The 134,609-nt window shown below is 43.5% G+C and overlaps 3 protein-coding genes across 18 annotated transcripts; 1 reads left to right on the forward strand and 2 right to left on the reverse strand.

Annotated features, from left to right (window-relative positions):
* Nucleotides 1–21,345: 21,345 nt before the first annotated feature.
* Nucleotides 21,346–27,901, forward strand: hps6 (HPS6 biogenesis of lysosomal organelles complex 2 subunit 3). The gene has a single exon (XM_020494919.2). The coding sequence runs from the start codon at nucleotides 21,681–21,683 to the stop codon at nucleotides 24,534–24,536; it is 2,856 nt and encodes a 951-aa protein (XP_020350508.1). The 5' UTR covers nucleotides 21,346–21,680; the 3' UTR covers nucleotides 24,537–27,901.
* A 1,475-nt stretch (nucleotides 27,902–29,376) lies between these two features.
* On the reverse strand, nucleotides 29,377–70,262 carry LOC109899570 (prominin-1-A-like). Of its 3 annotated transcripts, none has more exons than XM_031835894.1 (25): nucleotides 70,043–70,262; nucleotides 69,754–69,822; nucleotides 61,447–61,773; nucleotides 55,787–55,851; nucleotides 51,822–52,027; nucleotides 48,854–48,974; nucleotides 44,337–44,400; nucleotides 42,249–42,338; nucleotides 41,922–42,118; nucleotides 41,061–41,135; nucleotides 40,710–40,773; nucleotides 40,342–40,498; nucleotides 40,099–40,251; nucleotides 39,869–39,992; nucleotides 36,304–36,392; nucleotides 34,282–34,366; nucleotides 33,899–34,042; nucleotides 33,657–33,725; nucleotides 33,408–33,500; nucleotides 33,150–33,203; nucleotides 32,940–33,020; nucleotides 32,512–32,580; nucleotides 32,208–32,297; nucleotides 31,997–32,109; nucleotides 29,377–29,848 (listed from the first exon to the last, which is right to left on the reverse strand). In XM_031835894.1, the coding sequence occupies exons 3-25, from the start codon at nucleotides 61,688–61,690 to the stop codon at nucleotides 29,797–29,799; spliced, it is 2,499 nt and encodes an 832-aa protein (XP_031691754.1). In that variant the 5' UTR covers nucleotides 61,691–61,773; nucleotides 69,754–69,822; nucleotides 70,043–70,262; the 3' UTR covers nucleotides 29,377–29,796. The 3 variants fall into 3 exon arrangements, with proteins under 3 accessions (XP_031691754.1, XP_020350507.1, XP_031691755.1); XM_020494918.2 differs by having other exon boundaries at nucleotides 69,750–69,822; XM_031835895.1 differs by lacking the exon at nucleotides 69,754–69,822.
* A 3,292-nt stretch (nucleotides 70,263–73,554) lies between these two features.
* On the reverse strand, nucleotides 73,555–104,136 carry ldb1a (LIM domain binding 1a). Of its 14 annotated transcripts, none has more exons than XM_031835898.1 (12): nucleotides 103,931–104,119; nucleotides 98,792–98,874; nucleotides 84,406–84,511; nucleotides 84,249–84,293; nucleotides 84,046–84,121; nucleotides 83,825–83,927; nucleotides 79,932–80,104; nucleotides 79,556–79,678; nucleotides 79,294–79,371; nucleotides 79,016–79,139; nucleotides 78,735–78,871; nucleotides 73,555–77,589 (listed from the first exon to the last, which is right to left on the reverse strand). In XM_031835898.1, exons 2-12 carry the CDS (start codon nucleotides 98,817–98,819, stop codon nucleotides 77,350–77,352), a joined length of 1,233 nt encoding a protein of 410 aa, XP_031691758.1. In that variant the 5' UTR covers nucleotides 98,820–98,874; nucleotides 103,931–104,119; the 3' UTR covers nucleotides 73,555–77,349. The 14 variants fall into 14 exon arrangements, with proteins under 14 accessions (XP_031691758.1, XP_020350503.1, XP_031691756.1 ...); XM_020494914.2 differs by having other exon boundaries at nucleotides 79,294–79,377; XM_031835896.1 differs by having other exon boundaries at nucleotides 78,729–78,871; nucleotides 79,294–79,377; nucleotides 103,931–104,114.
* Nucleotides 104,137–134,609: the final 30,473 nt, after the last annotated feature.

Consider the following 134,609-nt stretch of genomic DNA (forward strand, 5'->3'; position numbering starts at 1 on the left):
TTCCCAGCAGTTGTCCAACAATCTTTTCTGACCTCATCCACAAATGTTCTGCCACCCATCCTCCATCCATTAAGGTGGGCCCAGCCATGGCCATTAACTGCTTTAGGGTGATGATTTTGCCCTTCACCAGAATCTTGGAGAAATGTGGAACAGCTCTAGTTGTACAATCCAATCTTGCCCCATAATACACCAGAGGTTCCTCCAGCATCCAATGCACTGACTCCACTGGAGTGCATCTGGACACTTTCATTATGCTCCAAACACTAAGAAGGCCTCTGTAAAAAGGATGTACTCCCTAAGATGTACAATACCTTGTCCCCCCCCCCTCCTCCTCTTTTGACAAATACAAAACACTTTGTGGAACCCAATGATATTTATCCCAAAATAAATCTATAATAATCCCCTGTATCAAGGCCAGAAGGTTGCTCTAAACATGACAACCAATGCCACAGTGCAGAGGTAACCACATTGTTAACAATAATAGTATGCCCCCTGTATGACATATGAGATAACAACCAACGCCATCTCCTCATCCTCCCTTCCACCATTTCAAGCACCTCAGTACAATTTTTTTCCATTGTCCCCTTATCCCCTAGGTACACTCCAAGATACTTAAAACCTCCCTTACACCATTCTAGCCACCCTGACAAAGCCATGATCCCTCCAGACCATTTTCCAATCTGTAAAGCACAACCTTTTTCCCAATTTACCTTTGCAGAGCATATTCTCCTAAACCGATCAACCATGAGACTCAAACTATCGACCTCTGTTTGATTTTTCACAAAAAATAACTATATAATCATCATATATATCATATATCATCATCATATATCGAGGGGGAGACGAATAGGAGGAATATCCTCTGAAAGGTGCCCCCCTTCAATGTGACTTCTAATGCTATTTAGTAGTGGCTCTATAGCGATGGCATATAACATTCCTGACAAAGAAGACCCCTGCCTAATACCTCTACACATTTTAAAAGGAGCACCGTTAACTTTCTGTACACTTTCAATGTCACCATATATCACACTGAGCATGAAAATAAAACCAGAGCTGAAACAAAACACCTCAAAAGTGTGCCATAAGTATTGATGTTCAAAATGCTTAGTGGCTCCCGAGTGTCTCCCGGGTGGCACGGTGGTCTAAGGCACTACATCTCACTGCAAGATGCATCACTATAGTACCTGGTTTGAATCCAGGCTGTATCACATCCGGCTGTGATTGGGGGTCCCATAGCGTGGCACACAATTGTCCCAGAGTTGTCTAGGTTTGGCTGGAGTAGGCCATCATTGTAAATAAGAATTTGCTCTTAATGTTTGTTCGGAGTAGGTGGTCATTGTAAATAAGAATTGGTTCATAACTGGCTTGCCAAGTTAAATTAAATTAAATCAAATGTATTTTCCTGATCAATTGAAATTAGACCAGCATCCAACCCAATTTGAAAATTACTCTCTCCAGAAATAAGTCTCTCACTGTTGCCGCCTGCTACCGACCCCCCTCAGCTCCCAGCTGTGCCCTGGACACCATTTGTGAATTGATCGCCCCCCATCTAGCTTCAGAGTTTGTTCTGTTAGGTGACCTAAACTGGGATATGCTTAACACCCCGGCAGTCCTACAATCTAAGCTAGATGCCCTCAATCTCACACAAATCATCAAGGAACCCACCAGGTACAACCCTAAATCTGTAAACAAGGGCACCCTCATAGACGTCATCCTGACCAACTGGCCCTCCAAATACACCTCCGCTGTCTTCAACCAGGATCTCAGCGATCTGCCTGTATCCGCTACGGAGCCGCAGTCAAACGACCACCCCTCATCACTGTCAAACGCTCCCTAAAACACTTCTGTGAGCAGGCCTTTCTAATCGACCTGGCCCGGGTATCCTGGAAGGACATTGACCTCATCCCGTCAGTTGAGGATGCCTGGTCATTCTTTAAAAGTAACTTCCTCACCATTTTAGATAAGCATGCTCCATTCAAAAAATGCAGAACTAAGAACAGATATAGCCCTTGGTTCACTCCAGACCTGACTGCCCTCGACCAGCACAAAAACATCCTGTGGCGGACTGCAATAGTATCGAATAGTCACCGCGATATGCAACTGTTCAGGGAAGTCAGGAACCAATACACGCAGTCAGTCAGGAAAGCTAAGGCCAGCTTCTTCAGGCAGAAATTTGCATCCTGTAGCTCCAACTCCAAAAAGTTCTGGGACACTGTGAAGTCCATGGAGAACAAGAGCACCTCCTCCCAGTTGCCCACTGCACTGAGGCTAGGTAACACGGTCACCACCGATAAATCCATGATTATCGAAAACTTCAACAAGCATTTCTCAACGGCTGGCCATGCCTTCCGCCTGGCTACTCCAACATCGGCCAACAGCTCCGCCCCCCCCCGCAGCTACTCGCCCAAGCCTCTCCAGGTTCTCCTTTACCCAAATCCAGATAGCAGATGTTCTGAAAGAGCTGCAAAACCTGGACCCGTACAAATCAGCTGGGCTTGACAATCTGGACCCTCTATTTCTGAAACTATCCGCCGCCATTGTCGCAACCCCTATTACCAGCCTGTTCAACCTCTCTTTCATATCGTCTGGGATCCCCAAAGATTGGAAAGCTGCCGCAGTCATCCCCCTCTTCAAAGGGGGAGACACCCTGGACCCAAACTGTTACAGACCTATATCCATCCTGCCCTGCCTATCTAAGGTCTTCGAAAGCCAAGTCAACAAACAGGTCACTGACCATCTCGAATCCCACCGTACCTTCTCCGCTGTGCAATCTGGTTTCCGAGCCGGTCACAGGTGCACCTCAGCCACGCTCAAGGTATCATAACCGCCATCGATAAAAGACAGTACTGTGCAGCCGTCTTCATCGACCTTGCCAAGGCTTTCGACTCTGTCAATCACCATATTCTTATCGGCAGACTCAGTAGCCTCGGTTTTTCTGATGACTGCCTTGCCTGGTTCACCAACTACTTTGCAGACAGAGTTCAGTGTGTCAAATCGGAGGGCATGCTGTCCGGTCCTCTGGCAGTCTCTATGGGGGTGCCACAGGGTTCAATTCTCGGGCCGACTCTTTTCTCTGTATATATCAATGATGTTGCTCTTGCTGCGGGCGATTCCCTGATCCACCTCTACGCAGACGACACCATTCTGTATACTTCTCGCCCTTCCTTGGACACTGTGCTATCTAACATCCAAATGAGCTTCAATGCCATACAACACTCCTTCCGTGGACTCCAACTGCTCTTAAACGCTAGTAAAACCAAATGCATGCTTTTCAACCGTTCGCTGCCTGCACCCGCACGCCTGACTAGCATCACCACCCTGGATGGTTCCGACCTTGAATATGAGGACATCTATAAGTACCTAGGTGTCTGGCTAGACTGTAAACTCTCCTTCCAGACTCATATCAAACATCTCCAATTGGCTTTTTATTCCGCAACAAAGACTCCACTCACGCCGCCAAACTTACCCTAGTAAAACTGACTATCCTACCGATCCTCGACTTCGGCGACGTCATCTACAAAATTGCTTCCAACACTCTACTCAGCAAACTGGATGCAGTTTATCACAGTGCCATCCGTTTTGTCACTAAAGCACCTTATACCACCCACCACTGCGACCTGTATGCTCTAGTCGGCTGGCCCTCGCTAGATATTCGTCGCCAGCCCCACTGGCTCCAGGTCATCTACAAGTCCATGCTAGGTAAAGCTCCGCCTTATCTCAGTTCACTGGTCACGATGGCAACACCCACCCGTAGCACGCGCTCCAGCAGGTGTATCTCACTGATCATCCCTAAAGCCAACACCTCATTTCATTTGGCCGCCTTACATTCCAGTTCTCTGCTGCCTGTGACTGGAACAAATTGCAAAAATCGCTGAAGTTGGAGACTTTCATCTCCCTCACCAACTTCAAACATCTGCTATCTGAGCAGCTAACCGATGCAGATGTACATAGTCTATCGGTAAATAGCCCACCCATTTTTACCTACCTCATCCCCATACTGTTTTTATTTATTTACTTTTCTGCTCTTTTGCACACCAATATCTCTACCTGTACATGACCATCTGATCATTTATCACTCCAGTGTTAATCTGCAAAATTGTAATTATTCGCCTACCTCCTCATGCCTTTTGCACACAATGTATATAGACTCCCTTTTTTTCTACTGTGTTATTGACTTGTTAGTTGTTTACTCCATGTGTAACTCTGTGTTGTCTGTTCACACTGCTATGCTTTATCTTGGCCAGGTCGCAGTTGCAAATGAGAACTTGTTCTCAACTAGCCTACCTGGTTAAATAAAGGTGAAATAAAAAAATATAAAAAAATAGCCCTAGAGAAGTCCCAAAAAATCCAGAATCAGGGAAATGTTATCCCCTATCAGCCTGGCGGGAACACAGTAGGACTGGTCCGTATGTATGATTTGCCCCATCACCTCCCTCAGCCTGTTGGACAAGGCCTTGGACATGGTCTTATAATCAGTGCACAATAAAGCCCCCGGCCTCCAGTTCTTCACTTCCCTAGGGTCACCCTTTTATGGCAGTAGGGTGAGGACAGCAGCTTATCGGTAGTAACCCTCCGGTCAAACTATCGTTAACTACTACTACCCAATCCTCTCCCAACATGGCCCAAAAATACTTTAAAAAGGAAACGGGAAGCCCATCAATGTATGGTGCCTTTCCATTTTCCATGCAGTGTATAGCTCCTGCAAAGACAATGGTTGCTGTAGCTCAACCTGAGTTTCTGCAGCCACCTGTGGGAGCCCATCAAGGAATGCTGTGTCACTGTTTTATCCTCTTTGTACTCACACTTGTAGAGCTCAGCATATAACTCTACTGACCTCTTTCTAATTTCACTAGGCTAGTGATCTCTTGTCCGACAGCTGATTTGAGGCAATGAATAATTCTTCTTTGTCCATTCTTTTTCTCTAAACCAAAGAAAAATTTGGATGAGGCATCCATTTCAGAGATTCCCTGAAAATGTATTCTCACCAATGCCCCCTGTGCTCTGATACCCAGCAGGTCTGCCAATGCAGATTTTGTTTCTCTTGGGGGCCTGAGTATGGCCTCGATCACCTGTGGTCTCAGCCAACGCCAGGAGTTACACTATTTCAGACTCTAGGGCGTTCATTGATCTGGTGATATCTCTGGTGACATTCATCGTGTACTGATTACAGAATTGTTGAATCTGGATTTTCCCTGTATCCCACCACTGATACAAAACTGGCCTTTTGAGACCTTCACCTCTCCCTCCCCCCAAAAAAACATTTCCTGAAGTGAGCATCACTCAATAAAGTTATATTAAAATGCAAGTATGTGCTTTTGGGTTTTACAACGTAAATGAACACCACCTCTGTTATTAAACACTGATCAGAAAATCCCACTGGGGTTATAACACTTGATTTACAGACCTGAGATTGATGCTCAAAACAATAAAACCTATCTAACCTGGCCAGAGAGATGGTGTTCTATCTCAAATGGGCCCATGTGTACTGTCACGTGCCTCCATGTTGGCTCCACCAAATATCACACAGTTCATGTTACAATAAGGCATTGAGGCTATATGAGGTTCTTTGTGGTTTCTATCTAAATCACTGACTGTGCAGTTAAAATCCCGAGCAAGAAATAAATCATCCTCAGCATTACATTTATCAGTGGAATTTGATAATGTCTCTAAAAAGCATACCCTCTCAACTGCCACCACTGGGGCATTTACATTTATTTACAGTATGATTGAGATTTAAAGGCAATGTTCCCGCTTTAGCAGAGACTGCATTCATGGTAAATGCTAAGTATGTCGGTTCAATCGGAAATTACCTTTACATTTCTAGAGTGGAATCTGTAACGCTTCAACATTTCTAAATAAACACTATATAAACCAAAGTATGTGGACACCCCTTTAAATTAGTGGATTTGGCTATTTCAGTCACACCCATTGCTGACAGGTGTATAAAACTGAGCATGCAGTCATGCAATCTCCATAGACAAACATTGGCAGTAGAATGGCCTTACTAAAGAGCTCAGTGACTTTCAACATGGCACCCTCATAAAATGCCATCTATCCAATAAGTCAGTTCATCAAATTTCTGCCCTGCTAGAGCATCCCCGGTTAACTGTAAGTGCTGTTATTGTGAAGTGGAAAAGTCTTGGAGCAACAACAGCTCAGCCATGAAGTTGTAGGCAACACAAGCTCACAGAATGGGACCACCGTGTGCTGAAGTGCGTAAAAATATTCTGTCCTCGGTTGCAACACTCACCACCAAGTTACAAACTTCCTTTGGAAGCAACATCAGCACAAGAACTGTTAGTCGGGAGCTTTGTGAAATGGGTTTCCATGGCCAAACAGCCGCACACAAGGCTAAGATAACCATGCACAATGTTGAACGTAGGCTGGAGTGGTGTAAAGCTTAACGACATTGGACTCTGGAGCAGTGGAAATGTGTTCTTTGTAGTGATGAAACACACTTCACCATCTGGCAGTCCGATGGAGAAATCTGGGTTTGGCGGATGCCAGGACAACGCTACCTGCCTGAATACATAGTGCCAACTGTAAAGTTTGGCGGAGGAGGGATAATGGTCTGGGGCTGGTTTTCATGGTTCGGGCTAGGCCCTTTAGTTCCAGTGAAGGGAAATCTTAACGCTATAGCATACAATTACATTCTAGACGATTCTATGCTTGCAACTTTGTGGCAACAGTTTGGGGAAGGCCCTTTTCTGTTTCAGCATGACAATACCCCTGTGTACAAAGCCAGGTTCATACAGAAATGGTTTATTGATATCGAGGGGGAAGAACTTGACTCCCTGCACAGAGCCCTGACCTCAACTCCATCGAACACCTTTGGGATGAATTGGAAGCCAGACCTAATTGTCCAACGGCAGTGCCCGACCTCACTAATGCTCTTGTGGCTGAATTGAAACAAGTCCCTGCAGCATTGTTCCAACGTCTAGTGGAAAGCCTTCCCAGAATAGTAGAGGTTGTTATAGCAGCAAAGGGGGGACCAACTGCATATTAATGATTTTGGAATGAGATGTTCAACAAGCAGTTGTCCACATACTTCTGGTCATGTAGTGTAGAAAGAAGAAATTGGTCATAGTTCTTAATAATACTTTTATAATAATACTTTTTTCCTACCTGAGAACTTTAGCCTCGTATAGACCTATCACCTTTCTTATCTCATTAAAGAGAAGTAAAACATCCCCATTGCCTGCCATTCCTTCCCTTGCCAATATGGATCACTATTGCAAAGAGGAGACAGGGGAGGAAGGATATTACTCAATACTGCCACCTCCTAGATATTAAATCTACCAACTCACAAACCTCCCAATACTCCTGGGGATTCTCTACAGTAACCTCCTCTTCCGTCAACTTTCCTTTTGTCTTCACTGATTTGAAATCCCAGTAGATGTGAAAGCAATAGGGTCACCTTTCCAGCTCTCTTACATCAGTGTAGAATCAGATGAAGGGAGGGAAATGAGGACTACTGAGATAAAGTTATCTTAAAGGTATCAGTAGTACTACTGAGCATCAATAATTTCTTCCATCATTCCCTCATATATTAACCACAGAGAAAAATCCATACTCTTATCAGGCCTTTATCTCTCTATGAAAATATCCCGAGCTGGGACTAGAATAGCACTGTATCGACCTGCCCTGTCCTGAAGACGTCTGTTAGGGCTATTGATAACTGCATTGTGTGCATGAATACAGAGTCAAAAACTAGAGTAAACAGACATGTTCGATCTGTAGATCGGGAAGCCTCAATCAAACTTTAAGTTATCGCTTTAAGAGCCATCACAATGGTTACAGATCATGGAGGTGATAGGAGAGTTGGACAATGTCAACTGTTGACCATAGATATACAAAGTTTACGGAAGCCCTTTTCCGTATGTCACTCTGTGGCAATCATATAGGCATTTCACAAGAGTCTGGTGATAAGATAAAGAATGGTGGTGAAATCTACTATAGCTGGCCCTAAGATGTACTGTGTTTTTCTGAATACTACCAGCCTCTGTCAGGCTATGAGCAAATCATTAAAAAGCATTATCTCAGCTAACATTACATTTGTGTATTGTTGCTCTGGATTTTAACCTGGGTTTCAGGGACAAAGTCAAAAATCATCTCGACCTCTACCACCTCTTTCACTCTCTCTGTCTCTCTAGATTCTTTCTCCCTCCCCCTCTCTCTCCCCCCTCTTTCTTACTGCCTATTGTTGTGGTGCTGTGGGTTATTACATTGATCTTAAACTTAGGGAATAGTTCACAATAGCCTATGCCCAGTGGTGACCCGTCATTCAGACCCGTCATTTTGTTTGCCAGTTTTTCATGTTATTTTGACATTAATACGTGTCATATATCAGTTTGCATATTGAGTAAGGCAGCTCCAAAATGTAGGGGTTTCAGCCTAGCTCAGTGCTTTCTGTGGTGGAGGGGCAGCCAGCGGAAAATAAAGAGCGTAGGGGTTGGTAATCTTCTCTAGTTGCGCTGTGATTGGCTTACTGTTCGGTCACTCATGCACTCTAAAAATTAAGGGTTCAATCAATCAATCATTCAAATGTATTTATAAAGCCCTTTTAACATCGGCCGATGTCACAAAGTGAAACTCAGCCTAAAACCCCAAACAGCAAGCAATGCAGATGTAGAAGCACGCTGGCTAGGAAAAACTCCCAAGAAATGCAGGAACCTAGGAAGAAACCTAGAGAGGAACCAGGCTCTGAGGGGTGGCCAGTCCTCTTCTGGCTGTGCCAGATTGAGACTTTAACAGTACATGGCCAAGATGTTCAAATGTTCATAGATGACCTGCAGGGTCAAATAATAATAATAATCACAGTGGTTGTGGAGGGTACAACAGGTCAGCACCTCAGGAGTAAATGGCTTTTCATAGCCGAACATTCAGGGTTAGAAACAGCAGGTGCGGTAGAGAGAGCGAGTAGAAAACAGCAGGTCGAAAACAGCAAGGTAGCACGTCTGGTGAACAGGTCAGGGTTCCATAACCGCAGGCAGAACAGACAAAACTGGAGCAGCAGCATGACCAAGTGGACTGGGGACAGCAAGGAGTCATCAGGCCAGGTAGACCTGAGGCAAGGACCCAGGGCTCAGGTTCTCCTGGAGGAGAGGGGGAGAGAGAGAGAATTAGAGGGAGCATACTTAAATTCACACAGGACACCAGATAAGACAGGAGAAATACTCCAGATATAACCCTAGCCCCCCGACACATAAACTATTGCAGCATAAATACTGGAGGCTGGAGGCTGAGACAGGAGGGGTCGGGAGACACTGGGTCGGGAGACGATACCCCCGGAAAGGGCCAACCAGGCCGGATATAACCTCACCCACTTTGCCAAAGCACAGCCCCCACACCACTAGAGGGATATCTTCAAACCATCAACCTACTACCCTGCGACAAGGCTGAGTATAGCCCATCAAGATCTCCCCCACGGCACAAACCCGAGGGGGCGCCAACCCAGACAAGAAGATCACGTCAGTGACTCAACCCACTCAAGTGACGCACCCCTCCAACAGACGGCATCCTGAGAGAATCAGGATCCTGTTGGAGAGAGGGGAACCGGTCAGGCAGAGACAGCAAGGGCGGTTCGTCACTCCAGTGCCTTTCCATTCACTTTCACACTCCTCTGCCAGACTACACTCAATCATAGGACCTGCTGAAGAGATAAGTCTTCAATAACGACTTAAAGGGCGAGACCGAGTCTACATCTCTCACATGGATAGGCAAACCAATCCATAAAAATGGAGCTCTATAGGAAAAAGCCCTGCCTCCAGCTGTTTGCTTAGAAATTCTAGGAACAATAAGGAGGCCTGCGTCTTGTTACCGTAGCGTATGTGTAGGTATGTACGGCAGGACCAAATCAAAGAGATAGGTAGGAGCAAGCCCATGTAATGCTTTGTAGGTTAGCAGTAAAACCTTGAAATCAGCCCTTGCCTTAAAAGTAAGCCAGTGTAGAGAGGCTAGCACTGGAGTAATTTGATTACATTTTTGGGTTCTAGTAAAGATTCTAGCAGCCGTGTTTAGCACTAACTGAAGTTAATTTAGTGTTTTATCCGGGCATTGCAGTAGTCTAAACTAGAAGTGACAAAAGCATGGATTAAGTTTTCTGCATCATTTTATGACAGAAAGTTTCTGATTTTTGCAATGTTATGTAGATGGAAAAAAGCTGTCCTTGAAATAGTCTTGATATGTTCGTCAAAAGAGAGATTAGGGTCCAGAGTAACGCCAAGGTCCTTCACAGTTTTATTTGAGACGACTGTACAACCATCAATATTAATTGTCAGATCTAACAGAAGATATCTTTGTTTCTTGGGACCCAGAACTAGCATCTCTGTTTTGTCCGAGTTTGAAAGTTTAAAAATTGCCGCCATCCACTTTCTTATGTCTGAAACACAGGCTTTCAAGGAGGGCAATTTTGTGGCTTCACCATGTTTCATTAAAATGTACAGCTGTGTATTGTCCGCAAAGCAGTGAAAGTTAACATTATGTTTCAGAATGACATCACCGAGAGGTCAAATATATAGTGAAAACAATAGTGGTCCTAAAACGGAACCTTGAGGAACACCAAAACTTACAGTTGATTTGTCAGAGGACAAACCATCCACAGAGACAAACTGATATCTTTCCGAAAGATAAGATCTAAACCAGGCCAGAACTTGTCCATATAGACCAATTTGGGTTTTCAATCTCTCCAAAAGAATGTGGTGATCGATGGTGTCAAAACCAGCAGTAAGGTCTAGGAGCACGAGGACAGATGCAGGGCCTTGGTCTGCCGCCATTAAAAGGTAATTTACCACCTTCACGAATGCAGTCTCAGTGCTATGATGGGGTCTAAAACCAGACTGAAGCATTTCACATACATTGTTTGTCTTCAGAAAGGCAGTGAGTTGCTGCGCAACACATTTTTTTAGAAGAATGGGAGATTCGATATAGGCTGATAGTTTTTTTTCTGGGTCAAGGTTTGGCTTTTTCAAGAGAGGCTTTATTACTGCCACTTTTAGTGAGTTTGGTACACATCCAGTGGATAGGGAGCCGTTTATTATGTTCAACATAGGAGGGCCAAGCACAGGCAGCAGCTCTTTCAGTAGTTTAGTTAGAATAGGGTTCAGTATACAGCTTGAAGGTTTAGAGGCCATGACTATTTTCATGAATGTGTCAAGAGATATAGGATTAAAATATTTGAGTGAGCAATACGCAGATTTAAAAAGGAGTCCGTCATTTGCTTTCTAATGATCATGATCTTTTCATCCAAGAAGCTCGTGAATTTGTCACTGCTGAAGTGAAAGCCATCCTCTCTTGGGGAATGCTCGTTTTTAGTTAGCTTTGCGACAGTATCAAAAATAAATGTAGGATTGTTCCTATTCTCCTCAATTAAGTTGGAAAAATAGGATGATCAAGCAGCAGTGAGGGCTCTTCGATATTGCATGGTACTGTACTTCCAAGCTAGTCAGAAGACTTCCAGTTTGGTGGAGCACCATTTCCGTTCCAATTTTCTGGAAGCTTGCTTCAGGACTCAGGTATTTTTTGTATACCAGGGAGCTAGTTTCTTATGACAAATGTTTTTGGTTTTTAGGGGTGCGACTGCATATACTGTATTACGCATGATTACATTTAGTTCCTCAGTTAGGTGGTTAACCGTTTTCTGTACTCTGACGTCCTTGGGTAGGTGAACGGGAGTCTGGAATGGCATCTAGGAGTCTTTGGGTTGTCTGAGAATTTATAGCACAGCTTTTGATGATTGTCACGTATACTCCCTCTCCAGTGCTCTAGGTCACCAGGCTGCTCATGATGGCGCACACCTGTCACCATTGTAACACGCACTAGCGCATCGTCAGACTCACTTGGACTCCATCACCTCCCTGATTACCTTCCATATATATGTCCCTCCCTTTGGTTCCTTCCCCAGGCGTTATTGTTTTTGTTTCAGTTTCATGTCTGTGTGTTGTTAGTGTTTCTTGTTTTTTATTATGTTCTGTTTATTTATTAAATATTCACTCCCTGAACTTGCTTCCTGACTCTCAGCGCACATCATTACAGAATAACGCCTCACCTAAGGGAAGCATCAGGGAATATTTTTTGTTTTTTTGTGGTGGAATGTATGTCGGGTCCGGGTGTCAGGACCGGAGCTGCCGGGGAGTCCTCAGCCAATCACATCAAGATTATGATCAGTGATCAGGGATAACTTAATTGACTATAACTGCCTTAGAAGTGAGGGATCTAACATTAAGTTTTGATTACAATACTGGGTGGGGTGAATATATTTTATATGACTTACATGATTTTTTGTTAACTAGTAAATAGTAGCCTACAGCAAAGTGTGTTTAAATCATTTCTAACTTGTTAACAATTTCTGCTTGATAGTTTTTGCTACCATGTGGGTTTTAGCTTGCTTGAGCCTGCTAACTGAGGAGTGTTAATTCACCTGTTTCCATACAAGTTTCATTTTAAAACAGGTATCTTACAAAGGAGTTGTTTAATCTAACTGCTTAACTATTATCTGTACATGGAATTGCATTTGTTGTTTTTTTACTCATCTTTACAGGAAAATTCCATGGCACTATCTGATGTGTGGAGACATTTCCCGGCAGCTAATGGAGAATCTGGAGAAGGAAAATCTGTGTACTTTGCAAATACTGTGCCAAATCATATGTGAAGAATGCAACAAAGATGCAGAATCATCTCACCAAGTGCATAAAGTTCCCTCAGTGCTCACAAGAAGCAACCTCTGATAAAAGTCCTTCTGCTTCTATTTGAGGTGAAAATGATGAATCAGACATCTTATTGACAGTAACAGCTCATGGTCCTCCTGGAATCAGAAGTTTTTTGACTCAATGGAGGAACGTAGTCAGAGAAATGCTGATGAATGTCTTGCTCGAGCTGTGTATGCAACTGGTTCACCTCTGATACTAACAGGCAATGTGTATTGGGAGAGACTTCTGAATGTCCTTCGCCCAACATACACCCCTCCAACCAGACAAGCTTTAAGTATTAATTTGCTGGATGCAGAGTTCAACAGAGTTCAAGTGAAGGCCAAGCAAATCATAGAGAAAGCAGACTGTATTACAATTATCTCTGATGGGTGGTCGAATGTTCGTGAGTAGGAATAATTAACGACATCATCTCCACCCCTCAACCAGTATTCTACAAGAGCACAGACACAAAGGACAACAGACACACCAGTCTCTACATTGCAGATGAGCTGAAGGCAGTCATAAATGACCTTTCACCACAGAAGGTATTTGCACTGGTGACAGACAATGCTGCGAACATGTAGGCTGCTTGGTCTAAAGTGGAGGAGTCCTACCCTCGCATCAGACCTATTGGCTGTGCATTCAATCTGCTCCTCAAGGACATCATGGGACTGAAAACAATGGATACACTCTACAAGAGAGCCAAGGAAATGGTTAGGAATGTGAAGGGTCATTAAGTTACATCAGCAATCTACCTCACCAAGCAAAGTGAGAAGAATAAGAGCACCACATTGAAGCTGCCCAGAAACACCCATTGGGGTGGTGTTGTCATCATGTTTGACAGTCTCCTGTAGGGAAGGAGTCTCTCCAAGAAATGGCCATATCACAGTCTGCCGATATGGACAGCCCCATCAAGAGGATCCACCTGGATGATGTATTTTGGGAGAGAGTGGTAATCAGCCGGGACCTCCTGAAACATGGAGTAGTAGCCATTTCACAGATTGAGGGAGACAATGCCATCCTGTCTGATGTTCAGACTCTGCTTGCAGGTGTAAGAGAATAAATACATACTGCCTTGCCCACTTCACTGTTGCTCCAAGCAGAGGAAACTGCAATTCTGAAATACATCAAAAAGTGTGAAGACTTCTGCCTGAAGCCCATACACGCCGCAGCGTACATGTTGGACCCCAAGTATGCTAGAAAGAGTATCATGTCTGGTGCAGAGATCAACCAGGCCTATGGTGTCATCACTACCGTGTCTCGCCACCTTGGCCTGGATGAGGGCAATGTTCTTGGCAGTCTTGCAAAGTAGACTTCCAAGCAAGGCCTTTGGGATAGAGATGCAATATGGCAGCCGTGCCAACACATCTCACCAGCTACCTGGTGGAAGGGACTTTGTGGATCTGAGGCTCTTTCCCCTGTTGCTTCCATCATCCTCCAAATCCCGTGAATATCAGCCGCCTGAGAGCACAATTGGTCCTTGTTTTGGAACACAAACACCAAAGCACGCAACAGGCTGACCAATACAAGGGTTGAAAAATTTGTGGCCATCAGGGCAAATTTGAGCCTGACAACGAGCCATCCTAAACAAGGTTGGAAAGTGACAGTAAAGATGAGGCCTCAGAGTCTGATGTTCAAGAGGTGGACATTGAGGAGGTTCAGGGAGAAGACATGGAAGCCTAAGAGGAAGACAACCAAAGCTTTAGTTTCTAGACTATCATTTTACAGATGTATTTTGAAATGTTTTTGGGAGATGCGATGGATCATTGGGGATCATTCAATATTCCCTTTCTTTTGTTGTTCAGTGAAATCATCCCATGTGAAGAGTCAACTGATTTAATTGAAGTTAAATTGGTAACTAAATAGTTTTTAAAAATGTATATTGGAAGGATTTAATCATTTGCAATTGTCTACTTATGATAAAAGGTAAAAGGTTTATGTTTCTGTCTCCATATGATATTGTAAATATATCCAATGCAAAAAAACATCTACATTTAAATGGTATTAATATTCATTTGCAAATATTTCCGTTAATTCCAATATATTCCTGTTAATTCCCACGGAAAGTTACCACCTCTGAATATTCCCCAAATTGTGCAACCCTATTCAAATGTAGGAACTGGGTTCTACAGTTAGAACCCCTGCTGTGTCTGGCTCCACACCCACCCCGTCCGGCCATCTAGATGTGTGAAAGTTAGTGTATAAGCTAATGATCCATCATGTATGACATTCCAGGGAGTGTGTAATCTAAAAATGTGCAATACCATATCATTTTTGTATGTTCTCTATAGTTATGTACTTTAAAATGTATCAATTGACCAATTTGGCCCATTTGGGCAGACTTGATACAAAATATTGTCTAGTAATGAAACAATTCAGTGTATCAATCTGAACATTTGCGCACACTGCTGCCATCTAGTGGCCAAAATCTAAATTGCGCCTAACCTGCAATATTACATTATGGCCTTTCTCTTGCATTTCAGATGATGTTGATGGAACAAAATAAATAAAACAAATGCATGTTTTTTGGTTTGTATTCTCTTTTACCAGATCTAATATGTTATATTCTCCTACGTTAATTTCAAATTTCCACAACCTTCAAAGTGTTTCCTTTCAAATGGTATCAAGAATATGCATATCCTTGCTTTAGGTCCTGATCTACAGGCAGTTAGATTTGGGTATGTCATTTTAGGCGAAAATTGCAAAAAAGGGCACGATCCTTAAGGGGTTTTTAAGCAAGTCAGCCGTGACAGCTATGTTTTTAAAAAGGCAGTAAATGAGGCTGAATGAACTGTTTCTCTGCCAGACAAGGCTCCGCTAATAGCCAGGTGTAGCGGTGGTAATTTTGACCCACCAAGATTTACATGCTAAAATCGCCACTGCCTATGCCTGGTGGTGCTCCTTGTTTCAGTTACTCAAATGCAAAGCAAACAAACAATTAATATGTTGTTACTGCTGAATTATACAATTTAATGTTTTAGTAACCTACCTGGTCATTTCTGTAGGCATGCTATGTAATATAAACAATTTAGTTTACATCTTATTGATATAGCTGACTACAAAAGTAAAATCTTGAACATTTAAGAAATAGATATATAATAAAGTATCTAACCATGTGTGTAACAACTTGATTGGAAAGAACTGCATCAGGCAGCAACAGTAGAATCAGCAATCCTCCCCAAAAATGTTTTACTCACAAAGTAAACTGTATTGAATGATGCTGCATTCTTATCCTAGTGGGAAGGTGATATTTACCACATACGACTGGGAAAAATCCACTTAAACGCCCCTCCAACTGGTAATTACTAGTGGGTTAAATTGGTCCGGGTCCCGCCGGCTCCGTGACCTGGCACCTATGATCCAAATGAGAGCCAAGCCGAGCTGAGACCTGGTCCCTTTCGTGAGCCTGTTCGAATTATCTAATGAAAAATTGTTGTCCACATGTAATTTCCCACAGCCAACAACACGAGTAAGCAACAGCTACATCAGACAACCCCATAGTAGAATAGTTTACCTGTTCAATTGTTCAGCTTGTCGCATTCTATGCAAGAAAATAATATTCCTCTGAAGGAACATTCAAATTGCTCGTGCCGCAAAGGGAGAGAAATATGCATGCCCAGTCATTGTAGACTCCAAAATTCTTATTGCAGTTGTAGGAAAAAATACCTTCGAAAGTAGTTTTGATGGCCATTGTTAAAAGAGGAGGATCACTTAGCTTTCTAGTATTACTAGGTTACACTTAGCCTATTTCTCAAACCTTAGGAATTAGTCAAATGCAAAATTTTTGAACCAGTGTTTTTAGCAGCAGCATAGTTTATGTGTGTCAGGGAGAGCCAATGGTGTTGAATGCATTGGGAAGACCAGGGCTAAATGTAAAAAGGGTCAGGTGTATAACAGGTAGGCCTACATTATATGACTTGCCTAGTTAAATAAAGGTTAAATATAACAATATTCACAGTACATGATCCTTGGTTTGCCAGTGGAAGGTTTTTTGGGGGACATGCAAAATATTCAAATCAAATTTTATTTGTCATATGCTCCGAATACAAAACCTTACAGTGAAATGCTTACTTACAAGCCCTTAACCAACAATGCAGTTTAAAGAGATAATACATAAAAATATAATAAATAAAAGTAACAAATAATTAAAGAGCAGCTGTAAAATAACAATATATACAGGGGGTACCGGTACAGAGTCAATGTGCGGGGGCACCGGTTAGTTGAGGTAATTGAGGTAGTATATACTTGTGGGTAGAGATTTTAAAGTGACATATGCATAGATAATAACAGAGAGTAGCAGCAGCGTAGAAGAGGGGTGGGGGGGGTGCAAGTAGTCTGGGTAGCCATTTGATTAGATGTTCAGGAGTCTTATGGCTTGGGGGTAGAAGCTGTTAAGAAGTCTCTTGGACCTAGACTTGGCACTCCGGTACCGCTTGACGTGCGGTAGCAGAGAGAACAGTCTATGACTAGGGTGGCTAGAGTCTTTGACTATTTTTCGGGTCTTACTCTGACACCGCCTGGTAAAGAGGTCCTGGATGACAGGAAGCTTGGCCCCAGTGATGTACTGGGCCGTACGCACCACCCTCTGTGGTGCCTTGAGGTCAGAAGCAGAGCAGTTGCCATACCAGGCAGTGATGCAACCCATCAGAATGCAGCTGTAGAACCTTTTGAAGATCTGAGGCACCATGCCAAATCTTTTGAGTCTCCTGAGGGCGAATAGGTTTTGTCGTGCCCTCTTCACGACTGTCTTGGTGTGCTTAGACCATGTTAGTTTGTTGGTGATGTGGACACCAAGGAACTTGAAGAACTCAACCTGATCCACTACAGCCCTGTCGATGAGAATGGGGGCGTGCTCGGTCCTCCTTTTCTGTAGTACACAATCATCTCCTCAGTCTTGATCACATTGAGGGAGGGGTTGTTGTCCTGGAACCACACAGCCAGGTCTCTGACCTCCTCCCTATATGCTGTCTTGTCGTTGTTGGTGATCAGGCCTACCACTGTCATCGGCAAACTTAAGTTAATGATGGTGTTGGAGTCGTGCCTGGCCGTGCAGTCATGAGTGAACAGGGAGTACTGGAGGGGACTGAGCACGCACCCCTGAGGGGCCCCTGTGTTGAGGATCAGCATGGCGGATGTGTTGTTACCTACCCTTACCACCTGGGGGCTGCCCATCAGGAAGTCCAGGATCCAGTTGCAGAGGGAGGTGTCCCACGGTCCTCAGCTTAGTGATGAGCTTTGAGGGCACTATGGTGTTGAACGCTGAGCTGTAGTCAATGAATGGCATTCTAACATAGGTGTTCCTTTTGTCCAGGTGTGAAAGGGCAGTGTGGAATGCAATAGAGATTGCATCATCTGTGGATCTGTTGGTGCGGTATGCAAATTGTCTAGGGTTTCTGGGATAACTGCTTAGATGTGAGCCATGACCAGCCTTTCAAAGCACGTCATGGCTACAGACGTGAGTGCTACAGGTCGGTAGTCATTGAGGCAGGTTACCTTAGTGTTCTTGGGCACAGGGACACTGTTGGTCTGCTTGAAACATGTTGGAACTACAGACTCAGACAGGGAGAGGTTGAAAATGTCAGTGAAGACACTTGCCAGTTGGTCAGTGCATGCTCGGAGCACACATCCATATAATCCGTCTGGCCCTGCGGCCTTGGGAATGTTGACCTGTTTAAAAGTCTTACTCACATTGGCTGTGGAGAGCGTGATCACAGTTGTTTGGGATCAGCTGGTGCTCTCATGCATGTTGAAGTGTAACTTGCCTCGAAGCGAGAATATAAGTAATTTAGCTCATATGGTAGGCTCGTGTCACTGGGCTGCTCTCGGCTGTGCTTCCATTTGTAATCTGTAATAGTTTGCAAGCCCTGCCACATCGGACGAACATCGGAGCCGGTGTAGTACGATTCGATCTTAGTCCTGTATTGGCGCTTTTCCTGTTTGATGTTTCGTCGGAAGGCATAGCGAGATTTCTTATAAGTTTCCGGGTTAGAGTCCCACCCCTTGAAAGTGGCAGCTCCAGCCTTTAGCTCAGTGAGGATGTTGCCTGTAATCCATGTCTTCTGATTGGGGTATGTACATACAGTCCCTGTGGGGACAATGTCGTCCTCGATGCACTTATTGATGAAACCAGCGACTGATGTGGTGTACTCCCCAATGCCATCTGAAGAATCCCGGAACATATACCAGTCTGTGCTAGCAAAACTCTAGCCACAATTTAGATGTTGGCCACTAGATGGCAGCAGTGTGTGTGCAAAGTTTTAGACTGATCCAATGAACCATTGCATTTCTGTTCAAAATGTTGTGTCAAGTCTGCCCAAATGTGCCTAATTTGTCAATATATACATTTTCAAGTACAAGTGCACTCTCCGCAAACAATAGCATTTTATGCTTTCACTAATCACTACTGTAAATTGGAGAGTGCAGTTAGATTAACAATAATGTACACTTTCTGTCCATATAAGACATGTCTATGTCTTGGGAAATGTTCTTGTTACTTACAGCGTCATGCGAATCCCATTAGCATGTTAGCTCAACCGTCCCGAGGGTGGGACACTGATTCTGTAGAGATCCTTACAATATTTTGTTGTATTAAATCATTATAGACTATACATTGTGCATATAGGCTGTGACTTACTTAGAATTAAATACAAATGTAACTAAAAATGCCTTATTAGGCTCAGTCTACAGTGTCTTTGAATTCACTTTCAGAAACACGAGTTTGGCCAGAGTCTGTGGCTTCAGGCTCACGCGATGGTGCCTGGAAAGAATGCCAGCAGCGGAGAATAGACCCTCTCCGTGCTTGCAGAGCAACTGAGAATGCTATACACCCTTCGGGACACTCTTGCCAGGCTGGATGGGATGCCTGGCAAGCAATGCAGGTGTAGAAGCACAGTGGCTAGGAAAAACTCCCTAGAAAGGCCAAAACCTAGAAAGAAACCTAGAGAGGAAACAGGCTATAGTCCTCTTCTGGCTGTGCCGGGTGGAGATTATAACAGAACATGGCCAAGATGTTCAAATGTTCATAAATGACCAGCATGGTCAAATAATAATAATCACCGTAGTTGTCGAGGGTGCAACAAGTCAGCACCTCAGGAGTAAATGTCAGTTGGCTTTTCATAGCCGATCATTAAGAGTATCTCTACCGCTCCTGCCTTCTCTAGAGAGTTGAAAACAGCAGGTCTGGGACAGGTAGCACCTCCGGTGAACAGCCGCAGGCAGAACAGTTGAAACTGGAGCAGCAGCACGGCCTGGTGGACTGGGGACAGCAAGGAGTCATCACGCCAGGTAGTCCTGAGGCATGGTCCTAGAGCTCAGGTCCTCCGAGAGAGAGAGAGAGAGAGAGAGAGAGAGAGAGAGAGAGAGAAAGAGAGAATTAGAGAGAGCATACTTAAATTCACACAGACTGACCCTAGCCCCCCGACACATAAACTACTGCAGCATAAATACTGGAGGCTGAGACAGGAGGGGTCAGGAGACATATGTCAGGCCTATTGGGCCCCAAAAAAATGATAGCCTATTGCATAGATAATAGAACGAAAATTAATTAAACTTTTAAGAGATCAGATTTTTGGTTTAAAAATACTTTTCTACAATGAAATACTTAGCTAGCAACCCACCTCCTAACATTCTGTATGGGCACTTACAACATCTGGCTTTTGGGATATGTGTATTTTCAGATTCCACAACGATTCTTTAATTGTGGACACTATACCACCGCATTCCCTCTTTTGCGCTTGGTCCTCCTCATCTTTGTAAATCACCTTGATTTTACACCTGTGTGCTCCTCATCGCTCTGCTCCCGTTCCGTTCCGCTCACATAGTCTGAAAGCAGATGATCAATCGAAGCTCACCATAACTTCCAACCCCTACTGGATTGGCTGACGATGCATAGCACTACTAGCAACCTAGCTTGCTTGCTACCTTGTTATAGCACCCACATGAAGGTGAGGCTAGCGCGGTTATGCGAGTGCCGCTTGTAATAGTGTAAATGAGCGGTGATGCCGTTTCCACATAACATTATAATTTGGATAGCCGCAGTAGCTTCGTCCTCATGTGGGTGCTAAGCAAGCAGGCTAGGTATCAACAGCCATTACAATAGGGGCTGGAAGCTATAGTGACCTTCGATTGGTCAACAGTGCCACACTGTCTTGGAGTATTACCAAAACATTCAGCTGTCCCAAACGTTGATCCTACCATGTTCAGGCTCCCTCACAGATGCTCACATCGCCCAACTGTCCCTCCGCCCACTTCACTGCCACTGACTTCCCTCAATTCAAAATGAATGGGGCTCCGTTGTTTTATCACCCCAACATGTTATGTGGAAATGCACTGTAACATCTGGCATGTGTTACCAACGCCTGGGCAGACGAACGCGCCATTTGAAAGACAGCTTGCGGTTGTGCCTTGATTGACAGTTCAATGCTTCATAAAAGACTTTTTAAGAACAACAGATAGTCAACTTCAACGATTTCGTCATTCAGTCACTTAATAATCGCAATTTTATGAACGTTTTTCGAATGCATATTTTAGGAGTCATTTTTAGAAGTGTTGTATACCACCAATTTGCGTTTATTTAGTTGTACTGCTGTTAAACAATTTTCAAATGCTGAAAATGGAACAACCTACACAGTTCAACGTTCTGTGATGCAGTCTTTGATGTTACGTATTTCCCTCTCCACTCCTCCCCTTTCAGGAAAAAAATCTTTGTATCCGGAAATTAATAAACTCGTGATGTCAGGAGGTAGCTAAGCATCCAGATGACTAGCTTGTTAGCTAGCTAACTACTTTTACGCATAAGATTTAAACTGTTTTGAAATGTCGACAGTTAGCTACATAGTAAGAGAGGTTTTCATCGACGGAAGTGGGATTACTAAAGCTTACGACAAACGGTTGATTTAACCGCTGACGGGTTCCACAGCTAGCAACATCGGCAGTCTGAGTTGAGATTTGTGCTAGCGTTAGCGCCGCATCGAATACCTTCTCTGCTCTGTAGACATGATGCAACGAATGTTGGAACAAGTGACAGATTTCGTGGACTTTACTAGAGGTACAGATTTAAACGAGTATCTAAGACAGACGTATTCGAATAACAGAAGTTGCAAAAACAATCTATCAGATGTGCGCGTGAGCCCAGATGGACGCCACATTCACGTCATTCTCCGCAAACCCAAGGTTGGTCTCATGACTTTTGACAAATATCAGAGACCGCAGCAGATCCAGAGCCAAAAGCACCTAGATTTGGGGATGACTCGGGCTGTGCCCATTGTGGATATTGTATATTTTGACGACAAAAACAGAGACGGCGGTGTTGCGCTGTTAGCTGTCATATTCGAGAATGGAAAAGCAGAGTTTTGGAAATTTCTGGAACTCAAAGGGGGATGGCATCCCCTGCACGCCGCGGACCTTTGCAACAGCCCCCGGGCTAAAGTAATCTCTGTCTCGGCCAGTCAGAACTACATCGTCTGGTGTGAGGAGCGGCCACCGTCAGAGAGTTCATTGCTTGTCAATGAGACCCACAATTTCAGGTACTGCATCTGCAAACGAACCTATGAGGTGGAGGAAATGGCTGTCAGTTTAGGGGGCATGAAAATTGCTCTGCACAACAACCCCCGCTACAACGTCATCAGCTCAGGTGAGAATGTTTACCTACTACCTGATTTGAAAGACAAATCCACCATGTCCCTCTCCAAATTCTTTCTCATGTGGTCCCCCCGGTATGACACATTCAGAGTGAGCAGCACCTGTAAAGGTAATCTCCTCCGAAAAGACTCACCTTCTACAAAAGAATATGACTTTAGAAGGTTGATAACAGACTGCACAGGATACCTATCAGCCCTTAGCCCCCCTGATATATATGGCTATTCCCCCACTGGCAGTGGAGGCCTGTTACTGCTGCTCAGCACAGGTTGGGTCAGTCTACTACAGAAGGATGGGGTGTTACGACAGATCTACAAACTAGCTGACAACTGCCTAGCCAGCAGCAGTGCCCATAACAGCCTGAACGTGTACCAGGACACCCTGGCTCTGACCATCGGACGGACCCTCTACCTGATTGACACTACGTGTGGTGTGGAGCTGGAGAAAATAGCCCTGAAGAGAGAGGGGCTACTCTACGTGAACAGGACCGAGAGGCAGGCACCACACCTGCTGTTAGAAACCGGCCTATATGTAGTGATGCTCCGGGACCGCGACCCCTGGGGCCACGACTCTGACCAAAAGCAGAAGACCCCGTCCCTGGGTACAGGGGAGAGCATCAACCCTGCGGCTCTACTGGTAGAGGCTGTGTTCGAGGAAGCCTGTAAGTATTACCAACAGAGAAGTCTCAGCAGCACTCGGCTCACTGTGGAGAAGTTAAAGAGAGGAGGGATGTTCCAGGCTCCTATCACTCTGGCAAACATCGTCGGAGACTACCTCCAGAGCAGGGGGGAGAGGGGAGTGGAGTTACCCCAGGGAGGAGGCAGGAGAGGACCGGAGAAGCTGCTCGGGTCCCTGGAGGCTGAACTGAAGGGGCTGGTCTCCCTAGAGGAGGTGAAGGGGGGATTGGTGAAGGAGAGGGAGGTGGAGGATGTGTGTGAGAGTCTAGTGCAGCAGGAAGTGGGGAGACTCCTCTTGTCGTCAGAGCTCGACCGAGACTCTCTACTCTACCTCAACTCCATCTTCAGCCTGTTCCCCGGTCAGGCTTGGAGGGCCACACAGAGCGCTCTGCAGCTACGCTGCAACGGAGAGGGCTCTCTCTCCTCTAAAGTGCCCCCGGAGGTCTGGAAGACTGTCCTCAGCCCTGTACAGGCCCCCACTGTCACCGCAAACCTGCCCTACACCAATGGCAACAGCCAGTCTAAACACAAGCCACCCAAACCTTGCCCCAGCACTGGCTCTAGTTTTAAACTTAGCCCCAGCCTTAGCTCCAACTCCAGCCCACCTGCCGCTAACTCGGCCCTGCCTGTCTTCGAGCTCCTGTGCCACTCTGTCTTCTGCTTCCAGCCCAGCTGGCTGCCCAGGTTCCTGGAGCTGGCCCAGCAGCAGCAGACCTCTGCAGGCTTGGGGATGGGTCTAGGCCTTGGTGGCTCCACCTGGAGCTACTCTGGAGGTAGGGGATTTGCAGAGAATGGAGAGAGCCTCCCCCTGTATAAACGCGCCCTTTCAGCTCTGCCTCTACCTGGCCCCGGATCAGACCTGAAACAATACCCAGATTATGAACAAAACCAGGACTTGGAGGTGGATCTCCTTTTGGTGAGTGGTAGGCCAAACGCTGTCCTCCAGGCTCTGAGGATCTTGATGGGGAGACGACAGTGGGAGAGGGTAACCCAAGTGGCACAGCGGTTCTGCAGGCAGAGTCCCTTACTGAACAAAGAGATCTTTACTACCTTACTGTGTGAGGTGGCCCAGCATCGAGACCTGGATCCATACCTAGACCTCCTCTGGGCTCTGTGTCCTGAAGATCTTACGGTCACGGCCATACTTAACATTGTGCTGAAAAATATACCCTCATCTTCCTTATCTACATCCTTCTCCCCCTCCTCAAATATCCCTCCCTCCTCTCCCTTTGCTGACCCCCAGTCCAGCCAGTTGACCTTTGGGTTGTTGAAGCCGTTGCTCAGTAAGGTTCTACAGAGAGAGACCAGGCCCAACCAGCGATATGCTGACATCCTCCAGTCGCCCTCGTTCCCCCCTCCCACGCCCCCTCGTCAGGCTAAAGGACTGCCTAGGTCCACCACCGAGCCTAGCATAGGCTTAGATCAGCAGCACAATGATATCATCAGCAACATGGCGGCCATCTTCGATCAACACGACCCATCTAAACACAGGACTGTTCACGGGGGCAGGGTGACCTCCACTCCGAACCCCGACTGAGACGCACACACGCACACTGGTCTCTCACCCCATAACCCTTGTCTGACACTCCCACAACCTGTCAATCCTGCCATACTCAAAACACACACACGGTCTATTTCTACTCTGTAGGGAAAAGTGCTCTTTGGCTGCGGCGATATCTTCATGTTACTCTACTTGATGTGCAGTGTTGGCTACGAAAACATTTTAACAGAATAAAAATAACAAAAAAACTACTGATACCATTATTGAGATTTCAGTTGATTGGTATAGGTAGTAGTGGGTTGTTAGATTGAGATTTGTCTAATCTGCTATTGAACAGCATACTTTAAGTGTTTCTTCTACACTGAAGCAGGACTGTGCCTGAACAACAAAATCAGTCAACAAAACAAAATGTCCTCTTTTAGGCAAGCTTCATTTGAGGTTTCTTTTTTGTTGTCAATCATAAACAGATGAGTAACCATAGCTGACAGTTTACTTTCCGAACAAAATATTGCCTTAAAGTTATTCCAAGTTATTAAATGACTACTAAATCTTACCATTGTACATACCTCTCTTTTGATTTTCATTTTGTATTTTAAAATGTGTATATATGTGGTGTTATTTAAGTGTTATTGTGTGATCAGGAATGCACACAGAGTAGAATGCTAGCTAAGAGTTGCCTTGCATTCAATAAACTCAGCCTTAATGGAAAGAACATTAATAGACTAATATACAGTATGTATTGATATTATGAACAGATTATTAAGTGTGCATGTCGCAAAGCTACCATTCTTGTATGTAATATGGTAGAACTCCATTAACTGTCCTCTTTTATTTAATTTTTTTTATCATCAACTTGCTCAATATTCATTCATTGTTGTGGGTCTTGTTCAGCAGGCACAAAACAGAACATGTTTTCCAACAGAAAATGTTTAAAAAGCTACAATGAACATTCTCATTGGTCATGTTCAGGTAGTGCCTCTTGTGCTTCAAAATGTTATTTTCTAATTCGTGCCTACTGTACACAACCTGGATCTTTTTTGCTTTTGCCAACTCTGTGTGTCATAATATCCCAGGTGGTTTACTGTACTTTAAACCTACTAAGAATCGAAAGCCCTTTGTCAGCCCATAGTGATACAGTTATCGGACCCTGACCCACAAATCTCTGTGTTGAATGTTTATTTGTTTAGAATATTTTGAACCCTTGGCTCTAGGGGGTAAATGTTTCATCTCTGGGACGTGACTTCTGGGTTTAGTGTATGTTCCTCATAAAGTCAGTCAATCGTCACGCTCAAACATGAACTATTTTACTGAACGTGTCTGTTTGAAAATAACATTGATATAATGACACCTTTTCCAGCAGCAGTGGAAAAGTTCTATAGTGAAACACGTTATTTAAGAGATATACAGCTGCTTTTGGAGGAAAATGTTCAGTTAAAAAGTGTAGATTAATATTTATATCTTTCTACTTCTTTAAACCCTTGTTGCATTATCTCTTTCTCTTTTCATTATCTTCTCAACCCTCTCTTCAGTCTCTCCCCTGTCCACTCCAGTCTCTCTTTCTCCAGTTCCACCCAGCACATTCCTACCAAACTGCCCTGTAGAGGAGAGGTGATTCACTGTCTTCGAGCTCCTGTAATTTAATTTGGGGTAACGCTGTTATGTCCTTAGTAGGGGTGGGGTAGGCCCAAACCAAAGCACATCTCACACACGGCACTCTGCACCAGGTCACGTCTCCCTGCATGGGCCAAGTGACTGTAATGTCGTTATGGATGTTAGACCCTCTGTCTGTTTCTCCTAACATTTTCTCTCTCTCTGTCTATCCACTGTTGGCATTCGCTCTTTCTCCTGTTAACATTCCCCGTCTCCATTTCACCTCTGCTCTCCTTCTCCTTCTCTCTCTGTTTTATGCTCCATGATTGACACACACAGAGGAGTTCATGCTCTACATACTGTAGGTGTTTCTTCCCCATTGTCTTCCCCAGTATTACAGAACATCCTACTATTGTTTACTTGTCATGTCTGAGTAAAATGTTAAAGTCTGGAGATCAAACCTTGTAAACGAAGCTTGTTTTAAAGTGCCTACATTTTTTATTTTATAGAAAGTGTTCTTTAGCATTTAGATTTAGAATCAAACTGATTCTTTAAATGTTTTGCACAGTGCAGTTAGTCTGAGTCCCAGATATGTTTGTGCTGTCTTGCCAATGACATGTGAGTTGGAATGACAGTACAGACAAATCTTGGACTCAGGCTAACAGAGCTGTGGAACCACCTCTAAAGAATATAATTTGTTTATGAAATTATTTGTTTCTGTAGTCCTATCCAGATATATTCTGTGAAGTTGGTGAAGCCTAACCTGGTTGAAACTGACTGAACACTGCGCTCACAAAAATATGGCCTGCTAAGGCACACAGTCAGTGACACTCCAGAATGCTACTGGAATGACTGAGTTCCTTCAGGCAGCTGCTGCTCCTCATTCACAACCTAGTGTCACATATCTGCTCTAATGTAGTCACCACCACTGTTATAGATACAGCCATCAGAAGCATGGATGTTGTGTGTGTGAGTGAGTGACATGGGGTAATTTGTTTTGCCTGATCATGTGACTCGGCCAGTTAAAACTGGTTGCCTGCTCCGAGAGACAAAGATGACTTACTCTGTGCTGGAATTCTCCACCCATTTCCTTGAAGTGATTCAAGGAAAATCCCCCACGTAGATCAAACAGAACGTCCTCAAACAAGAGCATGGGATCGGTGTAAAAACCCATACTAACACCAGCCCTATGCTTTCAAATCTGTGGAGGAGTGCACTCCAGTGAAAAGGGTTGCTAATTGGGATGCCGGGTATGGCTCATGAGATGCTGTGACTTGTGATGACATTCTGTCAGTTTGATGTTTCACTGTGCATATGATAACTGACGAGACTATCCTAGTATGTCGGGTGCACATCTACAGTCCTGGAGGGCCGCAATGGCAGTTTTTTTATTACTTTTAATCAGACTGTATACTCTTTGGCCAATCAGTGATCAATAAGTGAAACTAAAACCAGTAGGATTTGCAGCCATCGACTTGAATTTGATACCCCTGCAGTATGTGAGAATGGATGGATGTATAAAGCCTTAGCATAACAAGAAAATCACATAACATCATTGCCTAACATCCTACTATTCAATCCAGACAGGTGAATGTGCTCAGAATCGGAGGTCTTTGTTTATTTGCCTTTGCTCCACTTTGACAGGTGGAGTTCCCCTTTTTTATTGCCTGTTATCAAATGTTCCGGTCAGCTGTGATGACTGTTCCATGTACAGTACTTTAGCCTTCTGCAGTGTTTCACTTTCAGCCACACAGATATCAAATGTTTGAATGCAAAATGCGTGTGCTATTAAACCCAAGTTTAAACTTCTACATGGTCTCTGTTTGGTGTTTGCTATTTTGGAATATACTGTTTGATAGTATTGTGTTGTATTTTCTCAGTCTATTTCTAATTTAGCTAACTGGCCGCTGTCCTGCTACAGCAACAATGTAGTATTGCTAACATCAGAAACAGGCAGGTACCCAGGCTAATTTGTTGAGTGTAATTGGGTGCGTTCCAGATAGCCATATTATGTGCAAGACTGTACAGTTTACGAGATCGTTACATCATAGTGATGTGGTGAAGAGCTGATATTCTATGCATGCCTGAGCTGAATGTGCCCAATATCTATGTCACTGAGAAATGCCCTTGTTTTTACCTGTGTTTCTGTTCTGTGAATAGTTTCTCATCCTCACCATAAGGCATGGCTCCCACACGTTGTTCTGGGTTGTTAGGCCCTTGACATTGCCAACTCACTCTTAGATACAAAAACATTGTGATTGTTACCTTTTGTTTAAACTAGCCTGGTCCCATATGTTTGTCATAGCACAAGCAGACCTGGCTAACTCCTATCTTGCTATGTTTAAACCCATTATAGTCAAAGAAACAGAAAACACTACATTTACTAGTTACATTGAGGACACATGATGACCCACTGCTCCCATAGCTTTGGGTTTTAAGCTCAATATGGCCATAGCCCAGCTATGACCAAGGGCTCAATTCAATCAGATCTGCTTTAGCCAACTTAGTGGATAGTGTCTGAGGTGGGAGCTGTCAAATCCACAAGTGGCTCCCAGCATTATACCTAAAAAAAACGGACATTGCTGCATGCCGTAGCATTAAGATAAATCCCATGCAGCCTTGTTTAAAAGTTTGAACACTGGAATGTGTTCACACTGGCAAAACATCCGCTATGCGCATGTCTGCAATCGCCGGTTAACGCTTGATCTGATTGAATCTAGGCCTAAATCTCTTTAGAGCTGCACACAGCTTAGTGTGTGGACCAGTCGAAGGATTAATGTGCGTGTATGCAGTGGGAGTACAGCCTGTTGTGTGTGTGTGTGAAAATGTCCTTCCTTACCCTGTCTACTAAACAATGCCACTCCTTATTGTCATGGCTATGGAACTGTGTGTGTGCATGCGTGCGTCTCTTTTGTTTCACAGCAGACAGGCAGGTTCCCCAGGGGTGTGTGAGAAGGATATCATCATGTCGGGGGGGGAACACTTCATATCGGTCATTGAGGTCAAATTCAACCTGATACCCGCACTTCCCTTTGCTCCCCTACTTCCCCCATCGTGATGCTGAGAGGTTGTGTTCACTGAATCAGGTGGATCTGTGCTGTAAACCTAAACGCATTGATTGATTTGCACCATTTTTAGACTGCATCCTGTAAACAGCAATCAATCACATGCAGAACACGTTTCTATTGGCCACTGCTGCTGGTGCTATCCTATCAGAAACATATTATACTACAAGGTACTATATCAGTAATATATTTGAGAATGAATTAGCTAACACAAACAGTAGTCTCTATCAATAGTAAATCTTTAATCACAGTAGTTTGCACAATGCATGTCAGAAATAATTTTCCTATATAAACAGACCTACTAAAGTGCTTCGTAACACATATCCTACTCATTGTCTGGTTCAAAATTGTATCATTGCAGAATCAAATATTTCAATCAATATCATTCCTTAGAAGAAAATATATATATAAAAAAAATTAAAAAGTCAATGACATTGTAGACAAACAACACAATGACATGATTATAGACGTTATGTTGAAGCCGGCAACTTGTACCTACCCTATATGATATAATACATTATTCAGGTGGTACATGTAGCATTCAACCCATTCATGTCCCTCTGTCAGGGTGGGGTGGCAGAGCCCTGGTTCTATTCCCTGAGAGCAGTAACAACCCTTGCCAGTCCTCTCTTTCCCCCAGCTCAGTAGGGTTTGACTTGGGCTCGGGGGAGGATGTTCTTGGCTGTGTGGCTTCTGTGAGGAGAGAGATGAGACAAGACAGAAAGAGAGATTGTATGTTGTTCCCATACCAGCTTCATTACAACAACGTTTCAATCAGAGTCATAGTGTCCTAGGCACGTGTTCACAAAAAGTAATAGAGTAGGAGTGCTGACATAGGATCCGTTTAGCCTTTTAGATCATAACGAATAATAAGATAATCATCTTATTATGAGATCCTTCAAAGTAGCCACCTTTTGCCTTTATGGCAGCTTTGCACACTCTTGGCATTCTCTCAACCAGCTTCATGAGGTAGTCACCTGGAATGCATTTCAATTAACAGATGTGCCTTGTAAAAGTTAATTTGTGGATTTTCTTTCCTTCTTAATGCGTTTGAGCCAATCAGTTGTGTTGTGACAAGGTAGGGGTGGTATACAAGTGATAGCCCTATTTGGTAAAATACCAAGTCCATATTATGGCAATAACAGCTAAAATAAAAAAGAGAAATAACAGTCCATCATTACTTTAAGACATGAAGGTCAGTCAATCCGGAATATTTCAAGAACTTTGAAAGTTTCTTCAGTGCAGTCACAAAAATCATCATGCACTATGATGAAACTGGCTCACATGAGGACTGCCTCTGCTGCAGAGGATAAGTTCATTATCTCACCAGTTATCTCCCTCACCAGCTCACCAGCTTGAAGCAGCTTGAAGCACCAGCTGTCAGAGCAGCTCACAGATCACTGCACCTCTCCATAGCCCATCTATAAATAGCCCAAACAATTACCTCATCCCCTACTGTATTTATTTATTTTGCTCCCAAGTATTTCTGCTTTGCACATTCACCTACTGTAAATCTACCATTCCAGTGTTTTTAATTGCTATATTGTATTTACTTCACCACCTGTGGCCTTTTTATTGCCTTTACCTCCCTTATCTCACCTCATTTGCTCACATTGTATATAGACTTGTTTTTGTACTGTATTATTGACTGTATGTTTGTTTTACTCCATGTATAACTCTGTGTTGTTGTATGTGTCGAACTGTTTTTCTTTATCTTGGCCAGGTCGCAGTTGTAAATGAGAACTTGTTCTCAACTTGCCTACCTAGTTAAACAAAGGTAAAAAATAAATCAAATAAAACATTAGATTTACCAGCCTCAGAAATTGCAGTTCAAATAAATGCTTCACAGAGTTCAAGTAACAGACACATCTCAACATCAACTGTTCAGAGAAGACTGCGTGAATCAGGCCATCGTGGACAAATTGCTGCAAAGAAACCACTACTAAAGGTCACCAATAAGAAGAATAGACTTGCTTGGGCCAGGAAACACGAGCAATGGACATTAAGACCAGTGGAAATCTGTCCTTTGGTCTGATGAGTCCAAATTTGAGATTTTTTGTTCCAACCCAATGTCTTTGTGAGATGCAGAGTAGCTGAATGGATGATCTCCACATGTGTGGTTCCCACCATGAAGCACGGAGGAGGAGGTGTGATGGTGCTTTGCTGGTGACACTGTCAGTGATTTATTTCGAATTCAAAGCACACTTAACCAGCATGGCTACCACAGCATTCTGCAGTGATACGCCATCCCATCTGGTTTGCACTTAATGGGACGATCATTTGTTTTTCAACAGGACAATGACTCAATACAACTCTAGGCTGTGTAAGGGCTATTTGACCAAGAAGGATAATGATGAGTGCTGCATCAGATGAACTGGCCTCCACAATCACCCGACCTCAACCCAATTGAGATGTTTGGGATGAGTTTGACTGCAGAATGAAGGAACAAGTGCACAGCATATGTGGGAACTCCTTCAAGACTGTTGGAAAAGCATTTCAGGTGAAGCTGATTGAGATAATGCCAAGAGTGTGCAAAGTTGTTATCAAGGTAAAGGGTGTCTACTTTGAAGAATATCAAATATAAAATATATTTTGATTTATTTAACACTTTTTTGCTTACTACATGATTCCGTATGAGTTATTTCATAGTCTTGATGTCTTCACTATTATTCTACAATGCAGAAAATAATCCAACTAAAGAGAAATTATTGAATAGGTGTGTCCAAACTTTTGACTGGTACTGTATATACAGGCCCTGGTCTTATTTCTGAATGAGTATTTCCCACCCAGTACCTAAGTACAATCATCTGATGTATGTGTGTAAATGTGTTTGCTACTCACTCGTAGACATCGCTGTGCTTCATCCTCCTGTAGAACTTGGCCAGTTTGATGGAGAAGATGATGCTGGGGACCAGGAAGATCATACACCAGCCCAGACTGAACCAGAACGCATTCTGGACACAAACACAGATGTAGGTTAATAAACAATATTAGATTAACGCAAGTGTATCATTTTCTGTACGTGGGTGCGTGTATGAAATCATTTTCTCACCAGAGACTCCATCATATTTGAGCAGACTACAACCTTCGCTGAGTCCACAGCTTCTGCCACTGGGCCACAGAGACCAATCTGTTGAGTGATCTACATACCCACACACACGCACGCACGCACACACACACACTCACACAATCAAATTTCATCAAATGTATTTTATAAAGCCCTTTTTACATCAACCACAACCACACATAAGGCTGAGGCTAAACTACACACACACACACAAACCTAAAATTAAACCACACACACAAGATACCGCAATGCAGTGATACAGTAGTAGTAGAATGCTAAGTGAACCCACCGTGAGGTTAGCCCAGTCAGCATACATCGTGAAGTACCCCATCTGACAGTCTAGGAACTCCCTACTCGCCTGAGAAAAAGAAAGAAAAACAAGTGTAAATTCCATACATTCTCTATTGACTCAGAAGTCATGAGAATCAGTGGAGCTTTGCAGCAGAAAATCAGGTGGAATTCCCTATAACTATGTGAAGTGGGCCGTGTGACTGTGGGAGTCACACGGCCCACTTGAGTAATGGCTGTGGTGCTACCATCTCCTTCTTTACTGTACAGAACACCTGAGGTCATGAACCAGATGAAATGGTTCATCTTTCTAGGAAAGAAACCCAAATGAGAGAAATGTCATTTTCTGGTTGTAAAGGATTTTTTTTTGTGCCTAGATATGCTTCTGTTTGTGCATGCGTTTGAACATGCATGTGTGTGGTTACTCACGGCCTTGACTATCTGTGTAGTGTTGGTGTTGAGGAAGTCTTGAGCTGTTCCCACTTTATTTAACACATCTCCTACTGTGCCCTAAAGAAGAAAGAGGGAGGGAGGGAGAAAGAGAGGGGTGAGCATGCATTGCATAGCTACATGTTTTCATTGTTTAAGGAAAGAACCCTTGCAGCTCATGCTTTCTGAACATTCTGCAGTATTACTTACATTGATCTCTGATGCTATGACACTGAGGGCAAATATGTTGGAGTTCAACTGAGTCTGAAACACAAAAGTCAGACAGGTAATATATCTATTTACAATATCTAGGACTCTGCTCTGGATAATGACCTCTTTAAGGATTTATAAAATAGTCAGCGATAATCCAGACACTCAGATAGCTGTATATTTAGTACAAACACACACGTGACATTTGCTGAAGTTGTCCAGAGCAGAAACAGATAGCACCAGGCCAGTCAGACGTACCAGTTGTGGGATGATGGTAGTGACAATGCCTGACTGGATCCCTCTCAGGCCTTCAGCCTCCTGTGTCAGCTGATATTGAACACCTGTATTAATCTGTTGAGAGACGTGCATCACATTACTGTCTTTATATAAACATCTAAATGACTAGTGCACACACTGATGTTCACATCGTATCATTGATAGAAGAGCCGGAGAGTGCTCACAGGGAGGGAATATGTTTGTAACAATGTTACACGTTTTATTACTCACTTGAACAGTAGCAAGTTGGTCTAACATGCCTGCTATTTCTGTCAGATTAATGCTGGAAATAACGTTGATCTGAAACAGATATAGAAATAGTTATGAAGTCTTTGTAACCATACTGAGGTGACGCTGCATGTTGTCCTAATATACACTCCAATTGAACACGTTCCAAACTATTAGAGGCCAAAGGTCACACATAAATGCACACGCACATCTACATGTACTGTACATACACACACACTTTGTACCTGCTGTGTGACAGAGCTTATGTCAACATCATGGACCATGTCAGAGAAGCTGTGTAGCTGTTTGCGTGTCTCAGGTGTGAGCAGGGTGATGGTAGGCAGTTTGATCTCATTACTGTCAAAGTGTTGCTGAATCTCTTCTTTGTACTGAGAGGGGAGAGGTGGACACATAATTAAAAGGAGTAGCGGAAACATTGTGCTAGTATAGCAGATGGTTTGAAATATGGACGTTTACACCACTTTGGAAGTGGAAACATAAGACATGATTTGGGAATTAATCACCCATATAAAGTGAGTCCCAGTAATCATCAGTAGACAGTGTATGGTGATAGAAAAAGTAAAAACCACATGTGATAAGAGTAGAAACCGTAGCGTGACAGTCTTACTTTGGACACGTTGAGTAGATCATTGAGGTCTATGAGCTCATACAGGTGGAGGGCTGTCCATAGAGGCCTGTTCTGTTCACATTCACTACAAACACACGCACAACAATACAATCTTACTAGTGATGTGGAGGTTGACTAATAACCCGCAGTCCCAGCGGTTATATCCATGGTGTGGCGGGTTTAGGGTCATTAAATATTGTGTGGATGAAGGGCGGGTTAAATGAAGAGAAAATAATACCTTAAATATCCATAAATGTATCATTCACCTTGTGCAATTTATTTATAGGCTACATTGACGTTTTTCTTTCAATATTTTAGGCCATCTGGCATTAGTGCATAATGCCTAAGCTTCAGGACCTAACTGTACATGTGTCAAATAGACAACACGCCAACCGCCAAATGCTTTTGGAAACGGGCATTAAAAGTTCATGTTCAAGTCGATCATGGAGGCAAAAAAGGAAAATGCTGGAGTTGAATTCAATCAGAGCAAAGCTGCGAAACGCAAAATGGAGAGTTGAAAATAAAGAGAAGGGAGTGCCAGATAACTAATGTTTGGGAAGTGGAAAAAGAGAATGATAGCAGATAGATAGATGTGTGATGATTGTGAGGCGCGATACAAATTCGACAGTCACAAGACGGGGACTTCAAATAGGCCGATGGCACATCAAAGGAACTGTAGCCTACTGTTCAGATGGGTTAAATGGAAACTGAATTCTGGACACCAACTGTAGGTTTATAACCTCTCATATAGCCTTAATATGAACTCCTGCAGAATTAAGCATTTCTTGCAGTAAAATTGTACACCAAATGTAGGCAGAATTTTGACTCAGGTAAAGGAGTGGGGAAATATGATTTATTTATTTCAGCATCCTGAGAGAATGCGAATGCGCAGTTAGATACCTACCATTTGTAGGTGCTATCTTTATCAACCACATAAAATATGCATCCAAGCCCAAAATGAAATCTTATCAGAAACATATTGGGTCATTTTCACAGCCGGTCAAACTTATGTCTTTTGGAAATTTTGCACAGAAAAACTTTCTAGTTTTTTGTTGTTGAGTTATTGCATTTTCTACCCGGTCCCTAAACATCTTTGCTCCGCGAAAGAATCAGAGATGATAGAAAACACTTTACCGATGTCAACTATATTGAAGCATTCATTCTATCGATGTATTACATTATTCTGGTGAGCAAGTGTTTATTTAGTCTTCGAGGGCAACAGATAATGACAGAAGTAAAGCTGCATTTATCTAATTTTATACAACAGTGGAGGCTGCTGAGGGGAGGACAGCTAATAATAATGGCCGGAATGGAGTGAATGTGTTTGATACCATTCCAATGATTCCATTATTATGAGCCGTCCTCCCCTCAGCAGCCTCCACTGATGGACAAGTTGACTAACAAATGGCCTACCAAACTGTCGGAAATTATAAGCAGAAACATATTTAAATCAGGCCAAAAAAATCCTGAACCCTGTAAAAAACAAAATGTCTGCCGTCTCGGACTGTAGCCTACAGCGCATTTTCTATGTTATCAGATTAGGGTACGGGCCTCAGATTTTCACTTCATCACATATTGTCAGGCGGTTGCGAGTGGGTTATTAGCCCAAGTGGTGCAGCGGTCTAAAACACTGCACCTCAGTGCTTGAGGCGTCACTACAGACACCCTGGTTCGAATCCAGGCTGTATCACAACTGTCTGTGATTGGGAGTCCCATAGGGCGGCGCACAATTGACCCAGCGTCGTCTAGGTTTGGCCAGTGTAGGCCATCATTGTAAATAAGAATTTGTTCTTAACTGACTCGCCTAGTTAAATAAAGGTGAAGAATAAAAATTATTGCGGGCGGGTGCCGGTGAACAAACAGCTGACCTGCGTACCATTAATCCTTACATTGCATAAGAGCAGAAGAAAAACAAAGTTACATTTAGCAAGCACTCTTATTCAGAGTTACTTATAATAATACTTTAGAAAACCAGAAAGAATATCTTTAATTTACATAACCCTTTATAAAGTTGCTACATACTTGTATACTTCAATGAAAGACAGGTTGCTCTTCAGGGCCAGTATCTCTCTTAAATGGAATCCAGGTATCAGGCCCGGAGTGTCAACAAACTGTGGAGAGGGAAGACACAATCAATCAATCAGTGAGTCAATTAAATCAAATCAAATCCAATTTTATTTGTCACATACACATGGTTAGCAGATGTTAATGCGAGTGTAGCGAAATGCTTGTGCTTCTAGTTCCGACAATGCAGTAATAACCAACAAGTAATCTAACTAACAATTCCAAAACTACTGTCTTATACACAGTGTAAGGGGATAAAGAATATGTACATAAGGATATATGAATGAGTGATGGTACAGAGCAGCATAGGCAAGATACAGTAGATGGTATCGAGTACAGTATATACATATGAGATGAGTATGGAAACAAAGTGGCATAGTTAAAATGGCTAGTGATACATGTATTACATAAGGATGCAGTCGATGATATAGAGTACAGTATATACGTATGCATATGAGATGAATAATGTAGGGTAAGTAACATTATATAAGGTAGCATTGTTTAAAGTGGCTAGTGATATATTTACATCATTTCCCATCAATTCCCATTATTAAAGTGGCTGGAGTTGAGTCAGTGTCAGTGTCAGTGTGTTGGCAGCAGCCACTCAATGTTAGTGGTGGCTGTTTAACAGTCTGATGGCCTTGAGATAGAAGCTGTTTTTCAGTCTCTCGGTCCCAGCTTTGATGCACCTGTACTGACCTCGCCTTCTGGATGATAGCGGGGTGAACAGGCAGTGGCTCGGGTGGTTGATGTCCTTGATGATCTTTATGGCCTTCCTGTAACATCGGGTGGTGTAGGTGTCCTGGAGGGCAGGTAGTTTGCCCCCGGTGATGCGTTGTGCAGACCTCACTACCCTCTGGAGAGCCTTACGGTTGTGGGCGGAGCAGTTGCCGTACCAGGCGGTGATACAGCCCGCCAGGATGCTCTCGATTGTGCATCTGTAGAAGTTTGTGAGTGCTTTTGGTGACAAGCTGAATTTCTTCAGCCTCCTGAGGTTGAAGAGGCGCTGCTGCGCCTTCTTCACGATGCTGTCTGTGTGAGTGGACCAATTCAGTTTGTCTGTGATGTGTATGCCGAGGAACTTAAAACTTGCTACCCTCTCCACTACTGTTCCATCGATGTGGATAGGGGGGTGTTCCCTCTGCTGTTTCCTGAAGTCCACAATCATCTCCTTAGTTTTGTTGACGTTGAGTGTGAGGTTATTTTCCTGACACCACACTCCGAGGGCCCTCACCTCCTCCCTGTAGGCCGTCTCGTCGTTGTTGGTAATCAAGCCTACCACTGTTGTGTCGTCCGCAAACTTGATGATTGAGTTGGAGGCGTGCGTGGCCACGCAGTCGTGGGTGAACAGGGAGTACAGGAGAGGGCTCAGAACGCACCCTTGTGGGGCCCCAGTGTTGAGGATCAGCGGGGTGGAGATGTTGTTGCCTACCCTCACCACCTGGGGGCGGCCCGTCAGGAAGTCCAGTACCCAGTTGCACAAGGCGGGGTCGAGACCCAGGGTCTCGAGCTTGGAGGGTACTATGGTGTTGAATGCCGAGCTGTAGTCGATGAACAGCATTCTCACATAGGTATTCCTCTTGTCCAGATGGGTTAGGGCAGTGTGCAGTGTGGTTGAGATTGCATCGTCTGTGGACCTATTTGGGCGGTAAGCAAATTGGAGTGGGTCTAGGGTGTCAGGTAGGGTGGAGGTGATATGGTCCTTGACTAGTCTCTCAAAGCACTTCATGATGACGGAAGTGAGTGCTACGGGGCGGTAGTCGTTTAGCTCAGTTACCTTAGCTTTCTTGGGAACAGGAACAATGGTGGCCCTCTTGAAGCATGTGGGAACAGCAGACTGGTATAGGGATTGATTGAATATGTCCGTAAACACACCGGCCAGCTGGTCTGCACATGCTCTGAGGGCGCGGCTGGGGATGCCGTCTGGGCCTGCAGCCTTGCGAGGGTTAACACGTTTAAATGTCTTACTCACCTCGGCTGCAGTGAAGGACAGTCTGCATGTTTTCGTTGCAGGCCGTGTCAGTGGCACTGTATTGTCCTCAAAGCGGGCAAAAAAGTTATTTAGTCTGCCTGGGAGCAAGACATCCTGGTCCGTGACTGGGCTGGATTTCTTCTTGTAGTCCGTGATTGACTGTAGACCCTGCCACATGCCTCTTGTGTCTGAGCCGTTGAATTGAGATTCTACTTTGTCTCTGTACTGACGCTTAGCTTGTTTGATAGCCTTGCGGAGGGAATAGCTGCACTGTTTGTATTCGGTCATGTTACCAGTCACCTTGCCCTGATTAAAAGCAGTAGTTTGCGCTTTCAGTTTCACGCGAATGCTGCCATCAATCCACGGTTTCTGGTTAGGGAATGTTTTAATCGTTGCTATGGGAACGACATCTTCAACGCACGTTCTAATGAAATTGCACACCGAATCAGCGTATTCGTCAATATTGTTATCTGATGCAATACGAAACATATCCCAGTCCACGTGATGGAAGCAGTCTTGGAGTGTGGAGTCAGCTTGGTCGGACCAGCGTTGGACAGACCTCAGCGTGGGAGCCTCTTGTTTTAGTTTCTGTCTGTAGGCAGGGATCAACAAAATGGAGTCGTGGTCAGCTTTTCCGAAAGGAGGGCGGGGCAGGGCCTTATATGCGTCGTGGAAGTTAGAGTAACAATGATCCAAGGTTTTTCCACCCCTGGTTGCGCAATCGATATGCTGATCAAATTTAGGGAGTCTTGTTTTCAGATTAGCCTTGTTAAAATCCCCAGCTACAATGAATGCAGCCTCCGGATAAATGGATTCCAGTTTGCAAATAGTCAAATAAAGTTCGTTCAGAGCCATCGATGTGTCTGCTTGGGGGGGGATATATATGGCTGTGATTATAATCAAAGAGAATTCTCTTGGTAGATAATGCGGTCTACATTTGATTGTGAGGAATTCTAAATCAGGTGAACAGAAGGATTTGAGTTCCTGTATGTTTCTTTCATCACACCATGTCTCGTTAGCCATAAGGCATACGCCCCCGCCCCTCTTCTTACCAGAAAGATGTTTGTTTCTGTCGGCGCGATGCATGGAGAAACCCGCTGGCTGCACCGCCTCCGATAGCGTGCTCGGATTTCATCAACCTTGTTGTCAAGAGACTGGATATTGGCGAGAAGAATGCTAGGGAGTGGTGCACGATGTGCCCGTCTCCGGAGTCTGACCAGAAGACCGCCTCGTTTCCCTCTTTTTCGGAGTCGTTTTTTTTGGGTCGCTGCATGGGATGCATTCCGTTGTCCTGTTTGAGAGGCAGAACACAGGATCCGCGTCGCGAAAAACATATTCTTGGTCGTACTGATGGTGAGTTGACGCTGATCTTATATTCAGTAGTTCTTCTCGACTGTATGTAATGAAACCTAGGATGACCTGGGGTACTAATGTAAGAAATAACACGTAAAAAAACAAAAAACTGCATAGTTTCCTAGGAACGCGAAGCGAGGCGGCCATCTCTGTCGGCGCCGGAATTCATTGTGCATGTCTGAGAGTGTGTGTTCTTACCTGTAGTAGCTGTCCACTGCGCCAGGGCTGGCAGACCAGTGTGTAGACATTCCCTCCCAGTATAAACAGTATTAACACCACCAGCATGAAGAGCCAGGAGAACAGGAAACTTAGCCCTGCACCCCTACACACACAGACAAATACGTTGAGATAATTATTTTACCAAATGTCCCTTATGCCCATCCTCATACCCACCCACACACGCAAACAGACATAGTGACAGTACTTACGCCATTAGGAAGGTTCCTGCGCAGTCGGCGGTGCTGGATCGTTCTGTCGGGTTGTCTTGAGGGCTCAGTCCCACCAGACCCAAAAACAGACCCAGAAGGTTACACACTACGACCAGGAGAACGACACAGCTCAGGATAATACCCACACCCCACCTATAGAGAGACAAAAACACAGAGGGATAATTACCTTATCTGTTCAGCCCTGTCAGTGTGTGCGCATGCCTATGTGTGTGTACTCATTACCTGATCATCTCTACCCACTCTGCCTGTGGTGAGTACATGTCGATGTATCTCTGAGCCTCTCCCAGTGTGTGTGAGATGTTGCTGAGGGCAGAGACAGGGATGTATCCCTTCACCGAAGAGATCTGTCTCTTGATGTCTTCAAGCTGCTGCTTCACATCTGAAGGAGAAGGATGAATATATCTCTAGACACTGATCCAAGGTCAGTTTAGGTATTTAGGTTAAAGCATAAGATGTGGCTATAAGGCTAGTAGACATCAGACTCTTGTTAGTGTCACTGTGATTAATAATGTCCGATAACAGCAAGTAGTTTAACTGAACTAGTCCTAATCCTATAACAGTTAGTAGTGACCGTGAAGGTAAATACTCACTCTGTACCATGTCCCTGGTGTCGTTGGTCACTCTCTGGGGAATACTGGAAAATAAGTATTCTCCCTGAAACACACATGGTCAGAAACGTCCTCTGTAACTACTGCAGAAATGACGCATAGAAGTCAATGGATGAAAAATGTTGGAGCAAGAGTGGATCTCAATTCCTCCCACACAAACAGGAACATGCTGTGGAATGTCAGTTACACTTCACTAATCCATTTTGACTGCTCTCTCTCTCTCCCTCTCATATATATTACACACACACAAACACACACACACACACATACACATATATATATGGGGGGGGGGGGGGGGTATTTAGTGTGCCTATTTAGTCCAGACAGAATTACCTCTTTCACTTTTGAGTTGAGATTAGCCTTGGTGACGTCATCAACAACCCACTGCAGCTCATTCAGACTGGGGATCTATGGAACATACACAAACACACACATAAACTTGAGGTTACAAACAGCTCATGACTTCTCTGCAGTGTGTCATTCTTATTCTTTGGCAGCAGGGTGCAGCAAAACCAGAACTATCCACTCAGATGACAAATTCACGTTTTTACTTTGGCATGTATTGCCTTCCTTATGCTTGTTATAAAAGTAGAACAGTGATAGGGGGTGAATGAAATACTGCTTTGTTTTCCACAACTATATCAGAGTAACATACACCATGTTTGTTCTCCGTCTTACTGGTTTGTTCTCGATAAGGAACTTAATCTTGTGTTCCTCATACTGTGTGTGTATATATATATATATTATGAACTGTAATTTTCCTGAAACCCAAGCCTCTATTTGTGGTAGCTTGTTTGAGAAAGGGGGAAGAGGAGGGGAGAGGGTTAACCCACAAACAGACTCAGCGTGCGTCAGCAACAGTAGAGTGGGAGGAGGAGGAACACCCTGAGACCTGATGTTATAAGACAACAGCGTGAACCATTTCCACATAACTAATTTGCCTGTGTCATATCCACCCCATTAACTTCTACTGCAAGACCAGCACACATCGTCCAAAAGGCCTGAATCGTTCCTCATCAAGAACAAACCAGTAAGATGAAAATACACACCAGTGTGTACAGGGGGATAACTGGGATATCAGAGCTACCGTGGAATATGCATTCGATGGTGGAAAGATGAGGAGGGAAGAAAAAAGGGAGGAGAGGAGAGCAAAGAGAAAAGAGAGGAGAGGCGACGCAACACGATTGCACTCACAGTGATAGTGGTGTCAAATGTTAGTTTCTCTAGCTCTGACTGATAGGCAGAACACCCATGACAGTCAGGGTCTCTCAGTGTGCTGTTGATGCGGTCTCTGACAGAGGAAACATTCGCCTGGACCACAGTCACATCAGACTGGAGCTGGGTTAGAGTAGAGTTCAACCCCACCAACAGGACACTGGTACGGTTCACCACTAGGATACAGATGCAACATACACACAGATTTATTAATAAACCATTCATGTAGAGAATTAAAATGAAACTATTTCAGAAGAGGAATACACACAGACAAACAAACATCACACACACAGGATGGAGTTGTACCTTTGGCTATATCTCTGACAGACTTCAGGGCAGGGTTCAGGGGGCCCTCTAGACTTCTCTGGATCTCTCTGCCCAGCAGAGGACCTATGTCTAGGGGAGAAATGAGAGAGAGAAGGTATAGATGTATGTAATTGTTGACCAGTGTTTCTCAAATGGTGGATGGCAGTCTCTTCTGGGTCAAGACAATGGTCAACATAATTGTTTCAGTGCGTTTCTACTTTGCATAACTTTTGCACACATTATGTGAATATCTAGAACTTGGAACTAGAATCAGCTGTGGGAGAATTTTTTCTTGAGCCGATGATCGGGGGGCCGGAACATAATAACAAATCATTTGTAGACTGAACATTGACCACAAGAAGACCTAACATATAATATTTATCAAACCTTGCTTGCATGTGTACAGTCATGGCCAAAAGTTTTGAGAATGACACAAGTATACATTTCACAAAGTCTACTGCCTCAGTTTGTATGATGGCAATTTGCATATACTCCAGAATGTTATGAAGAGTGATCAGATGAATTACAATTAATTGCAAAGTCCCTCTTTGCCATGCAAATGAACTGAATCCCCAAAAAACCTTTCCACTTCATTTCAGCCCTGCCACAAAAGGACCAGCTGACATCATGTCAGTGATTCTCTCGTTAACACAGGTGTGAGTGTTGACGAGGACAAGGCTGGAGATCACTCTGTCATTCTGATTGAGTTCGAATAACAGACTGGAAGCTTCAAAAGGAGGGTGGTGATTGGAATCATTGTTCTTCCTCTGTAAACTATGGTTACCTGCAAGGAAACACATGTCATCATCATTGCTTTGCACAAAAAGGGCTTCCCAGGCAAGGATATTGCTGCCAGTAAGATTGCACCTAAATCAACCATTTATCGGATCATCAAGAACTTCAAGGAGAGCGGTTCAATTGTTGTGAAGAAGGCTTCAGGGTGCCCAAGAAAGTCCAGCAAGCGCCAGGACCGTCTCCTAAAGTTGATTCAGCTGCGGGATTGGGGCACCACCAGTACAGAGCTTGCTCAGGAATGGCAGTAGGCAGAGTGCATCTGCACGCACAGTGAGGCGAAGACTTTTGGAGGATGGCCTGGTGTCAAGAAGGGCAGCAAAAAAGCCACTTCTCTTCAGGAAAAACATCAGGGACAGACTGATATTCTGCAAAAGGTACAGGGATTGGACTGCTGAGGACTGGGGTAAAGTCATTTTCTCTGATGAATCGCCTTTCCGATTGTTTGGGGCATCCGGAAAAAAGCTTGTCCGGAGAAGACAAGGTGAGCGCTACCATCAGTCCTGTGTCATGCCAACTCTAAAGCATCCTGAGACCATTCATTCATGTGTGGGGTTGCTTCTCAGCCGAGGGAGTGGGCTCACTCACAATTTTGCCTAAGAACACAGCCATGAATAAAGAATGGTACCAACACATCCTCTGAGAGCAACTTCTCCCAACCATCTAGGAACAGTTTGGTGAGGATTAATGCCTTTTACAGCATGATGGAGCTCCTTGCCATAAGGCAAAAGTGATAACTAAGTGGCTCGGGGAACAAAACATTGATATTTTGGGTCCATGGCCAGGAAACTCCCCAAGACCTTAATCCCATTGAGAGCTTGTGGTCAATCCAGGGTGGACAAACAAAACCGCACAAATTCTGACAAACTCCAAGCATTGATTGTGCAAGAATGGGCTGCCATCAGTCAGGATATGGCCCAGAAGTTAATTGACACCATGCCAGGGCGGATTGCAGAGGTCTTGAAAAAGAAGTGTCAACACTGCAAATATTGACTCTTTGCATCAACTTCATGTAAGTGTCAAAAGCCTTTGAAACTTATGAAATGCTTGTAATTATACTTCAGTATTCCATAGTAACATCTGACAAAAAAATACCTAAAGACACTGAAGCAGCAAACTTTGTGAAAATTAATATTTGTGTCATTCTCAAAACTTTTGGCCATGACTATATACAATCATTTCTCTCTATGATGCTTGGGAATACTTCAGAACAGATTTCCAAATTTAAAATCACTTGGAGCTGGGTTTTTTGTCTGTTCGTGAACCCTGTTCTCAAAGCTCAGGTACAGTACTTACCATTGAGGCTTCTGGTAACCTCATCCACTGTCTTATTGCCCTCTATCAGCACACTGTCAATTTGCTGATGAGACACAGGAGACAAACACACTTAGACACAGGAGAGATGACATAAACTTGCAAGACTCCCTCAAACACATTTAAAACACACTGAAACTATGCACAGAAACATCAAAGCCACTACCGATTTACCACACAACCCTGCCCGACCATTACTTTATCCCTCTCTCCCTCCCCCTTTTTCCTCTCTCCATCCTCTCTTCCCCTTTCTCTGAGTCTCTCCAATTCAGAGGGGTTGGGTTAAATGCGGAAGACACATTTCAGTTGAATGTATTCAGTTGTACAACTAAGTATCCCCCTTTCCCTTTCTATCCTCCCTGCCTTTCTCACCCAACTCCTCTCTCCCTCTATTGTATCAGATACATGTGATCACAGTGCAGGCTGAACAGGAGAGACAAATGTTTTTTTACCTTTATTTAACTAGGCAAGTCAGTTAAGAACTAATTCTTATTTACAATGACGGCCTAGGAACAGTGGGTTAACTACCTTGTTCAGGGGCAGAATGACAGATTTTTACTTTGTCAGCTCGGGGATTCGTTCTAGCAACCTTTCGGTTACTGGCCCAATGCCCTAACCACTAGGCTACCTGCCGTGCAATGTGTGTAGCTATTGTCTAGGGGGAGATTTATGGTAGGTGGAGTGGTTTATGTACTAACTCTGAATAGAAGCTTTAGGTCAGTAACTGATCTATAGGTGGTTGTGTGTCAACAGAAGATAAGTGACATGACATCCAAGTAATTTATTACAGGATACTTAACAGAAGAGAATATGGAATGTTTTTAATAAATGTGTGTACCCATTCAAAAATATCCAGTTGCTACTTTTAGCTATATCTATTGTTTTATAAACCAAAAAAATCAACTGGTCTTACTTCTACTTCATTTATTATTTTGGTTTTCCCTTCTGAAAATAATAGGAACGTTCTCTCTCACACACACTGTTGGGGATGAATCAGAATTAGTTGGGTAACATAAATAAGATGTTTTATTTTCATAATATGCTTGTGAGATACTTGTCATTTAGAATGTATATTGTTGTACTATAGTGGTGGCCGTTTACAGTTATCTGTTCTCTGTCAGGGTTCAGTTACTTGGGCCACAGAGAGGGGAGAGGTCAAGCTTGTCGTCATGTGTAAACGTATATTTTAAACCATGTGAAGGGATGATTGAGGGGGAACCAATTATCTCTTGGCTCCACAATGTCTGTGTGCCAGTCACTCCCTACTTTTCCCATCGGGGAGAGGAGGATGGCAGTGTCTGGAACCATTCTATATTCCCTCTCTGGTTGCCCTTATCTTGACCTAGAGGCTCACTCTCCTCTCCGTGAGCTTGTCCAGGATGGGTTGTATTTGGGATGGGAGTGTCTAAAATGACAATTGATATATACCATTGGGTGAGGTAATGTCTTGGTACCATTTTGTACCAAGAACGAGATAAGAGCTTCGTTTAGGAGACCAAACTGAACGATCATTTATAGTCAATGCTGTCTGGCTATGGGATACTCCTCTCTGAAGTAAAGTCTTTCTTTGTGTAAGTTCCTAAGATCTGTGGTTTGTCATGTCGACTAGGGGGGTGGATCTTTGCTATAAAAGATCTCAGTTGCCATTATGTTGACCACTCTCAACTTTTCATTAGAGATACTGCAATGTTGAAAGTCAAAATGCTATTGCAAAAGCTTAATTATTATTAAAGGTGAAAATTAAGCATAACTCTGACTGGTGTGTGATTTGCTCTCTCATGTCACGCCTTGGTCATAGTATTTTGTGTTTTCTTTAATTATTTGTTCAGGCTAGGGGGTGACATGGGGTTATTGTATTGTCTTATTGGGTTTTTTGTAGGCATTGGGATTGTGGTTGATTAGGGGTGTGTCTAGTATAGGCTTGGCTGCCTGAGGCGGTTCTCAATCTGGAGTCAGGTGATTCTCGTTGTCTCGGATTGGGAACCGTATTTAGGTAGCCTGAGTTTCACTTTGTATTTCGTGGGTGATTGTTCCTGTCTCTGTGTAGTGTTCACCAGATAGGCTGTATTAGGTTTCACGTTCCGTTTGTTGTTTTTGTATTTATAAGTTATTTCATGTATCGTCGTTTTCTTCATTAAAGATCATGATTAACCACCACGCTGCATTTCGGTCCGACTCTCTTTCAACAAACGAAGAACGCCGTTACAGAATCACCCACCACACACGGACCGAGCAGCGTGGTAACAGGCAGCGACAGCAGGAGCAGCGAAAGGAGGACGTTATGGACAGCAATGGCATGGAGTATACGACGTGGGAAGAAATCGACAGGTGGGCGGCCGACCCAGAGAGAGTGCAGGAGCCCGCCTGGGATTCGCTAGAGCAGTGCGAAGAAGGCTATAGGCGAATGGAGTTGGAGAAACAGACACGGCGGCGCAGAGCGAAACCCGAGAGTCACCCCAAAAAATGTATTGGGTGGGGGCTCAGAGGGAGAGTGGCTGAGTCAGGAGATAGACCTGAGCCAACTCTCCTTGTTTATCGTGAGGAGCCAAGGAGGAGACCAGAACCAGAGCCGGTGTTAGAGGTGAGCGAAGCAGAGACTGTGAAGGAGTTAATGGGGAAAGTGGAGTGGAGAGTAATGAGGGAGTTGCTAGCTTGGTGCTATAGATACCATATTCGTCCGACGGATCGTGTCGGGGATTTGATGGCACCTGAGTTAGCGCTCCATACTCGTCCTGAGGGACCAGGCCTCCTGTGCACATCCCTAGCCTTGCACATCCTGTGCCACCTCCACACTCCAGTCCTCCGGTAGCAGCTCCCCGCACCAGGCTTCCTGTGCGTGTCCTCGCTCCAGTATCACCAGTGCCAGCACCACGCATCAGGCCTACAGTGCGCCTCGCCTCTCCTGCGCTGTCGGAGTCTCCCGCCTCTCCAGCGCTGTCGGAGCCTTTCTCCTCTCCTGCGCTACCGGAGTCTCCTGTCTGTTCAGTGCTATCAGAGCCTTCCTTCCCTCCTGCGCTGTCGGAGTCTCCCGCCTGTTCAGCGCTATCAGAGCCTTCCTTCCCTCCTGCGCTGTCGGAGTCTCCCGTCTGTTCAGCGCTATCAGAGCCTTTCTCCTCTACAGCGCTGCCGGAGCATCCTGCCTGTTCGAAGCAGCCTGAGTTGCCAGTCTGCAGGGAGCTGTCAGTATGCATGAAGCAGCCAGAGCGGTCAGTCTGCAAGGAGCTGTCAGTCTGCAAGGAGCTGCCAGTCTGCAAGGAGCTGCCAGTCTGCAAGGAGCTGTCAGTCTGCAAGGAGCTGTCAGCCTGCATGGAGCAGTCAGAGCTGTCAGTCTGCAAGGAGCTGTCAGTCTGCAAGGAGCTGCCAGCCTGCATGGAGCAGTCAGAGCTGTCAGTCTGCATAGAGCAGCTAGATCCGCCAGTCAGCCATGATCTTCTAGATCTGCCAGTCAACCAGAATCTTCCAGATCTGCTAGTCAACCAGAATCTTCCAGATCTGCTAGTCAACCAGAATCTTCCAGATCTGCTAGTCAACCTGAATCTTCCAGATCCGCCAGCCAGCCAGGATCTACCGGAGCCTACTACCTACCTGAGCTTCATCTCAGTACTGGGCTTCCTCTCAGTACTGGGCTTCCTCTCAGTACTGGGCTTCCCCTCAGTTCCGGGCTGCCCCTCAGTCCCGAGCTGCCCCTCAGTCCCGAGCTGCCCCTCAGTCCCGAGCTGCCCCTCAGTCCCGAGATGCCCCTCAGTCCCGAGATGCCCCTCAGTCCCGAGATGCCCCTCAGTCCCGAGATGCCCCTCAGTCACGAGCTGCTCCTCAGTTCTGTGGGGTTCTGGGTGAGGACTATTAGGCCATGGTCGGCGGCGAGGGTGGATTATCCCAGGACGCGAAGGGGAGGAACTATGACATTTATGGAGTGGGGTCCACGTCCCGAGCCGGAGCCGCCACCATGGACAGACGCCCACCCGGACCCTCCCTATGGTTTTGAGGTGCGTCCGGGAGTCCGCACCTTAGGGGGGGGGGTTCTGTCACGCCTTGGTCTTAGTATTTTGTGTTTTCTTTAATTATTTGTTCAGGCCAGGGGGTGACATGGGGTTATTGTATTGTCTTATTGGGGTTTTTGTAGGCATTGGGATTGTGGTTGATTAGGGGTGTGTCTAGTATAGGCTTGGCTGCCTGAGGCGGTTCTCAATCTGGAGTCAGGTGATTCTCGTTGTCTCGGATTGGGAACCGTATTTAGGTAGCCTGAGTTTCACTTTGTATTTCGTGGGTGATTGTTCCTGTCTCTGTGTAGTGTTCACCAGATAGGCTGTATTAGGTGTCACGTTCCGTTTGTTGTTTTTGTATTTATAAGTTATTTCATGTATCGTCGTTTTCTTCATTAAAGATCATGATTAACCACCACGCTGCATTTCGGTCCGACTCTCTTTCGACAAACGAAGAACGCCGTTACATCTCATCATTTGGTAATTAAGGAAATTTCCACAACATCACACACTTACCTTAGGGACAGAGGTGAGGTAGGTTTGAAGGTTTTCCAGGTTATTGTTGAGTTCTACAGAGCTGTCCTCAACACTCACTTTCAGTAACTGGTTAGTGAAGAACATGCAGATGTTCCCTGCACTACACACACACACACACATAAGCGCACGCACACAAACACATGCACGCACACAAACACACAGAAAAGTTTGTTTGTTTCACTTATCCAAATACACTCCCCTCTACATATACAGTGCCTTGCGAAAGTATTCGGCCCCCTTGAACTTTGCGACCTTTTGCCACATTTCAGGCTTCAAACATAGATATAAAACTGTATTTTTTTGTGAAGAATCAACAACAAGTGGGACACAATCATGAAGTGGAACGACATTTATTGGATATTTCAAACTTTTTTAACAAATCAAAAACTGAAAAATTGGGCGTGCAAAATTATTCAGCCCCCTTAAGTTAATACTTTTGCTGCGATTACAGCTGTAAGTCGCTTGGTATGTCTCTATCAGTTTTGCACATCGACAGACTGAAATTTTTTCCCATTCCTCCTTGCAAAACAGCTCGAGCTCAGTGAGATTGGATGGTGAGCATTTGTGAACAGCAGTTTTCAGTTCTTTCCACAGATTCTCGATTGGATTCTGGTCTGGACTTTGACTTGGCCATTCTAACACCTGGATATGTTTATTTTTGAACCATTCCATTGTAGATTTAGCTTTATGTTTTGGATCATTGTCTTGTTGGAAGACAAATCTCCGTCCCAGTCTAAGGTCTTTTGCAGACTCCATCAGGTTTTCTTCCAGAATGGTCCTGTATTTGGCTCCATCCATCTTCCCATCAATTTTAACCATCTTCCCTGTCCCTGCTGAAGAAAAGCAGGCCCAAACCATGATGCTGCTGCCACCACCATGTTTGACAGTGGGGATGGTGTGTTCAGGGTGATGAGCTGTGTTGCTTTTACGCCAAACATAACGTTTTGCATTGTTGCCAAAAAGTTCAATTTTGGTTTCATCTGACCAGAGCACCTTCTTCCACATGTTTGGTGTGTCTCCCAGGTGGCTTGTGGCAAACTTTAAACTACACTTTTTATGGATATCTTTAAGAAATGGCGTTCTTCTTGCCACTCTTCCATAAAGGCCAGATTTGTGCAATATATGACTGATTGTTGTCCTATGGACAGAGTCACCCACCTCAGCTGTAGATCTCTGCAGTTCATCCAGAGTGATCATGGGCCTCTTGGCTGCATCTCTGATCAGTCTTCTCCTTGTATGAGCTGAAAGTTTAGAGGGACGGCCAGGTCTTGGTAGATTTGCAGTGGTCTGATACTCCTTCCATTTCAATATTATCGCTTGCACAGTGCTCCTTGGAATGTTTAAAACTTGGGAAATCTTTTTGTATCCAAATCCGGCTTTAAACTTCTTCACAACAGTATCTCGGACCTGCCTGTGTGTTCCTTGTTCTTCATGATGCTCTCTGCGCTTTTAACGGACCTCTGAGACTATCACAGTGCAGGTGCATTTATACGGAGACTTGATTACACACAGGTGGATTGTATTTATCATCATTAGTCATTTAGGTCAACATTGGATCATTCAGAGATCCTCACTGAACTTCTGGAGAGAGTTTGCTGCACTGAAAGTAAAGGGGCTGAATAATTTTGCACGCCCGTTTTTGATTTGTTAAAAAAGTTTGAAATATCCAATAAATGTCGTTCCACTACATGATTGTGTCCCACTTGTTGTTGATTCTTCACAAAAAATACAGTTTTATATCTTTATGTTTGAAGACTGAAATGTGGCAAAAGGTCGCAAAGTTCAAGGGGGCCGAATACTTTCGCAAGGCACTGTATTTGGACAGACAATTATTATTTGTCTCTATACTCCAGCATTTTGGATTTCAGATCAAATGTTTAACATTAAGCAACAATACAGAATGCACCTTTTATTTGTGAGTATTTTCATACATAACTGTTTTGCTGTTTAGAATTGAAAGCACTTCATGTATCTAGTTCTCCCATGTGAAGAAGTTTGGACAAATTTACTTATAGGATATTAAAGTAGTCAAAATTTAGTATTTGGTCCCATATTCCTTGCACGCAACAACTACATCAATCGTCTGACTCTACAAACTCATTGAATGCATTTGTAGTTTGTTTTGGGTTATGTTTTGCCCAATAGTATCTGAATGGTGAATGATGACTGGAGTCATTTTCTTTCTAATTGAGTGGATAAGATGTTTGTAAATGAATCATGATAATGCCATAATTAAGAAAAAACATGAATGAGTGAGAGAGCTACAGAGGCTACAACAAAACATGCTAACCTCACCCCATTACCAATAACATGGGAGGTTTGGATTTTTGGGGGATATGAGCTTTGTTCCTCTGTAACCTTATCACTCATCAATATTCACGATCCATCCATGACTATCCATAATCAGGGTAGCATTCACAAGAATGTAGAACACATGAACCTTCTATTCTTACTTACAATAAAAGTGACTCTAAAATGGCACACAAGACATCGAAAACTCAACAAAAACAAACCACAAAGGAATCCAACTGTGGATTTGCAAACCACCATAATTTGCAAATAAATTCATTAAAAATCCTACAATGTGATTTTCTGGATTTTCTTTTCTCATTTTGTCTGTCATAGTTGAAGTGTACCTATGATGAAAATTATAGGCCTCTCTCATCTTTTTAAGTGGGAGAACTTGCACAATTGGTGGCTGACTAAATACTTTTTTGCCCCACTGTATACCCACTCATGCAGTCAGAGCCGGCCCTAGCATTTTGGGGGCCCTAGGTGATATTTTGGTCACCAGCAAAACACTGCGAAGGCTGGTCAACATGAAAACACAGCGAATGAACCATGAAAGCACAACGAAGCACTTCGAAAACACAGCGAAGGCTGGTCACCAGCAAAACCAGCACTTATGCTGGTCTATGCTGTTTTTTTCAGGGTGGCACACACTTACAGTATGACTAGTGTTGTGAGTAGTGTAGCCCAGTATAATCCTCTCCTGTGACAGTGGACAGCTTTAGTCTGTTCCTGGTACATGCGTCCTCCACAGTGTCCACAGCAGCGACAGCAGGCCAGGCAGAACCCCACCAGGGGCATAAGGATAATGTACACGATCCCTATAGCAGCACAAACTAGGAAACCAACTTCATAGAGAAGGACCTGAGGAGATTCATACAAACACACACACAGGTTAACACACAGAGATACACACACATACACACAATTAGTAGGGTGCCTTACATAAAGCTCTCCCAGGTTACTGCCTAAAGGGTAACTTAGGGGGGAGTGTCTGTGGCTAGTACACAGAGCTTAACTTGACACACACACACACTGTAAAAAAAAAAATTGTCCTGCTCCTCTCTTCTCTACCTAACTTCCCCTCAAGGTCTAATCAGTTTCTCTTAAGTCCCGTTAGTTTGGCTGCTCAGGCTACCTAAGATATCCCTCACCCATTGTAGCCCTGCGATTCCCAACCAATCAGAGCACTTGGAAATGCGCATCTGGACACTGCGATCTACTGTATGGCTGTTAGTATTATTTAATGTTAGAGTTGCCAATGCTGCTTTACGTATTGTTTATCAAATGTAGTATTATTCTGTACTGCCATACGTGTTATTATTGCATTGTTCGCACAAGTACTTTTGCAGAAGTGGTTTAATTGTTGTATTGGTAAGCATAGTCTTTTGCATGCACATGCTAACACAACATTTTCCATAGTGGCCTTTATTAAGGTGTTTTATTGAGCTGCCATGGGCAAGCTTCTCGAGTCATTCCAGACAGTTCTTGGAGTTTCCTCATGCACAGAGTAATTTACAACCCTGTGGTGCCAGGCCAGATCAGGTGTCAGCCTGGCAGATTCTCATACAAGGCTGAAGAGAGAGAGAGTGGCATAAATCTGGACTCTGTAAATCCAAGTGATTTGTTTCTCTCTCTCTCTCCAAGAGGTGAATGTTTAAATGTATATTGATGCTGTGTTTATAGCCCTTTATAGACTTGTAAGGGTAATGCCATTTGCCATTTATTCATGTACATGTGTGTATATTACATAGTTATAAACATGACCTAATACTGTTTACATATCTTTGTCTTATAGAACCACAACAATAACATTCCAAGTCCTTCGGGTTACTAAAATCATGGAAACATCCTCAAATGGAAACAGCTGTGTCTGTGTGTGTGTGGTGGTGACTATCAAGAGTACAGTGATGGACCTCAACATCATGTTCTAACTGGACAGCGCTATACATTGGTGCCCCAGGTAATCTTAGGTTTTATTACATACAGTCGGGAGGAACTACTGGATATAAGAGCAACGTCAACTCACCATCATTACGACCAGGAATACGACTTTCCCGAAGCGGATCCTGTGTTTTTCCCACCACCCAGGACAATGGATCGGATCCCAGACGGCGAACCAAAACAACGACGCCGTAAAAGGGGCAGACGAAGCGGTATTCTGGTCAGGCTCCGGAGACGGGCACATCGCGCACCGCTCCCAAGCATACTACTCGCCAATCTCCAGTCTCTTGACAACAAGGCTGATGAAATCCGAGCAAGGGTAGCATTCCAGAGAGACATAAGAGACTAACGTTCTTTGCTTCACGGAAACATGGCTCACTCGAGACACGCTATCGGAGTCGGTACAGCCAGCTGGTTTCTTCACGCATCGCGCCGACAGAAACAAGCATCTTTCTGGTAAAAAGAGGGGCGGGGGGTATGCCTTATGATTAACGAGACGTGGTGTGATCATAACAACATACAGGAACTCAAGTCCTTCTGCTCACCTGACTTAGAATTCCTCACAATCAAATGTAGACCGCATTATCTACCAAGAAAATTCTCTTAGATTATAATCAAAGCCGCATATATCCCCCTTTGAGACAATACAGTGCCACTGACACAGACCGCTACCAAAACCTGCGTACTCTCCTTCACTGCAGCCGACGTGAGTAAAACATTTAAACGTGTTAACCCTAGCAAGGCTGCAGGCCCAGACGGCATCCCCAGCCGCGTCCTCAGAGCATGTGCAGACCAGCTGACTGGTGTGTTTACGGACATATTCAATCAATCCTTATCCCAGTCTGCTGTTCCCACATGCTTCAAGAGGGCCAACATTGTTCCTGTTCTCAAGAAAGCTATGGTAACGGAGCTAAACGACTACTGCCCCGTAGCACTCACTTCCGTCATCATGAAGTGCTTTGAGAGACCATATCACCTCCACCCTACCTGACACCCTAGACCCACTCCAATTTGCTTACCGCCCCAATAGGTCCACAGACGACGCAATCGTAACCACACTGCCCTAACCCATCTGGACAAGAGGAATACCTATGTGAGAATGCTGTTCATCGACTACAGCTCAGCATTTAACACCATAGTACCCTCCAAACTCGTCATCAAGCTCGAGACCCTGGGTCTCGACCCCGCCCTGTGCAACTGGGTACTGGACTTCCTGACGGGCCGTCCCCAGGTGGTGAGGGCAGGTAACAATCTCCACCCCGCCGATCCTCAACACTGGGACCCCACAAGGGTGCATCCTGAGCCCTCTCCTGTACTCCCTGTTCACCCACGACTGCGTGGCCATGCACGCCTCCAACTCAATCATCAAGTTTGCAGACGACACTACAGTGGTAGGCTTGATTACCAACAATGACGAGACGGCCTACAGGGAGGAGGTGAGGGCCCTCGGAGTGTGGTGTCAGGAAAAGAACCTCACACTCAACGTCAACAAAACAAAGGAGATGTTTGTGGACTTCAGGAAACAGCAGAGGGAGCACCCCCCTATCCACATCAACGGGACAGTAGCGGAGAGGGTACTAAGTTTTAAGTTCCTCGGCGTACACATCACGGACAAACTGAATTGGTCCACCCACACAGACAGCGTGGTGAAGAAGGCACAGCAGCGCCTCTTCAACCTCAGGAGGCTGAAGAAATTTGGCTTGTCACCAAAAGCACTCACAAACTTTACAGATGCACAATCGAGAGCATCCTGTCGGCCTGGTACGGCAACTGCTCTGCCCACAACCATAAGGCTCTCCAGAGGGTAGTGAGGTCTGCACAACGCATCACCGGGGGCAAAATACCTGCCCTCCAGGACACCTACACCACCCGATGTCACAGGAAGGCCACAAAGATCATCAAGGACAACAACCACCCGAGCCACTGCCTTGTTCACCCTGCTATCATCCAGAAGGCGAGGTCAGTACAGGTGCATCAAAGCAGGAACCGAGAGACTGCTAAACAGCTTCTATCTCAAGGCTATCAGACTGTTAAACAGCCACCACTAACATTGAGGGGCTGCTACCAACATACTGACTCAACTCCAGCCACTTTAATATTGGAGAAATTGATGTAAAAAATGTATCACTAGCCACTTTAAACAATGCCACTTAATATAATGTTTACACACCCTACATTACTCATCTCATATGTATATACTGTACTCGATACAATCTACTGCATCTTGCCTATGCCGTTCTGTACCATCACTCATTCATATATCTTTATGTACATATTCTTCATCCCTTTACACTTGCGTGTATAAGGTAGTTGTTGTGAAATTGTTATGTTAGATTACTCGTTGGTTATTACTGCATTGTCGGAACTAGAAGCACAAGCATTTCGCTACACTCGCATTCACATCTGCTAACCATGTGTATGTGACACATGAAATTTGATTTGATTTGATTTAGAGGGCAGAACCAAACTAATCAGATATAAGTATATAGCGGGTGAGGGCATTCACAGCCGACCGCTCAGACGGGTGAGGGCATACCAGCCAACCGTTTTTAAGTGGTCCTTCAAGACGGATTTAGAGACTAACAGTTTTTTTTACACGGTCCGTAGTTTCTCTGGATTTAGCGACCAAGTTGACACACACACACACACACACACATGCACGCATCCATCTTTTCTTACCTCTTTGATGGTGTTCTTGTCATTGTATATATTGCCACTTTTCTCCACTAATTTAACCAGCAGATCTAAGAGAGAAGAATGGAGGAGGATCTGGATGTGTTTGTTTTTTATGACCATGTTTTTCTTTCTGCTTGCATTCTGTATTTTTTCTTTCATTTATGTAATTCAGGGCTCATCTGTAAAATAGACCTTGGTCCCAGTATGACTCCCTGATCAAATAAAAGGTTCAATTAATATATTTTTTTAAACATCAGCCAACATTCAACCAATAATGATTAGATATCACCACAAAAATATATTCAACATATAAACATCATCTGGCTTGTTCATGTGAGAGGATCTGACCTCACACTGTCAAAGGCTGTATGGAGATCAGGAGTCACATTTTACATCAACCCTCTCGATCTCTCTTTCTCTCGCAGGTAGCCTAGTAGTTAGAGCATTGGGTCAGCATTGGGCCAGTAACCGAAAGGTTGTTGGATCGAATCCCAGAGCTGACAAGGTAAAAATCTGCCGTTCTGCCCCTGAGCAAGGCAGCACGCCGAAGACGAGGATGTCGATGAAGGTAGTCCCCCGCACCTCACTGATTCAGAGGGGTTGGGTTAAATGCGGAGACACATTTCAGTTGAATGCATTCAGTTGTACAACTGACTAGGTATCTCTCTCATTCCCTATCACTTTCTCTCGCCCTCAGTTTCTTCATCACCCTCTCTCCCTCATTCTCTCTGAGAACAGTGAGATCTCACACCTTCACAATACAATTACTCTCTATCATTATTTCATTTACTTGCAGAAATCAAACCTACTGTATGTTCTTTAGATGTAACCTAGGTTCAGGATCAGGAAACCATTAGTAACCATACCAGGGATGTGAGAACTGAGACTACCACACTGTTCCTACTCCACTGTCTTGTCTAACCCTGCACTTATAGCCGGTTATTATTCACACAACACCAGCTGGCATTGTGAAGAGAAACTTCAGAGGAGCTCTATCGTCTAGGTGGGAAAGAGGAAACTCCACATTCTCATAGTCACTCTCCATTTCTTTATTCATCTCCTGAAAGCAGATACCTAGCTGGCGTGCCATAAGACGTGTTAAAGCCCCAACTGGTACACTGTCATGTACGTTACTTAGTGAACAGAATAGTAATCCACTTCTGAATCCTGATACCCAGGCATTCAGCCATAGAGAGAAAGGGAGGGTGACAGAGAGAGAATGACAGAGAGAGGGAGGAGGGTGTACCCGGCTCCACTAGGGAGCTTAGCCCACTCAGTTTTTGTTTTATGTCCCTATATAAAAGAAAAATTCCAAATGATTGACTGACAGGTTGGTGAAAAATCTGTATCTCCCTGCACTGTGTCAGCACAATGGACAGTATCAGCACAATGGACAGAGTGCGCTGCGGTGTGTAGGGGGTCTATGGAAAGCCACTGGGGCAGGTTATATATGATCCCTTTGGGTTTCAATAAAAACTCTAAATAAAAAAAACGCTTCATCTGTGGTAGGCTAAGGGAATAAAGTGATACGGCTCCGCCTGTAAGATTTGATTTATAAGGGCGGGGTCAAGTTTACCATTGAAGCAGCTTCAGTCAACTATGTCTCACACACCACACCACTACAGAATTTATTTCGCTTCTTATCCAGCTGTAAAAAGCGTTAGTGTTCTTAGCCTTCGCCTATTTAGCTAGCTCGAACCAGCTAATCTGCCAGTGCCACGATGGATATCATAAATTGGCTGCGCCAAAGTACCCAAATAAAGCCAATGGAGAGCGATGAGCAGCAGTATCGAACCACCGAGGCCGCTGCCAAGCCCAGCAGCGATGATGTTAGCGAGCTCTAGCTAACTCCGAGTGCAGAGACTTCCCTCTCTTCCACAAATGCCGCCAGGATAATGGCTCCACCGCCGACTGTTCCTTGGAACAGAGGAGCAAGCCCAGGTTAGCCTATAATCCTACCATAGCCTAAGGTTTTCTATTTTAAAACGTTCATTTAATAGCAACTGGTTCACATGAGGAGAGTGTCTGGAATAATCGGTTATTGCAGATGCAACATTTGGTTTCCCACGTCGAAAGTTCTGTGTCCAATGCTAACGCAAACAAGGCCTTCACCCAGGTCGGGTATTCTAACTGGAAGCATGCTATTGATAGTACCAAAGGATTCGCTGGGCACGCATCAAACAAAGAGCTTTTGAAATGCACTGCATTGTGAGTACTGTGATGTCAACACGTGTTAAGAAATCACATGTATGTGTTTCGGCGACTGTGGACATTATTGAGTGTCTTGTTTCAAACCAGCGACCACTGAGGGGGTATTGGACGCGATAGAGTCAAGAGGAGAGGGGGGCAGTATACATTTTCTGTCCATGATGGAATATACTCTCTGAATAGACAATTAACTTGTCATGGTGTTTAGCACCATACCACACAATGTCACATAAACATCACGCGATTTTCAAAATGAAATCATAGGGCTCATGAGTGAGATTGTCACTGATGAAGCTACATGCGAGAACTCATTTTCCATTTTGACAAATGTGTTCCATCAGCACAGAGGAAGCATGATACACCAGAGAAAAGCTAAACTACGCCAACTGGTATTTGAGGGGGATCTTTCAAGAAGATTTCGGGGAGAATGGAATGACCGATTACTCAGGAAGATCCACAGAGCATCAAGGAGGCAGCAACTGTTCTGAAAAGGTAAGACCAAATCTAGCTGGTTAGTTTTAATACAAATCGTTCTTTGGTGTGTAGGGTACTGTCCATGGTGCTGATAGAGCGCAGCGGAGATTTTGCGCCAACCTGTTGGTCAAAAGCATTTTAACTTTAATGTTCATTGTAGCGTGATATAAGTATAATATATGTTCAATATAATTCCAACGCAATATCCCAAATGATGCCCCAGGGTATAGCTATACAGATTGTATGTTTAATCAAATAACTAGACATTCTATTGGGGTTTTCTTGGTAGCCAATTGGTTTTCGTGGTACATGGAACTGTATATATTGGAAACCTGTTTATGGTAGTCTGGCCATTGCTTAATTGTTTACGTGTGTCGAATTTGATTTACAGAAGTGTGTTTTGCCGTATCACAACGTGTTACTGAACTCATGAGCGAGCGGCATTATATTCCGGCATTATATTCCAATAGGGCCATTATAGCCCTATTTATTTGGGAAGACAACTGTGCATGGCTGCATTCCACTGTAATAGGTTGTAGGATGTTTTGGTTATTTGGATCTCCATTCGCATTTTGTTTACTGCATTTGTTTACTGTTAATGTAACTAGCCTAAATATAGATTGTGTCATGCCTTTATCGATCTGACATTTTGTTTTACTAGGCCTACTACTACTTGGTACGGCTGTTTTGTTCAGTTCGCATTCATTCGTTCGTTCACATTCGCAGTTGTGTCGGTATTCTAAGTGTCGGTAAGTCAAACTGCTATTCATTATTTTTGTTTGCATGCATGAGGCTACTACTTTCATTACAAACAGCCTATCTATCTTGTAGCCTGTCTTCTTTACCAAAACAGCCTTACTTTAGTGTGTACGGCACAAGGCACTGTCCATTGTTCTGATATAGCGCTGCGGAGATTTCGTGACAACCTGACTGTCACTTCAAAAGCACTCCATTATCTTGGAGTCTGGGCATTTGAACTTTAGGTTTATTGTAGTATAACGTGATATAAGCAGGATTCAATATAATTCCAATGCAATAACCCCCAAAATGTTGCACCCACACCGATTTCAATTGCCCCATTAGTCACTTTATCCTGGACCCAGATATACAGTACCAGTCAAAAGTTTGGACACGCCTCTTTAGTTTTACTATTTTTCTACATTGTAGAATAATAGTGAAGACATCACAAAACTATGAAATAACACATATGGAATCATGTAGTAACCAAAAAAAGTGTTAAACAAACCAAAATATATTTTAGATTTTAGATTCTTAAAAGTAGCCACCCTTTGCCTTGATGACAGCTTTGCACACTCTTGGCATTCTCTCAACCAGCTTCACCTGGAATGCTTTTCCAACAGTCTTGAAGGAGTTCCCACCTATGCTGAGCACTTGTTGGCTGCTTTTCCTTCACTCTGCGTTCCAACTCATCCCAAACCATCAAAATTGGGTTGAGGTCGGCTGATTGTGGAGGCCAGGTCATCTGAAGCAGCACTCCATCACTCTCTTTCTTGGTCAAATAGCCCTTGCACAGCCTGGAGGTGTGTTGGGTCATTGTCCTGTTGAAAAACAAATTATCGTCCCACTAAGCACAAACCAGATGGGATGGCGTATCGCTGCAGAATGTTGTGGTTACCATGCTGGTTAAGTGTGCTTTGAATTCTAAATAAATCACAAACAGTGTCACCAGCAAAGCACCCCCACACCATCACACCTCCTCCTCCATGCTTCACGGTGGGAACTACACATGCGGAGATCATCCGTTCACCTACTCTGCATCTCACAAAGACATGGCGGTTGGAATCAAAACTCTCAAATTTGGACTCATCAGACCAAAGGACAGATTTCTACCAGTCTAATGTCCATTGCTTGTGTTTCTTGGCCCACTTTTTATTGGCGTCCTTTAGTAGTGGTTTCTTCGCAGCAGTTCAACTATGAAGCCTGATTCATGCAGTGTCCTCTGAACAGTTGATGTTGAGATGTGTCTGTTACTTGAACTCTATGAAGCATTTATTTGGGCTGCAATTCTGAGGCTGATAACTTTAATGAATATATCCTCTGCCGCAGAGGTAACTCTGGTTCTTCCTTTCCTGTGGCGGTCCTCATGAGGCCAGTTTCATCATAGCGCTTGGTGGTTTTTGCGACTGCACTTGAAGAAACTTTCAAAGTTCTTGAAATGTTCCGGATTGACTGACCTTCATGTCTTAAAATAATGATGGACTGTCATTTCTCTTTGCTTATTTGAGCTGTTCTTGCCATAATATGGACTTGGCCTTTTACCAAATAGGGCTATCTTCTATAAACCACCCCTTTCTTGTCATAACACAAATACTAGTGTCATTATCCAAACATTAAACCAAAACATGAGCAAACAAGGGTTAGAAGCCATGGATAGAAGCCATGATCAAAAGAGACTATCACTATCCAATCTGTGCATTGCAATCTGCTCAGAAAATCGAGAGCTCTCTGATCTAGGATGAGATTCAACTGAGCAAAGGTCAATGGCTAATTAACACACCGTGTGTGTGTGTGTGTGTGTGTGTGTGTGTGTGTGTGTGTGTGTGTGTGTGTGTGTGTGTGTACCTAAGGGGCCTTCACTGTTGTTTGTCCATCAGAATCACTACTAGCTCTAACAAGGAAGCAGTCACAAATAAACTGAGCCAGCTCTGAAGTAATAGTCATTTAGGATCGATAACAAAGGTGACAAAGATTCTGGACTACAGTGGAATATTGTCCACTCACTACTTAAAGATGCTCTCTGCAGAAATCCCTCTGCAAATGGGTGAAAGCCTAGGTATTTATATGGGATTTACATAGTGGCTACACACACCTGGCTAGGTCAGAATGAGCTCAATATGATCGAAACACTGCTGTAGAAAAGCAGCGTTGTCCGATTATGCAACTTTTTTTTTTTTACTATGGCACCCTATTCCCTTTATATAGTACACTACTTTTGACCACATGGATGCACCGAGACTGACCTTTGGGGAAGGGGTTGGGCTGGACGGTGTGGAGGAAGGACTGGACGACCCCGGACATGAAGCCTGCGTCTGCTCCTGGGATTGACTGGTACTGTGTTTGGATCAGGTTCAAGGGAGAGACTCCCTTAGGACAGGCGCCAGGGAGAGGCAGGGCCAAGCTGGACCCCAGCAACAGAGCCCCGATCCAGGCCAACACCACCCCGGAGCTGCCCCCCAACCTCCAAACACTCCTACATGCTCCCATCACTGCAACTAGAGATAGGGCTGGAAGGTGGGCTAGGGTAAGGCTGGAGAATGTAGAGTGGCACTATCTCTGTATTGATGGGCCTGCAAACACAAAGCAGAGACACTGAGGTGGGAGTGGAAACACACAAATACGGAGATAAACACAGAAGTAAAGAGAATGTTGTGAAAGGGTGCAGGTCCTGGAAAGTAAATGCATACATATTGTAATTGTAAGAAAACTAGCATTGAGGGAAACCATAAATGTGACCACAAGTGAAGCAGGTTTCCAGTTCAGGTGACATGCATTGATATGCCTTATCGTGTCTTTCTGTTGCAAAACTATTGTTTTATAAAAATGTAAATTGTTAACCCCATATGAAGGTGTAGGACGTTCATTGTTTAATAATAAAAAAAAATTGCAGGTTTCACTCCATCAGATAGCATAATCTGTCCATCCACAATTCACCTGTGGGAACATGGCGGCTTTCACCAGACAACAGAAAGAGCTGGCCGCTACTATCCGATAGATTGTTCGTAAGGACATTATCTCTGCCCTCGATTTGCAATTAAAACGGGTAAATGAATCACTCGCATTGCTCTCTTCTAAAGTGGATGCCTATTTAACTAAAAAAGAAGTTTAAAAAAGTTTGTTGATGATGTTGACACCAAGGAACTTGACGCTCTTGACCTGCTCCACTACAACCCCGTCGATAAGAATGGGGGCGTGCTCGGTCCACCTTTTCCTGTAGTCCACGATAATCTCCTTTGTCTTGATCACAGTGGGGGAGAGGTTGTTGTCCTGGCACCACATTGCCAGGTGTCTAACCTCCTCCCTATAGGCTGTCTCATCATTGTCGGTGATCAGGCCTACCACCATTGTGTTGTCTCCAAACTTAATGATGGTGCTGGAGTCGTGCTTGGCCATGCAGTCATGGGTGAACAGGGAGTACAGTAGGGGACTAAGCACACGTGGCAGTTGGGGGGCGGGGGGGGGTGGGGGGTTGAGGATCATCGTGACAGATGTGTTGTTGCCTACCCTTACCATTGCAGAGATCAAGTTGAACGCTGAGCTGTAATCAATTAACAGCATTCTCACGTAGGTGTTCCTTTTGTCCAGATGAGAAAGGGCAGTGTTGAGTGCAATAAAGATTGCATCATCTGTGGATCTGTTGGGGCAGGATGCAAATTGGAGTCGGTCTAGAGTTTATTGGATAATGGTGTTGAGGTGAGTCGTGACCAGCCTTTCAAAGCACTTCATGGCTACAGACGTGAGTGCTACGGGCCGGTAGTCATTTAGGCAGGTTACCTAAGTGTTGTTGGGCACAGGGACTATGGGGGTCTGCTTGAAACATGTTGGTATTACAGACTCAGACAGGGAGAGGTTGAAAATGTCAGTGAAGGCACTTGCCAGTTGGTCAGCGCATTCTCGGGGGAACGTCCTGGTAATCCGTTTGGCCCTGCAGCCTTGTGAATGTTGACCTGTTTAAAGGTCTTACTCACATCGACTGTGGAGAGCGTGATCACACAATCATCCGGAACAGCTGCTCTCATGCATATTTCAGTGTTAACTTGCCTCGAAGCGAGCATAGAAGTAATATAGCTTGTCTGGTAGGCTCGTGTCACTGGGTTGCTCTCAGCTGTGCTTCCCTTTGTAGTCTGTAATAGTTTGCAAGCCCTGCCACATCTGCCAAGCGTCGGAGCCGGTGTCGTACTATTCGAACTTAGTCCTGTATTGATGCTTTGCCAGTATGATGATTCATCGGAGGGCATAGCAGGATTTCTTATAAGCTTCCGGGTTAGAGTCCCGCACCTTGAAAGTGGCAGCTCTACCCTTTAGCTCAGTGCAAATGTTGCCTGTAATCCATGTCTTCTGGTTGGGGTATGTACGTACAGTCACTGTAGGAACAACGTCATCGATGCACTTATTGATGAAGCCAGTGACTGATGTGATGTACTCTTCAGTGCCATCGGAGGAATCCCAGAACCAATTCCAGTCTGTGCTTGCAAATCGGTCCTGTAGCTTAGCATCTGCTTCATCTGACCACTTTTTTATTGACCGAGTCACTGGTGCTTCCTGATTAAATTTTTGCTTGTAAGCAGGAATCAGGAGGAAAGAATTATTGTCAGATTTGCCAAATGGAGGGCAAGGGAGAGCTTTGTACGTGTCTCTGTTTATGGAGTAAAGGTGGTCTAGAGTTAATTTCCCACTATTTTCACATTTAACATAATGGTAGAAATGAGGTAAAAGGGATTAAAGTTTCCCTGCATTAAAGTCCCCGGCCACTAAGAGCGCAGCCTCTAGATGAGCGTTTTTCTGTTTACTTTTGGCCGTATACAGCTCATTGAGTGCGGTCTTAGTGCCAGCATCAGTTTGTGGTGGTAAATAGACAGCTACGAAGAATTTAGATGAAAACTCTCTTGGAAGATAGTTTCATCTACAGCTTATCATGAAATACTCTATCTCAGGTGAGCAAAACCTCGAGACTTCCTTAGATTTCGTGCACCAGCTGTTGTTTACAAATATACATAGACCTCCACCCCTTGCCTTACCAGAGGCTGCTGTTCTATCCTGCCGATACAGTGTATAACCCGCTAGCTGTACGTTATTCATGTCGTCGTTCTGCCATGACTCGGTGAAACATAAGATATTTCCATTTTTAATGTCCCATTGTTAGGATATACGTTCTTGTAGTTTGTCCACTTTATTATCCAGTGATTGTGCGTTGGCCAGTAGCACCGATGGCAAAGGCAGATTAGCCTCTCGTTGCGGGATCCTCGCAAAGCACGCCAATCTCCTTCCGCGATACCCCCATCTCTTTCTCCTGCCTAATGACGGGGATGAGGGCCTCTCATCCAGCTCGTTAAAGAACAATTCTTCGTCCAGTTCAAGGTGAGTAATCGCTGTTCTGATATCCAGAAGCTCTTTTCGGTAATAAGAGACGGTAGCAGCAACATTATGTACAAAATAAGTTAAAGAATGTAAAAAAAAAAGCATGGTTAAGAGCCCATAAAATGGCAGCCATCCCCTCCGGCACCATTTCCCATAGAGATAAATATGGTGTTTCCTATAGCCCTGGAAGTGGTGGTCTTCACTGATATGTCCCTTAAAAAACTACACTTTGGTCCTATTATTGCTCACACAATCTCTGGGAATTGAAATGGCATACCCACACTCCAATATTTCACAATAATGTCTTGCAATCTGGAGGGTGTCTTTTTGCATTCCCCCAATGGTCCAAATGTGGAATCCGTACCCTTGCCAATATCATGGAAGTAATGGTTTGAGAACATTCCAAGATTTGAAAGGCATACACATTACCAGTTAGTTTTTTCTATATTTACAACTTAGGTCAGCAATGTTGGCCTATGGAGTCCCTTTGGAAGCCCAACTACCAAACCATCCAATGATGGGATTTATAAATAAATTATCTGGGCTCCCAACAGGACTGATCTCTGTAATATCTAAACAACGTATGGAAAGCTTATATTCTGAGCTAGCCATTAAAAAAGTATGGTCCACAGTTCTAAGTGAATCTGAATAACCCTTTAATTGGAACAAAATATGGAAAAATATGACCTTGTTATCCCGTAATCCAAACTATCAATTTATACATTAAGTTTGTTCAAACTGTATAACACAAAGGAAACGTTTTATGATGAAATTGTCCCCAACTCCCAAATGTTTACTGTGTCCAATAAATCATGTAGGCACATTCCGTCATATGGTGTGGGAGTGCCCTGCAGTTAAATGCTTCTGGGACAAAGTTACAAAATTAATTTCAAAGTGCATAAATGTAAATATTCAATGCTTTGCATCTACTATGTTAACAATGATAGTTCCTTGAATCTCTCAATTAATCAGAGACTATTACTGCTGCCAGGCAGCACTGCAGCAAGAAAAATATGTTGGCTCTTAGATGGCAATCACCTCACTCTCTCTTCCAATTTGCCAGTGGATACAGCTACTATTATTAGTTATAACATTAGAATTATCGACAGTGACAATTCATGGTGCAACGTTAACAGTGAAGAGGTGACTCCGGGATGCTGGCCTTCTAGGCAGAGTTACTCTGTCCATTGTCTGTGTTCTTATGCCCATCTTAATATTTTCTTTTTATTGGCCAGTCTGAGATGTGGCTTTTTCTTTGCAACTCTGCCTAGAAGGCCAGCATCCCAGAGTCGCCTTCACTGTTGACGTTGAGACTGGTGTTTTGCGGGTACTATTTAATGAAGCTGCCAGTTGAGGACTTGTGAGTCGTCTGTTTCTCGAACTAGACACTATAATGTACTTGTCGTCTTGCTCAGTTGTGCACCGGGGCCTCCCACCCCTCTATTCTGGTTAGAGCCAGTTTGCGCTGTTCTGTGAAGGGAGTAGTACACAGCGTTGTACCAGATCTTCAGGTTCTTGGCAATTTCTCACATGGAATGGCCTTCAATTCTCAGAACAAGAATAGACTGACGAGTTTCAGAAGAAAGTCCTTTGTTTCTGGCCATTTTGAGCCTGTAATCAAACCCACAAATGCTGATGCTCCAGATACTCAACTAGTCTAAAGAGGGCCAGTTGTATTGCTTCTTTAAATCAGCACAATAGTTTTCAGCTGTGCTAACATAATTGCAAAAGGGTTTTCTCATGATCAATTAGCCTTTTAAAATTATAAACTTGGATTAGATAACATGAAGTGCCATTGGAACACAGGAGTGATGGTTGCTGATAATGGGCCTCTGTACGCCTATGTAGATATTCCATTTTTAAAAATCTGCTGTTTCCAGCTACAAGTCTTTCACAACATTAACAATGTCTACACTGTAGTTCTGATCAATTTGCTGTTATTTTAGTGGACAAAAAATGTGCTTTTCTTTCAAAAACAAGGACATTTCTAAGTGACCCCAAACTTTTGAACGGTAGTGTATATCAGCGGAGGCTCCTCTGAGTAGGAAGGAGAGGACCATCCTCCTCAGTGAAATTTCTTAAAAATAGTGAAACATAAAAAGTTATTTTTTAGATAAAACTATGCTAAATATATTCATATGTCACCAAATAATTGGTTAAAATATACTGTTTGCAATGAAGGTCTACAGTAACTTCAACAGCACTGTCTGGGCTAGCACCATGGTGTAGCCAGAGGACAGCTAGCTTCCGTCCTCCTCTGACTACATTGACTTCAATACAAAATCTAGGAGGCTGGTAGGCCTCACACCCTTCCATAGACATACATGGTAATTATGACCACTTATGGAGGATGTCCTCCAACCAATCAAAGCTTTTGCAATATGAACTGACATGTCCATCCAATCATAGATGTAGGATCAGAGAATGAACGTAGTGTGTTGTATTGGGATTGTGCCACAGAGCATTATGGGGGTTCCATTGTTGAAGAACCCCTTTCGTTCTCTGGGGTACACGGAAAAGGTGCAAATTAAAAGCGAGGGTCGACCTCTACCTGAGATCAGTTTCATGAAGAAGGATTAAAATGGTGAGGGCAATCAATACCAGACTGGTATCAAATGTATAGCTGGTTAACAGGGAGCCTATCATCAAGCCACCTGTAATTGCACATTACGATGCTTTACATCTTTAATGGGATGTCAAACAATTCCAAATGATTTGATAGCTTCCATTGCATTATCCATTAAAAGTTAGATTAGAGAGGTTGACGGAGCACATTTTTTTGCATGCTCTCAAGTAGGTTTTGCACTTTCCTCCGGTATTTATTTAGCAAAGATCATAACACATAATCACTCCGGACAGACACAAGCAATGTCTATGTATCTGGGTAGAGGAAATCCCCCTCCTAATCTAGTCTAAATATAATTTATATGAACAAATATCAGGTAGCTGTAGTTTGAGAGAGTTTTCATCCCCCCCAGGGCCAGGAGTTTTTTTAAAACCATGATTATGAAAAACTGGTTCCATCATAGCCCATAGAAAAACTTTTTTCCAACTGATTAAACACTGTCATACCTTATAGGGTCCATACTTTTCCTAGTTTGGTTAACATATAAGGAGAAACCCCAGGCCCCAGGGGGTAAAAATTGCCCCACCGTCCTGCGACCTATGGTGCCACCAGTCTGCTTGCAGTTGTCAGTTATTGTCAGGTATGTGGATGATCAAGGCTTTATTCAGGAACGTTTCTTGGGCTACTTTGTGCCAAGTGGGCAAGATGCGCAGTCTGTTTGACTTTATGAATTTTGAGATGTCTGAGTTTAACTTCATAGAGAAATTCGTTGTTCAAACCTACGATGGCGCAGCTGTAAAGGAATGTAGCTGTAAATACAAATAGCAGATAAGTCCCCTCATGTTCCCTGATAAAGGGGTGACTACTCCACTCCAATACCATTGTCAACTTTCTTCTGACATGAACTGAAGCACGACGTCTGATGTGCCCGCTCATCCACTGGCACATTGAATGTTTCCCTTCAAAGCACTGTGAGTACCCCTATCAATGTTCTCTCATTACTATATGTAGAATCAATCACATTATTACACATCAACAATTTTACTCCTTGCTTTGACTAACTCATTCTTAGCTCTTTTGTCTAACTGTGTAGTGTCTTGTGTTGTCTTTGCAGTAAAATCCTGTCCTGCACTGGTCAAGCCTCTGAACACCTCAACTCATGCCTCACACCTTCACTGCTGTGATCCCTTTCCAACACTGTAAGTAGCCCTCTCATTCCCCATAATATTGTACTATAAATGTTTTTATTAAATGCTTTAGGTTAAAATAATTAGTCTTTGATGATTTTTTAAGCACACTTTGTGGTCTCCGTGCATTCCGCACCTATACCGTGAGTCTCCCAGCCACCACGGATTTTATATATATATACTGAATGTATAAAATACTGCTCTTTCCATGACAGACTGACCAGGTGAAAGCTATGGTCCCTTATTGAGCCACTTCAGTCAGTGTAGATGAAGGGGGGGAGACTGGTTAAAGGATTTTTAAGCCTCGAGACAATTGAGACATGGATTGTGTATGTGTGCCATTCAGAGGGTGAATGGGCAAGACAAAGGATTGAAGTGCCTTTGAACAGGGTAGGGTAGTAGGTTCCAGGTGCACCGGTTTTGTCAAGAACTGCAAAGCTGTTTAAAAAAAAAATCTCAACAGTTTCCCATGTGTATCAACAATGGTCCACCACCCAAAGGACATCCAGCAAACTTAGCACAACTGTGGGAAGTCAATATGGGTCCCTGTGGAATGCTTTCGTCACCTTGTAGAGTCCATGCCAAGACAAATTGAGGCTGTTCTGAGGGCAAAAGGGAAGAATGTTTTGTAAACTCAGTGCCATTTTCATATATTTTACTTTCTTTGCTTTTGTGCCCACGGGTAAGGGGTGCTGGTGATCACCTTCTGATAAACGTGTCCTACCTTTGTTCATGTGTAAAGTATTTCCATGTTGTGCGACACACATTGGCATCATACTTCCCTGTTTATCTATAAACATTGGCACAGCATCCTTCTAGAGAGCATAGTTCTGTCTTAGGCTATACCACTGAAGGTTATCAACCTCTTTACACACTTGAGCTTTGATCAATCAACCACCAACACAGCTATCATTATCAATTACTTGAATCTAGTCCTTTCACATTTGCTGTTCCGATATCAATAAAAAAATACACGAGACTGATCACCAAAAACAAGAAAAACTTTCCATAATGCAACACCACACAGTGAGTGTTGATAGTCTGTTTTTCTATAAACAGACTATCAACACTCACTACTGCATAACAGTTTATCATAAACAGCTACCTGCATCACTACGGTTTGTTTAGTTTTAACCAGACAGACAGAGGTGAAATATGGGAGGGGGAAACCAGGCACTGATCTGCTTACTAAGACTGTGACAGAATAGTTAAAGGTTCAATAAAAATGAAATAAAAATACCGGTATTCTCTATGTAAAGAAAAGCTTTTACTAGGATTGCATAAACTCAAAGTATTGCAATGTCACATGCAATTTGATTGTCCAATAAGTTTCAGTATGTTATATTTATTTACTCATGTGCCTCTGAAAGGTAAATACTAGGACAACGGAGAAAGAAAGAAAAATATAATTAAGTACAGACTAAAAAGCACTCACTCACTTCCCACAGTGTAAACAGAGTTCTGTTGCGAGTAGAGCAGAGAGTGAGCAGGCTTCTTTGTACACAGTCCTATTGGAACAGACAGAACACAGTCAACAAGTCCTGGAGTACAACTCCAACACTCTCGCATTACTGCTGCTTCAACTGTATACAACCACCCTAAAAGCTCCTCTACAGGAAATAGGCTCTATAGTGGCTTAATCAATTACAACAGCAGACGTGTGTATCTTGTACAGCTAACTCAACACTTTGAACTACTACGAGTGGGGGGCATTAAACAGTACTTTACCTGTTGTTCCTTAAGTCGAAGCAGGAGAGTGAAGTATATATTCCAGGTGAGTTTGAGTGTGTCCTCCTCCTGGATAGGTGTGTCACCAATCTGCAAAGCACAGGTGTGTGTGTGTGTCTGGTCTCTACCCTGGTTCCACTAGTGTATGTGTTTGCAGGTGTGTCTCCGCTCTACACAGCACAGATGTGTGAGGGAGTGTGTTAGTCCCTTCCTTGAGAAACCTGATAGGGTCTACTATTGCTGCTATTTATTTGACTGCCTCTCTGCGAAATACTGACAATAGAGGGATGGAAGAAGGGATTGGGGAGGGAGAACGGGAGGGTCTTAACTGGATGAGAGAGACAGTCGTGAGGGAGAGAGCTGGCGGGTGTTTGCTTTTTAGCAGTGAAAGGCTACTACATTGACCACAAACCCAAGTGGACAATGGAACATCGCCAGGAAATGTCAACTATAGCCCAACAAAGTTCAAATAGACTAAGTTGGAAAATGTGAACATTACTTAAACTGTCATTTACCGGACATATAAATAGATCAAATATTTTCTAATATTTTAAGAAGGCTGGCCACATTAATTAGAACAAACAGGTAACTGCTAAAACAAAGGAAACACCAACAAAATGTGTTATTAGGGCGTTGGGCCACCACAAGCCCTCAGAGCAGCTTCTATGCGCCTTGGCATAAATTCTACAAGTGCCTAGAACTAGAGGGGATGCGACACCATTCTTCCACAATAAATTCCATAATTTGGGGTTTTGTTGATGGTGGTGGATATGCTGTCTCAGGTGCCAATCCAGAAACTCCCATAAATGTTCAATTGGGTTGAGCTGGTGAATGAGAAAAAAATGCCATTATAAATGTTATACATGCTTATGACTTATGCTTGAATGCCTACTTTAAATAGTTATCTAATTAATTAATGCTTTTTCATTAGTTATTTTTACCCATTCATTCAACGGTGGTTCATCATGAAGAGCCTTCGGTTCCCTTTGGTGGTAAGATTGATGTGCGTGTCCCATTTTAGGTTGGCTTGGAATGTAAAAAAAAAAAAATCTTGATCACATAAAAGCAATCAGCGTCAAAATAACAGGCCCCTACTGGAATAAAAGAGCTTATAATCACCATATAACCAATAGGTCAGGGCAACAAAATATGATAGTTTTGTTTGAACAGGAGTTATGAGTGTATAGTGTCATTTATAGAGCATCCTTACCTGAGGATATGTGACCCAGATGACATTACACGCTTATCATCAAGATGGAGGCTGCATCAAATACAGACATTCGGTTGGACACTTCTGTCATACCAAGTAGAAAAGCTAGATCATTTCTTGCCATTTAACATTACATTTCCCTTCATTCAAAGGCAGAGAAAACAAATGTATATTCAGTCCAGTCTACATTACGTGTGACATATTCTATCACACAGGCCTATTTTGCATGTTGTAAGATTGATGCAATCCAAAGTGAACATGTTATCTTTTGTCATCGGGCCAGAGATGTGGTACTGTACATTTGCCTAGCACAAGAGAAAAAGACTTTCCAGAATTAAAATGTCCCTGTTTAAACTCAGGTGTATGAAAAGGCATTTTACTGTAGAAAACAGAATGGAGCTTACCAGAGAGATGAAATGTTTATTTCAGACGGTTTCTCCTACACATCCCTGGGATGTTCCCTCAGATAGATGGTTAGCTGGCACTGATCTATTTTTGGTTCTCAAAGTCTAGTTTTAATTTAAGCTGTATTTTAAATAAGTCTTAATAGCAGAGTAGCTTACCACTTCCTGGCAAAGATAAACACTGACCTATCCTCTTGATGTGAGCCACGACCTCCAACTCTCCTCCATCTCTAAACCAAATTTTATTGGTCACATGCGTGTTTAGCAATGTTATTGCAGGTGTAGCGAAATGCTTGCGTCTCTAGCTCCAACAGTATCCTGCGTCTTGAAGTTCACCACCCATGTCGTCTGTTAATCAGTCTATCGCTCTACCTGAGCCGACCCTGATAGCCCATTTACAGAATCTCCCATCCGCCGCTGCTGCTGAACTGACCCTACCGCCTAAAAAACACACAGGCCCTGTCCAGAAACAATCCCCCTTGCCCAGTGGCAACTTTCACCTGTGCTAAATTCCCCCACCCTCCCCCTTAAGCACTCATGTGGCTCTTAAAAGTTTGGGATTCAGAACAAGTGAAAGTTGCCCATAGGAACAGATCCAGGATCTGTGCATTTTCCCCCAATCCAAACATGAACCATTAGGGGTTTAAAACCAAAACTGACAGATCAATGTGTAGGAGTTTCATTGCATGCAATGTGGTATGACGTGGCTGATCTCTGGGTTGGCTTGTTCCTAAGAAAGATGGCAGCACTGTCACTGTCTGGTCTGCATCATACCAGAGGAAAAGCATAAACACAGGTGGTGTAGTGTGTACAAAACATTAGGAACACCTGCGCTTTCCATGACAGACTGACCAAGTGAAAACTATGATCCTTTATTGATGTCACCTGTGAAAACCAATCAGTGTAGATGAAGGGGAGGAGACAGGTTAAATAAGGATTTTTAAGCCTTGCGAAAGATTGTATATGTGCCATTCAGAGGGTGAATGGGCAAGAAAAAGTGCCTTTGAACGGGGTATGGTAGTAGGTGCCAGGTTCACCGGTTTTGTCAAGAACTGCAATGCTGTTGGGTTTTGAGTGTTTCAAGAACAGCAACGATGCTGAGTTTCCCATGTGTATCAAGAATGGTCCACCACCCAAAGGACTTCCAGCCAACTTGGCACAACTGTGGGAAGCATTGGAGTCGACATCTCTGTGGAAAACATTCAACACCTTGTCGAGTCCATGCCCTGACGAACTGAGGCTGTTCTGGGGGCAAAATGGGGTGCAACTCAATATTAGGAAGGTGTTTCTAATGTTTTGGACATTCAGTATAAAATGGATAAAGATAAGAGTACAAGAGATGAGAGGTATTGACATTTCTGCTAGAGCCTCCCAAGACTGCCTTTAGGTGAAATGTAAATGATAACATCTGCTTTATATTCATAATCTTTTTTCATCTGCACTAAATGTACAGCCCAAAGGCTTGCTAATGCTATGCAGTATGTTTCAGCATAATGGGAATCATACACTTGGCCTAGGAGAGACTGAGCCAGTATTCTTACACCCATCCATGGAAATGTCAGTCATTATCAAACCTAGTCATCTCCCACATCACATCTGCTACAACACCAAACTGGATCAACGGTCTTCTGGAACAGAGGTGATATTTTAGAACGGAAATTGCATTCTAGTCTTGGAGATTTCCGTGCTAACATGGAGAACAATTTACCCAAAGTCTGTCCGTCTAGCTTCAGAGGCTTCAGCCTACTATCAAAAACACCTATTCTGCCACCCAAAGCCAGCAGGTAAGTCTGGGGCAAATCCTAACTTCCTATTGACATCAATGTGTGACTTAAGCGGAAGTTAGTATTTGCCCCTAATAACAGACAGAACAAGTGAAGAGCCTGAGTCAACTGCACTTAAGTGAAAATTATTCTTTATTGATACCCTAACACAAATCAATGGCAGAAACTAGGCAAAATATAATATACTGTATATCAACACAGCCCTATGACATGAGCCGCTAACGGGAACAGGTATGGGTACTTCACACCACTGACTCAAATCACACCCTACTCCTTATATAAACTCAGCAAATAAAGGTACATTTCTCAGGACCCTGTCTTTTAAAGATAATTAATAAAAACCAAAATAACTAGACAGATCATTGTAAAGGGTTTAAACACTGTGTCCTATGCTTGTTCAATGAACCATAAACAATTAATGAACATGTGCACCTGTGGAACGGTCGTTAAGACACTAACAGCTTACAGACGGTAGGACACAAACGAGGCCTTTCTACTGACTCTGAAAAACACCAAAAGAAAGATGCCCAGGGTCCCTGCTCATCTGTGTGAACATGTCTTAGGCATGCTTCAAGGAGGCATGAGGACTGCAGATGTGGACAGGGCAATAAATTGCAATGTCCGTACTGTGAGACGCCTAAGACAGCGCTACAGGGAGACAGGACGGACAGCTGATCATCCTCGCAGTGGCAGACCACGTGTAACACCTGCACAGGATCGGTACATCCAAACATCACACCTGCGGTGGGTACAGGATGCAGGTACAGGATGGCAACAACTGTCCGAGTTACACCAGGAACGCACAATCCCTCCATCAGTGCTCAGACTGTCCGCAATAGGCTGAGAGAGGCTGGACTGAGGGCTTGTAGACCTGTTGTAAGGCAGGTCCTCACCAGACATCAGTGGAAACAACGTCGCCTATGGGCACAAACCCACCGTCGCTGGACCAGACAGGACTGGCAAAAAGTGCTCTTCACTGACGAGTCGCGGTTTTGTCTCACCAGGGGTGATGGTCGGATTTGCGTTTATCGTCAAAGGAATGAGCGTTACACCAAGGCCTGTACTCTGAAGCGGGATCGATTTGGAGGTGGAGGGTCCGTCATGGTCTGGGGCGGTGTGTCACAGCATCATCGGACTGAGCTTGTCATTGCTGTGCGTTAAAGAGAAGACATCCTCCTCCCTCATGTGGTACCCTTCCTGCAGGCTCATCCTGACATGACCCTCCAGCATAACAATGCCACCAGCCATACTGCTCGTTCTGTGCGTGATTTCCTGCAAGACCAGAATGTCAGTGTTCTGCCATGGCCAGCGAAGAACCCACATCTGAATCCCATTGAGCACGTCTGGGACCTATTGGATCGGAGGGTGAGGGCAAGGGTCATTCTCCCCAGAAATGTCCAGGAACTTGCAGGTGCCTTGGTGGAAGAGTAGGGTAACATCTCACAGCAAGAACTGGCAAATCTGGTGCAGTCCATGAGGAGGAGATGCACTGCAGTACTTAATGCAGCTGCTGGCCACACCAAAATCACCATTTGATTTTGCCCCCCCTTTGTTCAGGGACACATTATTCAATTTCTGTTAGTCACATGTCTGTGGAACTTGTTCCGTTTATGTCTCAGTTGTTGAATCTTGTGTAAATATTTGTATGAACATATGTTAAGTTTGCTGAAAATAAACACAGTTGACAGTGAGAGGACATTTCTTTTTTTGCTGAGTTAAGTACACCACAGGCAGTGATGCCCTATTTAGGGAAACGGGTGTGATTTGAGGCGTGCCCTCAGTTTTCTATTCAGTCACTGCAGAAGTGCTGGACCAGAAGATATGGATGTTAGAAAACATGATTGGATAGTCAAACATTATACAGTTAAGTCTGGGTGGATTTAGAGAGCTTGGGAGGGTTGGTCCTGTGGACTTGGGGGGCTGCTCAACTTGTCATGGAGCTCAGGAGAGACCCCTGGTGGTGAAACTTAGTATCTACACCAACTATGCACAGAGAAAACAGAGGATTCATTCATCACTGTATTGACTTGACTGAAAATCATGTGAAGATAACTATGAGAAACATATGCTACACCATTTGAAATTATTGCCCTTTTACTCTTCTCATACATCTGAATGTTGATAAAGTGACAAGGTAAAGTATAATTTAGATGACAAAGCCAGAGCAGCCCACCATCTGACATTGGAGGCAAAGACATGGATATTGTACATGAGCTTGTGAATTTAAGCCAGACAGGCTCCATTGACATAAAAAAAAAATCAATAAATTGTATGTTGAACCCAAATTCATAGCCAAGCTCATTGAATGTATTTTCCAAACGGTTCAAAAATGATTGTATTTTTGTATCTTTACTTTAGAGAGATGCATTAGATCAACACCCTAAGGCAGAATACATAGAATTACAATTATACAGAAACTACCTTTAAATATACAAGCACAAAGACACATAAAACATGAGGGGGGGGGGGGGGCCCACAAAATTATTCTTAATACAAACCAATAGTATGTTGGGGATCGATGTTCAAAAAGGTCTTGCAAAGTAAATTCTTGGTCTGTAGCTTTCAAAAATTGTGATAAACATTGTGTTGTTTTCCCAAACATTTTATCTTAAAATCTTACAATGCCTTGTCAAAATTGTCTTCAAATGTTTCAAGTAGCAAATCGGAGAGAAACAAACATTGTCTGAGGTGTGGACGCAAGGTACTGAGCGGATAAGTAGACAGAGGATAGGGTGCCACTTGGGATTCAACCCTATTCTCTAAGTGCACTACTTTTGCCCATAGCCCTATAGGTCCTTGTCAAAAATAGTTCACTACATGGGGAATAGGTGCCATTAAAGGCACAGCCTTGAACACTAAAGAGGTGGCCTTTCCCTTCAGATCAGAAACACAGGGCTTCGTTATAACCATATCGGACACTGACAGGCTACATACTGATTCAGACATAAACACAATATTACATAGAAGTAGTAATCAATCACAATAATACAAATGATCTAACAGTAATAATTATACAGTTATATACCGTTGATTCTCCTCTCCAGTCACAGGTTTCTGAATCTTTACAATTTCTTCATATAAGCCATAATAAAAAAGAACAAAACACCATCAATTCATAAGAAAAATAGATTGAAGTTAGTGGAAAAAAAGTGCAAAGAATATTCAGGGGTGTTTTTTTACTTTGTTTTTGCTTGTCTGTTTCATTTTTAGAAATTGATATAAAAATAAAAAATTGAAATCAAATTAAAAACATAGAACATTGAAACCCACTTCTGTATGGCCAGGCGCTCTGGTCCAGGTGGGGAAGTAGGACCGCTCTCCAGTACCCTTGTGTGTGTGTATGAGATTTGCATGTGTGTATGTGTTGCTTGTGTGTGTGTTGTGTGTTTAAGGTTTAGCGTAGTGGTTCTCAACTCCGGTCCTCAAGCTCCGGCAGTGTACAGGTTTTTGTTCCAACCAGGTCCTACAAAACAAATAATTTCGTTTTTAAAAACTGAACGTTGGATTTATGCTGTAGTGCACACAATACTTTTTATTCTGCTAAATCTAAGAGCTAATAAATAAAGCTAGGTATTCCTTCCCTGTGAGGTGAGCACAACAGAAACAGAGGTACGTTGTCAAGGCAACACACCCAGAGACCCGAGGTTGGAACAAGAACCCGCCAATATGGCCGTGACGGCTAGCACTGTGATCATAAAAGGCAGAATCCAGCTCTGACTCAAACACTGACCGGTAAGCACAGACACTAAAAGAGCAGAGTCAGGCCTAGCGCTGATAAGCGAGGGGAGCCAGGAGAAGAGGGCCGGGGTTGAATACCACTGACCATGTGCGAGAGAGAGAGCGTGAATAGCGATTCATTCAGCAGGTAAATGAGTTGCGTATCTGGGTGCTAGGGTTAGGGTTGTGGCTCTACTGTGAGGACTGAGAGTCGTTGTTCTTGCTGTCCTGGCTGTTGGGGGTCTTGTTGTTGTTCCAGGGTGAGTTCGCACCCCCCAGGGCAGGGGAGCTGCCGAAACTGTCCTCGTCCTCCAGGCCCCCCCCTCCATTGGCCGTGTCGAACTGGCCATTCTCCAGCCGCGTGATCAGACGCTCATCCTCGTCTCCAAACTCCCCTCCCATCAGAGTGGGCTCGCCCACCATCATCACGTCCTAGAGAGGGACAGCAAGGGCCGGAACATTATCCCCACAACCATGGGGGAGAACCGAGCATGGACGATCCCAAAGGACTTAGAAAATGGTGGGATGGATGGGGCTGGGACTACCGTTGTTACTCGTAATGGTGAGTTTTGGGCTAGATGAGACTTATGGGATATAAAGTGTTTTTATGATTAATATTTTACATATCCTTTAGGTCCTTGAAGGCCTAAAGTTATATGGACATTTTAAAGTAAAGCTTTTTGGGACCTCTGAAAATAAGGATAATTCATGTTTCAGTGACTGTCCATCCATGCTCACCCCACTTACAATCAGACATAACTCTGGGTTTCAGGCACCCAGCCCAAATACTCAACAACATCTACAACAGGCCCAATGCCGGCCTCTGTTCCAGAGATTTGGGTAATATCGCCCTTCCCTGTTGGTCAGCTGTGGGCAGCCCTAATCCTTGAGTGCTGCATCATGGGGGTTTTCATTCCACCTCGGGTCTCATTGGCTCACTCAATCAATAGCTGCTCAGCTGCCTGTGAATTCTATGTTTTGATAGGCTCAGGTAGATGCGGCTTTTAAGGTTGTAGGACGATAAAGCAGATTGAGCGGCATGTCTCACCCGCTCCAGGTAGACGCTATCCCTAACCACAATATAGGATCAGATTGGCATATCTCCACTCCTAACTTTAATAGTTAGAGGGATGATAATGTATCTGATCCTGGGCCAGCGGTAAGGGGTAATGTCTACCTACTGAATGAGAGTGCGGCCCCAGAGGACCAGGTACTGCCCAGCACTGGCTCACGTCAGTCTTTGGTATAAGCATAATATACACTTGCACTATCCCCCAATACCTGTAGCCGACTTTCCCCACTGATTTTAAGACCAAAAGCCCCACCTCCACCCTTTCTCCTCTCAACCCCTATCCTGCATTCCCCTATCCCAAACAACCCTGCCTTGAACTCATATCCTTATCATACCAGCCCCCATCCCCATCTTTCCTGGCCCCACACTCCCCCATGTTACCTGTCCCAACCCCACCCCGTCACTCTATCCCCACCCCACCTCCAAACACCTATCGTTCCCCGCTCCAAACCCCTATCGTTCCCCGCTCCCCACAAGGTCATGTAGATGGGATGCTTACAGGTACCTGTGTGGAGAGGGGGAAGTTGTTAGCAGGACTCTTCTTCTTGCTGTTGTTGTTGTTTCCTCCTCCAGCGCTCATGTTGCTTCCACCAGACATCTTCCTTTTCCTCCGCTTGTTGGGCGCTTGTCTGGCTGGCTCAGCTGGATATAAAGAGAGGGGGAGAGGTGTTACTGAGATCTGCAGTGTGTGTGTGTGTCTTGATCAGGTTACTCATCACCCAAGTTTGTTTCACCATATAAAAGTGTGTTTTCTGTATACAGAGTGTGTGATGACTGTGTGTTTACCTGGTGGGGCCACCATGCGTTGCCACTTTTGGAAGAGACAGGTCTTGAGACAGTCTCTGGGACTCAGACTGTAGGTCTTGTGTCTGGACATCAACTCCTGCATCGGCTCCAAGATCACACACAGCTAGAGGAAAGAGAAAGACATTGACAGTCAGACTGCCAATACTTCAGCACCTCTAATAGAATGCCAGCTCGGTAGGAACCCCGGTATGGTCAAATTAAAGTGAGTACAACCTCCTTTTTCATTCTACTTCAAGCACTAACTGGGGGTGACTTACCCTAAGGTAGTTGAGTGTGGAGTTGGACAGACCACATCTTGTGATGTTTTTGGCCAGCTGGTCCAGCATCTGAGGGTCCTGCACCTTGGAAGAGGGGGAGGAGAGCAGGGAAGCAATGACTGAATGGTGGTCAGTAACACTGGCATCAACCAATAACTGTTTGTGACCTTTTAATTGTGAACGATAATTGAAATGTAAATGAATTGTTTTGGATTGTAATGTGATTTGTTGATTCAAATAAAGTATTTAAAGTGTGACTCACGTGCATAGCTAGTATGCTACGAGGCAGGACCTCTCTGTGTTGTCTGATGCTAAAGTGCCATGTCTTGATCCTCATCATGTCGTCAAACATGAACTCCAGGTATAAACGACCCTCCACACACACCTAGAGGGGAGAGAAGTTAAAGGTCAAACACAAAGGATGAGAGAGGAAAAAATAAAGCATTGTTTGTGTGTGTAGGGGGGGACTGAAATTAGTGTTTGGATTTGTTGAGTTGTGGAACTGTCGATTTGAGGATTTGGAAATGCAGAACAATGTATATTTGCAATTGAGAGTTAAATGTGTGCTTGCAAATGGAGAATGGAATGTGTACAAAGGTCTGTATGTTCAAATGGACGAGAAAGTGTATTTTACGTACCTGTGTGAACATGGGCTTGCCGTTCTGTGTAACCATGGTGCACTGGTCACAGTCTAGAGACACAAAGTTACTGTGGAATGACTCTTTAGGGTGTTTCAATGTGTAGAACAGCTCAGTGGCGCCCCCTTCAAAGATACTTCGGAAGTACCGTGGGATCAATGTCCGGCCGATAGCTAAGGAGAAGAATAATTTAATGACATTCCTTTGTATAAAATACTACGGACGAGTATTAGGGATAAGCGAAGAGTGGGAAAAAAAAATTGTACTAATATAAGTATTTTTGCATAGATAAAATATCAAAGTTGATAATAAAGTCAAATATTTAGAACTCGGGAATTTCAGTTTGAGAATAAAGTGGTAGTTATATTTCAAGATTAAAGAGGGGATTTGGTTAATTGCATGCCTCCCTGTTGCTGTGCACTGTTGAAATGCCTGAGTTAGATGACCTGGTGAAACCAATGATTTATATACACACAACATGACTGACAGTGTTGAAGCAACCGTGCCTCCATCTTGGAACTCACCCACCATTGGGGAAAAGATTATAATTTGGAACCTATAGAAATATATGTAATACATGTTAGTTATATTATGTAAGCTAAACATAAAAGCATTACAATATTCCTTACGGTGTCTTTTTTTATTACTAATGTTACTGTCCCCACTACAATTTATTTTTTATTTTTTAAGTACATGTAATTTTGTCCTTGAAACATTTAATTGAAACACTGTAGAATCCCATTCATTCCTATGGAAGACTGATCCTACTGGAGAGGGCCAGTATGGCCGACAGGTGGCTTCAAAGCCTCTCAATAGCCAATACATAGCATCAGCAATCCAGGGTTTATATATATAATTCAGTGAAACTATCATTTGGAATTGGCTTTAGAAACGAGGAAATCCTAACTATTTTAGCACATAATATTATTATAAGTATTAGGACCTTGTGGCGAAGATTGGGTCTTTCAGAAGGAGGAACCAAACCGACTTGGATGAGAGAGCCTATTGCAAAGTGAAATCAACAATATTATACAGAATACATGACCAAAGGTATGTGGACACCTGCTCGTCAAACATCTCATTTCAAAATCATGGGCATTAATATGGAGTTAGTCCCCACTTTGCTGGGAAGGCTTTCCACTAGATGTAGGAACATTTCTGTGGGGACTTGCTTCCATTCAGCCACAAACAGTGAGGTTTGGGCACTGATGTTGGGTGGTTAGGCCTGGCTCGCAGTTGGTGTTCCAATTCATCCCAAAGGTATTCAATGGGGTTGAGGTCAGGGCTCTGTGCAGGCCAGTCAAGTTCTTCCACACCAATCTCGACAAACATTTTCTTTACGGACCTCGTTTTGTGCACGGGGGCATTGTCATGCTGAAACAGGAAAGGGCCTTCCCCAAACTGTTACAACTAAGTTGCACAGAATCTTCTAGAATATCATTGTTTGCGGTTGCGTTAAGACTTCCCTTCACTGGAACTAGGGGGCCTAGCTCATACCATGAAATACAGCCCCACAACATTACTCCTCTTCCACCAAACTTTACAGTTGACATTATGCACTCGCGCAGGTAGCTTTCTCCTGGCATCCGCAAAACTCAGATTTGTCCATCGGACTGCCAGATGGTGAAGCGTGATTCATCACTCCAGAGTCCAATGGCGGCGAGATTTACACCACTCCAGCCGACACTTGGCATGGTGATCTTAGGCTTGTATGTTGCTGCTCGGCCATGGAATCCCATTTCATTAAGCTCCCAACGAACAGTTCTTGTGCAGACGTTGCTTCCAGAGGCAGTTTGTAGTGTGTTGCAACCGAGGACATGCGATTTTTACGCACTATGTGCTTCAGCAATCCAGTTCGGTGAGTTTGTGTGGCTTACCACATCGCGGCTGAGCCGTTGTTGCGCCTACACGTTTCCACTTCACAATAACAGCACTTACAGTTGACCGGGGAAGCTCTAGCAGGGCAGAAATTTGACTGACTGACTTGTTGGCACGGTGGCATCCTATGACGGTGCCACGTTGAAAGTCACTGAGCTCTTCAGTTAGGCCATTCTACTGCCAATGTTTGTCTATGGAGATTACATGGCTGTGTGCTCAATTTTATACACCTGTTGGCAACAAGTGTGGCTGAAATAGACAAATCCACTAATTTGAAGGGGTGTCCACATACTTTGGTTTATATACAGTGTATTAGGAATTTCATCATTCCTCCTCCTCAGACCTCACCCCTCCCCTACTCAAGTATCAGCCCTGCACTAGTTAAGCACCACCTCACATTCTCAACCTCACCCCTGCATTGGTCAGGTATAATCCTGCCTCATCGCTCTCATCTGTGCATCAGTCAGTTCTCACCCTTGCATTACACCACATTCTTTTAAAACTACAATGACCATGACTATTGGCCGAAATACATGTACATTTAAACAGCCAGCTAGGAATGATCATTTCGCATCGTGGTGATATATTAATTTCAAAAAGGTACTAGCAAGAATAGTTTAGGGAAATGATGTTTACATACACAAACTAGAGTCCTTCACTTGCTAGCTAGCTATGAACTTATTTACAGGATAGCTAGCCACAAAAACTAGATTGGGTAGGTCTAGTTACATAGCAGGATCAATTAGTAATACCCAATTAATTTGCTTACATTTAGGAAATGTGTTTGAAATGGGCATAATTCTTTAATTGATTAAACCAACCCATGTTATTTAGCTGTATTAAGCTATGGTGGTGTACCAGAATTCTAAGATTGTAATAGGTTGTGTTTACATAGTCCCTCACGGAATTACGTTTCAGTGGCCACGCCCCTCTACTGGGGTAGGGGTGTAAAGATCCCTCAATCTGCCGTTGGCACACATACAAATTAGCCGCAAGGTTGCCTTGTTAAATCTTCTTCATTCTCTTCAATTAAATACCATGACTGTTTTCTCATTAGCTGGAAATGTTTGAAATGTCCAATACAACATACATCAGTGATATTGTTTTACTTTAAGACAGACTGGTAGAATAGCATGCATAGCTAAACATCACTAGCATTCACTGGTTGAAGTAACTTAAGAGTAATGGGAGTTGATTGGTGACTATGACATGAATATATATATATATATATATAAAATTCACAACATTTGGACGGGAGTTATAATACAAAATAATGTAAACTGTCTTATTGCTTGAATTCAGGCTTGACTAAATGGTGAAAGATTGCTTCAATTTTCCCATGTGGACCAATGCAGCCAGTGGAGTGTCTACGACATCCATAGCTAGTAACTTTGTAATGGAAATCAATTTAATCATAGTAAATTATGGTATTTCTTAATTGCCAGCTACATTTTCCAAATATTATACCTCCATGTGTTGTCAGCTCTTAGCATATTTTTTTGGCCAATGTAAAAGCTCATTGTGAACAAATGAGTGCATGGGTGAGAAGGAGAAGTGAAGCTTGACTAATGCAGGGGTGAGGATTGAGGAGAAGGAGTGACACTTGACTAGTGCAGGGTTGATACTTAACATGGCGAGGGGTGAAGAATGAGAGTTCCTAATATGTATTCCATACACTTGTGTACCAGCTAATCCCAGCAGTCACATGTCAGTGCGATTATGGCTGAGAATATCCTGCTGTAGCCTATTAAAGAAATACTTTATTCTGGAGAGAGTGGCTTTATTGTCCAAATATTGCGACTTTATTCATGAATTTGTATTTTGACTTTATTCCAAATATTTTTTTTTTTTATTCCCCACACACAATACCCTCACCAATCACCATTCATATTTTTTCTCTCTTCACTTGGCCTGAATATTCTTGTGTAAAATAAAGATTGTAACCATAATGTGTAACAGGGTGAAATCTATACGATCCCATTTTAAAAGCCTCCCTGAAAGTCTAAGTGTCTTACTGTATCGTTTGGGCCCGTCCTCCAGACAAAAGGTTATGGTCAGCATGGCATCATCTTCAAAGAACTCTGTGGTGAAGGCATCCCACCAGAGATTGTCACAGTCCTACAACACACAATAAATTAATAAATCTGCCATCACAAGTTGTCAGAGTCTTACAAGAGCACAGGGAGACTGACAACCGGAATAATTGAGTTTGTGTGCGTGTGTGTTGGGCTTTCACCTCTGTCCAGTTCTGTAGCCGCTTGTTGAGCTCAAATATCCTGTAGTCTGTCTGGTTGCCGTATGGTGTAGGTCTCCTGCAACAGGACAGAGCAGGGTCAGTACACAACTTTATTTTCCGGTTGAAAGTTTTTCTCCAACACTTTTTGGAGGCCTGAGGGGTGAGGATTGAATCTGTGATGTATGCTCAGTCGGTGTACTCACCCCATGCCAGGCTCTAGGTATGACGGGGGGTACATTGGTGTTGGCCTGCAGAAAGACAGGCGAGAGTGAAAATGTATTATAATAATTATATAGGTACTAATAGTACCAAACTACAGTAATAACAGTATGAGCTAAGTGGAAGTTGTGTGTGTCCTACCCCACGTCTCTGTCCAGCATGGTGCCGGGGTGGAAGGGGGGGAAGGCACTGCCGTTAGGGCCGGGCTCCTTGGGGGAGTACAGCTTGAACGACTTAGATGAACAGCCTGGAGAGAGAGAGAGAGAGGAAAAAGGAGATTGAGCTCAAAAAAATAAAAGGGAACACGTAAACAACACAATGTAACTCCAAGTCAATCACACTTCTGTGAAATCAAACTGTCCACTTAGGAAGCAACACTGATTGACAATAAATTTCACATGCTGTTGTGCAAATGGAATAGGCAACAGGTGGAAATTATAGGCAATTAGCAAGACACCCCCAATAAAGGAGTGGTTCTGCAGGTGGTGACCACAGACCACTTCTCAGTTCCTATGCTTCCTGGCTGATGTTTTGGTCACTTTTGAATGCTGGCGGTGCTTTCACTCTAGTGGTAGCATGAGACGGAGTCTACAACCCACACAAGTTGCTCAGGTAGTGCAGCTCATCCAGGATGGAATATCAATGCAAGCTGTGGCAAGAAGGTTTGCTGTGTCTGTCAGCGTAGTGCATGGAGGCGCTACCAGGAGACAGGCCAGTACATCAGGAGACGTGGAGGAGGCCGTAGCAGGGCAACAACCCAGCAGCAGGACCGCTATCTCCGCCTTTGTGCAAGGAGGAGCACTGCCAGAGCCCTGCAAAATGACCTCCAGCAGGCCACAAATGTGCATGTGTCTGCTCAAACGGTCAGAAACAGACTCCATGAGGGTGGTATGAAGGCCCGACGTCCACAGGTGGGGGTTGTGCTTACAGCCCAACACCGTGCAGGACGTTTGGCATTTGCCAGAGATCACCAAGATTGGCAAACTCGCCACTGGCGCCCTGTGCTCTTCACAGATGAAAGCAGGTTCACACTGAGCACGTGACAGAGTCTGGAGACGCCGTGGAGAGCGTTCTGCTGCCTGCAACATCCTCCAGCATGACCGGTTTGGCGGTGGGTCAGTCATGGTGTGGCATTTCTGTGTAGACTTCCATCTTCCAAGCGTAGCTGGATTGTGCGTCACAGGCCACCCATATCTTGATACCATACTTTGCTGACCATATACTGCCGGAAAGGACAGCGACCTTTTGACAAGAGATTACTCAATGATTTTACAGCAATACAAAATAAAAGTGAAAAATCTTAAATTAGATTATTATTATTTTTATTTTTTTTAACCTTCGAATGGAACCAGTTGCTCATCCACTTACTTCAGGCCCAGGGTTGTAGAGGTATGACAGAGGCTCCACCCACTTCTCCCAGACCTCTCTTATGGCCACAAGTTTGCCTCACACATCTTGCAGGTCTTGACTCACGGTTATCAAATCGTAGCATTCTTGAGAAAGTGAGAAAGACTTCCAGTGGCATCGTGGCACAGAAATCGCCCTTCCACTCTCTGCATCCCAGAGACTACATGTGGCCTCGACCTCGGGACCCATACACACCCACTAAGATAAGCAGCCATATGTAGGTACGCAGGTCAATCTCATCCATCCTGTTCCAGGTAGGTGACTCCATATTTACAGAAACCCTCCAAATTGGTCATCTCCAGGATGATTTTTCCCATGGCTGATGTGATGCACATGTAGAATGTTGAGGCGAAGTCCTGGGCTTGGGCAACTGCATGTCCTGTGTCCTGGGGTCATCCTTATGACATTTTGTGCTGCCACCCGGCCCTGGTTGTTATATGGTGACAAGGACCATGTTATTTTACTGTTCTTTGACAAAAATGGCTCTTTCAGCGTGGGAGATTTCTTCTTCATCTGAAGATGCATCATGCTCTGGGTTGTATTCTTCCCCCATCTTCTTCAGATACCTCCTTTTCTAAATCATTGTTCTCTTGTTCCTCCTGGACATATATAAAATAAAATCAATACTACAACTTGCGGGGCACTGAAACGTGCACTCACAGCTTCAGCAAAGAGGGAACTGGGGGACTCATCTGCAGCCTGACTGTAATCCCCATGAGTAAACAATGCTTTCAATAAATGTTTATTTTGTCTGAAATTGTTTTTATTTTGGATGTGAACTTGAGTCATGTGTGGGGTTGTGGAGGGGAGATGCTGCACATGCACAATTACGTTTTAGTTTTGTCTGAGTTCAATCAGTAGCACACAATCTCAATTTCTCAGTGTGTGTGTGTGTGTAAATGATTTCAACTGCCGGGTCAAAGATGACCCTAAGACTATCTTTGTACCCTGGTGGTATACAGCTTTCATGGAAATATGAACAAAGGCGATGTTTCACTTTTTCTAATGTTGGGGGTCACTCTAGGGAAAGTCATCAAATTTCAAGTTGAAAAAACAGTGGCTGTTAAACAGTGGCAGGTCATTTTTGACCTAAATGATATCACAAAACTGATTTGACATGATTATTGTTTAGATCCCCACATTATTTACATTAGAAATATTGTTTCTATGTCCAACCTTTTGATGTTAAAGCTTTGGGGCAGAGTCTCTCTACACACAAAGGATGTTTGACTTCTTCATATTGCAGTTCAGATAGACTTTATGACCGGTCATTAAAGTCACAGGACCAGCCCACTCTCCCCTTCCTCTCTGGTGGGAGGGAGGGCTCTCTTTAATCCTCACCCAGGAGGGAGGAAAATATCCAACCCTAATTCTGATGCCTAGTCACTTTACCCTGCCTTTATGAACATATCTACCTCAAACACCCGCACATTGAAATGGTACTGCTACTCCCTGAATATAGCTTCATTCTTCAAATCAAACCTTAAAATCAGTCACACACGGTGAACAGATGTTATTGCGAGTGTAGCGAAATGCTTGCACTTCTAGTTCCGACAGTGCAGCAATATCTAACAATTACACAACTACCTAATCCACACAAATCTAAGTAAAGGAATAAATATATATACACACTACTGTTCAAAAGTTTGGGGTCACTTAGAAATGTCCTTGTTTTTTTTAAATAAAAGCACATTTTTGCCCATTAAAATAACATTAAAATTGATCAGAAATACAGCGTAAACATTGTTCATGTTGTAAACGGCTGATTTTTTAAATGGAATATCTACATGGGCGTACAGAGGCTCATTATCAACCATCATCACTCCTGTGCTCCAATGGCACATTGTGTTAGCTAATCCAAGTTTATAATTTTAAAAGGCGGATTGATCATTAGAAAACCCTTTTGCAATTATGCACAAAAACTGTTGTCCTGATTAACTTCGATGAATAAGGTGCCCAGAGTAAACTGCCTGCTACTCAGACCCAGTTGCTAATATATGCAGATTATTAGTATTGGATAGAAAACACTGAAGTTTCCAAAACTGTTAAAATAATGTCTGTGAGCATAACAGAACTCATATGGCAGGCAAAAACCTGAGAAAAATCCAACCAGGAAGTGGGAAATCTGAGGTTTGTAGTTTAAAATAAAGTGATTGCCTATACAATATACTGTCTATGGGGTCATATTGCACTTCCTAGGGCTTCTAGATGTCAGTCTTTAGAACGTTGTTTCAGGCTTCTACTATGAAAGGGGAGCGAATAAGAGCTGTTTGAACCAGGGGTCTGGCTGAAAGCCTTTAGCTAAGTCTCGCGCGCGAGCTCCATTCCCTTTCGTTTCTAATGACAAAGGAATTGTCCAGTTGGAATATTATTGAAGATATGATTAAAAACATCCTAAAGATTGATTATATACACATCGTTTGACATGTTTCTACAAACTGTAATGGAACTTTGACTTTTTGTCTGGACTTAGTGCCCGCGCTTTGTGCATTTGGATTTGTGAAGTAAAGGCGAGAACAAAAAGGGGGTATTTGGACATAAAATGGACTTTATCAAACAAAACAAACATTTATTGTGGAACTGGGATTCCTGTGAGTGCATTCCGATGAAGATCAAAGGTAAGTGAATATTTATAACGCTATTTCTGACTTTTGTGACACCTCTCCTTGGTTGGAAAATAGTTCTCTGTGGCTAGGCGCTGACCTAACATAAACGTATGGTGTGCTTTCACTGCAAAGATTTTTTTTAATCTGACAGCGGTTGCATTAAGGATAAATGTATTTAATTGTATGTTTAACACTTGTATCTTTCATCAATGTTTATGATGAGTATTTTTGTCATTTGATGTGGCTCTCTGCACTTTCACCGGATGTTTGTTTGAAACAAAGCATTTCTGAACATAACCTCGTTTGAAATTGGTGCGTTTTTGGACATAAAGATCAACTTTATCGAACAAAACACACATTTATTGTTTAACATGGAGTCCTGGGAGTGCCATCCGGTGAAGATCAAAGGTTAGTGATTAATTTGAGGAGGAGGAGTACAGGAGGGTAATGAGCACGCACCCCTAGGGAGCTCCAGTGTTGAGGATCAGCGTGGCAGATGTATTAGCTAGGTTGCCACTTGTGGTTCGCATATTAAAATTGAACTTCAGGTCATGAAAATAAATAGCTAGCCAGCTACTCAACCCTGTTGCACAAAGCTAATGTTATAAGCAGCCAGCCAGCTTCATCTGGCTAGTGAGGCTCGACCGGACCAGATTATGTGTTGGGACGCTAGTCACAATAAGGATTAGGCACAAATAGTGGAATTTGCAGTTTGCCTTCAAATTAAAAGTATGTCATTGACAGCAATGCAAATTAATACAAGTAGAATTATGCCATACTTTTATTTTGAAGGCTAACCGCAAAGTCACTATTGTAGCTTATCTTATAAATTAGGGTTATTTTAGATGACACCAAGCTACATACAGTTGAATTCAGAAGTTTACATACACTTTATCCAAATACATTTAAACTCAAGTTGTTCACAATTCCTGACATTTAATCCTAGTAAATAATCCCTAGTAAAACAATACAGCCTGGATTCGAACCAGGGACTGTAGTAGTGCCTCGTGCGCTGAGATGCAGTGCCTTAGACTGCTGCATCCATGTGTGTGTAAAATATCAGATATCGGCCAAAAATGTCACATGGGTGCATCACTCCTAACAATACATACAAATCCCCCAAAGAGTAAGAAAGGAACTAAGAAACATCAAAATATTAGAAAGAGCAATGTCAGTGTCCGGAAAATATATGTATACGATGGTGTATATACACATTATGGACAGTACATGAATAGAAAAGGTGTACAGCAGTGGTTATATGGGATGAGCCTCGACTAGAAAACAGTAAGTACGCAATTCATTGTAAAGGTTGTATTCGGCACATGTGACAAGTAAAATTTGATTTGAGTATATACGTATTAGGTGTGTAAAAGGCTCTCCGTCTGACAACAGACCTCTCCCCTCTTCTCCAGATGATAGCCTGTGTGTGTGTGTGTTGCCCCTACTACAGAAACTGATCTAAGGTCTGCTTTGAATGTTCTCTTCAATCGGATTTGGGGAGGATAAGCTGATCCTATATCTGTTACTTTGGGCCTACATGACAATTTCCCTAGCCCTACAGATATGATTGGAGATGGTGGATTAACACTCCCCTGGTGCTTTTCCACTGAGATTTAACCCCACACTAGTCGCCAGTGTTTTTTTAAATGAAAGCTCAAGTGTAATTATGTTTCCATCAGGAGTGTGACACTACATACTTTATGTTCTGTAAGGTGTTAAAGTTAACATGTAGCAATTGTTATGTAAACGCACGCTAAAAAGCAACGTGGCCCAGAACCTGGGCTCAGCCCCAAGTCCAGGAAGGTCCGCCGGAGCCATGCATGGCCCAGTGAGACACAGGTGACGGCCCGCGTAGAGATCGAAACAGAAGTCTGAGCCTTTTGGGTAGAACCTCATTGGAAATACACCATCCATGTTTTGCTATGGAATACGGGGTCACACTACAGAATATAAAACCACCATGGTTAGAACGATCATTTAATCCCCTAAAATCGTTCATTGATTTGAGGTTTAAAAAATAAACAGAAAGGCAGCATAATTATATCGTTAGCATTAAAGACAATGGAAGTCACAGAGCTGAGAACCTATAGCAGCCAACTACATGGTGAATTCCTCATTCATTGTCTTGATTAATATTAAGAATGAGATGAGCTGAACAAAAGGTTTGACTGATGCTGATGACAAGCTAACTAAAACAGCAGCAAGATTGTCTTGACCAGTGTGGCAGTGATTAGCTAACTGGGGTTAGCCAATGCTAAACAAGCTAGCTATAACGTTAGTTAGCTGCACGGACCACACTTGAAATGTGCCTTATAATATCATTTCTACTTAGACTGTAACAAGGCAAGTTAGTAACTAGTATAGTAAATTGCTAACTTTAATCCACCATACCTGCACAGAATGATTCACCGAAACGCGGTGTTCTTTCCAACAGTAAAAGCACTGCTCGGTGTTAGCAGGCTAGCTTGGATGCTAGCCGTCCCAATTTGGAGCACCTTCAGCGTAGTCGTTATTTCCGTTTTCCTCTCCGAAACAAAACGAAAAGCAAAACAAAAGTAAAAGCGAATGAGTACGTCCTCGGTCTCGTTATTTTTGCACTTACAAAGTCGCGTTTTTTTTAAGCAACCCAGATGTTGAAAAGTGGGGATCTAGCCAGCTAGAGACGGAGCCAAACCCTTTGTTCCTAACCAGACGCGAACAATGGCCCCCGTCTCTGCTCTTACGTCTCTACTCCCTGCTTGCGTAAACATTCCCTCTGCAGAATGGGCTCCCCCAATCCTGTTTAATCGAAATGTAATCTGCCTTTACAACACCCTCCCTCCTATTCACAAACTAATAGCTATGTAGTAAAGCTCTAAACATTTGCTATGAATTGTAGGCGTATTAAAATAAATAATAGTCAGTATCTAAACAATCACATTCACTGCCTCTCATTCAGTCAGTACTAGCTTACAAAATTAATGCAGAGAAAAAGTTTGAGTGTAGCACCTTATCACACACTGACTGATCAAAGAAGTTCAGCTCATAAATATGCATATAATAAATTGGATAATTGGTCAACATTGGTGATACCTTTAGGACAAAACCTGGCAACAGCTCAAGGCACACAAAGTAGTACTCCTACACTAGAGGCCTGACACAACAGCTCTGAGTGATGAGCTGATAACACCTCAGATAGTGCTGGAGGTCAAACCAAATATAATCCAATTTTATTTGTCACATGCGCCGTGTGGACGTTACAGTGAAATTCCTACTTACCAGCCCTTAACAAACAATGCAGTTTTAAGAAAGTACCCCCCAAAAAGTGAGGTAAGAATAACAAATAATTAAAGAGCAGCAGTGAATAACAAAAGCGGGGCTACATACAGGGGGTACCGAAACAGAGTCAATGTGTGGGTGGGGTGGGTGGGGTCGGCCCAATTGAGGTAGTATGTACATGAATGTATAGTTAAAGTGACTATGCATATATGATAAACAGAGAGTAGCAGCAGCGTAAAAAGAGGGTCTGGGAGGTGGGGAAACGTATATAGTATGGGTAGCTATTTGATTTGCTGTTCAGGAGTCTTATGGCATGGGGGTAGAAGCTGTTTAGAAGACTCTTGGACCTAGACTTGGTGCTCCGGTACCGCTTGCCGTGCGGTAGCAGAGAGAACAGTCTCTGACTAGGGTGGCTGGAGTCTTTGACCATTTTTAGGGCTTTTCTCTGACACCGCCTGGTATAGAGGTCCAGGATGGCAGAAAGCTTGAACCCGGTGATCTACTGGGCCGTACGCACTACCCTCTGTAGTGCCTTGCGGTCAGAGGCTGAACGGTTGCCATACCAGGCAGTGATGCAACCCTTCAGGATGGTCTCGATGGTGCAGCTGTAAAATAATTTGAGGATCTGAGGACCCATGCCATATCTTTTGAGTCTCCTGAGGGGGAATAGGTTTTGTCGTACCCTCTTCACAACTGTCTTGGTGTGCTTGAACCAGGTTAGTTTGTTGGTGATGTGGACACCAAGGAACTTGAAGCTCCACTACAGCCCCGTCGATGTGAATTGGTGCGTGCTCGGACCTCCTTTTCCTATAGTCCACAATCATCTCCTTTGTCTTGATCACGTTGAGGGAGAGGTTGTTGTCCTTGCACCACAAGGTCAGGTCTCTGACCTCCTCCCTATAGGCTGTCTCATTGTCTTCGGTGATCAGGCCTACCACCGTTGTGTCATCAGCAAACTTAATGATTGTGTTGGAGTCGTGCATGGCCGTGCAGTCATGAGTGAACAGGGAGTAAAGGAAGGGGCTGAGAACGCATCCCTGAGGGGCCCCCGTATTGAGGATGTGTTGTTACCTACCCTTATCACCTGGGGGCGTCCAGTCAGGAAGTCCCAGGGTCCTTAGCTTAGTGATGAGCTTTGAGGTCACTATGGTGTTGAACTCTGAGCTGGAGTCAAATGAATAGCATTCTCACATAGGTTTTCCTTTTGTCCAGGTGTGAAAGGACAGTGTGGAGTGCAATAGAGATGACATCATCTGTGGATCTGTGGGCGGTATGCAAATTGGGGTGGGTCTAGGGTTTGTGGGATAATGGAGTTGATGTGAGCCATGACCAGCCTTTCAAAGCATTTCATAGCTGCACACGTGAGTGTTGCGGGCCAGAAGTAATTTAGGCAGGTTACCTTAGTGTTCTTGGGCACAGGGACAATGGTGGTCTGCTTGAAACATGTTGGTATTACGGACTCATACATGGAAAGCTTGAAAATGTCAGTGAAGACACTTGCCAGTTGGTCAGCGCATGCTCAGTGTACACGTCCTGGCAATCCATCTGGCTCTGCGCCTTTGTGAATGTTGACCTGTTTAAGGTCTTACTCACATCGGCTGTGTAATGCGTGATCACAGTCGTCTGGAACAGCTGGTGCTCTCATGCATGTTTCAGTGTTACTTGCTTCGAAGCGAGCTTAGAAGTAATTTAGCTCATCTGGTAGGCTCGTGTCACTGGGCAGCTCTCGGCTGTGCTTCCCTTTATAGTCCTTAAAATAGTTTGCAAGCCCTGCCACATCCGACGAGTGTCGGAACCGGTGTAGTACGATTCGATCTTAGTCCTGTATTGACGCTTTGCTTGTTTGATGGTTCGTCAGAGGTTATAGCTGGATTTCTTATGACCTTCCGGATTGGAGTCCCGCTCCTTGAAAGCGGGAGATCTACCCTTTAGCTCAGTGCAAATGTTGCATGTAAATCCATGTCTTCTGGTTGGGGTATGTACGTACAGTCACTGTGGGGACGACGTCCTCAATGCACTTATTGATAAAGCCAGTGACTGATGTAGTTTACTCCTCAATGCCATTGGAAGAATCCTGGAACATATTCCAGTCTGTGCTAGCAAAACAGTCCTGTAGTTTAGCATCTGCTTCATCTGACCACTTTTTTTGACTGAATCACTGGTGCTTCCTTCTTAAATTTTTGCATGTAAGCAGGAATCAGGAGGATATAATAATGGTCAGATTTGCCAAATGGAGGGTGAGGGAGAGCTTGTACGCGTCTCTGTGTGTGGAGTAAAGGTGGTCTAGAATTTAACATGCTGATAGAAATGAGGTAAAACTGATTTAAGTTTCCCTGCATTAACGTCCCCGGCCCCTAGGAGCGCCGCCTCTGGATGAGAGTTTTCCTGTTTGCTTATTTATGCAGCTCATTGTGTGCGGTTTTAGTGCCATCATCGGTCTATGGTGGTATGTAGACAGCTATGGAAAATACAGATAAAAACTCTCTAGGTAGATAGTGGGGTCTACAGCTTATCATGACATACTCTACCTCAGGCGAGCAAAACCTTGAGACTTCCTTAGATATCGTGCACCAGCTGTTGTTTACATATATACAGTGGGGAGAACAAGTATTTGATACACGGCCGATTTTTCAGGTTTTCCTACTTACAAAGCATGTAGAGGTCTGTAATATTTATCATAGGTACACTTCAACTGTGAGAGACGGAATCTAAAACAAAAATCCAGAAAATCACATTGTATGATTTTTAAGAAATTAATTTGCATTTTATTGCATGACATAAGTATTTGATCACCTACCAACCAGTAAGAATTCCGTCTCTCACAGACCTGTTAGTTTTTCTTTAAGAAGCCCTCCTGTTCTCCACTCATTACTTGTATTAACTGCACCTGTTTGAACTCGTTACCTGTATTAAAGACACCTGTCCACACACTCAATCAAACAGACTCCAACCTCTCCACAATGGCCAAGACTAGAGAGCTGTGTAAGGACATCAGGGATACAATTGTAGACCTGTATAAGGCTGGGAAGGGCTACAGGACAATAGACAAGCAGCTTGGTGAGAAGGCAACAACTGTTGGTGCAATTATTAGAAAATGGAAGAAGTTCAAGATGACGGTCAATCACCCTCAGGCTGGGGCTCCATGCAAGATCTCAAATACTTATGTCATGCAATAAAATGCAAATTAATTACTTAAAAATCATACAATGTGATTTTCTGTATTTTTGTTTTAGATTCCGTCTCTCACAGTTGAAGTGTACCTATGAAAAAATGACAGACCTCTACATGCTTTGTAAGTAGGAAAACCTGCAAAATTGGCAGTGTATCAAATACTTGTTCTCCCCACTGTGCTTAGGCCCCCACCCCGTGTCTTATCAGAGGCTGCTGTTCTATCCTTCCGCTAGAGTGTATAACCTGCCAGCTGTATGTTCTTAATGTCGACATTCAGCCACAACTCGGTGAAACATAAGATATTACAGTTTTTAATGTCCCATTGGTAGGACATACATGCTTTTAGTTCGTCCCATTTTTCCCCCAGCGATTGAACATTAGCTAGCAGGACGGAAGGCAAAGGCAGATTAGCCACTTGTCACCTGTTCTTTACAAGGCACCCTGATCCCTGCGAAATCTCAGTTTCCTTCTCCAGAGAATGACGGAGATTTGGGACTGGTCAGGTGTCTGTAGCATATCCCTCCCGTCCGACTCATTGAAGAAAAACTCTTTGTCTAATCTGAGGTGAGTAATCCCAGTTCTGATGTCCAGAAGCTCTTTTCGGTCATAAGAGATGGTAGCAGCAACATTATGTACAAAACAAGTTACAAACAACGGGAAAAAAACAAACAAAATAGCATGGTTGGTTAAGAGCCGATAAGACAGCAACCAACCCCTCCGGCGCCATCATTGAGTTACTTATGAACAGAGTTGGAAATGTCATACTTGAGTAAAAGTAAAGATACCTTAATATAAAATGACTCAAGTAAAAGTGACCCAGTAAAATACTACTTGAGTAAAAGTCTGAAAGTATCTGATTTTAAATGTACTTTAAGTACAGTGGTGGAACATTTTCATACTTGAGTAAAAGTACAATGTAAAAGTAATTGCTATACATCAAATTCCTTAAACCAGATGGCACAATTTCCTTTTTTATAACTTTTTTTGACAGCCAGGGGCACACTCCCAACACTTAATCATTTACAAAGGAAGAATTTATGTATCGTGAGTCCACCAGATGTGAGGCAGTAGGGATGACCAAGGACGTTCTCTTGATGAGTGTGTGAATTGGAAATTTTGCCTGTACTGCAAAGTATTAAAATTGTAACTAGTACTTTTGGGTGTCAGGCAAAATGTATGGAGTAAAAAGTACATAATTTTCTTTAGGAATGTTGTGAAGTAAAAGTTGTCAAAAATATAAATACTGAGGGTAAAAGTACAGATACCCCAAAAAACTACTTAAGTAATCATATTTTAAAGTACTACTTAAGTACTTTATACCACTGCTTATGAATGAGCATGGCTCACTTCATCACTACACTATGAGCTCCTGACCTGGAGTGCACCCCATCACCATTATGTTGTCAGAGACAGAGGTGATATATGGATTTACTGGCAGTGGACTCATACACAGAACAAAGCCATGGGAGACACTATGTGGCAAACATTCCCTAGGAAAAAAAGAACGTTAGGAGGGATGGAAGGTGGGAATAAAGGAAGGGGAATGTAAAGGGCATAAGAAAGTAGCATTTTGTATAATGGAAACAGGAATGAGAATTCAACTACTAGCCTAATTCCAGGCCTGATTTTTGTCCCCTGTGAGAGGCATGTGCTCAGTCACGCCTAACTAACTGTTGCCTTCTGTAGAGGGAGAGATTGAGAGAAAGAAAGAAAGAACGAGAGATGGAGAAGGAGAGTGTGAGGGAACAAAAGAGGGCAAGAGAGGAGATTTGTGAAACAGCATCCCCCCTCTAATAAACCAGCTGAAAAACAGCTTGTCCTTTCTTTTGACCGTGGAGCCGAATAAGATTAAATTTTTTAATTGAACCTTTATTTAACTAGGCAAGTCAGTTAAGAACAAATTCTTATTTACAATGACGGCCTACCCCGGCCAAACCCGGGCGACGCTGAGCCAATTGTGCACCCAATCACAGCCGGATATGACACAGCCTGGATTTGAACCAGGGACTGTAATGATGCCTCTTGTACTGAGATGCAGTGCCTTAGACTGCTGCACCACTCGGGAGCCCAAAATAACTGACAGTGCGATGTGTTATTGGTGGATAAAAGCCCACAGGAAAACAGATCTAGTCTCAGCAGCACGATGCTGGAAAGCAGAATACTGTAGACATATGCACTCACACGCATACACAGCTGCACTACGGTGGGGCTGCTGCTATCAGGCTCAATAGAGACAACAATGTGTGTGTTCCTGTGTGGGTGTGTTTGTGTGCCTGCATGTGTGCTGTGTGTCTGTGAGAGTTCTTGGAAACAGCGGTACAATGTGCTTGTATGCCAGAACAGCCTGTTAAAGCCAGTAATCCCTATGCACTCCACTGTGCCATTGTGTTTCCTGTACAATAGACATATTATCTATAGGGGGCACTATACACAAACATTTTAGAAATCATGACAAGTAGGAAACATGATTTGGTGCCCTCTTGTGATCCTCCTGAATACCTCCTAACTTCACTCTGCTCCATCAAACCATCTGTGTTAAATCAGAATGCTTTACATAATTTAGTTTTATTTGACTGGAATACTGATCAAATTTACATCCTTGAACGTGGCAGGTAGCCTAGCGGTTAACAGCGTTGTAACCAGTAACTGAAAAGGTGCTGGTTCAAATGCCCGAGACGAAAAGGGGAAAATCTATTAATGTGCCCTTGAGCAAGGCACTTAACCCTAATTGATGCTGGAAGTCGCTCTGGATAAGAGCATCTGAATGACTGTAATGTAGAATGTAATGCCCCATGGGGAATTCATATTGAAACTCAGACGGTCCCGGTTCTAACACAGACAGACCTCATTCAAGAGGGCTCACTATAGTTTCATTAACAAGCCATACCACTCAAACCCTGCACTCTCAGTGTTTCCTGTAAAAGGTTAGGCAGAGCTGATGATGGACTCTGCTGTGTGCTTCACTGGCCAACAGGCTTTCATCTACACAGATCTGGGTCATGCTCATTAATAGGGCACACAATGGAAAATGTTTTGTAATGGCAATCGGAAATTAGCATTTGTTTTTAGGATGAGTATTTGTTAATGTTACGTTCAGGTAGTCTCTGTTTCAGTCGACTTTCTTCCATTTGGTGACTATTGATCATGACCCTGCTGTAAGATAGCAAATTGTCCCCGCCAATGGATGTGTTGACTTGACAGGCAGGAGTGTTAGGGCATATTCCATTAGGCAATTAATGAACATTGAATTAAGAAGATTTTGTTCTTGATGGGACTGACATTGACTCTCCAACCCTGGTAGGCCTCATGCTTGTTCTGAATAGAGTGATTCAGACTTGGACATACTTGAATTTGCACAGGAAACTGACCAGGATAAGATACTGATACAGATAAGAGATTGAGGCGAACTGTACAAAATGTCAGACTGACCGTTTCACTCAACAAATATCTCTCTCTCTCCCTCTCCCTCTCTCTCTCTCTCTCTCTCTCTCTCTCTCTCTCTCTCTCTCTCTCTCTCTCTCTCTCTCTCTCTCTCTCTCTCTCTCTCTCTCACAGTGACTTCTTGTGACAATCAGAGAAAGGTAAAGAATAGAGACAAAGGGTATTGATGAAGATATCGATCAAGCTCAGACTAAGTTACAGTTAGTAACCACTTAGTAAGCAACAAATAGATGAAGCTGCCAGAGAGAGAGTGACAATCAAATGTGCGTGCATGCGCACAAACACACACTCACACAAACCAGACACACCTCCATTAGGAACAATGTTGTTCTGAGGGCACAGGAGCATTCCACTGACCCAAACTTGTCCGAGCAAGAAAACCTTGTGTCATTCAACATGGGGGAAAGACGTATCAGTGTATGTAGGAGATGTGCGCTAGTAATAGCTAGTGAGCGCTAGTAGCCTTTGTGCAGTCTTGCTGAGAAATAAAGTACACTGAATATTGAGTGAGGAACACACTGTAAACCAGTTGCTGGACTTGACCTTTACAGCAGAAAAGGCACACGAGAGAAAGACAGAAGACAGAGAGAGCAATAGAGAGTGAGAGAGCAGAGAGACAGAGAGCGAGAAATGGTGAGACTTACCAGGGCAAGCGCAGCCTCCAACAGACATCTTCTCACATGTTGTAGGTCTCTGCTCTGCTGGAAACAGCCGCCTCCAGTCCTCCCTCCGTATGCAAGGATACACATGCAGAGAGAGAGCAAGAAACAGAGGAAAGTAAGAAAAAGGGGATAGAAGAACAGGACATATAATGAGAAGTACAACAGGATCGGAGCTCTCTCTTTCTAGCTCTATTTAACAATCAGGAAGTAGGAAATATAGTACTCTGGTTGGTTTATTAATATGCAAATTGCAATCCTCATGGGCAGAGATAAATATGAGAGGGGGGAGACACACACGAACCATAGCTCTCTTGAAATCGCTTATTGTGGCAAAGATATCAGTAATTATGCGTATACAGGGCAACAGATATGCTTGCACGGGGCAACAGAGAGGGAAATCTTCTCTTTTTCAAAACGTATGATGTGCAGAGGCTATGCTTTGCAAACATTGAACGGCCATTGCCTGCTCTGGTATGTAATTGGTGATCTAAATGTCAGTGCCGATTGGTGCCGTTTAAGAGGAGGGTGGATGATAATTTTTTGAGGTTTGTATTATTTCTAATAAAGTATATTGGATGACTGTCATTCAAATTCCATTCACTCAGCTCAACGTAACATTGATAGGTTTAGGCTACTACATGATACTCTAATTCTCCCTGTACTCATCATGAGATTGCTACAACCTAGCCTATGAATGAAAGTTTACAGCATAGGTGCACAGGTCGAGATAATGTTTTGCAATCAAGGTGACAGACAGTGACACATTCAATACAGCCTTGCACACGCTTGCCTGCATCTAGCTGATCTAGCTGTAATCATTAGTCCAACAGCTGAAAATAAGAGGTTCTATTGGACAAATTCAGGTATGTTTATCCCCATTTCGTTCCGTTTAAGAAACGTTTTTTCAACAGAATTGGCAGAATGAATACACCCCAGATCACAGGCAAACACAGTTCACTTTTATAGTAGCCACATAAAACATCATGCTCACTTCACTCGTTGTATATATAATTCCTTCTCACAACTATCTACTCACTCTCCTCTCACCTTTTCCCTTCGCATGTGGACTTCAGTGCACAACCCATTAGCTGTCTGTGACCAGGTAAAAAACCTTTCCAAGGCAAACCTTAAAATTATGACCGCTAACAGCAACACACAGCCTACATCATTGTCACCATATTAGCCAATGTCATAGTCAACATAGCTACTAGAACTAACGCATTAGTAAACCTGCTACAATCATGCGTTTTGTGAGTTTAGATTGTTAAACAGCCATCACTAACACAGAGAGGCTGCTGCCTACCTACAAACTTGAAATCATTGGCCACTTTAATAAATGGATCACTAGTCACTTTAATAATGCAACTTTACTCATGTTTACGTATCTTGTATTTACTCATATCATATATATACAGTTGAAGTCGGACGTTTACATACACTTAGGTTTGAGTCATTAAAACTCGTTTTTCAACCACTCCACAAATTTCTTGTTAACAAACTATAGTTTTGGCAAGTCGGTTAAGACATCTACTTTGTGCATGACACAAGTCATTTTTCCAACAATAATTTACAGACAGATTATTTCACTTTACTGTAAAATTGTAGACCTTATTTCACTTTAAAATTGTAGACCTCGACGAGTCTGGTTCGTCCTTGGGAGCAATTTCCAAACGCATGAAGGTACCACGTTCATCTGTACAAACAATAGCACGCAAGTATAAACACCATGGGACCATGCAGACATCATACCGCTCAGGAAGGAGATGCGTTCTGTCTCCTAGAGATCAACATACTTTGCAAAAAGTTGCAATCAATCCCAGAACAACAGCAAAATGACCTTATGAAGATGCTGGAGGAAACAGGTACAAAAGTATCTATATCCACAGTAAAACAAGTCCTATATCGACATAACCTGAAAGGCCGCTCAGCAAGGAAGAAGCCACTGCTCCAAAACCACCATTAAAAAAGACAGACTACGGTGTGCAACTGCACATGGGGACAAAAATCGTACTTTTTGAAGAAATGTTCTCTGGTCTGATGAAAATAAATACAACTGTTTGCCCATAACGACCATTGTTATGTTTGGAGGGAAAAGGGGTATGCTTGCAAGCCGAAGAACACCATTCCAACCGTGAATCACGGGGGTGGCAGCATCATGTTGTGGGGTGCTTTGCTGCAGGAGGGGCTGGTGCACTTCACAAAATAGATGGCATCATGAGACAGGAAAATTATGTGGATATATTGAAGCAACATCTCAAGACATCAGTCAGGAAGTTAAATCTTGGTCGCAAATGGGTCTTCCAAATGGACAATGACCCCAAGCATACTTCCAAAGTTGTGATAAAATGGCTTAAGGACAACAAAGTCAAAGTATAGATAATGTGTGGGCAGAACTGAAAAAGCGTGTGCGAGCAAGGAGGCCTACAATCCTGACTCAGTTACACCAGCTCTGTCAGGAGGAATGAGTTCAAATTCACCCAACTTATTGTGGGAAGCTTGTGGAAGGCTACCCGAAACGTTTGACCCAAGTTAAACAATTTAATGGCAATGCTACCAAATACTAATTGAGTGTATGTAAACTTCTGACCCACTGGGAATGTGATGGAAGAAACAAAAGCTGAAATAAATCACTCTCTACTATTATTCTGACATTTCACATTCTTAAAATAAAGTTGTGATCCTAACTGACCTAAGACAGGGAATTTTCTAACCAGGATTAAATGTCAGGAATTGTGATAAACGGAGTTTAAATGTATTTGGCTAAGGTGTATGTAAACTTCCGACTTCAAATGTAAACTGTATTTTTTTACCATCTATTCCATCTTGCCTATGCCGCTCTGTCATTGCTCATCCAAATATTTATATATTATTCCATTCCTTTATTTAGATTTGTCTCTATTAGGTAGTTGTTGTGGAATTGTTAGATTACTTAGTGCTGCACTGTCGGAACTAGAAGCACAAGCATTTCGCTACACTCGCAATAACATCTGCTAACCATGTGAGTGGGACCAATACAATTTGATTTGATTTGATAGCAGTTACACCAGCGGGCCCTGGTGGCAATAAATTCATAAAACCAAAAGCTTACCTAGCTGTCCTCCGGCTACACCATGGTGCTACCCTACATAGTGCTGCTGAGGCTACTGTTGACCTTCATTGCAAAACAGTGTGTTTTAATCAATTATTTGGTGATGTGAATATATTTAGTATTAGTTTGATCTAAAAAGGAAAACTTTTCAATGTTTCACTATTTTTAACTTTATTAATTTCACTGAGGAGGATGGACCTCCCCTTCCTCCTCTGGGCAGCCTCCACTGCTAAATGTGCAGCTCATTGATTTGAGCATCCTTTTGTAAAGCTCATTTGTTCAACTTTGTAAATGGTGAAAATAGAAATAACCTCAAAAATCCCAACTCCCCCCCCCTCTCACCCTTGTCCTCCCTCTGTTTTGTATCTGTGTGTATAACAGCAGTGTTAATCACTACAGACAGCATCGATTAAAAATGCAAAGCCCACCTGGGGCGCTGGGACACTGGAGACCCATGAAACACACACACACACACACACACACACACGTCACTCTCCAGTATGAGCCTTCTTAGCTGTCCCTCACCCTCACTTCTCTCTTTCTCCTCCCCTCTTTCCCCCTCTCCACCAAGCGTCTTCTCTCTAACTCAATAATCTTACAGTCCACCTCATCACTATGTTTGTACAATATGTTTGCATAATGAACTTACACACAGCACGGACACACACTTACCCCACCAGACATGCCACCAGAATAAATTAAAGGAAACGTATAGTATTATACAGAGCCATGAGTGCATGGAACTCCCTTCCATCTTATATAGCGCAACTGAACAGCAAACCTGGTTTCAAAAGACAAATAAAGCAACACCTCACGGTACAACGCCTCTCCCCTATGTGACCTACTTGTTGTGTGTATGTACTGACATGTATGTGTAACTGACACACATTACATGTTAATGATTTTACACTAAAATCTTTTGTCTGTAATTTATTTTTCGTTATGTCAGACCCCAGTAAGACTAGTTGTCACCATTGGCATCGGCTAATGAGGATCCTAATACATCAAAACCAAGACAGACAGACAGACAGACAGACCACACACAGTAGGAGCGGGGCTTCTCTTAACAACCTCCTCCTCTTAACAACCTCCTTCTCTTAACAACCTCCTTCTCTTAACAACCTCCTTCTCTTAACAACCTCCTTCTCTTAACAACCTTCTCTTAACAACCTTCTCTTAACAACCTCTTTGTTATCCGTCTGTCAGGATCAATACGTTGAGGAAACAAAACAACCAATTTACAAAAATAACAAGTGGGACACGACATTCCCTAAATGCTATTACGTGCTGTTTCAGAGCCATCAGAGCTGAATGTCATACATACTGTTAGACACATTTCTGAGGAACTATTAACACCCTCCCTAAGGCTTTTCCTATTTGTAGTCTCTCTTGCTCTCTCTCTCTCCACAAAACTGAATTATCTCAGCTGACTGTAGAACTCTGCTTTTAAAAGGGTGTACTGAGAACAAAGGCAGATATGAGTCATTTCACAGAGAGAGAGAGGAGTGTGTGTGTTTGTTTCTGTTTGTGTATGTCTGTGTGTCTGTCTCCACTCCAGCTTTGGGGAAATGGCTTTTGTTTCTATGCCAGAAAGGCGTTGAGGCTAGAGATATACACTTCGCTGACTGCACAAACAGGCAGTGTCTCTTGCACTGGGGCTCACTCTCTAAAGCAGTTTTTCCCGAAAACAAAGATGGTGTAGGTCTATCTTTCCCTGTCAGAAGGCACGCAGCAACAGCAATGTCACAGGAGGAGTCAGGTACTTGCACAAACACACACACACACACACCTGAATGAGAACGGTCACACTTCACCTCTTGTGAAGAACATGTTCTCTGGAGGTAAACAAACACTCATTATTAACATGACATTTTACACACACACAAACACACAATAATGACATTGGCATAGCTAGCCTAATCCCCCAGTCCCAGTCCATTTTAGGTGAGGTCACAAAATAATGCTTACCTCTCCTCTTTGTCTGTCTGTCTACTCGGCACCTCACGACACACACACACGCCATCCATGCTTACCTTTCCCCCCCTTTTATCTCCTCCTGTCCTCCGTCTGTGGCTGTGGAAACACCAGAGCCTGTTCACTAAAACATCCACCAAGTCAACTGCAGAGAAAAATAGATCGTCAGAAAAAGAGACAAAAAGAGAGAAATGTAGTGGAGCGCGCAGATGATGAGGAAGAGAGCCGGCTAGCTCACTGCTGGTATAAATATGACGCAGAGGATGCAGCCAGAGTCACTTCTTTCCTCTCCTCTCCTCCACCCCATCCCTCCATACCCACAGAGAGAGGGCACTGTATCCATGGCAACAACGAGCAGCAGTAGGTGGTGGTTAGTGAGATGTTGGGGCACAGCAGGGTGATTCTCGTGAAACCAACTGAAACCATGTCTGTGATAAATTCAGCTATATAGCCTCTAAAATGTTTTAATAATTTACTATCACATTAAAGCTCACTATGCTTGGTTTCTGGTTCTTTAACTTTTTTTGGCCTTAAATCTTATTTATAAAATGTACTTTAGATGCATTTAATTTATAGAAATAACTAACACATTTAATTAAAACCAATGAAATATTGTATAAAGTGGTACATATGCAAAGAGTTAACATTTCTGGGTATTCACATAAACTAGTCATATTTTAGACAAAAATATGACAAGTTTAAATTTGATAATTGTCCTCGTACACATTAAATCAAATTTTATTTTATTTTATTTATTTATTACCCATTTTAGATGTTCATTACGTAACTGTGTAATACTTCAGGTTTGAGCAAAATTATTAATTCAACTTTTACAGTATAATAGATTAGAAAGAGCATGAATTGATCATGTCAATTGCTTTGCTGAGTCATTCTGCCATTGTTAGCAACATTTGCTAAGGGCTTCTCATTAACATAATGCCCATTTCTCATTACCATGACATTGTTGTCAGTTACAGTAATGAATAATGTAACTCCATCACACTATGTACACAACAGATATAGCACTGTTGTTTGGTCAGCGGTGTAACACCCCCCCACCTCTACGACCCTTTTGCGTCCCACCACTGCAACAAAAAAAAGACTAAAACACTAAAAAAAATGACATTTAAAAATCTAAAGCTTGTCTGATGTTTTCAGAATTCAAAAGTGAGCATCAAATCATTTCCAGATTGAGGCATATAGCATGATGTTATAATTGTTGTCATGTGAAGTGGCCTCTTCTTGACATTACACAACTTTTGATGTCTGAAAACATCTGACAAAGGTTGATATAAACTGTGTTAAAGGACGTTACACAGAAAAATCTAAGATAAATTGTCAAGATGAATACAAGATGATGCCAAAACATGGGTGGTTTACCCAATAAATTACTGGGAGATTATTATATATAGAGTTTGCGACTCTCATAATTTTTTATAGCCTACAGTTTTCTCACCATTAGTAAGCAGCTCTACTAACTTATTGGGGTGTGCGCCAGCTGATGCTTTTTCGGAAGATGAATACACACCCTATGCTATTTACATGTGTAGAGCCAGCTCTATGCCTCAACACCAACAGGAAAAGATGAACACCATATCATTTCCAGATCTTATTTGGTGCTTATCTTTTTCATTCATTTGGGGGTTTTGCATGTCAGTGTATTTCCACAATAAATGCCCTGGGATGTGGACTTAAAAGGGACAGTTCACACGAATTACATATTGGTTTCCTTACTCTGTAAGCAGTCTATGAACAAGATAAGACAGCAATCCATGTTTGGGTTTTGTTTTTACCTGGTAGCTGTCTCCAGCTTTTTAGCATTTACAGTATAGAAAAAAAAACTATGTAAGCAAAACTTTATTGAGCTACACAATACATTTTGACACTTTCGGATGATTTGGACATGGAAGGTGATAATATATCAGGGAAATCCACTTGCATTGGTTTTGTGTTACTTAACCCTAATTGTCCTCGATAAGAGCATCTGCTAAATGACTAAAATGTAAATGCTACACAAAACTAAAGCATGGATTGCTGTCTTAACCTTGTCCATCGACTGCTTGCAGGGTAAGGAAACCAATGTACAAATGTAATTTTGCATTTAAAAAAAATCCAATTGGTAGTTACAGTTTTGTTCCATCGCTGCAACTCCCGTACGGACTCAGGAGAGGCAGTGGTCGAGAGTCGTGCATCCTCCGAAACACAACCCAGCTGAGCCACACTGCTTCTTGGCACAATGTCCACTTAACCCGGAAGCCAGCCACACCAATGTGCTGTAAGAAACACTGTACACCTGGTGACCGTGTCAGCATGCATTGCACCCAGCCCGGCACAGGAGTCATTAGAGCACGATGGGACAAGAACATCCCTGCTGGCCAAACCCTCCCCAAACCCAGACGATGCTGGACAAATTGGGCGCCGCCCCATGGGTCTCCCGGTCGCAGAAAGCTGCGACAGAGCCTGGACTCTAACCAGGATCTCTAGTAGCACAACTAGCACTGCGATGCAGTGTCTTAGACCACTGCACCACTCGGGAGACCTTGCAATTTGACCCCTACAAAAATGTCTCACAAGAAATCTGCAAGAATTTGAGCCTCTGTGAAGGAATTGTACAGGTGAGATGCAGGTCAAAAGTTGATAACTGTCAAGTTTTCCTATGCTTCTGACGGACTTTGTGTTGTCCTGCAGGTTTAAAAAAAATATTCCTGCAGGACAAGGTACATTTCTGCCGTTCAAGACAAATTCCTGCAGTGAACACTGCAGGGGCAGATCCTGCAGGATTAATTTATTTCTGCAAGACAAGCAAATTCGCACAGGGAAAGGTCAAATTAAGTTAATAGGCAGAGGCAGATCCTGTAGGATTTATTTCGGTACAATTATTTCTAGGGCTAGATGAATTCATGGCAAATTCATGCAGTATTTTTGATAATCCTGTATAATGTCAATGCATGCTGACACGGTCGCTAGGTGTACAGTGTATCCTTTTTTATTTTCAAAGCATGTTTGACTCATGTATTGTGTCCACACACATAAACTGGACATTTTTGAGGGACTGTACACCTTGTACACCAGATTTGTTTTATTTTATGAAAACATTCAAAAATATTTCCTTCATTTAACTAGGCAAGTAAGTTAAGAACACATTCTTATTTTACAATGGCATCCTACCCCGGCCAAACACTCCCCTAACCCAGACAACGCTGTGCACCACCCATGGGACTCCCGATCACAACCAGTCGTGATACAGCTGGGATTGAACCAGGGTCTGTAGTGACGCCTCTAGCACTGGGATTTAGTGCCTTCAACCGCTGCGCCACTCGGGAGATGAATAGCAATTTCAGTTTATTCATTTTCATTTTAACAACGTTACAATTTATAGAACAACATTACTCTAAATAAATTACATATACAAAACATATGAATAGGAGTGCGTTGTCTCCGACAGTGGAGGGTCTGGGTCACTGCGTAGTTCAACTCCCTGTCCCAAGCCCACCACCGTGAAGTGAGTGACCGTATTTATGTGTAGGCAATTAAGTGTTTGTGAACAAATAAATTATCCAACAAAAAAAAACTATAAATAAAGCTACAAGCAGTGATGACCAAGGGTTCTTTTACCCTTTTTGCTTTCTTATAACACCTTTATTTTAAGCCATTTATTATTTTGTCATCAAACTTGGTTTAGGCAAAACATCAACAATCCCTCACTGTCAAGGGATCCCTTTCTGAAAGCAGCAGTGACATGATTCAAACCTGGCCCACCATGGGTCTGTATGTATTGCTAGATGAGCGCCTCAGGCAAGTCTGAGGCTCGAAAACCATGGAAGAGCATGACATCTTATTAATATTTAGCATTTGGGCTCATTTGTGACCTTTATGTAATTGTTATTAAAAGTTTTGTGAAAATCTGAAGGAGAAAAAAACCAGATTTGAACTCAGTATGTATTACCAGAAAAGGACACTAACCTTATTCACAACGCATAGAACATATCGTGTTTGAAAACCATGGACGATGACACATGTATGTCTGAACGGCAGAATATATGCCTCAAATATTACCATCATAGGAACTTTTACATTTGGGCTCCTATATAATTGTTTTACCATGTTTTGTGAACATTCTCAACCATTTTGTATTTGAAAGACTTGAGGTGTCAGGTCACGCATTCACTCAAATTAATTGGCTCACAGCGACCATGACATTTAATATCATCTTAGTTTTTGGAACGTATTAATAAGATCCTGGTCTATAGATGCTGAAGTTAAACGGAAATTGGTTCAGCAGGCCAAAATGCCATATGATCCATCATGGTGAGGCCATCGACCCTAGAGGCAAATACTATGTCATTATTATACCAAGTTTTGTGAAGAGTCTCAACCATTTTGTATTTGAAAGTCTTGAAGTGTCAGGCCATGCCCTCAGTAACAAAGCTGTTTATAAAAAGGATGAATCGACAGCAGCGTGAGGCCCTTTGCTGTGCTGTGCTTACACAACTGCCATCTAAAACTGTCACTATCCACCCCCGTCACCCCCCCCCCCCCTCCTAGCACCAACTTATTGCGTACTGCGCAGTCAGAACAAACTATTAACCTGGCTTTAATGTAGCATAACCCTCAAATTACCAACCCTTATCTACCTCCCATCTGTTGGGCTGAATACATAACAAGTTGCTCTCAAGACCCGGGATGTCTTTTATGTAGACACAGGTTGTGCGGATGTCTGAGCATTTTATTAACTGCACATTGTTGGAGACACCGCTCTCTTTTTATTCCTGAAGCAGTAGCCCCTGTGTCTCTGTCTTCTGCGGTGTAGTTGTTTGTATTAAAGGGGTCATTGAATACATACCCCACGTCACAGCTATGACCCACGCCTGCAAAACTCCTTATCAGAACCACTGACCATTCGTTTGTGACAACTGCGTGTTTGACCTGTTTTGATAGTGTGGTGCTAGATTTCGCATGACTGTGATTGCCATGCACTATTGCTCTTAGATGAAATCGGCAAGGCTGGTCATTCACTAAGCCTGATTCTCCAAGGAGAGAAGCCTCCCTTGGTGTTGGCATTCTCACATAATTTTTCATTGCACACTTTGTTGTTAGCTTATAGTCTCTCAGCATTCTTTCTACAAAGCTTTTACTTTGCTGGTTGGAACTACTGGCATAAACAACTGTGACAAGCCTTGGTGCATGTTGGTAAAGACAGGACATCTCAACAATCTGTGCCATGGAAGAGTTTCAGAAGGTTCTCATTGTGGCTATCAAATATGAAGGCACTGACACCATAAAGGATCCCAATTTCTTACTGATGATGCAGTGTGTAGAAGTATGTAGATGTTGAAAGAAACATGACACTTCCCATACAATTTTTCAAAACAACCAACAAATAAATATCTTGAGGAGCATTTCAGCTTCATCAATGGCAGGAGGGGAATTCTATCAGGAAACAGCAGCTTCCTTGTACAAGGAGCAGTAAGTGCTCTAGATACTGCCACGGTATAATTCATTTTAAGCAAGGAAGACTGTAAAACAAGAAGAAGTGTCTGAGGCTTTCCAGAATTTGCGCAAACGTATTGAGCGTGGAGGTCTTGTGACATTTACTGGTGGTTTTATGGCAAGCAACCTCTTGTCGATTTGTTCTATGTCTCATCCCATGTACCAGGACTCAGTGTACCAGGTAATACTTTCAGTCAAACCATAGTGTGGTCATTTGCCAACATATGCAGAGTAAGGTACAGGGCATGTAATCAAATGCAAACCCTGCAATTATGTTGAAAAATGTTAGAAGTATTACAGTTTTTCTCAATTCGCTTTGGCTCAATTCTCAAATTTCACATTTCTGAACAATTTGTTTCTTGTTTACACCAGATTTGAATTTCTTATTGATTTAAGTAAATCTCATATGTTTCGGCACGTGGGCAAAAGAGTAAGTACAATTGTCTACAATTTGCACAATAACTACATGCACATGGCTTGCTGATCAAAACTGATGAGTTGATTCTCAGTGAAATTGTCATACTCTTCACAACTTCTAAACATTCTTTCATCGTGTGAGCCATCACAAAATGATCCATTCAATTATCAAAATCTGTCAGACATGCATGTATATTCCATAAATATCTATGACATGGAATGTTTGTGATGTCTGCTAAATTGGCACCTGCCAGGTGACATAGTAATGAAATAGGAATCACAATCTTACCAATCAACCAATCAAGTTTGGAAGCATATATATGGAGCTTGCCCACAGCACAATCACTACCATTTTTGAACATGGCGGAACATCACAACCCTGAACAGCAGCTACATGCTCGGGGAAGAGAAATAAGAAGATGTGTAAGAATGCGTGGTGGTGGTGTTAGGGGAAGACATAATAGAGGAAGAGGTAGAGGCAAAGAATAAGAGTCCCGGATGAAATCAGAGTCACAATTGTTGACCATATCATAAACCATGGTCTTACAATGGAAGAGGCTGGTCGGAGAGTACAGCCTAATGTAAACAGGTCCACGGTGTCATCAATTGTGCAAACATTCCGTAGTGAAAACAGATAAATATGTACTCGTTCTTTACTTTTGTTACAGCATTTAATTCACAACAATACAGCAACTATTGTAAAGGTACACACAAGTCTGAAAATCACGTATGAGGAATATACAGTAATACTGCACAATTTGAATACAATATACTATCTGCAACAGTATCTAAATGTGAATTCTACATGTCATATATATAGGACTGCACAACGACCTAATGCTGGTGGCAGAGCAGCAGTATTCAGCCAGCAACAAGAAATTTGCATTTCTACTTTACTAAACTGTCTGATTCTAGAATAGACTATGTAAAACTAACTCTATATTTTGTTTCTGTGTTACTATATAGAGAATAATGGAGCTGGAAGGACATGAAATGACCCACATTCTTGTTTTTGTGGACGAGGCTGGGTTCAATCTGGCCAAAGGCAGGAGACGTGGCTGCAATCTCATTGGACACCGAATCAAAATGGGCACACCAGGCCAACGTGTGGGCAGTACTACAATGTGTGCTGCCATTTCTGAGAATGGTGTGAGCACACATTTTCCACACATTGGGCCCTATAACACCCAACTTCTCCTGACCTTCCTAAATGCACTTTACAGAGAACTAATACCAGAATACGAAAGAGGTTCAATTAAGTTAGACCAGATTTGCCAAATCATGTAATTGTGTGGGATAATGTCAGCTTCCACCGAATCAACATTGTTAGGGAATGGTTTGCTCCACATGAAAAGATAGCAATTGAGTTCATCCACCACACTCCTCATTCCTGAATCCGAAAGAATAGTTTTTTTCAGCATGGATGTGGAAAGTATATGACTATCAGGCCCAAGATCAGAAGTCTCTGTTAGATGCCATGAATGCTGCTTGTGAGGACATCACAGGCAATTATTGCAGGGGATGGATGTGCCACGCAAGGAGATTTCCCCCCCCGGTGCATCACAAGGGAAAACATCAGATGTGATGTTGTCGAAAATCTCTGGCCAGACCAACAAGAGCGACAGGATGTCCACCAAGAATATGGGAATTTGTAGTGTTACGTACTGTGAGGAGGTACAATTGATTGTTTTTACAGAACTACCGCAGGTTTTTTCATTGTTGCAGGTTTATTTAATTTTTTAAATGGACATGCAAATGTGAATTCTGTTTACATGTAACACGTTGTTACAAAAATAAATGTAATGTATACAGTTGAAAGTGGAAAGTTACATACAACTTAGCCAAATACATTTAAACTACATTTTCACAATTCCTGACATTTAATCATAGTAAGAATTCCCTGTCTTAGGTCAGGTAGGATCACCACTTTATTTTAAGAATGTGAAATGTCAGAATAATTGCAGAGAATGATTTATTTCAGCTTTTATTTCTTTCATCACATTCCCAGAATCACTTATCTTCCCTTTATATGTTCTGTAACCAGTGTTTCTTGTTGTCAGATCGTTGTTACTTCTCTGAGTTTGTGTCGTGTGTCCGTACTCATCTCTCATCGCCCTTGTGTGGATTATCTGCTGTGCTCCCTCCTACACATCCGGACACACTCCCCTGGATTTCTCAGCACGCTATCATCGGAAGATGCGCCCTAGTCCCTGGGTCGGATTCCGTCTGAGTAGAATCAGTCTGTCCTGTTGCTGCTGTAAACTGTATTCATTAAACCATCGTTGCTTGCATCTTGCATCCGCCTCTGTATTGTCACAGAACGATCTGACCAGACCATGGATGCAGCGAGTTCAACGAGTCTGACCGAATTCATTTCCCGCAGTATCACGAGAATGGATCAACAAGAGGAGAACATCTCCAGCACAGGTCAGGCAGTACAAGGCCTTGTGACGCAGGTATCCCAGCTGACCCAACAATTACAACATCTGAGGGGTCTCGCTGCGCCACCTACACCGGCAGTTCAACCCGCCCCGCCAGAGCCGGATTCCCAGCTAGAGCCACGGCTACCGACACCAGAGGGTTATTCAGGTGATCCTGACTATTGCAGAGCTTTTCTTACGAGATGTTCCATGCAATTCTCGTTGCAGCCACGGACCTTCAACCGTGAACAGTCTAAGGTAGCATTCGTACTCACACTGCTATCAGGCAAAGCGGCTCTTTGGGGAACGGCGGTGTGGGCGAACCAGGACCCATGCTGCACCTCTTTCCAGACACTCTCCGAGGAGATGAGAAGGGTCTTCGATCGGGCCGTGGCGGGTAGGGAGGCGGCCAGACTACTCGCTGACCTTCGCCAAGGAGACCGTTCAGTATCGGAATACTCCATCCAATTCCGCACTCTGGCCGCAGAGTGTCAGTGGAACGAGGAGGCGCAGTGGGACATGTTCCTGCATGGGCTGGAGGACCGGATCCAGAAGGAGATTTATGTTCTGGACCTTCCCAGGAATTTAAATGGACTAGTGGAACTAGCCTTGAGGGTCGACGCTCGTCTGAGTCGTATTGGCCACCGAGCATGCCCTAACAGACCGTATAACGACACGGAGGGCTGGCATGCCAGCGGCGGGAACACGGCCAGTTCAGCCTCCGCTCACGAACCCATGCAGCTGGGGAGAGCTCGCCTCTCCCGGGAAGAGAGGGAGAGGCGGAGATCCCAAGGACTCTGTCTCTACTGTGGTAGAGCGGGCCACTTTATCCACTCCTGCCCGGTAAAAGATCAGGCCCGGTAGTAAGCTTGAGGCTACTATCGGGTGGTGTCACCACAGAGAAGACCTCATCATCTACTCTCCTCCCGGTAAGACTAAGATGGGCCACCCACACGCACGACACCCAAGCCTTACTGGATTCAGGAGCAGAGGGTAATTTCATGGACTTCAAGCTCGCTCACAAACTCCAGATTCCTATCACCTCACTCTCGCACAAGATATCCGTCAACGCTCTCAATGGTCAAGAACTCCCTAACATTTCTCACACCACTGAACCTATCACACTCATCACTTCTGGCAATCACACTGAGACACTATCATTTCTACTCATGGACTCACCCATTGCACCATTAGTTCTCGGCCACCCTTGGCTCACCCAACACAACCCCAGAGTTGACTGGGGTCATAACTCTATATCCATGTGGAGTAACAAGTGCCTTGAGTCCTGTTTGGTGTCTGCTTGTTCGTCTGTGTCTGATTCTGTGTTTCTAGAGGAGGCAGTGGATTTGTCTAACGTGCCCGTTGAATACCTCGACCTGAAGGAGGTGTTCAGTAAGTCCCGTGCTGCTTCTCTTCCTCCGCATCGTCCCTATGACTGTGCAATAGAATTATTGCCAGGTGAGTCTCCGCCTAAAGGCAAGTTATATTCACTCTCTGTTCCTGAGAGGGAGGCTATGGAGAGATACATCTCTGATTCTCTGGCATCTGGATTCATTCGTCCTTCCTCTTCTCCAGCGGGGGCCGGGTTCTTCTTTGTGGGGAAGAAGGACGGTTCTCTGCGTCCTTGCATTGATTACCGTGGGTTGAATAACATCACAGTGAAGAATACCTATCCCTTACCGTTGATGTCCTCAGCCTTTGAAAGGTTACAGGGAGCATCCGTGTTCACTAAGTTGGATTTACGGAATGCATATCATTTGGTTCGCATAAGGGGGGGGGACGAATGGAAGACCGCGTTTAACACCCCCAGAGGGCACTTCGAATATTTGGTCATGCCTTTTGGGCTATCCAACTCCCCAGCGGTTTTCCAGGCACTCGTCAATGACGTGCTGAGAGATATGATTGATCAGTTCATATATGTTTACCTGGATGACATACTGATTTTTTCTTCTTCTCTCCAGGAACACGTTCAGCACGTCAGACGAGTGCTTCAGAGGTTGTTGGAGAATGGACTTTTTGTCAAGGCGGAGAAATGCATTTTTCATGCACAATCCGTTCCATTCCTAGGTTACATCGTCTCGACTGAAGGTATTCGCATGGATCCTGACAAGGTTAAGGCTGTGGTGGATTGGCCAAGCCCAGATTCCCGTAAGGCCCTACAGAGGTTTCTGGGATTCGCCAATTTCTACCGGCGTTTCGTTCGCAACTTTAGCCAGATAGTCGCTCCTCTTACCGCCTTAACCTCCCCCAGAGTGACGTTCAGGTGGTCCGATACAGCCGAGGCTGCATTCACCAAACTCAAGAGCCGCTTTGTTTCGGCTCCCATCCTCATTGCTCCCGATCCCTCGCGTCAGTTCGTGGTGGAGGTGGACGCTTCAGAGGTGGGGGTAGGTGCGGTACTTTCCCAACGTTCCTCTTCTGACGACAAGATGCACCCTTGCGCGTTCCTTTCCCATCGGTTATCACCTGCGGAACGCAACTACGACATTGGCAACAGAGAGTTGTTGGCAGTGAAGTTAGCACTGGAGGAGTGGCGCCATTGGTTAGAGGGTTCGGGGGTACCTTTTATAGTTTGGACCGATCACAAGAATTTAGAATATATCAGAACCGCCAAGCGACTCAACTCCAGGCAGGCGCGGTGGGCACTCTTTTTCGGACGTTTTGACTTCTCTCTCTCGTATCGCCCGGGTTCCAAGAATGTCAAACCCGATTCCCTTTCTCGCATTTTTGACCATTCCGAACGCCCATCCACTCCCGAGTGCATCCTACCCGGGACCCTAGTGGTCTCCACACTCACATGGGAGGTTGAATCGAGGGTCAAAACGGCCTTAGAAGGGGTAACGCCTCCGCCCGGTTGCCCGCCTAATCGGTTGTTTGTGCCGGAGGGGTGTCGGTCCGATGTTATTCGGTGGGGACATTGCTCCAACGTAGCGTGTCATCCAGGAGTCAGCCGCACTAGCTTTTTGGTTAAGCAACGCTTTTGGTGGCCACTGATGGCTCGTGACATTCACAGTTTTGTCTTGGCTTGCTCGGTTTGTGCCACTGGGAAGACTTCTAATCGACCCCCAGATGGGTTACTCCAACCGCTGTCGGTCCCTTCGAGACCCTGGTCCCACATCGCGCTAGATTTTGTTACCGCCCTCCCGCCCTCCCAGGGCAAGACGGTTGTTTTGACCGTGGTGGACCGGTTCTCGAAGGCGGCTCATTTTATTCCCTTGCCTAAATTACCATCTGCCAAGGAGACAGCGGTAACTGTCGTGGATCACGTCTTTCGCTTACATGGCCTGCCGATGGACGTAGTTTCTGACAGGGGGCCCCAATTTGTGTCCAAGTTTTGGCAAGAGTTTTGTAGGTTACTGGGAGCGAGTGTCAGCCTGTCTTCAGGGTTTCATCCCCAGAGCAACGGTCAAACGGAGAGGGCCAACCAAGATTTGGAGAGAGTGTTGCGATGTTTGGTTTCTAAGAATCCCTCTTCCTGGAGTCAACAACTCTCTATGGTTGAGTACGCTCACAATTCGTTGCCAGTGGCAGCCACGGGTCTCTCTCCGTTTGAGTGTAGTTTAGGTTACCAGCCACCTATCTTTCCCAGTACGGAGTCCGAGGTCACTGTTCCCTCCGCTCACGCTTTCATCCAGAGGTGCCGTCACGCATGGAGCAGAGCCCGTGAGACTCTTCTCCGGGTGGGGGCGCGCACCAAGGCTAAGGCCGATCGCCACCGGTCGAAGCCTCCGGTATACGTCGTTGGCCAAAGAGTGTGGCTTTCTACTAAGAACATTCCACTCCGATCCGTTTCGAACAAGCTTGCCCCCAAATTTATCGGCCGTTCAAAGTCACCAGGATCATTAGTCCGGTGGCGGTCCGGCTCAAGCTTCCTCCGGCGTATAGGAGAATTCATCCTACCTTTCATGTGTCTAAAATAAAACCTGTGTTTCAGGCACGCATTAACCCGCCGGTCCCGGTTCCCCCGCCGCCACGACTTGTTGATGGGGAACCCACCTTTTCTGTCAATCGTATTTTGGACTCTAGAAGGAGGGGACGCGGATTCCAGTACCTGGTGGACTGGGAGGGTTACGGCCCGGAGGAGAGAAGTTGGGTACCTGCTAGGGACATTCTGGATCACTCCCTTATCGATGATTTCAATCGACAGGTAAATTCGCCCGGGAACGCCAAGAGGCGTTCCTAGGGGGGGGGGGGGGGTATTGTCACGGTTCATGAATCCACTGCCTCTCTCTCTCTCTCTCTCTCTCTCTCTCTCTCTCTCTCTCTCTCTCTCTCTCTCTCTCTCTCTCTCTCTCTCTCTCTCTCTCTCTCTCTCTCTCTCTCTCTCTCTCTCTCTCTCTCTCTCTCTCTCTCTCTCTCTCTCTCTCTCTCTCTCTCTCTCTCTCTCTCTCTCTCTCTCTCTCTCTCTCTCTCTCTCTCTCTCTCTCTCTCTCTCTCTCTCTCTCTCTCTCTCTCTCTCTCTCTCTCTCTCTCTCTCTCTCTCTCTCTCTCTCTCTCTCTCTCTCTCTCTCTCTCTCTCTCTCTCTCTCTCTCTCTCTCTCTCTCTCTCTCTCTCTCTCTCTCTCTCTCCCGTGTTTGTGTGGGCGTGGTTCCCAATCTCAGCCTGATTGTCTGTGCCAGCTGGAATCACTTATCTTCCCTTTATATGTTCTGTAACCAGTGTTTCTTGTTGTCAGATCGTTGTTACTTCTCTGAGTTTGTGTCGTGTGTCCGTACTCATCTCTCATCGCCCTTGTGTGGATTATCTGCTGTGCTCCCTCCTACACATCCGGACACACTCCCCTGGATTTCTCAGCACGCTATCATCGGAAGATGCGCCCTAGTCCCTGGGTCGGATTCCGTCTGAGTAGAATCAGTCTGTCCTGTTGCTGCTGTAAACTGTATTCATTAAACCATCGTTGCTTGCATCTTGCATCCGCCTCTGTATTGTCACATCCCATAATAAGTTGGGTGAATTTGGGCCCATTCCTCCTGACAGAGCTGGTATAACTGAGTCAGGTTTGTAGGCCTCCTTGCTCGCACATGCTTTTTCAGTTCTGCCCACAAATGTTCTATAGGGTTGAGGTCAGGGATTTGATGGCCACATCAATACCTTGACTTTGTTGTTCTTAAGCCATTTTGCCACAACTTTGGAAGTATGCTTGGGGTCATTGTCCATTTGGAAGACCCATTTGCGACCAAGCTTTAACTTCCTGACTGATGTCTTGATATGTTGCTTCAATATATCCACATAATTTTCCTCCCTCATGATGCTATCTATTTTGTGAAGTGCACCATTCCCTCCTCCTCCAAAGCACCCCCACAACATGATGCTGCCACCCCCATGCTTCATGGTTGGGATGATGTTCTTTGGCTTGCAAAGCCTCCCCCTTTTTCCTCCAAACATAACGATGGTCATTATGGGCAAACAGTTCTAATTTTGTTTCATCATTTTCTACAAAAAGTATGATCTTTGTCCCCATGTGCAGTTGCAAACTGTAGTCTGGCTTTGTCGATATAGGACTCGTTTTAGTGGATATAGATACTTTTGTACCTGTTTCCTCCAGCATCTTCACAAGGTTCTTTGCTGTTGTTCTGGGATTGACTGCAACTTTTCGCAAAGTATGTTCATCTCTAGGAGACAGAACGCGTCTCTTTCCTGAGAGGTATGACGGCTGCGTGGTTCCATGGTGTTTATACTTGCGTACTATTGTTGTACAAATGAACGTGGTACCTTCAGGTGTTTGGAAATTGCTTCCAAGGATGAATCAGACTTGTGGATGTCTACCAAAACAATTCTGAGGTCTTGGCTGATTTCATTTGATTTTCCCATGATGTCAAGTAAAGAGGCACTGAGTTTGAAGGTAGGCCTTGAAATACATCCACAGGTCCACCTCCAATTGACTCAAATTATGTCAATTAGCCTATTAGAAGCTTCTAAAGCCATGATATCATTTTCTGGAATGTTCAAGCTGTTTGAAGGCACAGTCAACTTAGTGTATGTAAACCTCTGACCCATTGGAATTGTGATACAGTAAATTATAAGTGAAATAATCTGGCTGTAAACAGTTGTTGGATAAATGAATTGTGTCATGCACAAAGTAGATGTCCTAACTGACTTGCCAAAACTATAGGTTGTTAACAAGAAATTTGTGGAGTGGTTGAAAAACAACTTTTAATGACTCCAACCTAAGTGTATGTAAACTTCCGACTTCAACTGTGCATACAAATGTGCATATAATTTTTCTGTGTACTACAGTAATGACTTTTCCAAGGAAACTTTTACCTACTGTTGAAATCGGTATCTAAAAATCTCAGTGTGATACACAATAGCATTCAGCTAGACAAAACTGACATTGTTGTATAGTACAGTAAGCAGTCAGTGTCAACAAAGTAGAACAAAACAGAAATTTGTATAAAACAAACATTTCCAGTTTGACTGCCATGGTGAAAAAAACATCAAAACATTTTGACCAGTATGGCTCACAAAATGATTTTTTTCTCTCCATTTTTATGTCATTGGCCAATTTACTGACACAATAACTAGGTTTTGAAGCATTAATTAAATGTTTTGTCTGAGTTACTACATTTTGCAGACATGCAACAGTTGTGACAATTGCACTTACAGTTTAGAGAATGTTTAAGAAGTTAAGACCGTTTAAAAAAAATCAAAAGCGATTGAGAAACTGTAAAGGAGGCGGGCCCTTCACACCATGTATGACTTTCTCTGACTCAACCACCAAGGCAATGTCTCTGCGGTGTTTGCTTAGCGTAGCTCTGATTCACTCTCAACAGTAGGCTACACTGTTGTGAACTAGGGCTGTTACGGTGGCCGTATTACCGCCACACCAGTGGTATGTCATGATGGCAGTCAAATTCCATGTGACCGTTTAGTCATGGTAATTAGGCTTCTCCAAGCTCTGATGCTGCTGCTGGTCATTAGCAACCTACCAAATTGTCTAACTGCCTGGTACTCAGCACTCTATTGCCCCTCTAATCACTAACATCAATGCAAATGTATTCCAAAATCGAATGAAACACTTCGAGAGTCCATGAGCTCATGTTGCGCAACATCTCTTTAGGCTATGCAATCGCGTTTTGAAAACAGTGTGATGGCCTCTATTAAAAAGAGAAAGATCCCATCAGCTTTCTATAAGCTAGGCCTACTATATTTCTCAACCTTCCTAATATAAAGCACATTGATTCTCTTTAATATTAGGACTATGGGGGATAGTAGATTGACATAGGCTAGTGCTTTTGCTGTTTGTTAAGCCTTCTCAAATAAAATATATTTTGATTTGTTTAACACTTTTTTGATTACTACGTGATTCCATGTGTTATTACATAGTTTTGATGTCTTCACTATTATACTACAATGTAGAAAATAGTTTTTTTTTAAAAATGTATTAAATAATCTTTCATGAGTGTATAAACTTTTTACTGGTACTGTATATGGCACAAAAACAAACATTACATTCATAAATAGTGTAAAATAGATTAAGTGCTGGGTAAAATAAAGTTAGAACATCCTTTATACATATAGATAAATTTTTTGATATGGACCCATCTCATCTTGAAAACAAAGTACACTAACAAAACCCTAAGAATAATATACTGCAGAGGCAATAACATACATATTCACTAGGGGTGAAACGGTTCACAAAACTCACGGTACAGTGGTGTCATGGTTCAGTACGGTTTCGATACGTCAACAAAATAAATGCCTGTGTAAGGGATTTCCTCCTCCTCTTCCGAAGAGGAGAGGCGAAAAGGATCAGAGGACCAATATGCGGCGTGTAAGTGTCCATGGTTCTTTTAATATGTAAATGTACACATGAACAACTGAATACAAAAACAAGAACCGTGAAAACCCAAAACAGGCCTATCTGGTCCAAACACAGAGACAGGAACAATCACCCACAATCACACAGTGAAACCCAGGCTACCTAAGTATGATTCTCAATCAGAGACAACTAATGACACCTGCCTCTGATTGAGAACCATACTAGGCCGAAACATAGAAATACCCAAATCATAGAAAAACAAACATAGACTGCCCACCCCAACTCACGCCCTGACCATACTAAATAATGACAAAACAAAGGAAATAAAGGTCAGAACGTGACAGCCTGAGAAATGTCATTTGTATTTAGATTTTCCATTTCACTTATAATAGTAAACTAGCTTGAATTCCCAGGAGCATATGGAAACAAAGGGACAACAAAAAAACAGCAGTGCCTGCCATATAACATGAAATAAAATAGTCATTTAAAACAGAACTTCAACAAGAGTGCATAGTCCAACACCATATATCAAAATTAAGTCACATAGCAGTGCCTTAAACAAAATAGGACCCCTTGAGACTAGTTACTTGAAAACCTTTTTTTTTATCAGATTTTCAAGTTTTTCTTTAAGAAGATTAGTCTATCCACATTATCTGTAGTGAGCACTGATCGGCTTACTGTGACAATGTCAGCCGCTTAGGAGAATACCCTCTCGCTAGGGACAGAGGTCCCAGGCACAGCCAGGTAGCGCCTTGCTAACATGGCAACACGAGGATATATTAACTCTTTGGTCTTCCACCATGTAAGTGAATCAGCATCCAGGGGAATACAGTCCACGTCCCTGTATGAGGTCACCTCCTCCTCTATGACCTTGACCTTTGACTTGGTTCCCTGCTCCTGGGTCGTGAACAACTCCCCAAAAAGCTCAGCCATGGCAGACTTATTTTCTGGAGGAGAACCCCTGTCGTCTGCCGTCTCTGAAGAGGGGTTGGCTCCTGTGGCTTAAATCACTAATTAATCAAATAAAAAATGTTACATTATCAAAATAAATACAATACCTGTTGTATATTGTTCACAATCTCTGCTGTGAGTTCAATGTAGACTCTCAGACGAGCAGCAGCATCCAGGTGCAGCAGGGACTTGAACCGGAGGTTCAAAGCGGGGCTCTTGTGTAAGAAGTCTTGTACACCAGGGTCAGCATATCTAGGCTCCAGGTTAACTCTGATAGCAGTCTTGACATCCCTTGACAACTGTGGGTTCATCTTCATCAGATGCCACCATTGATTTCATAGGCAGGACCATGGAAACTGATGGGATGCTCTCAGTGCATATTAGTGTTGTGACTGTTTTGAGAGGTTTGCACACTTTGATAACTTCCTCTGCTAGTCTTAAGTCATTTTCAGACAAAGTTACAATATCTTTGATATTCTTCCTCACAGCTTGATCAGTCAGTGTAGAATACACCACAACTTTCTACTCAAGCTATCTCTCAAACATGTCATGGCTTGAATTCCATCTTGTAGGGACATATTGGATTAGTTTGTGGTTTGGCAGCTCCAGCATCTCCTGTTTTGTCTTGAAAACATGTGCAGCAGTTGTGCTTTTATGAAAGAAGAATAACACCTTCCTGATCTTCGCTGGGAGGCGAGAGATTGGATTAATTGACATTGCTTTTTGAGATGCTAGATTAATAACGTGAGCAAAGCATCCTGTCTGTGGCCCCAATCCAGCTAGTGCAACTGCATTTACAATATTTCTAGTGTTGTCAGTGGTCACAGGAATCGTTACATTATCCCTCTCCTACTTCCACACTGCAACTACTTCCCTTAGCTCTTCCCCCAAGTTTACACTGGTGTGACTCCTCTCAAGGGGACGTGTTTGAAGGACATGGCTTTTTATCTCCCACTCTGCCGTAATGAAATGATCCGTTACAGTAAGGTAGCTCTCTGTAGCTCTAGATGTCCAACTGTCTGTTGTTAGAGCAACAGACTGAGTTTCTGACAACTCGCTCTCAAGGTGTTCTTTTGTATAAGGCAGGTATTAATGTCTGGGGAAAATGTGTACGGGAAGGAATGGTGAAGCACGGCTCGACCACAGGTTTCTGAACCCCGCATTCTCTGCCACAGAGAAGGGTCTCATATCTGCCGCTATAAATGTTGCTATTTTGATTTCTTTAGCCCTACCGGAGTCAGAAGCATATTGTTGCCAGAAGGCTGAGTCAAATAAGAATGCGCAAATGTGCTTGCAGGCGGTCCAACGTGGTCCAACTGCTAAATAAACAGCTGCAAGCGGTCCTGCAAGCATCAAATTAACGCCTACAGCTGCTAAATATACACCTACACACGCTAAATTAATGCATTCTTTAATATGCTAAGTTTACAAGCCAATTTCGCTAGCTCCTCCTTTCAACTAGATTTCATTAATCGGTGTACAGTCAGTTTGAAGCAACAACACCATAATTGAAAATGGCGAGAAAGACTTCCTTATCCACAGCAAAGAGACCCTAAATGACTACACTCTCCTTCTGCTCTCCGATAATCCTGGAGTTGATGCCCTTCAGTCCACGTTAACAAGGTTGATTCTTTTTAAATACTATTATTACTTAATTATAAAGTTGATCAGCTAGCTAACACAGAGGACGGATCTGTTTATGGCTCTGCAGCTATGTTGGAGGCTCAGACACTGAGACAGCAGTGCAAGTGTCATGACTTCCACCGAAGTCGGCTCCTCTCCTTGTTCGGGCATTTTTCATATATCCATTTGTCTTGTCTGGTTTTCATTCCCACCTAGTTTTCACTTCCCCAATCAATCTAATTGTATTTAACCCTCTGTTTCCCATCATGTTTTGTGTGTAATTGTTTCCATGTCAAACGATGCTCTTTAGCGCTTTACTTTATTGTTCCATGTTTTTGAGCGCGTTTGGTTTGTTGTGCTCCCGTTTTGGAACTTTAATAAAGTGTGATTTATTTATCATACAATGCTCTCCTGCACCTGACTTCGCCTAAAGACACACCTTGACAGAATTAAACACAGAGAATATGGAGTCAGCAGGAACAGGTACCCCGGTTAGAGGAGTCGAAGAACTCGTCCAGGAACATTCGGCCATGCTACATCATCTTGGTGCCATGATGGATCGCGTTGTCCAGACCACGGACCGCTGGGAGAGACAGGAGGTCTCTCGACCAGTGCCTCGACCAGCACAACCGGGGTTGTCTCCACCCTTTCCATCCGGAGGGAATTCCGGGGGGGTGCGGGGGGTGCGTCTCTCCCTTCCCAGGGAGTATGATGGTACGGCAGCACAGTGCCAGGGATTCTTACACACCTTGACAGCAAGTAACTTAATGTGTTGCTAATATTGTAAGTCTGATTAGGCCAAGGGAGTATTTTATATATGTAGCTAGTATATATAGCCGCAGTAAACGGCGCCGTCTTGTGACTTTTTTACAGCCTGCATGAAAAAACATGTAAATTAACTTTTACAACCACTGAAACATGGCATGGCTATGCTTTAAGACTAGCTATTTAAAGGTGACTTATTATCGAGAAGTACTGATGTCAAACATGTTTTTGTATTTTTAGGCAAAACAACAGTTGAAGGTCTAAAACTTCAGGCAGGCTGACTGGCTAGCTATAATTTCAGTGCTACCTACTGCTACTAGCTCGCGATTAGCATGAAAACACTTACAAAGCTCATATAAAGCTCATTTCACCCAGAACAACCCTGTAAAAACTTTGCTAATATCTACAACATATCTTCCCAACAGCACAGATATTATTTTGAATACCTTTTGAAATATTACTATTACATCTAAGCCTATGATGTAGAAATTAACAACTTCAGACATAAACCAGGAATGTTAACGTTAGTACTATGTCACTGTTTGAACAGAAATCTCAGTCCAATGGTCTCTATTGTCACAAAACCGTCGTCTTACAGAATGGAAACCATGAAGAGGAGCCTTGAGTGGGCTAGTGGTAGGCTGATAAATGTTGCTTCATCAAGTATCTCAGTTCATTCAGGAGATTCGTACCTCTGGCTGGCGTGCACAACAAGGTAAGCAGTGTTGTAGTGGGTGTGGTTGGGCTTACTGTTGAGCAATCAAACCAGGTAATGTTGTCCCTGATTGAGAATGATATTTAGGGAGCCTGTTTTCTATTGTGTTTCGTGGGTGATTATTTTCTGTTTTCTGTTGTGTGTCTGCACCTGCCAGAACTGTTTTTGGTCGTTCTCTTTGTTAGTGTTGTTATTTCCGTGTTCATTTAATAAATATGGACACATACTACGCTGCACCTTGGTCCTCACCTTCTTCCACCAACGATGACCGTTACAGTACCTCAGATGGCAGATATTCTACATGTGTCCCGATCGACAGTCAAATGTCGTCTAAGGTCAGTTGTGCTTGGGAGTAACGCTATATAAGTTTCCAAGATGGCGTAGCATCCTTTGTCCTTGTCATGTCCCGTGTATATCTTTTTAGATATTTTATATATTTTAATATATTTTTTCTTCACATATCTTGAAAAATATTTTTTTTCTAAAACTTAACTTCAAAACACCCTCCTGCAACCCGCCTCACCCAATATGGTGCGGATCTGGGGGGTTTTCTAAAGTATTATTCACCTCGAATCCGGAATCCCCCAACAGAAGCTAGCCAGCTCACTAGCTACTAGCTAGCAGTCGGCTAATTACTGCTAGCGGTCATCAGCTAACCTTGAGCTCAGAAAGCTCTCGCCAGTTTGTACAACGCGTGTCAAACCAGAGCATACCGGACCTATTTTCTCTCCATATCCCCGGATTCCTACCGCAAGCTCTGGACATTTTCACCTGGATCTTCGTAGCTAGCTAGCTGCTATCCGAGTACTGGCTAACATCGGTCCCGGAGCAAGCACCAATTAGCCTGGAGCGGCTAGGCCCTTTCTCCCGGCTTGCTAAAGAGGCCCATCAGCCACTCCTGGGATACAATACCCGGACCCGTTCTACAGCCGGTACGGGGCATGGAACCCCGCCAATCCTTCACGACTGGACTACAACTTAATCTGCTCGAAGGGGTAGTCAACTGGCCTCTACATCGCGACCACCCATGAATGCCCATCTGCAAGCCGCGGCCCACTAGCTGTCTACATTGCGGTCCCGGAGCAGGCACCAATTAGCCTGGAGCTAGCCCCTGCTAGGCCCTTTCTCCCGGCTTGCTAAAGAGGCCCATCAGCCACTCCTGGGATACAATACCCGGACCCGTTCTACTGCCGGTAGGGGGCACGGAACCCCGCCAATCCTTCACGACTGGACTACGACTTAATCTGCTCGAAGGGGTACTCAACTGGCCTCTACATCGCGACCACCCATGAATGCCCATCTGCAAGCCGCGGCCCGCTAGCTGTCTAGAGCATATTGGACTGTTAGCTGTAGAGCTCCATCGGCCAATTTCTTGGGCAACTATACCTATTTTGCCAATTGGACTTGGACCCCTCTGCTACTCAGAACCATACTAATACATACATAACTGGTCGAGACGTCCCTCTAAGGCCCTTCTGCTAGCTTGCTAGTCCCGGTCTGCTAGCTTGTAGCCCCGGCCTGCTAGCTTGTAGCCCCGGCCTGCTAGCTGTCTGAATCGCCGTGGCTCCAGCCAGCCCAACCACTCACTGGACCCCTATTGATCACCCAGCTACGCATGCCTCTCCCTAATATCAATATGCCTTGTCCATTACTGTCCTGGTTAGTGATTATTGTCTTATTTCACTGTAGAGCCTCTAGCCCTGCTCAATATGCCTTAACCTACCATTTAGTTCCACCTCCCACATATGCGGTGACATCACCTGGCTTAAACGTCTCTAGAGACAATATCACTCTCATCATTACTCAATGCCTAGGCTTACCTCCAATGTACCCACATCCTACCATACCTCTGTCTGAACATTATGCCTTGAATCTATTCTCTCACGCCCAGAAAACCTTAGCCGTACCCTCATCCTACTCCTCCTCTGTTCCTCTGGTGATGTAGAGGTTAATCCAGGCCCTGCAGTGCTTAGCTCCACTCCTACTCCCCAGGTGCTCTCATTTGTTGACTTCTGTAATCGTAAAAGCCTTGGTTTCATGCATGTTAACATTAGAAGCCTCCTCCCTAAGTTAGTTTTATTCACTGCTTTAGCACGCTCTGCCTAGCCGGATGTCCTAGCCGTGTCGTCTGAATCCTGGCTTAGGAAATCCACCAAAACCCCTGAAATTTCCATCCCTTACTATAACATTTTCTGACAAGATAGAACTGCCAAACGGGGCGGTGTTGCAATCTATTGCAGATATAACCTACAGAGTTCTGTCTTATTATCCAGGTCTGTACCCAAACAATTCAAACTTCTACTTTTAAAAATCCATCTTTCCAGAAACAAGTTTCTCACTGTTTCCGCTTGCTATAGACCACCCTCTGCCCCCAGCTACAGTGCCTTGCGAAAGTATTCGGCCCCCTTGAACTTTGCGACCTTTTGCCACATTTCAGGCTTCAAACATAAAGATATAAAACTGTATTTTTTTTGTGAAGAATCAACAACAAGTGGGACACAATCATGAAGTGGAACGACATTTATTGCATATTTCAAACTTTTTTAACAAATCAAAAACTGAAAAATTGGGCGTGCAAAATTATTCAGCCCCTTTACTTTCAGTGCAGCAAACTCTCTCCAGAAGTTCAGTGAGGATCTCTGAATGATCCAATGTTGACCTAAATTAATAATGATGATAAATACAATCCACCTGTGTGTAATCAAGTCTCCGTATAAATGCACCTGCACTGTGATAGTCTCAGAGGTCCGTTAAAAGCGCAGAGAGCATCATGAAGAACAAGGAACACACCAGGCAGGTCCGAGATACTGTTGTGAAGAAGTTTAAAGCCGGATTTGGATACAAAAAGATTTCCCAAGCTTTAAACATCCCAAGGAGCACTGTGCAAGCGATAATATTGAAATGGAAGGAGTATCAGACCACTGCAAATCTACCAAGACCTGGCCGTCCCTCTAAACGTTCAGCTCATACAAGGAGAAGACTGATCAGAGATGCAGCCAAGAGGCCCATGATCACTCTGGATGAACTGCAGAGATCTACAGCTGAGGTGGGAGACTCAGTCGTATATTGCACAAATCTGGCCTTTATGGAAGAGTGGCAAGAAGAAAGCCATTTCTTAAAGATATCCATAAAAAGTGTCGTTTAAAGTTTGCCACAAGCCACCTGGGAGACACACCAAACATGTGGAAGAAGGTGCTCTGGGCAGATGAAACCAAAATTGAACTTTTTGGCAACAATGCAAAACATTATGTTTGGCGTAAAAGCAACACAGCTCATCACCCTGATCCCCACTGTCAAACATGGTGGTGGCAGCATCATGGTTTGGGCCTGCTTTTCTTCAGCAGGGACAGGGAAGATGGTTAAAATTGATGGGAAGATGGATGGAGCCAAATACAGGACCATTCTGGAAGAAAACCTGATGGAGTCTGCAAAAGACCTGAGACTGGGACGGAGATTTGTCTTCCAACAAGACAATGATCCAAAACAGAAAGCAAAATCTACAATGGAATGGTTCAAAAATAAACATATCCAGGTGTTAGAATGGCCAAGTCAAAGTCCAGACCTGAATCCAATCAAGAATCTGTGGAATGAACTGAAAACTGCTGTTCACAAATGCTCTCCATCCAACCTCACTGAGCTCGAGCTGTTTTGCAAGGAGGAATGGGAAAAAATTTCAGTCTCTCGATGTGCAAAACTGATAGAGACATACCCCAAGCGACTTACAGCTGTAATCGCAGCAAAAGGTGGCGTACAAAGTATTAACTTAAGGGGGCTGAATAATTTTACACGCCCAATTTTTCCGTTTTTGATTTGTTAAAAAAGTTTGAAATATTCAATAAATGTCGTTCCACTTCATGATTGTGTCCCACTTGTTGTTGATTCTTCACAAAAAAATACAGTTTTATATCTTTATGTTTGAAGCCTGAAATGTGGCAAAAGGTCGCAAAGTTCAAGGGGGCTGAATACTTTCGCAAGGCACTGTATGCCCTGGACACCATATGTGAATTGATTGCCCCCCATCTATCTTCTGAGGTGACCTAAACTATGACGTGCTTAACACCCCAGCCATCCTACAATCTAAGCTAGATGCCCTCAATCACACACAAATGATCAATGAACCCACCAGGTACAACCCCAAATCCGTAAACACAGGGACCCTCATAGATATCATCCTAACTAACTTGCCCTCAAAATACACCTCTGCTGTTTTCAACCAAGATCTCAGCGATCACTGCCTCATTGATGCATCCGTAATGGGTCTGCGGTCAAACAACCACCCCTCATCACTGTCAAAGGCTCCCTAAAACACAGCGAGCAGGCCTTTCTAATCGATCTGGCCTGGGTGTCCTGGAAGAATATTGACCTCATCCCGTCAGTAGAGGATGCCTGGTTATTCTTAAATAAGCAGGCCCCAATCAAAAAATGTAGAACCAGGAACAGATATAGCCCCTGGTTCTCTCCAGACCTGACTGCCCTTGACCAGCACAAAAACATCCTGTGGCGGTCTGCATTTGCATCGAACAGCCCCCGTGATATGCAACTTTTCAGGGAAGTGTTGTGTCTTTACTATCATTAAATTGAAGACATAGTTTTTATCAAAGATTCTCTGTAATTAGTATTACGTGATTAGACTGATTAATCATGTTACCGTAATTAACTAGGAAGTCAGGGCACCAAGGAAAATATTCAGATTACAAAGTTATAATTTCCCAATATAACCTTTCAGATATTTTCATATCTGATCAATAGTCTTCTGATTAATTCATTAATTATTTTACCTCACGTTAGTCTCATTCCAAACGTCGTAAATTGTTGGTTATCTGCACGAACCCACTCTTCACTATGGGTCATCCATACATCAATTGTCTTAAATAATTTATTTATTAATAACTACGTAATTCACAGAAATGCATAAACAAAACAACAAAGTCAATATGGTTACAAGAAATGATAGGAGAATGTGCCCTAGTGGACTAAACCGGCATTGTGGCTTGGTGGACACAATGGGGAGTAGGGGTCAGCTGAGAAGTCACTACAGAGTTGATAATTATAACAATTGAAATGATAATCCTTTGCACATGAACGCTCACTCATTCGGGAACAATTGCAATCAATATATATATATTTACGCTCAGTGTGTCATCTTGATCGCTGGTGAAAAGTTTGTTTCTTTTGTAGAATTGAATCTCTCTCTCTCTGTTGTGGTTAGAGTGAATTGTTTAGAGTGACATTCCTTAATTCGTATGAATGGATGTTTCGGCGGTTGTCGTTCTTCGCTTTCAATGATACCGAATTCCTAGCTGCAGACTAGTAATTAATATCAGACTTGTTCTTATTCTGTTGGTATCGATAGTCTAAGAGTTTAACCACATGTATGGTTAAAAGATTCAGCAATGGTCTACAACCTTTGGACTCCCGTGATTGAGAGAAACATGGTCTACTTGAGAATTTCTCAAAGTTGGGTTTTATTCGGAATTGCAGAAAAGGGGCTGTCCCAGGATGCCTGACCCTAACTGGGCTCATAGGCGGTCCTCTGATTTAGTTCAACTCAAAAGAGAATAGGAATTTCCATCATTAAACAGTCCAAAATCACATTACACAATTTTACAACCAGTATCAAACTCACTCATTCATCGTATACAACAATTAGATGTAAACCTCATATCTGAGGCTATTATACAAACAGCGTTATGGTAATGTGGCCACACCGTCTCCCATGAGCTTCCCCAAAATGTAACAAATGGACCAGTTCGTAGCTGGATTCTTCACCGATCTTTTATACCTTGTCCAGAACATGAAATTTGTTCGGACCTCAAGTTCTGTGAGGTGGAAGAAATTCCTTTGTTCTCTATGAAAATTCACTCTGTCTCTATACTGTGTGCATGAGGAGATCCTCTCCTCAGGAATTTACGACCTCTCTCTGACCACAGCCAACTAGTTGAAGGAGGCAGGGAGAGGGGGATGGGGCTTGCTGTACCCAAAGAGGGCAACGTCATGACAGAAGTTGGGAACAAATATACACAGGCAGTTAGGAAAGCTAAGGCTAGCTTTTTCAAGCAGAAATTTGCATCCTGTAGCACAAACTCAAAAAAGTTCTGGGACACTGTAAAGTCCATGGAGAATAAGAGCACCTCCTCCCAGCTGTCCACTGCACTGAGGCTAGGAAACACTGTTACCACCGATAACAACAATCCACAATAATTAAGAACTTCAATAAGCATTTTTCTACAGCTGGCCATGCTTTCCACCTGGCTACCCCTACCCCGGGTCAACAGCCGGAAAGCTGCCGCGGTCATCCCCCTCTTCAAAGGGGGAGACACTCTAGACCCAAACTGCTACAGACCTATATCTATTCTACCCTGCCTTTCTAAGGTCTTTGAAAGCCAAGTTAACAAACAGATTACCGACCATTTTGAATCTCACAGTACCTTCTCCGCTATGCAATCTGGTTTCAGAGCTAGTCATGGGTGCACCTCAGCCACGCTCAAGGTCCTAAACGATATCATAACCACCATCAATAAGAGACATTACTGTGCAGCCCTATTCATCGACCTGGCTAAGGCTTTCGACTCTGTCAATCACAACATTCTTATTGGCAGACTCAACAGCATTGGTTTCTCAAATGATTGCCTCACCTGGTTCACCAACTACCTCTCCAATAGAGTTGAGTATGTCAAATCGGAGTGCCTGTTGTCGGGACCACTGGCAGTCTCTATGGGGGTGCCACAGGGTTCAATTCTCGGGCCGACTCTCTTCTCAATGATGTTGCTCTCACTGCTGGTGATTCTTTGATCCACCTCTACGCAGACAACACCGTTCTGTGTACCTCTGGCCCTTCTTTGGACACTGTGTTAACAACCCTCCAGACGAGCTTCAATGCCATACAACTCTCCTTCCGTGGCCTCCAACTGCTCTTAAATGCAAGTAAAACTAAATGCATGCTCTTCAACCGATCGTAGCTCACACCTGCCCGCCCGTCCAGCATCACTTCTCTGAACGGTTCTGACTTAGAATATGTGGACAACTACAAATACCTAGGTGTCTGGTTAGACTGTAAACTCTCCTTCCAAACTCAGGTTAAACATCTCCAATCCAAAATTAAATCTAGAATCGGCTTCCTATTTCGCAACAAAACATCCTTCACTCATGCTGCCAAACATAACCTCGTAAAACTGACCCTCCTACTGATCCTCGACTTCGGCGATGTCATTTACAAAATAGCCCATCCAGCCCATCTGTAAATAGCCCATCCAACTACCTCATCTCCATACTGTATTTATTTATTTATCTTGCTCCTTTGCACCCCAGAATCTCTACTTGCACATTCATCTTCTGCACATATTACCATTCCAGTGTTTAATTGCTTTATTGTAATTACTTCACCACCCTTTCCTATTTATTGCCTTACCTCTCTTATCCTACCTCATTTGCACATGCTGTATATAGATTTTTCTACTGTATTATTGATTGTATGTTTGTTTATTCCATGTGAAACTCTGTGTTGTATGTGTCCAACTGCTTTGCTTAATCTTGGCCAGGTCGCAGTTGCAAATGAGAACTTGTTCTCAACTAGCCTACCTGGTTAAATAAAGGTGAAATATATATTTTTTATAAAATAAACTACAAAGACTTTCGATGCATGGTTTCCAGTTTCTTACCAATCAAACCATTTTGAATGACTACAATCAAGACAGGCCTTTAAAATACTATGATGATATATGTTACCTCATCCCTGGCCATTGTTACTCTTTTTATCCAGACACTTCAATCTGTCACATGCACCGTTATATTCTGACATGTCAGAAAAGATTAAAGGACTTTGTGGCTGGGAACAACGAACTTGGACCGGAGGCTGTTCGAGCACAATTTAGGACAATGGGAATCCGGGTGCAGAGACGCAGAGTGAGGGACAGCATGCCGCAGAGGCTGCATAGAAGGTCATACCGTACATTGTAACATTGTACATTGTCACGTCTCAAATTGTTCATCAACTTGTTCATCAACAACTAACAGTTCAGTTTAGCAAGCAATGGCCCTTGATACCATATGTCACTCATGGATAATAATTGTTTTATTGTGGTTCTGTTACTTCTGTGTTTGATAGAATATCTGCATCATGAAATTAACAAACATGCTCACATTGAGGACATACGGAGGTAAAAACAGTTGGAGAAAAGTATTTGTGCCTAAGTGTGAACAACAGGAAAGTCTGTCCTTTTGACTCATCAAGATAAACATGGTTATTTTTCCAATTGAAGTAGCTATTGTAATCACACATCTACCGCTGCAGGAAACAGTCTTGCACAAACCCTTGTTGTAGCATTTAGAGGGCTAACAGAAGTACTTATAGTTGTGATCCGCGGTAGATTGTTCATTAACATTGTTCCACATTTTGGATGTTAATTTAATATTTGGTCTGCTGCTTTGTTATATACTGCAGGAACCTTTTGCAGCATCTAAGTGGTAAAGGAGGATGGTGATGTTTGTATATTTAATGTGTCTTCAGCTTTTGTATCAACCAGTGCTGTATTTTCTGATTTAGGTGGAGGATAGTCATACATGGTGGCATTGATGGGTACAGCCGCCTCGTTGTGTTTCTCCGTGCTTCCAGCAACAAACACAGCAGTATTGTAATGGATTGCTTCATGAATGCTGTCTCTAGATATGGCATTCCCTCCAGAGTTAGGATGGACCATGGAGGTCATTAACAAGCAGACAACACTGTCTGCTTGTTCATGAACATTTTCAGAGGCTCTGGGAGAGGCAGTGCTCTGAGAGGAAGGAGCATGCACAATCAGCAGATTGAGAGACTATGGGGTGACCTGTGGTTTGGTATGACCAATGTGCACCATGGCCTGTTCAATTTCTTTAAGTGCGAGTGTATTGTGGATGTGGACAATGAAATGCACCTCTGGGCTCTGTATTACGTGTGCCTGCCGAGAATCAATAGAGACTTAACAGAATTCTGCAACCAGTGGAACCATCATGGTTTAAGGACTGAGATGCACCAGTCCCCTCTGCAAATTTTTATTAGGGGTTGCCTTGCACAGCAAAGACCACCAAAAACTGCAATGCATGACCTGTTTGTTGCCATACCCTCAGAAGTTGAAGGTTGGTAGATTGTTAATGAACAATCTACCAACACCAACAGGAGCTTCCGGGACAGGAGACGGCGGTGCTTCCAAGACAGGAGACGGCGGTGCTTCCGGGACAGGAGATGGTGGTGCTTCCGGGACAGGAGACCGTTCTACAGCAGAAGAGTCTGTTGTAGCCTGGCCAGAGAGAGTGATTTTACCTCAAAACCCGTTTGTTTAGGACAATGCTCACATGCAACTACTTGTCGAGCAAATTAATTTCCTCCAGAGGCTCTAGAGCAGGCCTAGGTATGGACATTCTTCAAGTCATATCTTTCCTTGGGTCCTCAAATGTTCAATAACTGTTGCGCATGTAAGATTTATTTTGCCTCTTGCTAATGCATACAAAATGCATGTTGAAAATGTCAACGTTGTTTTCTTATTCCATAACTTCTTTAATGTTTTAATTCAGTGCAGAAAATGAGTTAGTAACAGTAAAGTGAGCAGTGAAGTCCTATCTAGTATAAAGTACACCCATTCATTAAGCTAACATTGTATGACGGTCATTAATAATCACATTTTCATGAATAGCTGTCTAATGCGGTCTGTATTATCTACGTAACTGAAGCTTTTTATTATTTCACTGAGTATCCGTGTATTCTACAGTCAAGTCAGATTGACATCTAGTGGACACATTTTGTTTTGTTTTTACCTTCATACAGATCCCTTCTATCCCACCCCTGCTCGAATCCCGTTAACGGGATTGTTTTGACAACACCCAGTGAAATAGCAGCGCGCCAAATTCAAAAACAGAAATACTCATAATAGTAATTCATAAATCATACATGTGTTATACATGGGTTTAAAGATGAACTTCTTGTTAATCCAGTCACAGTGTCAGATTTCAAAAAGGCTTTACGGCGAAAGCAAACCATGCTATTATCTGAGGACAGCACCCCAGCAAACATACACATGAATATCACAATTCAACCCGCCAGGCACAACACAAAAGTCAGAAATAACATTTCATGCAAGCCTTACCTTTGAAGATCTTCTTCTGTTGGCACTCCAATATGTCCATTAAACATCACAAATCGTCCTTTTGTTCGATAAATTCTGTCGTTATATATCCAAAATGTAAATTTATTTGGCACGTATGATTCAGAAAATACACTGGTTCCAACTCGCGCAACATGACTACACATTATCTAATTAGTTACCTGTAAACTTGATCCAAACATTTCAAACAACTTTCCTAATCCAACTTCAGGTATTTTTAAACGTAAATAAGTGTGCAGAAGGGCATGAGACAAAGGAATGCGTAGTATTGGGGAAAGTTGTGGAATGTGTTAATTGTAGGGGTGCCCATGGAGCTGGGGATCAGACATGTTCCGTGCGAGAGAGGCAGGTTGATGTTTCCAGGGTTAGAGTAGTGCAGAAGTTGTCATATGCTGAGGCAGTGAAGAAAGTAGAGGAAGATGGGTTAAGGGGGAGGAGTGGTGAGAGTAGTAGAGATATAC

Source organism: Oncorhynchus kisutch, linkage group LG11, assembly GCF_002021735.2.
Source record: "Oncorhynchus kisutch isolate 150728-3 linkage group LG11, Okis_V2, whole genome shotgun sequence".
Lineage (NCBI taxonomy): Eukaryota > Metazoa > Chordata > Actinopteri > Salmoniformes > Salmonidae > Oncorhynchus > Oncorhynchus kisutch.

Coding starts and splice junctions, on each gene's coding strand:
- hps6 (XM_020494919.2), top strand. CDS start 21,681: ATGATGCAACGAATGTTGGAACAAGTGACAGATTTCGTGGACTTTACT.
- LOC109899570 (XM_031835895.1), bottom strand. CDS start 61,690: ATGGGAGCATGTAGGAGTGTTTGGAGGTTGGGGGGCAGCTCCGGGGTG. Junction 39,993..40,098: donor GCAGGAACCTTCCTAATGGC/GTAAGTACTGTC, acceptor CTGTGTGTGTAG/GGGTGCAGGGCTAAGTTTCC. Junction 32,110..32,207: donor CAAATATGATGGAGTCTCTG/GTGAGAAAATGA, acceptor GTTTGTGTCCAG/AATGCGTTCTGGTTCAGTCT.
- ldb1a (XM_031835896.1), bottom strand. CDS start 98,819: ATGTCTGTTGGAGGCTGCGCTTGCCCTG. Junction 80,105..83,824: donor GGACGGGCCCAAACGATACA/GTAAGACACTTA, acceptor TCTTCTCCTTAG/CTATCGGCCGGACATTGATC. Junction 78,872..79,015: donor ACGCATGGTGGCCCCACCAG/GTAAACACACAG, acceptor CTTTATATCCAG/CTGAGCCAGCCAGACAAGCG.